The sequence below is a fragment of the Poromitra crassiceps genome (assembly GCF_964638095.1).
Source record: "Poromitra crassiceps genome assembly, chromosome: 6".
Classification (NCBI taxonomy): Eukaryota; Metazoa; Chordata; class Actinopteri; order Beryciformes; family Melamphaidae; genus Poromitra; species Poromitra crassiceps.
The window spans coordinates 41,224,640-41,344,639 of NC_139627.1; the positions used below are offsets into that span (position 1 = coordinate 41,224,640).

Genomic DNA, 120,000 nt, shown 5'->3' on the forward strand with positions numbered 1-120,000 from the left:
CAAAGTCACAGGAATTGTTGTTATATTCTGTTCATTCAGAAAGGATCTAAGCTGTTTACATTTAGTCATTATCAGGGCCGTAACCAGGGTCCCGAAATAGGGGAGGTCCAGCAAGGGGAGGCAGATTCGGTGGCGCCCGCAAGGGCGCGGCCGAAAAAAATTTGAGGGTTTTTTTCCGCCTTTTTTAGCCATATTTAGAGTAATATATCATTTTAAATCAACATTAGGATTATACTGTTGTGATGTCATTATTCAGTATATTCTCTTTCATGTCACCACCTGCTCAGCTCTCCTGTCAACATAAATGTAACTAACAAACACAAACTGTTTTAGCCAAATTCATATCAAAATGACACCTACAAACACAGGTACACAACCCAAGCCGTACACAACACACAAAGTCATCATCGATAATAAAAAAAACATACAGAGGGACATTTATTTATTCCTGATAGGAACGATTGAAAAATAAAATAAAATATATTATGTTGTTTTTAACTTTACACCACCTCTTTTTGTTACTTATTGGGTCATGAAACTGAAACCATGCATATAGCTACCTGCATACCTGACTTCGGGAGCTTGGCAATTGGCATCATGCATGATTAGCCAGTAGCATCCCAACGTGTCACACAGGTAACATTACTTAAGAGACAGACTAGACACTTACTTTCTTGGTTGTTGCTAAAAAATCTGTCAGTGTCACTCACTGTCTGTCGTTCACTCGCTCACTGTCTCGCAGCTCGCTCACCTTCAATTATCTCGCCAGGCAGACAGTCATCACTCACCACCATGCTGCTGCTCTCTCGGAATCAAGTTACCGCGGACGCGGCGTCAGATGACTTCCTGCCTGACCTGCCTTTCGTTTAAAAATAAAAGCGATCCCGTGTTTTTCATGCTTTTCCATGCAGATTGTTTTATATATATATATATATATATATTTTTTTTTCTCTCTGAAATATTAGGGGAGGTCCGGACCTCCCCGTCCTCATAGCTAGTTACGGCCATGGTCATTATTGATATCATATAATATTATGCTCTATGAACTGAAGTGATTCATCCCAAAAAGTAAAATTAGTTTCACAGAGATATCAGCTGGCAGCCTTTGCCTGCAGTAAATGGAGTGATGATGTGATGTGAAATCAGTAGATGAAGAGAAGGTCCAGGCTGGATGTGATAAGAATGATGCTCTTTTATTGCTCATGTAGCCTGGCTCCTCTGGGGATCCAGAACAAGTCACCTGACAAAATGTATAGTCATAGATTAGGCAACACAATATTTGACTTGGAAGCAGTTTGTCCGTTCTTACCTCATTATAAAGCCTTTATGAATCAGAATCAGAATCAGAATCACTTTTATTGCCACAGTATGCAAGTTACATACGAGGAATTTGTCTTAGTGTCTGTATGCAGCGTAGCGGTCACATCAATATACAGAGATAAGAAAAACAATCACAAAGTTGCAAGTGCAATCAAATCGAGTAAATATATACAATATGTTCATGAGTGGTGAAGTGTTCTGTGGATAATAAATATGAATTTACGTTGAATTTACATGAGATTTACAGACTGAGTTAAATAGACGTTAAATAGGCAGTGGATTTACATGAATTTACAGTCGGAGTTAAATAACAGTTTACATTGAATGTACATGAAATTTACAGGCTAAGTTAAATAGGCATTAAATGTGCAGGTGTAACCGAGGTGAATCAGTGCGGATTCCTCGTGAGTCCCGAGTGGTAGCGAGTGGATTGGTTCAACTCACTCCCCAGTATAAAGGCATGTTAATCAGCTCTGCCAAGGGAGCTAGCTCTCTTGGTGGAGTGGTTAGTGTCTTTGACTCCCAAGCCGAAGGTCGGCGGTTCATACCCACCCCTGGACAAGCCCTTAACATGGGTTGCTGCAAGTACCACCTACACAACGCTGTTACACAGGGAATTTACATGAATTTACAGTCCCAGTTAAACAGGCATTAAATTAGATATGAGTTACAGTTTTATGGGGGGGGAGTTCAGTTGAGTTTTGGAGGAGGTAGTGAGTTTGTGTGTGTGGGTGTGTGTGTGTGTGTGTGTGTGGGGGGGGGGGGGGTTGTTGGTGAGGTCCTTGGCGGAAGGGAGGGATGGCAGGTTGCATCCGATTATCTTCTCAGCACAGCGGATGATGCGCTGAAGTCGGTTAGTGTCTGTGAGAGTGGCAGCAGCATAGCAGACGGTGATGGAGGAGATGAGGATGGACTCAACGATGGAGGTGTAGAAGTGCACCATCGTGACCTTTGGCACTTTGAATTTCTTCAGCTGCTGCACAAAGTACATCCTCTGCTGTGCCTTCTTGGTGAGAGCTCTGATGTTCAGCTCCCATTTTAGGTCCTGGCTGATGATGGTCCCCAGGAAGCGGAAGTACTCCACAGTGTTGACTGGGGAGTCACCCAGGGTGATGGGGGAAGGTGGGGCTTTGTTCCTCCTGTAATCCACAATCATCTCCATTGTTTTTTGAGCATTTAACTCAAAATGTGTCATGTATTCCATTTCATAACATCTGCTGACCTAAGAAAGGAATTGGGAATAACTGAAAAAACAGCTACATGTAATTGTCTCATAGATTAGTGCACTGCACATATTTGCACCAATCGACCATGGAACGCACACCCAAAACACAGGACCAACTGGTGATGTTTCGTGTTATTTTGAAACAGATACTCTTTTGTATAATTTGTGTGTGCATTGTGTGAACTGATACACGTTAGAGTTTTATTAACAGGGGTTTTTCCAATCATGCAATGCAACCAAGTAATGTAATATTCTCTCTGTGGCCAGCTTCACTTGAACAGCTCTGAGTGAGCATGCATTAAGCTGCCTCTCATTTTCAGCCTATTCACAGTGTCTCTATGCTGCCATTTTCTCACTGGCTTTGTAACCATGGTGGTGGTGGTTGTTTGTCTCCAACAGCTTTTCTTTATTTGCAATTAGAAGCTGCAGGATTACCTCAGTTTGCCATTGCTGCCTGCCATCATCCATGTTTTACTGTGCTTATTTTTACTCCAAAACATGATCAACGATTCAGCCTTCATTTAGTAACTTTACAAGTTAAAAGATCTTGCCCAGATTAGATATATTTATAAGATGTGCCTGTCCTGAATCTCAGTTTGCACCAAACCAGCTGGTCAGCACTGCCACTGCCCATAACCAAGGAGCCCAGGGAGGCAATTATTGTTTATGAAGTTTATGTATTTTTGGAACACAATTTTACTAAATAATTACAGTTTGCATTATTACTTCATGATTATTTACATAGACATATATGTCAATTGTATTCATCAGATGGCATTGCAGCATATTGTTGGCGCAAACTTGCATTGTGAGAACTAAACCAACAAGCTAATCTACTCTATCTATATTCTATACCAAGGGTCTTTAACCTTTTTCAGCCCAAGGGCCCCTTGGTTAATAGAAAAACAAAGCAGGGACCCCCTACGATTAAATATAAAATAAAATTGTGTTGCATTTTAAGCGTGGCCTATAATAAAATTTTAATCCAGTGCACACTAGGATATCAGGATTGAAACTTCTTTTTATTCATAGATTACCTTAAAGCAAAAAGGATTCCCCCTGCTGCCCCGGTTGCTGCCCCACCCCCTCTGCCGATCTGGGGAGAGACGTTTTTGTCCGTTTTTGTCAAAAGTAGCTAATTGGAGTTTACTCAATATTATAATTTTTTGTCCAAAATACATTTTTTAAATGTTCACCTACTACTTTGACAAAAATTGGCGGACCCCCTGCAGTACCTCTGCGGCCCCCCTGGGCGCCCTGGACCCCCTGTTGAAGATCACTGTTCAATACTGTATCAATTAGCCTCCTTTGTTAAATTTGATCTCTGGTGTCATCTGTTTTGTGTGCTAGCTGTCTATAATCCTACTGATCCCCTCCAAAAACACATTCAGGTCTGCTAAACATGCCACAAAGCTATGATGGTCTCCTCGCACAATGAATACCGATAAATTAAAAAGCCATGGCCTATGTGTATGTCTCCTCTACTTGAATGACAGGTCCATATGTACTGTATCATATCCAATAGAAAGGATTTGTCTGAGTGTTTTTGTTTTGCCATGGTCTGCACTAATAACAGTTGCCTGACTGCTGTCTGCCAGCTGCCGGTCCCGACTGTAACAGCCAGCACAGTTCTGGAATGTTCCCATGCAGATCCTCTCTATTCACACAGAGACATGCACTACATACACAACCTACAGTCACACAGATACATGCAATACACAACCTACAGTCACACAGAGACATGCACTACATACACAACCTACAGTCACACAGAGACATGCACTACATACACAACCTACAGTCACACAGACACATGCACTACATACACAACCTACAGTCACACAGAGACATGCACTACATACACAACCTACAGTCACACAGAGACATGCACTACATGTACATACTGTACATGTACACAACCTACAGACAGAAAGCACTCAAACACACGCAGACAGCTCATGGAAATATCATGGGGCAATGGAATCACAAGATATTCTGAGAAGATTCCCTTGCAGACAAATGCTAGGGCCATTTGTGCTGCTTTCTGCAGACAGTAATTTCAGTAATTACAGATTGGACTAATAAGCATCTTCGTTCACTATTACATTGAAGGTTTATTGAACCCCCAAAGGAAATTACATCACTTCATTTCACGTCACTGCAGCAGCAAAGAAAATAATATAGATAACAATGCAATACAAATTAAAGATTATTATACAAATACATACACATCATACAAAGGTTTGATTATAATTCTTGCTATGTTGACTTATTGACAGATTAATATATGTTTGCAAATCATGCAGGATACATGTCGCCTATACATTTGTTGGCTATTCACATAATTAACAGGTAGAAGAAATGGAAATGTGTAGAAGTGCAATCAAGAAAACCAAACCTTTTGCTAAGACAGTTTTCCAGGCCATACATAATTCCCGTCTTCTAACAACTTTGATTTGTGAGCTGATGATATTCTAGCTGTAACTCTAAAGTTGACCAGTTAAATATTTGCCTTTTGGAGGCTGTTGTCGTTGCCATGTTGGGCAGTTGCCCTGTGTGACCATGAAACGGCCCATTGAGAGTTGCCCATTTGGCGATGAGTGAAAAGAGCAGGACTGGATGGGTGCTTAGACCTCCTTGGATACCGGATACCAGCGCACTGGATTGATGGTGATTGGCATTGTTTCTGTGCCTCTAATGGCCCCATCTTTGTGAAAGGCAGAAAGACTGGAATGTATCCCAGTCAACAGTAATAATGTCAAACATGAAAGATATCTATGAAGTCTGACTGAGGCCGTGTAATGTCATATTTCCTCTCTGTATGTCCACCCTGTAGCACAGAGTAAATACCTCTGACCTCTGACCTCTGGCTATCTGTATGCTTCTTGTTGACAGTTTGACAGGGCAGAGGTGACTTCACAACACCTTATCCAAACACTTGTGTCGGCTACTAGAGGCTTCTGGAGAACTAAAACACCATGAAGCCTTGCTTGACTAAACAAAGTCCAGGTGATATGTGAAAATGATGTTCACTTTTTCATAAAAGCATGAAAATTGAATGTTTTTAGGCTATACTTGTACAGTTTGGGGCCCTGAACATTTCAGAAAGACAGGCATCGTAAAAAAAAAAAAAAAAACATCTTAGGCGGCCATTTTACTTTCCGCCATAACTTTAATTTTAACATAACTTTCCGGTACAGTAAGTATTTCACGTTTCTTCTGAATCACATGATAACAAGGGGATGTTTTCACGGTTACAACAATGACAGCATATCATAAACTGTTCAGGTGAATAGTTAACGGTGAATTCACGTTGTGCGAAGGAATTCGGCACCATATCTGAGAACCTAGGCTAGACTTTAGTTGACATTCAACAACTCAACTGTTTCACTGCTTTGTCTGTAGATGTTTTAACATCTTATTGAGATTCAACAAACAGATTCTGTTTGCTTCCCATTCCACACAGCTGCACCTATAGTGTAATATGTATAGCCGAGCGTATGTTTATGAATTGTCATATAGACTCTATTAATCTGTTAAACATCTGTTAAACAGTTGAATTGTTGAATGTTGACTAAGCTGTGGAAATGTTATAAATACTCTGTCTCTCTGTAGGCAGAATATCCAAATAAAGTCTTACCCCCCATGTCTGTTTTGCATGTACAGTATGTTGAGTAGAGTTTTAAACGCTGGAGCCATTTGTTCATTAGCCCTGACAATACAGTGACTGTAAAGAGTAGAACAATTTTATTTTTTTATTTTTTTTACTTTTAATACAGGGGGAGTCTCACTGAGAGCAATGCTCTCTTTTTCAGGAGTGCCCTGTTCACATTCATGCACACATTCATACCTGGAAGCTGACCAGTACAACCACAGTCTGATCTGCTGGCCACTGAGCAGCTCCACTGGAGCGGTTGGGGTTAAGGGCCTTGCTCAAAGGCACCTCAGTGGTGGTTATGAGGGAGGGGCAAGCGCTGCCTTTTCACTTTCCCCACCCAGATTTATCCTGCCGGTCCCGGGGATTGAACCGACGACCTTCTGGTCACAAGCTCGCTTCTCTAACCATTGGGCCACCACTGCACCACTGCCCCATAACAACAATATCCAACTAACATGACCGCAGCAACTTAGAGGAACATGTGTGATTGTTGTTGTTGTTGTTGTTGATGAACCTAGTCTTCACTGTCTCCTCCACATTGACACAGAGATGTGCACTTTAAGGAGGTCTGCTTTTTTGCACTTGCAATGCCCCCTGGCAGCCTTTCTTCAGCCACAACTTAAGAGTTCCAGGATGGACTGGATTAGTGTTAGAGATTTAATCATACATGTACCTTGTTAAAATTATATGTTCAAAATATACTGCATGTATATTGTGTTGCAAAAATTGTAATTGTGACCTGTTGTTTGATGTACAGTGAAAGTACTCTGTTCCCCTGCAGCTGTCGTTACTGAAAGCCATCTGTTTCACAACTGCTTTAAGATCACATGATGTACATTTGAGTTTCTGTCCGACCATTGAACTTCCTCTTTTATAAATGTCAGACAGGGCTTGATTCCTTCATTACAAAGTTCAGCAGACAGTCATATGTATTTTAATCACTCTGACATTTAGGCTACCGCCTGTTGATTGTTATTATTATGCCCAAATAAGATGTTTCCTGTGTGTTTCCTCTTCCCTTAATTTCTGTATAAATAGAGGTGTCTCTCCACACTGTTGTTTTGAGTCAACTGAATTTTCTGCATTCTTTGATAACTACAGAAACATAGAAAGACAACTTTGTTTGTTGAGTCCTTTATTTCAAGAAAGACCTGAGACATTTTTCCATAACAATTATGTGGAAGAGTTGACCACATGTAACACCCAGGCCACGGTGTGGCCTGCTCTGTTATGATCCTGTGTATTTCCATGTATGTATCTCCTGAGGAGCTGGGAGATCTAGAGTCAGTGGATATTAGTCATACTGTAGAGAAAGGCCTTTATGTTTATTCCTTGTATGTTCTGTTTTCCTCCCACCTGTTGCCTATGTTCCCTCGTTAGTCTGCCCCATTACCTGAGTTCTCCACACCAATCAGTTATCCCGTTTTGCCCCCTGTGTTCCTGCCTTCCCCAGCTGTCCCTCATGTTTCATTAGTTACCTCTGTCTATATATTGTCTCAGTCTGTGTCTAATCTTGGTCGAGTCATTGTCTACCCTGTCTGGTATGTTCTTGCGCGCCTTGTTTAGCGTGTCTCAAGTTTAGCCTAGCCTTGGGCTAGAGGTTTTGTAATTTTTTGTTATTTAAAGTTTAAGTAAACCTTTTTTGCTCCTGGAAGCCTGCTGCTTCACTTTGTTCTGCATTTGGATCCATTCCTGACACCACAATGCTCTCTAAAACACTTGGCCAACCCCAGTCTGTTGGCATATTTGGTGCCACCTTACCTCACTGTAGAAATGTTACAAAATAGCCTACTCAGACTCTCTGTAGGCGGACTATCCAAATAAAGTGTTACCCAGGTAGGATATTGTAAAGTCTACAGTAGGTTCTCAAGATACTGTGTCCTTCCCACATTATCTCACTGAATTCACCATTAATTATTTATGACGTTGTATAATGTAATCCTTGAACAAAAACACAAGGGTCACCTCACCTTTCCTGTGTTATCATGTTTGGTTCAGGAGATATGATGCAGGCTACTTCGGTTATGGCGGAAAGTAAAATGGCCACCATGGTCGCCATGAGGCATTTTGGCGATGGCTCCCTTTCTGAAAATGTTCAGGGCCCCAAACTGGACCAAGTTTCATGCTTTTATGAAAAAGTGAACTTTTCACACACTAGGGATCTCACTTGCTCGATTCCTAGGCTCGCCCGCTACGCGGGCTGGCTAGCTTAGCCGCTAGGCGACCTCGCCCGTCCGGCAGTGCCAATCTGGCCCTGCAGCTCGCATTCGCAGCTCGGCCGCTGCACGGCCTTGCCCACAGCTCGGCTGCTGTGTGGCCAATGAGACCAGCATCACTGATGATGTCAGATTCATGACCTCACTGATGATGTCATCAGTGGGATTTATGACATCACTGATGATGTCACAGTGGGATTTATGACATCACTGATGATGTCAAACATCACTGGGATTTATGACATCACTGATTATGTCACAGCGGGATTTATGACATCACTGATGATTTCACAGTGGGATTTATGACATCACAGTGGGACACATCACAGTGGGACAGAGAGACAGAGAAACAGACAGACAGAGCACTAGCGAGCAAGGAGGCTGTCGTCCCATCAGTAATCCCTCAGCGGTGACGTCACTCAGCCCGTCTCCAGCGCAGAGTGCGGGACAGCCAGGCAGCGGCCAGTGTGCGCATCCCAGGACACAACAACATCACTCTAGCTGGGGCTCAACTTTCCCGTGATAACTCAACTTCGGACCAAGTGGAGAACTGACCAAAAATGGGTACGTTTACTAAGAAGTCTTCTCATATGCTTCGAAGATGGTGATAAAATCATCTGTGGTGCTGACAACAAGCTTTATAGGCTACTACTTCATTGTCGTCGCTTACTTTGTACGGGGCTGTTGATTGTTGGCTAGCACGTTAACTACATTGTATAAACTGTATACGTTGATCGTAGGCTAGTGTTGCTAAAGTATTACGCCTAACGTTAGCTGACCCGCTTTCGTGTGAATCAGGCGTAGCCTAGTGAAGCAACTTGTGGAAAGCGATTAGAGAGATAAGTCTATAAGGATTTCCCTGCACTATGCGCGGCGCTGCTAAATCCTTCTGACACACTGTAACCGTGCTGGCTGCTATGCTGAACAATTGGGATAAACTACAAAGGTTGTTATATTATACGCCCCTCATCATGAGTCTTGATGTCTTGATCGATCATGTTGACTGATCTGCAATGATTGATCACGTTGATTGTTTGATGCATTGTTTAAGCCGTCTGTGGAAATGGAAATCATGATTGTTTTGATGAGTGATTGTTGCAGGGATTGATTCAGACTTCATCTGATCACCATAAATTGCTTTAAAAATGGATTCTTAAATTAATTCTGACACTGTGGTATTTCATAACAACTTTGCACCGGCTTTTTGCTGCTAAAGAATGACTAAAAGTTACTGCAAATAGAAAAGACAACATATTCCACTCCAGTCAGATGCTCCATAGCTGAAGCCAGCATGTTTTGCCAGCAATTTTGCTATGTGAGTTGCTGCTGCTAAAGCTCACACTGCTATCTGCCAGGCTGAACTGGGAGAGTTAGCCTAAGTGGATGACTCTTCTCTCATCATGCCCCAGTCAGTTCTCTGAATCAGTCCCAAGTGTTGGCCATCTGTGTTCCCACACTGGGGAAGATGTCTGGGAGGAGTGAGGCGCTCATGCCATGGATGTTTAGTAACTTCTCGCTGACTTAAAGGAGCACTCCGCCCTTTTTCAAACAGCTTTGTTTCATTACAAAATCTGTAGTAGCAGGCTATATCAGAACACTGTAAACTGTTTTGAAATCATTCATTTAGTTTGACAGTTATTGAGAGTTAGTTTGAGTTAAGGTGTGGACCAGTGATGTCATTTGTGCATGAATGACATCACTAGTCCACAACTTAAATCAACTCTCAATAACTGCCAAACTGTATGCCTGTAAAACGGTTTACAGTTTTCTGATATAGGCTACTATACCAAGCTGGTTGAAAATCGGCAGTGTTCCTTTAAGGCTCTGAGTGAGACAGTCGGCTGTGGGCCAGATGGAACAGCATTCAGCATTCACAACCAACTGTTCTTATTCAAACCATACAGCACAGCAGCACAGTAGATAGATATTCTGTGTTCCAATGACAAGGGATTGAGATGGTCCAGCCGCAGCGTAGTTGTAGTTTTACCTGTTGAGTTGGCTGTGGTGCGTTAGTTGCTTGTACTGAGGCTTCAGGCATACGTCTGTTGGTTTGCTTTGGTGCAGCTGAGACAAGAGAGGACATAGAGGACATTGACAGTGTGAGAATGTGTATCAGTGCTCATTAATTCGCTCTGAAGAGCTCACAGTGGCGTCTTTGTGCTCCTAATTTGGAGGCGCTCCTTTGTGTGACTTCAGTGGCTCTTAATGTAGAGAGAAGTTTCAGAGTGGACGCCCAGTGAACTCATTCCCTGCAGACCCTCTCTCCTTGTCTCACGGAGGATATTGCCCGGCCTGCATGGCAATTGACCATTGTGCATTGTCCACTTGCTAAGACTCCCTTCATATTAAAATATTCCCTATAGCACTTTCAAAACAACAGCTGACCTTGGGCTGTATATGGGATTTAAAAGTCTGTTAACGTTATTGTTTGAAATCAGTGACGTTATTTATATTATTTATGAGTAATAATAAGTCACTTGTAAAGAATGTTCTTTCTCGCTGGTTGTCTTAAACAACTTTGTAATAATAACAGTGACTATCATAAAAATGATAGTCTGTTATTTTGAGCATGATGGGGCTGACGTGAAAAAGGGCGACAAAATTCATTTGGATCCTAAACTCACCAGTTGCTGTAACGATTGCCTTCTTTTCTCTAATCCCCATAAAATGGAAACAGAAAGTGGTTTCTGTGGAACTGTGTCATGGTGCAGCCCAAAACAAACAGGATGTCGCGAGGCCGATTGTGTGTGTGGAAGTGAAAATGGAGACGCGAAGATGTCCCCTCGGAGGTTATATAACTTATCAACTGTCCGATTGGATTTTATGGTGACTTTCACCTCGGAGAGAGGCCACATTTTTTTTTCAGAGAGTTTCCCCTCTGTCCTCTTGGTTAACGATTTCACAGTGCATTGGCCTGTGTGTGGGGTGTGGGAGGATAGCTTGGCCGCGGACCGCTGGAGCTCAATGTGGTTCTTAACTCAGCACCAAGATCTTGTTGACTTCTCACTGGTAGTCCTGTGACAGTTACTCACGCAGTGCTATTTGGTTGCCATGGGCCTCCGTGATAACTAAAACACTCGAGGCGCAAACTGTGCTCTTTGTTTCCATTCACACCGTTTATATTTGGGCCAAACAATCTGAGAAAGTGTTGGTCTAAAAGATGAAAGTGTTCTTTGGTGCATGTGATGATCATACTCATTTTAGCCTGGACTCAACAACAAGAAGTAGCCTCGCCTATGTCCACTACTGTAGCACAAACTAGCTTTTCACTGAACCGGTTGACTGTGTTAAATAGACTTTCAGTAAAACGGTTTAGAGCTACAGATAATCAAATACAGCAAATTACGGGGCTGGCTGTGAACAGTGACTCTGTTCTTCCTCGAGCCAGACCCTGATAGCCAAAAAGGGAAGATTGTTTTCCCTTATGGAAACTCTTGAACTTTCTACTCAAACGCTTTTCCCCGGTCTTCAGTAATCCACATGGTGGTCCACTGGAAACGGCGATGGAGATTGAACGCAGACTAAATCTTAATGTTGTTGCATGATCATTGTTTTGGAGTAATTGGAGAAGGAGTGATTTGAATCAATGTGGACAGAATGAAGCATGCATGCAGTTGTGGCAGAGTTGTGGTGCAGGCCTTTAAGCCATGATGACAGCCCTTAACTCTTTATTTTAGTACTGAGGAGGATCTAATCTTGCCCGACTTTAGATCCTCATGCTGCACTCATCCCCAAATGGAAAAATTGAACAACTTGTTTGTTAGGGAATGGCGATGACAGATGTGTCTGTGAAATGTTTCCGAGGAGTTGAGCGTATGTTGTGCTGTCTGCGTCAAGCCACTCTGCACTGTGTACCATCATCTGAACTAGGATGTCTGGAAAGTGTCTGATTATTTGGGTCACTCACACATCAGCAGTGCTTACTGTCACAGGCACATGTGGGCCGACTGTATGCGCTGTGACCCTGCATCCTGAGTGTGGGGAGAGGAAAGGACCTGTGTGACTGCTGATCTGATGTTATGCCAGCGGAGGAGGGTTTTCTCGCCCGCGGAATCAACAGCTTGTCAAGCGATGCCGGAGCAATAACAGAGATCCAGATAGGGTTTCCCCCGCTTTGAGCTGACTCAAGGTGACGGCCCTCAAAGGCCAAGTACAGGTCATGTGTGTACGCAGCTGTTCCCCTCCAACATGCTCTCACCAAAGTTCCTGTTGGCAGTCACGAAACCGTAGCCTATTGATTTGTTGTACAGTAAAACAACTTGGTTATGGTCAGGCAACTAAAACAACTTGGTTGGGGTTATGGTTATGGTTATGGCTATGGTTTGGGTAGGGGTTAAAAATGGGAGATGCCGGGGGGGAAAACTTGACAAACAGCGGGACACGGTGAGGCTTGAACCAGCTACCTTATAGAGACAGTCGGCGTGTGTGGGAACGCCCACAAAATGTTATATGGCTGGCGCGCGAGTGGGGTAAAACCGCCCATATATCTCACCAAAGGAAGGTGCTGTGGCTCTAAACTACAGGTTTGGGGGTTCTAGAGCAGAACACAAGACGTCTGCTCAGATGTGGGTTTACTGCGGTGGTTAAATCCCCGATCGTGTCTGCCTGGGCTGGGCTAGCAGCTAAATTCTAACTTTGCTGAATGGATCGAACAGAGAATTTACCCCACCCTGACCACGCCCCCAGCCAGGCTGAGCCAGCTAACCCAGTGTCTATGACGAGACATCGCCTCAACCTATGACGAGGAAGTTGCAAAGCGAGGACCTTCCACCCGAGACGGTCAATATCAGAGCGAGACACTCCATCTTCTGGTCACTTCCTGCATCTGGGCCACGGAGGTCTCGCCACGGCCACGTCCACTTAGGAGACTGGTCGGCCAATGAAGTTTCATACCACTGACAGACAGCCAATCACAAGGTGATGACCACGCCCATTTAGGAGACCGGAAGAGTACCATTTCTTATTATTGGCGGAGCCTGGAGTGGTGTGTCTCTCCATCTATATTAAAGGTCTCTGGCTCCACTCATCCCAGCCCTACTCCCTCACTTGCACACGCCCTCTACTTGAACGTAACACACGCCACTTGCTGTTGAATTACCTGGTCGTTCTCAGTGACACGAAAAACATGAAATACGTGATCATGCTGTCACAAAACGTGTCCTTGTAGACAAATGAACAGATTACATTGTTGTGACTGCCAACACAAACTTTTGCGAGACCGGGTTGTCCCCTCCCTCAGAACTGCTGGAGATGTAGAGATGAACGTCGGAGTGCGTGAAGGAATCCTTGCAGAGATGCTCTGGAGCAGGCAGACAGAGGTTGGGCTTTTCTGTTTTGTGTTCCTTGTTTGTTCTCATCAAAGGGTTTTCTGGTTCACTTCATATTGCCTGCCTGAAACCTCTCTTTCTTTCATTTCCTTACATGGATTTGAACTCGCACGCAGTCAAGTTACATCCAAACAAAGTACAAGCTTTTACAAATGATTATACATTCAGCATGATTTTTTTTCCAAGTTACTATTCTCTTTTGGTTTGCAGTCATTCATTACACAGAGAATCCACCATGATGAGATAGTTCTGTCATGTGATTTCTGGGCTGCTTTCCATTTGGCATAGGAAGTGATTGAGCATCTTTGTAATAATGCAGTCGGGACCACTTTAGTTTAATCAAAACACCTCTGTCATCTCATGCTCCACGTTTCTCCCCTGAGTCCCCTCACATCTCCACTCTCACCCTCCTCTCCTCTTCTCCTCCTCTCCTCTCCTCCTCACATCTCCACTCTCACCCTCCTGTCCTCCTCTCCTCTTCTCCTCCTCTCCTCTCCTCCTCACATCTCCACTCTCACCCTCCTCTCCTTCTCTCCTCTTCTCCTCCTCTCCTCCTCTCCTCCTCACATCTCCACTCTCTCACCCTCCTCTCCTCCTCTCCTCTTCTCCTCCTCTCCTCTCCTCCTCACATCTCCACTCTCACCCTCCTCTCCTCCTCTCCTCTTCTCCTCCTCTCCTCTCCTCCTCACATCTCCACTCTCTCACCCTCCTCTCCTCCTCTCCTCTTCTCCTCCTCTCCTCCTCACATCTCCACTCTCTCACCCTCCTCTCCTCCTCTCCTCCTCTCCTCTCCACTCTCTCACCCTCCTCTCCTCCTCTCCTCTTCTCCTCCTCTCCTCTCCTCCTCACATCTCCACTCTCACCCTCCTCTCCTCCTCTCCTCTTCTCCTCCTCTCCTCTCCTCCTCACATCTCCACTCTCTCACCCTCCTCTCCTCCTCTCCTCTTCTCCTCCTCTCCTCCTCACATCTCCACTCTCTCACCCTCCTCTCCTTCTCTCCTCTTCTCCTCCTCTCCTCCTCTCCTCCTCACATCTCCACTCTCTCACCCTCCTCTCCTCCTCTCCTCTTCTCCTCCTCTCCTCTCCTCCTCACATCTCCACTCTCACCCTCCTCTCCTCCTCTCCTCTTCTCCTCCTCTCCTCTCCTCCTCACATCTCCACTCTCTCACCCTCCTCTCCTCCTCTCCTCTTCTCCTCCTCTCCTCCTCACATCTCCACTCTCACCCTCCTCTCCTCCTCTCCTCCTCACATCTCCACTCTTTCACCCTCCTCTCCTCCTCTCCTCTTCTCCTCCTCACATCTCCACTCTCTCACCCTCCTCTCCTCTTCTCCTCCTCACATCTCCACTCTCTCACCCTCCTCTCCTCTTCTCCTCCTCTCCCCTCACAGCTTCCTTCCCTCTTTTCTGTGCTCACGTTGTCTCAGCCTTGCTCTTCACTTATGACAGTTGATTGTCTGCCATCAGCCCTGCAGATCTGCCGGAGCAGCCATGTTCATTTGTTGAGCTTAATAAGTCCTCTGATAACAAAGAGCGGCCATTGTGTATTGTGAAATGATAGGAATAGCAGAATAGAACAGAAGCTCTTGAGTGGGGACGCCTGTTCAAGCATGCTCCTTGGCCGTCACTTTACTTAAAGGCCTATTTACGACACCACAGAAAGGATGCAAGTGTGTGTGTGTGTGGGGGGGGGGGGGTCGGGGAGGTGCTGTCTAACCCCTAGAGTTCACCCTTGTTAGAGAGATGTCACATTGTCACATGGTAGAAGCAGCTTGACATTTAAATATCTCAAAATTCACATTATACAGTCAGTATGCAAATGGCTTACAGCCTTCCAGATAATGCAAGAAGCCAAATGCTGGTGTTGTATAAAATATGCAAAAGAGACAATCTGGCCTTCTTTACTTTATCTCCAAGCCTTCAGAAAATATTGCGATCTGGGTTCATCAAAACAGCAATTGCACGGCCAATATGAACAAGATGATGTGCCAAAGCCCACAGCTTCCCCAATCGCTCCAGTTTGTACAATATGTTGGTATTACTGTATGTAGTTGTAGAGTGAATCAGTTAATATGTTGGTATTACTGTATATGTACAGTGAGTCAGTTATATTTGTCAGCGGAGAAACAATCTGTTTTGTTTACAGTAGAGCGAATATTCCAGAAGGCCTGTGGGAAATAATGGAGTAGGAAAACAAGCAGAGATGGGTATGTAGCCACTCATTGAACAGACATTATTCTACCCCACTGCAGGACTTTGTGCTATGATCCAAATCAAACTACACCACTCTGGAGAGCTGCACCAAAAGCACTACATAATAATGCTGTTGGTAGGACATTGATGAAATAATAATCAATAACTTTTTCCCAGGATGACCTTCTTTCAATTGCCAGCCTTTTGTAAGCAACTAAATAGATGATAATGCATGCAGTATTGAAAAATAAATGACAGGTCAGAATTGGTAGCTTGATGTGATTGCTCCATATGGATGCATGGCTGTAGTACAGCACAGGCCACACCTCTCTGTGTCAGTCAGGATCTGGGTCAGAGGGTTAGTGTGGATCACCACAGCCCACAGTGGCAGCTAATATGCTGCTTTTAACACCATGCATGGACTCCCCTTTCTTCATTGCTTCGGTTCAGAGTAAATCCATTTCAGTCATTTCTATGTTTCAAAACCACGACTCAAACTTACGCTTTCATTCGCTTTTTCCCCTCTGATTCCCCCCCCATTTTCTCCTTAATTGTACTTGGTCAATTTTCCCCTGCTGCCCCAGTCGCTGCTCCACCCTCTGCCGATGTGGGGAGAGCGGTAGATTAGCACCATACTTCCTCTGACACATGCGCAGTTGCCAGCCGCTTCTTTTCGCCTGACAGCGGGGAGCTTCACTGGTAGGACGTGGGATGATCACACTATTCCCACCAGTTCCTTTCCGCCCCGGACAGGCGCCCCGACTAGTGGCCAGGGGAGGCGCACATACCCTCAATCCGGCTTCCCACCCGCAGACACAGCCAATCGTGCCTGTATGGACGCCCGACCAAGCCGGAGGTAGCGCGGGGGCGCGAACCTGCCACCGAACCTGTTGGTAGGCAGGGAATCTCCCGCTACACTACCCGGACGCCCCCGCTTTCCTTCACTTGACTGGGAATATTTCAATGCATGCGGCTGCTGCTATATCGTGATGGATGATGTTTTAAGAGCCGACGCCAGAATATGAAAACAGTTTGGATGTGAATTGTGAAAGTCGTTGAAAAGATAAAGCGAGAAGAAAAGAGATAGTGCCACTAATTCCCTGTAAGGTCATCTTGAGGGAGCGACAGCATATCTCAGAATGCATTAGTCTGCTTTTGCAACTCTGTGGTCGGAGGAGCCTGTAGGATTGAGCTGTTGGCAGTGTGCCCACGGAGCGTATTCAAGCCTCCACAGATAGCTCTTTGTGCTCGGCTCCTTTACGCAGCTGCTAAACAACCGTAAGACAAAAGCATGTGGGGTACGTTCCCCAGCACAGCAAGGAGACATGCTCTCCATATGAAGAGCCATGCCAGACATGCCTCGCATCCATCTGTGTGCAGCCACATGCTCCGCTGGAGATGTATTAAGCACACTCTTAAATGCAAAAACTCAAGTAGCCCCCTTAGAAAAAACAACAACAACAAAATCTTTAGTGATCAGTATACAGACACACACTCACTATACGGTGTGTGTGTGTGTGTGTGTGTGTGTGTGTGTGTGTGTGTGTGTGTGTGTGTGTGTGTGTGTGTGTGCTCGTGCGGGTGTGTGTGTGTGTGTGTGTGTGTGTGTGTGTGTGTGTGTGTGTGTGTGTGTGTGTGTGTGTGCTCGTGCGGGTGTGTGTGTGTGTGTGTGTGTGTGTAATAGAGAGAGAGAGAGAGAGAGAGAGAGAGAGAGAGCATGAAAGTAGTATTGAGAAGATGAGAAACGTCATGTGCAACCAGTTATCAAGAGCAAGCCTGTCATCAATAGTGTGTAACAATACGCAGATTCTCAGAATACCTTTAAAAACCGTGATCGAGGGGCAAAAAATGCCCCCAAGATTTGGATCATTTTATTTACGTTCAAATAATTCCATTTCCATTTCCATCTCTAACACACACTCAGCACCTGCAAGCTGTTTGCCAGAAGAAGGAGATGAAGAACACACTCACACACAAACAGCGCTGTTGTTCACATAGACACACTGTACACTTCAGGGTCGCACTGTGTTGTATTGATACATTTCAAGGATTTTTCAAGCAGTTTTCAAGCAATAAAACCTGGGGGGGAAAAGTGATGACAACAAAAATGTATCCACCGCAGGTTACCTAGGCGACCAGCCGCATATTTGAGGTAAGAACGCGTATGAGCCAATGAGCCAACAGCCAATGACAGTCCAGCGATCATCAGCAAATCTCTGTATACTTGTAGCCTATGCGGAGAGTGATACTGTTAGATAGGAAGAAAGTGTATCAAGCTTGCTCCAGCATGACTGATGACATATAAAAATTGTATTATAGGGGAATTTTGAGTTTACAGAATGCACAAGGCTCAAACTCAGAGATTCTGGTAAATCCAAGTACTTTCAAGTACTTTTCAGACCCATGGCAACCCTGAACTTCATGCACGAACAACTTTTTTTTAAGTGCCCCAGAAATGTTGTAAATAGCCCCAATTTTTTTAGGCAGTGGGGCAAAAGTTGCCCCCAAAATATTTTTTTAATTTCCTACACTGTACCAAACTATTTAGGTATGAAGATTTAGGTTCAATACGCATTGCAAACTGAACAAATCTTTCACTGCTGAACACTGCAAGATCTTCTACATTACAAGGTTGTCATGGTAAACAGAAACTGAGACAAAAAAGAAGAAAGGTGTTAGGCCTAAGTTGATTTTTTTAAACTACTGTGAAAAATAATAAAATAAATAAGTAGAATACATAATCAAGGACATTTCTCTGCCATTCTACTTTTGGGTGTATCGAAAACGTCCCGAACAGTGACACCACTGTGTCGCATCGAACCGAACCGTAAATTTTGTTACACCCCTAATCGTCAATAAATTAATGCTAACGTGACTTCTATTATTCTGGACTAGCAGCTGTAAATATGAAAGACAGTACTCACTATACATACAGTCAAATATTTTTAAAGATATCTTTGTGAGGCTATAGTCACACAAACACATCATATGTATGTAGAGTAAAAACATTTGTTTCTCCACATCTTCTGAAAAGTATGACTCATCTAAGATGTTGGGTGAAATGCACATGACTCCTGATTCATTTCATGGTGACCGTGTGTGACACTGTGACAGTGTGTGACACTGTGGATGCTGTGTTGGAGGCATCTGACCATGTTCATGACACACCATCCCTCCAGTCAGGAGTCATCTTCCTCGCCCAAGGGAGAGGTTTCCAAGTGAGAGTTTCATACTCTAATTATTAGTATCCTCCAGAGAAGCTCGATACTATAGGCAGGAAAAGATACTATAGGCAGGAAAAGATACTTCTGATACTATAGGCAGGAAAAGATACTATAGGCAGGAAAAGATACTATAGGCAGGAAAAGATACTATAGGCAGGAAAAGATACTATAGGCGGGAAAAGATACTATAGGCAGGAAAAGATACTATAGGCAGGAAAAGATACTATAGGCAGGAAAAGGCACTTCTGCCAAGCAGATGGAAATCTGGAAGAGTTGAGCTTTCATAAAGCGACAGCTGCAGGAAACCCAAAAGCTAAGGCAGAGTGTCAGGGGAGAGTTCCCCTCACAGACAGACTGTTAGGGTGATAGCTAAGGCAGAGTGTCAGGGGAGAGTGTTCCCCTCACAGACAGACTGTTAGGGTGATAGCTAAGGCAGAGTGTTAGGGGAGAGTGTTCCCCTCACAGACAGACTGTTAGGGTGATAGCTAAGGCAGAGTGTCAGGGGAGAGAGTTCCCCTCACAGACAGACTGTTAGGAGGATAGCTAAGGCAGAGTGTCAGGGGAGAGAGTTCCCCTCACAGACAGACTGTTAGGGGGATAGCTAAGGCAGAGTGTCAGGGGAGAGTTCCACTCACAGACAGACTGTTAGGGGGATAGCTAAGGCAGAGTGTCAGGGGAGAGTTCCACTCACAGACAGACTGTTAGGAGGATAGCTAAGGCAGAGTGTCAGGGGAGAGTTCCACTCACAGACAGACTGTTAGGGGGATAGCTAAGGCAGAGTGTCAGGGGAGAGTTCCACTCACAGACAGACTGTTAGGAGGATAGCTAAGGCAGAGTGTCAGGCGAGAGTGTTCCCCTCACAGACAGACTGTTAGGAGGATAGCTAAGGCAGAGTGTCAGGGGAGAGTGTTCCCCTCACAGACAGACTGTTAGGGGGATAGCTAAGGCAGAGTGTCAGGGGAGAGTTCCACTCACAGACAGACTGTTAGGAGGATAGCTAAGGCAGAGTGTCAGGGGAGAGTGTTCCACTCACAGACAGACTGTTAGGAGGATAGCTAAGGCAGAGTGTCAGGGGAGAGTGTTCCACTCACAGACAGACTGTTAAGAGGATAGCTAAGGCAGAGTGTCAGGGGAGAGTGTTCCACTCACAGACAGACTGTTAAGAGGATAGCTAAGGCAGAGTGTCAGGGGAGAGTGTTCCCCTCACAGACAGGCTGTTAAGAGGATAGCTAAGGCAGAGTGTCAGGGGAGAGTGTTCCACTCACAGACAGACTGTTAGGAGGATAGCTAAGGCAGAGTGTCAGGGGAGAGTGTTCCACTCACAGACAGACTGTTAAGAGGATAGCTAAGGCAGAGTGTCAGGGGAGAGTGTTCCACTCACAGACAGACTGTTAGGAGGATAGCTAAGGCAGAGTGTCAGGGGAGAGTGTTCCACTCACAGACAGACTGTTAAGAGGATAGCTAAGGCAGAGTGTCAGGGGAGAGTGTTCCCCTCACAGACAGACTGTTAGGAGGATAGCTAAGGCAGAGTGTCAGGGGAGAGTGTTCCCCTCACAGACAGACTGTTAGGAGGATAGCTAAGGCAGAGTGTCAGGGGAGAGTGTTCCCCTCACAGACAGACTGTTAGGAGGATAGCTAAGGCAGAGTGTCAGGGGAGAGTTCCCCTCACAGACAGACTGTTAGGAGGATAGCTAAGGCAGAGTGTCAGGGGAGAGTGTTCTCCTCACAGACAGACTGTTAGGAGGATAGCTAAGGCAGAGTGTCAGGGGAGAGTGTTCCCCTCACAGACAGACTGTTAGGGGGATAGCTAAGGCAGAGTGTCAGGGGAGAGAGTTCGCCTCACAGACAGGCTGTTAGGGGGGTTGAGAAAATGGATTTCAAATTGAATGACAAAATCATTTGTCTCTCAATGACAGATGAAAACGCATACATACACTATGCTTAGTTTATTTGTACTGTATGTGTTGTAGTACTCGAGTCCTAAAGTCATTTCCAGGACTCGTGACTCGACTTGGACTTGAGCACTGATGACTAGGACTTGGCCCTGGACTCGAACGTTCATGCATTCGGACTCAGACTTGTTATAATTCATAGACTTTTTGTAGTAGAGCCCTAATAATTTGACATAATATATTTGATAGCTATATTAATACCGTAATAATAAGGGCAGGGACGTGTGTTCCACCTACATACGGATTCACGCTCATGTTCAGTAACTCCAAACTCTGACTCGGAATCAGGTAATGGGAGCTCGACTCGGACTCTTCTTTGATGACTCGGACTTGGAGTCGGACTCGAACACCGGGGACTTGAAACTCGACTGGGAGTTGAGTCGTAGTACAACACTGACTGTGTATATATGTAAGTGATTCAACTTGGAATACTCGCCACAGAATTGTACAGTAGTGTGTGTGATGCTAATGTCATTAGCACACGTCTTGGTTCAGTAAGGTCTGGGGCTTTCATTTCATTACAGAGGAAATGAGAAGTAAAAACATCAGAGGATATGGGGGGAGGGGGTTGGGTTTTGGGGGGTTTGTTAGGAAGGAGGGGGTTGGGGTGGGGTGGGGGGTTGTATGGGGGGCACAAAGCACTGAATCAGGAGAAAACAAATAGCAACTAGCAGCAGCTTCAGGGCCCAGGGGAGAGGAGGAAACCCCACGGATGTTTCTGTCTGAAAAACAGCTTGACCCCATAACCACACAAATGCCAGGGGAGAGCAGTTAGTAATATGAATATCATATCTACACCGCTGAGGGGTCTCATAAGTCATCTTAGCTTTTGACCTCCACTCTATGGGAACATCAGGCTGTAACAATAGAGTGGCCCACAGCTGAAGAGAGGAGAGTGATGTTGTGAACGGAGGAGAACATCTGGAACATGCAGAACAAGCTGTCTGCCGCGGGAACCCACTGGGAAGGGTAAAGCTGAGTAACTAGATACTAGGGGTGTCACGATACACTCAGTTCACGATACGATACGTATCACGATACTGGGTTCACGATAACGATACGATACGATACGATTTTAACAATATTTTTTTAAACTTGAATAATGACAATATATGACTGGAAAAGTAGTATTTTATTTGAAATGCACAAATACAAAACATGCTGTTGTGGGAAATTGTTATTACAATAACAACTAGAACAAATATGAGATTGGAGATAAGGCTTATCTTGAAATAGAATGAGTTACACCGTCACTTAGATTTACTTTGAACTAAAAGGTTTCTCAGCAGTATAAATTCTCATTATGCATCTTCAGTTTTTCTTCAAACTCAAACAACAAGACTTTTCTTAGTCTATTTTTTATGCATCTTCAGTTTTTCCTGTCAAGTAAACAGTTTTGCCAGAAACTCAATTGAATGGTTTCTCTCCTGTATAACTTCTCATGTGTCTCTTCAGAGACTTGTTCAACTGAACTACTTTCCACACATTGAACTTCAACAAACAAAGACGTTTCTTTGTCTACTTTTGAAAAAAAAAAAAAAAAAAAATTTTTTTTTTTTTTTCACGATATGAGATTTCATCTCAACGATACATATCGTGACGTTTTACTATCGCGAAATTTCGTGGGACGATATATTGTGACACCCCTACTAGATACTCATGAAATGTCTGATTCACTGTTTCCTTTCTCAGTACCACACGACAGAGAGAGAGAGAGACAGAGGGAGAGAGAATTGTGTGTGTGTGTGTGTGTGTGTGTGTGTGTGTGTGTGTGTGTGTGTGTGTGTGTGTGTGTGTGTGTGTGTGTGTGTGTGTGTTGTGTGTGTGTGTGTGTGTGTGTGTGTGTGTGTGTGTGTGTGTGTGTGTGTGTGCGTGTGCGTGTGCGTGCGTGCGTGCGTGTGTGTTTTTAGATGCATGCATAATATACATTTTATGTGTGCAATGTGCTTGTTGTGTATCATGTGATGTATCCCACCAACCAGCTTCAAAGTTTCTATGAATTCTTTGGGTTTGTGTTTACTGGACAGTTTCTACTTCTTTGACCAGTTTATTTTCCGGGAATAAAGTGTTTTTCATTGGTTTCATATTTATGGGACAGTGTCAAATTTATGTAAAATATACTTGTTTTCAGGATCAAATTGTTTTTTTGTTTTTTTTTTACTTTTAGGCCCAAGTGGTCTGACCATTTAAACATACGATTCTAGGGGGAAAATAAATTAAACAAACGACCCAAAGTTGTGTAGTTTTCCCAGCAATATGATTCACTACAAAGTAATGTCTGCATTATTGAAGCAGTGTGCGTGTGATTTGTGTTGTTTGTTATGCAACACGCACCAGTGAGTTGCTCATATCCATGGAGAAATCCACAGGAGAACCGGCCGCACAATCTGAGCTCATGATGTGTGCAGTGCACAGAGGCTAAATGATTAGACACTGATACCGATACAGAGGCCACACTGATGAGAAGATCAGATCAGATCCACAAAGGATTATCATTATTGTATAGTAGCCATACAGTTAGTGCTGAAATGATTGAATCATTTTAATTCCTTTATTGATTAGTCAATCGGCAGAGAACATTTATCACATTTTTTATCATTTATTCATTATCAGAATCAGAATCACTTGTATTGCCACAGTAGGTAATCAGATTACATACGAGGAATTTGATTTATTGTAAGTATGCAGCGTAGCGGTCACATCAATAGTCAGAAGACAGAAATTATAGAATGATAAAATCACAACAACCACAAAATCAAAGTGCACTTCAATATATATAATATGCAGTACATAAATTAGAAGGACCTGAGTGTTAAACAGGAGAGAATAATATAAAGAATAGAGTAAATGTTCTGGTAGGAGGAGCAGCTATGATACGTTAATGTAACGAATTATGTCCAGCTGATGCTGCTTTAAAAGGACATGATTTTTGGAGTCCTTAGTAGAGGGGGCTTTTGAGGCCGATGGCAGTTGGGAAGAAGCTGTTCTTGTGACGAGGGGTTCTGGTCTTGACAGAACTCAGTCTCTTGCCGAGGGGGAGTATTTCAAAGAGTTTATGACCTGGGTGGGAGGGGTCGGCCGGCCATGATTTTATGAGACCGCTTCAGCGTCCTGGCGGAGTGCAGGTCCTGAAGGGATGACAGGTTGCATCCGATCACCTTTTCAGCACACCTTTTCACGCTGCTGTCGTCTGCTGATGTCCATCTGATATCATTATAAAATAAACAATGGGGGTCGGGGGAGGGGGGTTGGTCCAACTAAGTAAGAAATCAATTTGTCATTGATTTTGACATGTTATTGACTACATGATTATTAGTCTATAGATTAGTCAATAATGAGAATAATCATTCGTTGCAGTCCTACATACAGTATTCTACATAGCATACTGCATGTTGGACAAAAGGACATTGCAGTGTCCCTATGATGTCATTAATTTGTCTTTCAGTACTTAAAGCAATAAAGTCATGGAATGACCCGCCCTCTCCAAGGTCAGCCAGTGTACACAGTAGGTGGTAGTGTGCCTCCCAACCACCAAACGATCCCTCCCTATATCCATCTCTTTCTTGTGACTCATATGTCCCTGTATAACTCAGTATTCCTCCAGGAATACCAATAACATTCCCTCACATTAGGATTGAAAACAGCCTCCTCCGCGACAGACTGTGCTGAGAGAACGTCAGGTTCAGGTTACAGCCGACCCCGTGTCCTTCCAGGATCCTCCAGCCCCAGGATGCGGGAGGAGCGCCCGGCAGAACAATGGCATTAAAGCGATCTGCATGTCGGCTGCTCCGTTGTCATAGCGCCCAGGATGAATCCTGACATGGTGGGGTCTGGCTGGCCGGCCCGTCGGGCCACGCTGGGCTGGGCTGAATGGAGAAGCTTCCCCCCCTCCCCTCCCCCCGGGAGAACGGAGCTGCTGGGGGCGCTTGAATAGGGTAAACTCCGGGGTCAGGGGTGAGAGGTTGTCGGTGTGAGGACGCGGGGACAATAGGGCTGCCGGGAGAGACGCAGAGAAAGAGATCCCAGCAGCTGGGAGAGACAGAGAGGAGGGCGGAGGCGGGCTACGGGGGGGCTGCTCATCATGGGAAGCCCCCAAGATTAGCTGGAGAGTCTCGTCTGCTGTCTCCATGTCTCTGTGTCTCATTATGTCTCTATTGTGTGTGTGTGTGTGTGTGTGTGTGTGTGTGTGTGTGTGTGTGCGCGCGCGCGCGCGTGTGTGTGTGTGTGTGTTTTCACATGCTTACAAGTTGGAAAATGAAAATGAAAGGCCCTCTCCAGCCTGGTGTTCTTCACCGTGCCAGCAGCTGGAGCGTGGGAACCTCTGGGTCGTGTTGATCCTCGTCAGCATCAGATGCCCGTTATGGAGCTTTAGACATTGAACCATCACAAATCCCTTGCAGCCACAATATTTCCACTCAGTATTATACATTCTAACAGTTGTGCTTTTTGCAGACTGCCTTTTTTAAATTCTCTATTAAACGTTTGAATCTGGCTTACTTAATTGTTTTATTTTTGGTCTTAATTGCTTTTGTCATGGTGCCTGTGCATTGTATTGTATGGCACAGCACATCATGATGCTGTTATTGTTAAGATTAATGTTCCCAATTAATTCCCAGGCCCTTATGATAAAGGCCTATGAATTTAATGGTGCAGCTGGTTCTCTCTGGAATGAATATGTACGATACAGCAAAGGACTGAAGCTGTTCATGGCTGGATGAGGAATAATGGCATGACTGCTAATTTCCCTATGTTTGCAATTGACTGCTGTCATTCAACTACGGCATAAAGGCAACTCAATGGACTTTGTGCACTAAAAACGTTTTGGGCGATAGGTACTGTAAAGGATTACCCTATACGGAAGTCCTCTGAGATTCATTTTTACTCTTGATGTGTGAGCATTGAGCAGCACGATTCAGACGGCTTCGACTTTTCAATGCAAACTCAAATAACCTCCTTACAAAAAAAAACATCAACAAAAAACTTGTTGTCAAGATGTTGGGTAAAAGTCACATGACTCCTGATTCATTTCATGGTGACCGTGTGTGACACTGTGGATTCTGTGTTGGAGGCATCTGACCATGTTCATGACACACCAACCCTCCAGTCGGAGATCATCTTCCTGGCTCAAGGAAGAGGTTTCCACACGTTGAGTTTCATTGGGATTATCCTCCAGAGAAAGGCTCCACTGAGCAGCTGTATGTTTCCGATGGCTTTGGTAAGTGCTCTGTGGCAAAGACGTGGCTTAATTGAATGATTTATTGTTTCTCTCCAGGCCTGACCCATTTGCAGGGCTGCAGTGTGAAGGGATGGGATGGGCTTTCCTCGCTTGAGAGACAGTGTGTGGAGGGAGGGGGCAGATTGAGTGAGAGTATAGAAGGACATAATATGCCACAGGGGGCCATGACTACATGTTTTGTGCCTCGAGAGACGGGGAGAGCCATGGTGTGTCACCTGACCTGAGAGAGGAAGCAATAGGTGTTTGTGATACACATCATTTTAATAATCTTTTTAATTTTTAATTTTGCCAAATACAAATCGTCTTTCTCATGTTCACTTGATATGATTCACAGACATTTCTTGACAAGAAGATTCACTGACTTATTGAGTGCTTGCCTGCTGCTACAATGGAAAACCTTTTCTCCAGTGTTATTTCGTGGGTCTCTTTTATTCCAGAGAATCTACTCCTGAATGAGCTGCATTGACCCATGTGGAAAGATATTGTATACCGCGTACCCCTTCATTTTCCCCCTCATAGAGTATTTTTTCAAGGGAAACTGGATATTCTTATTATTTTCAATTTCTTGGCAAACTATTCTCACAATATATATTGAAAGCATAAGAAATGATTGTCTAATGTTATCCTAACGGGATGTTGGAGAGGTGTTTCCTTGCATACCTCTTGGCTGGTGTATTGGCTTGGTAAGTGTGGCACACCGCAAAGACCATGAAGCCCCTTCCAGAGTAGACCAGAGACATCATTACAAGAGTAATGATGTCGGTGAGAGAGATCACTCTGATTGGCTGGTCAGCTGGTATAGCGCAGAGAAGGCACGCACAAAGCGTTCTTCTCATTTTTCAACTTTATCTCAACTGATCGTTCCACAAATATTTTCACAACGACGTGGCCTTCGGGAAAGCCCCTTGAGCCTGTCGTTGTATGATGTCACACATTTAGAGCGCTGTCTCCTTCTTTTTCTGCCTCCTCCTCCACCAGGCAAGGGCTGACAACGCAAATGCCATTTGCAACTTTTTATCAGCCAGTCTATTCTCCATTAGAAGTAAGGAACAGGCCCTTATAGATCCGAATATGACATCACCTGTGTTATGACATCACCAGCGAAAGGCATGAAAGACACTTATGAATCATGACATCATCAGTGATCGATGACATCATAGTAGGAATGACGACGTCAAAGTAGGAATGATGACGTCATCCTAACAGCTACGCTATATAGTACGAACCCGTTTAAGTGGTGGGCGAGAGTGGTGTGAAAATGGTCGGCAAACGGTACTTTGTTTCATGTATCTGGTTTGTATATCTGCAGTCCTACTGTAGGTCTCACACAGGCGCAGAACGTACGTGCTAGTTGACTGTCGGCTGTAGTCTTTGAGGTATTTTCAAATGCAAATATTTGGCGCCGACACGCAAGAGGCAGCCTTCATCGCTCTTTGCCGTTGGCCCGGCATGTCTGGGCCCTTAGAGACAGAACACCAAGAGAAGTAGAGGCGAACAGTACTATATAACCTCTATTAAAGTCCCTCTCTCTTTCTCTCTCTCTCTCTCTCTCTCTCTCTCTCTCTCTCTCTTTCCATATCTCTCTCCCAATCTCTCTCTCCATCTCTCTCTCTCTTTCCATCTCTCTCTCTCCTCCTCAAGTTTATGTTTCTGTTATCCTGCCAGAGGATTGCTCTCCAGACATCCAGCATGAAATTATGAAAATTCGTAGTCCTCAGGATTTGCTATTGCATTGCTTTTCTGCCCGGCCAATGTTCCTCAAGCCGTGGTGGCAGTTTCCAAGGTAGACCAGGAAGCCCGTGTAATACGAAGCATCTGCGTGGTCTCTCTCCCTCTGCCTGCAGCACCCTGTAGCCAAAACCACAGCGGCTGCGGAGGTGCCAGAGAGCCAGAGTTGTGAAGTCACTTCTAGAGGAAAGGCATCATGGCTGCCAGGCATCACTGAGTGTTGCTGCCTATTCCAGGCCCAACACGCTAGTAACACAAACATGCAATTAGAGAAGTGCTGAGTCAGATGGTGGGCATTGTTTGGTCAAACACTAGCAATTACACTGGGGAGAAAATTCCAGCGGTGGCCTAGAATAATACAACGGAAGATGTTCAAACGCCAAGACATAAAGTGTGTCTTTACTTCCAATGGTTGAAAGAGAATAACTTAGGTTTACTAATATCTTGTAACAAGATCTTCTTAAGTGTAAGCGAGTAGCTTACTTTTTGTGCTGGTAGAGTTCTTCTCCATGAAGGAAGTGTGTTTGTCTGTGCGAGGATATTTGTGCACCACAAACGGACTGATTCGAAGGTTTTGTCTTGGAAGTTGGTTGTGTTATGGTAGTTATTAGATTAGAAAAGAGATCTTGTGTTTAGATGGTCCTCAGTTTGAATCTCTAGGCTGGTAAAAGTCTGTGCAGGGCACGTGAACGATAGTCTCGATAGCAGCTACCAAGGAACTGGACTCCTGATTGCACTAGGTAAGGATGTCATTTTAAACGCTTCCTAAAATAAAGATGTAGGCAGAATAAATGTTTTGAAATGAGTTGTTCCTCTGCTGTGTACACACACCATCAGACCACAGATCCAGGGATTTCTCTTTGTTTATTGCTTTCTGTCAGACGTAGCAAAAAGGAAGCACGAGGCTCATTATAAGTCAGCCCATTGTGGTTTTTCCTCTCCTGTCCACATATCTCGCTGTAACAAATGAGGACGTTTAATCTTTAATGGCATAATGTTTTTCCACAACAGAGAGAGGAATTTTCCCCAAGGAACAGAGCGCAGGGGCTTCATCTAGTGCGCTTAATCATCATATGGCAGTATTAGCTGTACTCCCGGGGTGAGTTGGAAGCATAAGTTCTGATCTGGCAATTACTCAAGATGGCAGACTTCGATTGTAGCGAAAGTCTGCTTCGCAGCTTCTGGTGCATTTTTCCGACAATTTGTCTACATGTTCAGAAAAAGTCATTAGAATTCATAATGTGTTTGTCCTTTAGGCTCATAGTGTTCGTCCTTTAGGCTCATAGTGTTCGTCCTTTAGGCTCATAGTGTTCGTCCTTTAGGCTCATAGTGTTTGTCCTTTAGGCTCATAGTGTTTGTCCTTTAGGCTCGTTGGGCTCTATTCTCCCACAGGCCATCGGCGCTATTACGGGCCTTAACCGCAAAAAAACGTGCCTTGCGCCTGTTTCGGCAAGATAGCAATAGGCTTTAGGCTGCCAAATGCGCTTTAGGCCGAATGGGCGTGGCGCAGCCCCAAAGTGGGCGTGTCGGCGCTAAATACCAGCCTAGTCATATCTTGGGAGCTGGCCTACATTTAGCGCTTTGCGCTTTTCAAAAGCAGGCCTATTCTTTGCCTTCACTGCTTCTTCTCTGTCACCCTTCTCTCTCTCTCTCTCTGAGTTCCCAGCATGCATTGTGTTTCTTCATTTCGCTACTAAATAGCCACCAAATGAGCCAAAATAGATATAAAAGGTAGTTCTAAATTAATGTGTAATGGTAACACAGCCTGCCATTGTCAACATTTCAATATTGGACCAAATAAAACCTCGAAATGAAAACACCACCCTATGTGAAACATATATGTCCTCCTGGGCATATATATACCCCTTGTCGAGTTAACGTGATTTAGAGAAGTAACAGCGGAACGCGCTTCGGAACGCGCTTCTAATGGCATCTGCTATACTGTGATGTCCGTCCAATAACTTGGCCCTATTTCACATTTAGTTTTACAATAAAAACACATTTATGCAATGACTTGACATAATGTAGGGTATATTTATGTGCATCATCCTTCCTGCAGCAGGCGAGAGAAAATGATATCTTTCTGGACAAACTTTCACCAATCTAATAGGCTATATTTTTCTAGCTGATGCATAGAACATTATTTTCACTTTGATCTTGCTATAGTGTAGCGTATTTACATGCTTGCAGTATTGAAACTGCAGTTAGATTGGTTTGAGAAGCATAATAATATGGAATAATAGCCTATAATGCAGACAGACAGGCTGGATGAAGGGAGGGGGGGGGGGGGGGGGGCAGAGCGTTTGGCTTTCGTCTGGTTTTGCGGGATCACTGGAATTGGAGCTAAAAAGGCAAGCGTGCGATTCGTTTATTGCACTTATCCAATGAGCATGACGGTGCATAATTTTACGCCTAAAAGGCGTGGTTGTAATGCTTTGGGCTGCATCTAGCGCCAGCACGACGATATCAAGTGCGCCTTTCCACGCCCACTGCTTTGATCTGCGCCTGCCGCTCGGCCTAGAAACTGCGCCGATGCAACGATAGGGGCCATAGTGTTTGTCCTTTAGGCTCATAGGCCCCTATCGTTGCATCGGCGCAGTTTCTAGGCCGAGCGGCAGGCGCAGATCAAAGCAGTGGGCGTGGACAGGCGCACTTGATATCGTCGTGCTGGCGCTAGATGCAGCCCAAAGCATTACAACCACGCCTTTTAGGCGTAAAATTATGCACCGTCATGCTCATTGGATAAGTGCAATAAACGAATGGCACGCTTGCCTTTTTAGCTCCAATTCCACTGGTCCCGCAAAACCAGATGAAACCCAAGCCTCTGATCCCCCCCCCCCCCACCTCCCTTCATCCCGTCTGTCTCCATATATCGGCTATTATTCCATATTATGATGCTTCTCAAACCAATCTAACTGCAGTTTAAATAGCCTACTGCAAGCATGTAAATACGCTACACTATAGCAAGATCAAAGTGAAAATAATGTTCTATGCATCAGCTAGAAAAATATAGCCTATTAGATTGGTGAAAGTTTGTCCAGAAAGATATCATTTTCTCTCGCCTGCTGCAGGAAGGATGATGCACATAAATATACCCTACATTATGTCAAGTCATTGCATAAATGTGTTTTTATTGTAAAACTAAATGTGAAATAGGGCCAAGTTATTGGAGGGACATCACAGTATAGCAGATGCCATTAGAAGCGCGTTCCGAAGCGCGTTCCGCTGTTACTTCTCTAAATCACGTTAACTCGACAAGGGGTATATATAGGCCCAGGAGGACATATATGTTTCACATAGGGTGGTGTTTTCATTTCGATGTTTTATTTGGTCCAATATTGAAATGTTGACAATGGCAGGCTGTGTTACCATTACACATTAATTTAGAACTACCTTTTATATCTATTTTGGCTCATTTGGTGGCTATTTAGTAGCGAAATGAAGAAACACAATGCATGCTGGGAACTCAGAGAGAGAGAGAGAGAAGGGTGACAGAGAAGAAGCAGTGAAGGCACAGAGTAGGCCTGCTTTTCAAAAGCGCAAAGCGCTAAATGTAGGCCAGGTCCCAAGATATCACTAGGCTGGTATTTAGCGCCGACACGCCCACTTTGGGACTGCGCCACGCCCATTCGGCCTAAAGCGCATTTGGCAGCCTAAAGCCTATTGCTATCTTGCCGAAACAGGCGCAAGGCACGTTTTTTTGCGGTTAAGGCCCGTAATAGCGCCGATGGCCTGTGGGAGAATAGAGCCCATAGTGTTTGTCCTTTAGGCTCATAGTGTTCGTCCTTTAGGCTCATAGTGTTTGTCCTTTAGGCTCATAGTGTTCGTCCTTTAGGCTCATAGTGTTCGTCCTTTAGGCTCATAGTGTTCGTCCTTTAGGCTCATAGTGTTCGTCCTTTAGGCTCATAGTGTTCGTCCTTTAGGCTCATAGTGTTCGTCCTTTAGACTCATAGTGTAAATGGGTCAGTGAATGGATCTAAAGGGTTTGTAGACTGGCGCTGTTGTGAACAAATCAATGGCTTGGATTCAGCATGCCAAACATGAAGTCAGACATATAGAGCACATTGACCTATGAAGTGAGTCTGCATTCAAAACGAGGTCAGCGAGCGATGTGGCTATAGGGGGAACTCAGGAAGCCACAGTGCAGTAGGATCAATCCATGACGTGCAACATGGGCACTTGTTGGCCAAAAAGAGCGTGTTTGCAGGGAAGTGGGCATCTCATTCTGTAACGCTAGAAGATCCCAGTAGTGAGTGACTGTCAAACGCAGGAAAGAGGATGTAACAACTTTTCCCACCTGTTTGTCCAAGAGAGCAGCAAAATACACCGCCATGATTTGATTTCTCTTCTCTTATTTGGTTTTCTTCAAATACTTCTCAGCACATTTTGGCCTCCCTCTCCAGCCATTCCTCCCATGATCCTCCCTCCACAAACACCCCCCCCCCCCCCCCCCCACACACACACACACACACACACTTGACTTGAGCTGTCCTCCTCAGTGTAAGGCGTTGGCATGGTGAGGAGGCTGCTTTCTCAGGCTGTTGTTAACCGTGTGTGTGAGTCTCGGGCACAGACCTGGCTCCCTGAGAACTCCTTCCTCTGTATGGACCAATCACACAGGGTACAGGTTTTCACGGGTGACTGAGCGCTGAGGAGCATTCAGGTCCCCCCACCCCCCATCCCCCCAGTCTCACGCCATGAAAGATTGACCCACAACAATGAAGCCTCCTCCATTTGTCTAAGCTTCATCATCATTCAGATTGTGTCCCTGACAAGAGGGGCGGCAATGTCTCTTAGCACCGCAACTCAGTATGCTATGCCCTAATGTATAGATGATTATGTCACAGCCACTCAGCCAATCACAGTACTTAGTACACATTACTTAGTTCTTTAACTCTTTACGTTTTCAAGGGGAGCTCCTTTTTGGGGGGGGGATGTATTTTCTTAAACCCCTGAGAAATACACTGAAAATACATGATAACATACATACATTATGGATTACTTTTATTTTATTTTATTTAACCATTATTTAACCACGTAATTCATTAAGAAAATGTATGTCAACCCCCAGAAACAGGGAACAAAGCTTAGTTGTTCTTGGAGTTTAAGACAAGGAAATGAGCAACATATTGGCATATGAATGAAATGTAAGAAGGAAACAGTTAACTGTTTTGAAATGTTGACTTTTATTGTGTTCTTTCTTTCTATGTATTCTTTTATTGTGTTGCAAACCTCACAATCAGGGCTACTGGTGGTGAATTTCATTGCAAGAAAAATCAGCATCATGGCACTCACTCTGTTGGTGGTCTGTATATCAGATGCATCTGTTGAAATTCAAATTGCTTAACAAATTATGCCCATGTGTGTGTGTGTGCGTGTGCGTGTGTGTGTGTGTGTGTGTGTGTGTGTGTGTGTGTGTGTGTGTGTGTGTGTGTGTTTTAAGATGGAGGGGGCATTTGCTTGGTCAGAGAGTGACAAACAAAGTAAGGAGGAAGGAAGAGAGGGAGAAGGGACTGTCCTTGTGTCTTAAAGAAATGGAACCACAACCTCTCTGATGTTTTCCCTGGAGGATCAATCAAGCATCACATGACATCAGCAGAACCAATCCCAATGTGTGTTTGATTTGCACATACCTCTTGTATTGTACAACAGACATGACACTGAAATCTAGTTGTACATGACGGTTGGTTGGTTGGTCCACGAAAGGTTCACCACCCTAGCGGGCACAGTTTCCGCCCATAGGAGGCTGAAATTTGCCATGGAGGTCAAGTGTGTGTGAAGGTGTGTGTTTGTGTTCATGCCAATTTGCATAAAGGGGTGGGGGGTGGGGGGGATTTCGAAATGCAGGATGGCACAGGCAGGTGGCTGACATTTAGCATGGAGGTCAGGTGTGTGAAGGTGTGTGTGTTTGTGTTCATGCAATTGGCTATTGGCAATAGGGGTGGGGGTGTGGGGTGGATTTTGAAATGCATGGTGGCACAGGCAGAGTAGGTCTATAGGGTGGGCTGCCCCTTACCATCCTGTTTTTTGGAAATTCACATATTCTGTGGTCGCTGGTCGCAGCTATTGTGAAATCACGCATGGCTACTCTGTGAATCAGCTGTATCGTCATATACAGTATACCATATGGGCCACGGTAAACATCTGTGGGCTGGAGTGGAGTCTCTGTTGTTCACTCCACAAACATGACGTCAGTCAGTGTGTCCTCCTGGTGTTTTACAGGGCTGACACAGAGAAAAAAGCTTGCAGATGAGCGCAGCATTTGTTGTTGTGGGATCCCCGCTAAGTTCACTTCCCTGACCCCTGAGGCTACACCCCCCCCCCCCCCCCCGCTCCCCCTCCTCTCTGAGGGCTACTATTCGTGAGAAGACCCCGCTCCAGCACCCCTCCAGCGGGACGTCCCGCTGAAAGCTCCCTCTCTCATTAGCATGCCTCTGGGGCTCCACAGCCTGCCTCTGCCAAACAAACACAGCCAAGACCCTCTTCTTCTCCCTCTCCCTCACTATCTGTATTAGGGCTATATGAATTGCATTTTATTTCCCCCCCAAATTAAATTTTTTTCATTAAAATTTTAATGTATGTGTTACAGTAGGATTTTAATGACTTGGCTCTCTCGGACAGCCTCTTCGACATGTTTCTCAAAGTGAAAACCAAGTTGAGAGGTGACGTAAGGGTCCCACGCAAGACCCACCCCTCTCTCAAAAGTTAAACACCCCAATCGAAAATGGATTTCTCTAGGCCTATTTTACAATTACGAAATCATTTAGGTTGCTACAATAGGTCTACTTTCAATTTGGATAATTAGGTCTACTTTTATCAATTTCAGCCAAATTATGGAAAATTATGCAATATTCCATGTGATTCGATTTTTATTACCAAATTCCATGATTCCGTCTGTTTTTCCTGCATTGTAGAAATCATATGGCCTTACACTGTATGTAGGTCTCTGTCTCTGGTCATCTCTCCACCCATCCCTCTCTGTCTGTGCTGTGTGTTTAACGAGCAGTGCAGTCCCTCTCTGTCGGTGCTGTGTGTTTAACGAGCAGTGCAGTCCCTCTCTGTCTGTGCTGTGCGTTTAACGAGCAGTGCAGTCCCTCTCTGTCTGTGCTGTGTGTTTAACGAGCAGTGCAGTCCCTCTCTGTCTGTGCTGTGTGTTTAACGAGCAGTGCAGTCCCTCTCTGTCTGTGCTGTGTGTTTAACGAGCAGTGCAGTCCCTCTCTGTCTGTGCTGTGTGTTTAACGAGCAGTGCAGTCCCTCTCTGTCTGTGCTGTGTGTTTAACGAGCAGTGCAGTCCCTCTCTGTCTGTGCTGTGTGTTTAACGAGCAGTCCCTCTCTGTCTGTGCTGTGTGTTTAACGAACAGTCCCTCTCTGTCTGTGCTGTGTGTTTAACGAGCAGTCCCTCTCTCTCTGTCTGTGCTGTGTGTTTAACGAACAGTCCCTCTCTGTCTGTGCTGTGTGTTTAACGAGCAGTCCCTCTCTGTCTGTGCTGTGTGTTTAACGAGCATCCTGTCACTTTCCCGCTTGTTTATCAGCTCCCTCACGCTTCTTCAATCAATCCCGCGATGCGTCTCCCCTTCCTACTTTCTTGTTCTCTCGTTCTCAGACGCTGTTTCCTCAGTTGTTTGTAGAAGCCTGCAGAGAGGAGCTGTTAGTAGACTAGTCATCCCCTCATCATCATACCCCTCTTTCCTGTGTCCTTTTATGTGAGTTAGAAGTCACCAGATGGAGGGAAGACAGCGGTCAGAGGTTGCTAATGTATGCCTCGGGAGCAGGGGGCATATGGTGCGAATCAGAAGATGAAGGGCTCACGCCCCCCCCCCCCCCATGCCCACACACACGCACACACACACACACGCACGCACACACGCACGCACGCACACACACACACACACACACACACACACACACACACACACACACACACACACACACACACACACACACACACACACACACACACTCCCCATCCACCCATTCACCCCCCTGCCCCCCTGCACTGTGGTCAGATGGGAAATAGAGAAAGGTGATTGTGTGCTGACATGCATTCTGCCCAGCCTACACACAGCACAGAGTAGGGCTTTCATCCACTGCGCCCCGACCAAAGGGGGGTGGGGGTCCTCCCTACTCTCCCACACACATCCCCCTCTCTGATGTAACAAGCCCATTCTCACTAGCCAGCCAGCCCCCCGAAATTGCTATTCATGGTGCCACTCCACTCCACTCCGAGACAGAGACAGAGACAGGGACAGAGACAGGGACGGGGACAGATCAGGGAGTGTCTTCAGGGGACAAATGATTCTGACCCAAACTGAAGATTCCCCCAAAAACAATCCGTGCAAATAGACTCTAGAGCAGATGCACAATATTTTCCTGCAAAACTGGACTTGGAGAGTGACGTATGGCCGGGGCATGAGGTTAGCTGGCAGCGTGCACTGAGCTCAACCAAATCCCATCTGACAAGACCTCTGCATCGAAAGGACCCGCGATATACAGAGGAGCTGTGGTGAGAGAGAGAGAGAGAGAGAGAGAGCGGGGAAGAGAGTGAGAGAAGGAGGGGGCGGAGAGAGGGGAGAGAGTAAGGAGGAGATAGGAAGAGAGAATTTGCTGAAAGGAAGCATTCTTTGTTGGATGGGAGAAAAACAGCCATGGAAACGACATCAGAAGAAAGCCCAGAGCAGAGGCAGGACAAAAGAGGTACCAACCAGCGCTCACAAAGGGCTCTGTTTACTTCCTTTCACCGCTTTGTTTGCTGGGGCTTTAGCCTACTTCAGTCTGGGGCTTTAGCCTACTTCAGCCTGGGGCTTTAGCCTACTTCAGCCTGGGGCTTTAGCCTACTTCAGCCTGGGGCTTTAGCCTACTTCAGCCTGGGGCTTTAGCCTACTTCAGCCTGGGGCTTTAGCTGACTTGAGCCTGCTTGGTTTCAGCCTGCACAATAGGCGGGTAGACTCCACTCATTCAAATAGTCATTGTCTTATTGCTCCACTCAGAGACATTTCAATGTCTCACATCGCCTCCTTGTGTCAGTGCAGTGTATGTATTGGTTGTCTGTGTGTGCGCATAACTATTGATATTTCAGTTGCATGTTGTTCATCACTGCCTATATACATTGTAGTGGAGGGGCACGCTGCAAGTGTATTTTCCCAGCTCTACTTGTGCCTGTGTGTGTTGTGATCTGTGTGCCTGTGGGGTGTTTTCAACAGCCCGTAGTTGCCCTTTGTCGTTATCGTTATTGTAATAGTCTCACTATTAAGGGCAAAGTGCCTGTTGCAGCATTGAGCGTGTGAATCAATGTCCTCAGGGTGTGTTTGACTTGTTGTTTCAGGGGACTGGTTATTAATGAGGTGAGTAAGAGGCTGGAAGGGGCAAATATGCACCAGACATCACCACCACTCGCACACGTAGACAGCCGTGAGTTCACACTACTGAGAGAGAGAGAGAGGATGAGTGAGAGAGTGAGCCAGAGAGTGTGTGTGATGAGTGAGAGTGTGAGCCAGAGAGTGTGTGTGATGAGTGAGAGAGTGAGCCAGAGAGTGTGTGTGTGTGTGTGTGTGTGTGTGTGTGTGTGTGAGAGAGAGAGCGAGAGAGAGAGAGAGAGAGAGAGAGAGAGGATGAGTGAGAGAGAGAGAGAGAGAGAGAGAGATGAGTGAGAGAGTGAGCCAGAGAGTGTGTGTGTGTGAGAGAGAGAGAGGATGAGTGAGAGAGTGTGTGTGTGAGAGAAAGCGAGAGAGAGAGGATGAGTGAGAGAGTGAGACAGAGAGTGTGTGTGTGTGAGGAGAGAGGGAGAGAGAGGATGAGTGAGAGAGTGAGACAGAGAGAGTGTGTGTGTGTGTGTGTGTGTGGTGTGTGTGTGTGTGTGTGTGTGTGTGTGTGTGTGTGTGTGTGTGTGTGTGTGTGTGTGTGTGTGTGTGTGTGTGTGTGTGTGTGTGAGAGAGAGAGAGGTGTCACTATGGTGTTGAATGAAGTGTTCATAAGCTACCGGTTCACATTAGTAACAGGTCGTAAACATGCTCAACCCCCGCTTGTAGGAATCAGCAGAATCATTGATTTTTCCTTCGCTCTTTGTTCTGGCTGCCTCCTCCAGGTTAAAGATCACTGTCTGTTTCAGACCAGCAGCACACGTTCCATGTAATGATGCTGCGCTTGTATTGATTCAGTGATAAGGAAAGGAAGGTGCTGCTAACTTCTAACCACACTGTGATGTTTGATTGATCTTGTTTGGTAGATGAATGGTATTTAACATTTGCTACATGTGTCTATCTGAGGAGGTTCTCTCCAAAATGAGACGCCCATTATTTGAAAAATATGACACTCTTCAAAAAGATAAATTTTTTAAACTAATTATAGCACTTTTTAAACAATGAGAGGTCAAGTAAGCCCTTGGTTGACAAAATAATGTGTTATGGATCATATTATAGAGATAGTACTGAATGATCAAATTCAACCTTTGTTCCAAAATGGATCTACTACTTACTTAGGAGTACAACTATAATTCATTCAGGGTTTTCTGTCTTCTCACGTCACTTTCTCTCACGTCACCTTCTCTACACTCTGATCAAGTGGAAAGTTGCAACAGGACTGTTGCTGTGTGGATGGTTGGGTGATTTCCACGCCCAACACTAAACTGTTGGCGAGAGACCACAGAACGGAGTTCTGCGCTCTGTTGAGTTCTCTCCCCTTATTTACATGAAACATTACACCGCACACATCTTCACATCATCTTTGCTGGCTGTAGCTCAGGAAGGTAGAGGAGGGTGGCTCACCCCCTAATCAGAAGGTCGGTGGTTCGAACCCCGGCCCCTCCAGTCCAGTCCGCATGTCGAAGTGTCCTTGGGCAAGATACTGAACCCCGAATTGCTCCCAAAGGTTGCGGCAGCACCCCGCGTGGTAGCTTGCCACCATCGGTGTATGACTATGTGTGTGTGAATGGGTGAATGTACACTTAGGCATGTCTTGTAGGGTGCTTTGGATTTAAAGAAAAAGAGCTATATATAATGCAATCCATTCACCATTGTGTGAATGGATGAATGTAGGACTGTGATGTAATATAAAAGCAGTCCATTTACCCCCCCGCCCCCCCCCCCCCCCCGATCCCCAAACACACATATAAAATTTATAAGCCATCATGGCCGTCGTTGGCTATTATTTATGAAGCGCACATGTCTCCCTGAAGCCAGTGCCTCTCACACACAGAGCAGCCATGGGTGAGCTGCAGTCAGCAGCTATTAGCTGACACAGTGTACAGTATGTTTGTCTTGTTTGAGAAGTAAACGACGAGGCCACTTTAGACACATTTACACGCTCAGATCTCTGAGTCCCGCGAGAATCACCATTATGACCATTATTGGCATGTTCCTTTGTGCCGTGGAGAGTGTGGAAAATCACAACTGCTTCTCATAAATGGTGTCTTGGCTTCTCGCCCGACACTGGAGCAACAAAACAACAACACTTAGCATTAGCTGCAAACAGGCACATCTGTCAGCAATGAGGCTGCACGTAAGAGCAGGACTGGATGGTGTTATTATGACTGATCCGAGCTGGAGCCTGTTAGAGGTTCAGCACTCAGGGACCAGATGGGAGAGTTCAGTTCACAGTTTTCAAAATAAAACTGCTATTAATGAACCTATAACATTTTTTGCATAATATAATATACCAAAGTGAACATATAGGATATACATGTATATGAGGGGGTTTCAATAATTAACAGTTCTTTCCCAGAATGTTCTGTATACACCCCTATTGTAAAAATGTTTCCAAATTATCATAACATTATTATTATTATTATTAAATTATAATTCTAGAAAATTGCCCTGTTTTTCTGAAGTAGCTAGATACGTTTTCATGGAAAAGAGAACTGCTGAGTTGTCAGCAGGGGTTGTAGGGCGAACCTGCAGCAGCAAACATCACGATAAGGTGGACCAACACGCTCCTCAAGGTGTGAAGATAAGATCACAAACTGATCATCTTCTTGGAAAGCCTTTTCAGCTGAACCTAGAGACGCACACAGCTGATATGATTCATTTATACACGTCTCTATGGTTTACAAGTTACAGGTAAACACTTTTCTCAAAACAACTTTTAGACCAACACTAAAAAACACAGCAGAGAGGGCTTTAGGGTTTCAAGGTTCCATAAACTGTGCTTTGTGTGTGTGTGGGGGGGGGGGGGTCTCAAATAACTAGTGTGTGTGTGTGTGTGTGTGGGGGGGGGGGGGGGTATGTTGTATGCCTATGCACATTATGGGTATATGATGTTTACGTGTGCGTTGGTGTCTGTCCATGAGTACCGCACATGATGCTTGTCTGGACGCCTGCGGCTCTCCAGCTCAAAGCCAGCTGATATCTCTCTCAAACACAGCTGATATCTCTCTGTGCTGATATCTCTCTGTGCAGGTACCTAAACAAGCCAGGCTTTAGACAGCTTAGCCCCCTCTGTTTCCAGCGAGGCTCCCAGCTGTGGGGAAGATGTCAGCGTTGCTGCGTTGGCGTGTTGACAGGCTGTGGTCACGTGACGGCCCATGTGGAGGGAGGGATGGTGATGATGAAGCAGGGCAGCTGTGAGGGTTTTGTTGTGATGGAGCAGAGTGACAAACTGCAGCAACCAGACATTTCCCCCCCACCCCCCCCCCCCCCTTTTTTTTCTTTGGATTAGTCTTCCATTTTCTCCCCAATTGTACCAATTGCCCCTGCTGTTGCTCCACTACCTCTGCTGATCTGGGGAGAGCTGTAGACTAGCACATGTTCCTCCCATAGGAGGAATCAGCATCACATCACAATCCCCCACGATTCCCAGCAGTTAACTCGCATGAGTTGTGCCAAACAAACGTTGATATCTCAACAACTATACATCACATCGCGTATATTTTGACATTCTGAGTGAGAGCAAGAAGTAGCTCAAGAGTCTGATGTATTTGCATGTCGTGTTAAAGTTGTGTGAACTGTTGCAGTTTTTAAAATGAAGTGAATTTGTAAACAGCACAGATGGCTCCATAGGGGTCCCGTTATAAAGTTACGCCCAGTAAGCCGTTTGTTTACCAACAAGCTGATCGGTTGATCCCTCGTATACATGTGCAGTTGGCAGCCGCTTCTTTCCACCTGACAGCGAGGAGTTTGGCCGGCAGGACGTGGCACGTGGGAAGATCATGCTATTCCCCCCAGTTCCCCTCAACCCCAGAGCGGGCACCCCGGCCGACCAGAGGTGGCGCTAGTGCAGCGTCCCTCATACCCCACCGGCAGACAATTGACAATTGTGTCTGTAGGAACGTCTGACCAAGCCAGAAGTACCGCTACCGGGAATTGAACCCGGGTCTCTGTCCGCAGTGGTAGGCGAGTGCTTTTACCTCTACACTACCCAGACCCAATGTTCACTCTCATTTTCTTGGTCTCTCTCTCTCTCTCTCTCTCTCTCTGTCTCTCTCTCTCTCTGTCTCTCTCTCTATCTCTCTCTCTCTGTCTCTCTCTCTCTGTGTCTCTCTCTCTCTCTCTCTCTCCCTGTCTCTCTCTCTCTCTCTCTCTCTCTCTCTCTCTCTCTCATCCCCGGCCAGCTTGCCCACCCGCCGCGTGTTGGTCTTGCTCCGCCCCCCTCATTCACACGTTGGGACGCTTTGAGACGCTTTGACAAACAGGATCCTCCTGGAGTGTGAAGCCGGCTGCCACCCATTTCCACTGTGGCCCATTGTGGCGGCGCTGGAGGGGCACACACAGGATGGAGCTCAGCGCGCGGGCTCGTCCTGGGCCCCCAGCCTGCGGGCCGGAAGAGCGGGACCGCGCTCTGAATGGCCCCTGAGAGCCCAGAGTGATGGACAGTCTCGGCCTGCACACACTGGCTCTTTGTATCAAGGCCTTTTTGGACTCTCTCTCTCTCTCTCTCTCTCTCTCTCTCTCTCTCTCTCTCTGTCCCTCTCTCTGTGTTTCTCTCTGTCACACACACAGACGCACAGTCGTTCTAACACAAGCACGCTCTTTCTCTCCCCTCTCGCCTCGTGATCCCGATGTGGCGAGTCTATAGCCTCTGCAGTAAGGCCACAGCATTGCCTGACACTGTCATTAAGTTAACTGGTCTGTCGGTCGGTCGGTCTCTCTTGCTCTCTTTCTCTCTCTCTGTCTCATCCTCTCTCGTTCATGTGGTGGTGAGATGACGCGTGGCGAGTCTTGAAGTGGCTGGAGGTCTAACCAGGATATTAGTCAGGGACTGGGACCACGTGAAAGTCATCAGAGAGAGAGAGAGAGAGAGAGAGAGAGAGAGAGAGAAAAGGTCCCAACGTGATTTTCATTTGTAGCGCTCCATTCAGAGCCAGTGGGATCCATTTTGTACATGTTTGTTGTTTAGACAGCCATCAGCTCCCACTGATATGCTCTGTGGAGGAGGAGGAGGAGGAGGAGGAAGAGGAGGAGGAGGAGGAGGAGGAGTTTAGAACATCCTGCACTGTAATAGTCTGTTTCCTATGAAATCCCACACATGACACTTAGCCTGAGATGTGCTCTGTGGCACGTTTACTGAGAGCTGCTGTCTGTCTCTGTCACTTGGTCTATCTCATTGGCAACATAATCCATTATCCAAAGGTAGTCAGTTAGAAGAAATGATGAACAGCAAAGATATTACGTTGACAATAGGAATCACTTGGCCAAAGAAATGTTTCACATAAGTGAAATTAGATTTTAATCCTGTAGTCTAGCATTGATTCTGAAGCGGATAGCCTTCCATAAAGAATGAAGGTTATCTGATACAGATTGTGTGATATGTCACATAATATCTCACAGACCCTGATATTATTTCAAAAATCCCAGGCCCACTTTGACTCCATCTACTGAGAGAGTCTGATGTTACATTGGTCCAGACTAGCATCCCTATAGGACTTATGATGTTCCATATGTCCAGACTAGCATCCCTATAGGACTTCTGTGTAGGACTGCTGAGGATCTGTGTGCTGCTTTCATGTAGTTTCTGTCTCCCTCCATGTCTGAAGCTTTTACAGTGGCCCTTTGTGAATAGACAAGTGTTCCTGAGGTCACTAATACTGTAGTTACAACACGTCAGAGGGTCTCTCCGTGTGTCAGTGTTGTTTCATCCAGCCAAGACAGAACTGTGCTAACCAGCCAGCATGTCCCCTCCAGCTGTGCTAACCAGCCAGCATGTCCCCTCCAGCTGTGCTAACCAGCCAGCATGTCCCCTCCAGCTGTGCTAACCAGCCAGCATGTCCCCTCCAGCGTAACCAGCCAGCATGTCCCCTCCAGCTGTGCTAACCAGCCAGCATGTCCCCTCCAGCTGTGCTAACCAGCCAGCATGTCCCCTCCAGCGTAACCAGCCAGCATGTCCCCTCCAGCTGTGCTAACCAGCCAGCATGTCCCCTCCAGCTGTGAAAACACCACCTTAGATTTATTGAGTTATCAAACATAACAAACCCAATCAGCGAGCAGCGACACAGGACCCCCTCCATTGAGAGAAAATATCGTTGTTCACTACAGCAGTATGTGTTGCATGTGTGTTTGTATGCCATACAGACCTGGACGGTGTAGCACTACAGTGCAGAGGGGCTACAGAGATCACATGACACCATACAGTTATAGTTGCTTAACCGACATTCTCAGACTGGATGATAGATGGTGTGGAAAGCAGGTCACCACTGTGGAGTGGACACTAATCAAATGGATGGCTCATGGACAGGATTGGGGGCGTGTCTCTCTGTGACTGGGCCCAGGTAGAAAAGCATGGCAGATGTTATGACACATCAATGTGTCTCTCTGTGACTGGGCCCAGGTAGAAAAGCCATGGCAGATGTTATGACACATCAATGTGTCTCTCTGTGACTGGGCCCAGTTAGAAAAGCATGGCAGATGTTATGACACGTCAATGTGTCTCTCTGTGACTGGGCCCAGTTAGAAAAGCATGGCAGATGTTATGACACGTCAATGTGTCTCTCTGTGACTGGGCCCAGTTAGAAAAGCATGGCAGATGTTATGACACATGTGTCTCTCTGTGACTGGGCCCAGGTAGAAAAGCATGGCAGATGTTATGACACGTCAATGTGTCTCTCTGTGACTGGGCCCAGTTAGAAAAGCATGGCAGATGTTATGACACGTCAATGTGTCTCTCTGTGACTGGGCCCAGTTAGAAAAGCATGGCAGATGTTATGACACATGTGTCTCTCTGTGACTGGGCCCAGTAAGAAAAGCATGACAGATGTTATGACATGTCAATGTGTCTCTCTGTGACTGGGCCCAGGTAGAAAAGCATGACAGATGTTATGACACATGTGTCTCTCTGTGACTGGGCCCAGGTAGAAAAGCATGGCAGATGTTATGACACGTCAATGTGTCTCTCTGTGACTGGGCCCAGGTAGAAAAGCATGGCAGATGTTATGACACATCAATGTGTCTCTCTGTGACTGGGCCCAGGTAGAAAAGCATGGCAGATGTTATGACACATGTGTCTCTCTGTGACTGGGCCCAGGTAGAAAAGCATGGCAGATGTTATGACACGTCAATGTGTCTCTCTGTGACTGGGCCCAGGTAGAAAAGCATGGCAGATGTTATGACACATATGTCTCTCTGTGACTGGGCCCAGGTAGAAAAGCATGGCAGATGTTATGACACGTCAATGTGTCTCTCTGTGACTGGGCCCAGGTAGAAAAGCATGGCAGATGTTATGACACATATGTCTCTCTGTGACTGGGCCCAGGTAGAAAAGCATGGCAGATGTTATGACACGTCAATGTGTCTCTCTGTGACTGGGCCCAGGTAGAAAAGCATGACAGATGTTATGACACATATGTCTCTCTGTGACTGGGCCCAGGTAGAAAAGCATGGCAGATGTTATGACACGTCAATGTGTCTCTCTGTGACTGGGCCCAGGTAGAAAAGCATGGCAGATGTTATGACACATCAATGTGTCTCTCTGTGACTGGGCCCAGGTAGAAAAGCATGGCAGATGTTATGACACGTCAATGTGTCTCTCTGTGACTGGGCCCAGGTAGAAAAGCATGGCAGATGTTATGACACATCAATGTGTCTCTCTGTGACTGGGCCCAGGTAGAAAAGCATGGCAGATGTTATGACACGTCAATGTGTCTCTCTGTGACTGGGCCCAGGTAGAAAAGCATGGCAGATGTTATGACACATATGTCTCTCTGTGACTGGGCCCAGGTAGAAAAGCATGGCAGATGTTATGACACATATGTCTCTCTGTGACTGGGCCCAGGTAGAAAAGCATGGCAGATGTTATGACACATATGTCTCTCTGTGACTGGGCCCAGGTAGAAAAGCATGGCAGATGTTATGACACATCAATGTGTCTCTCTGTGACTGGGCCCAGTTAGAAAAGCATGGCAGATGTTATGACACATCAATGTGTCTCTCTGTGACTGGGCCCAGTTAGAAAAGCATGGCAGATGTTATGACACATATGTCTCTCTGTGACTGGGCCCAGGTAGAAAAGCATGGCAGATGTTATGACACATATGTCTCTCTGTGACTGGGCCCAGGTAGAAAAGCATGGCAGATGTTATGACACATCAATGTGTCTCTCTGTGACTGGGCCCAGGTAGAAAAGCATGGCAGATGTTATGACACATCAATGTGTCTCTCTGTGACTGAGCCCAGTTAGAAAAGCATGGCAGATGTTATGACACATATGTCTCTCTGTGACTGGGCCCAGGTAGAAAAGCATGGCAGATGTTATGACACATCAATGTGTCTCTCTGTGACTGGGTCCAGGTAGAAAAGCATGGCAGATGTTATGACACATCAATGTGTCTCTCTGTGACTGGGCCCAGGTAGAAAAGCATGGCAGATGTTATGACACATGTGTCCCTCTGTGACTGGGCCCAGGTAGAAAAGCATGACAGATGTTATGACACATCAATGTGTCTCTCTGTGACTGGGCCCAGGTAGAAAAGCATGGCAGATGTTATGACACATGTGTCCCTCTGTGACTGGGCCCAGGTAGAAAAGCATGACAGATGTTATGACACATCAATGTGTCCCTCTGTGACTGGGCCCAGGTAGAAAAGCATGGCAGATGTTATGACACATCAATGTGTCTCTCTGTGACTGGGTCCAGGTAGAAAAGCATGGCAGATGTTATGACACATCAATGTGTCTCTCTGTGACTGGGTCCAGGTAGAAAAGCATGGCAGATGTTATGACACATGTGTCCCTCTGTGACTGGGCCCAGGTAGAAAAGCATGACAGATGTTATGACACATCAATGTGTCTCTCTGTGACTGGGCCCAGGTAGAAAAGCATGGCAGATGTTATGACACATGTGTCCCTCTGTGACTGGGCCCAGGTAGAAAAGCATGACAGATGTTATGACACATCAATGTGTCCCTCTGTGACTGGGCCCAGGTAGAAAAGCATGGCAGATGTTATGACACATCAATGTGTCTCTCTGTGACTGGGCCCAGGTAGAAAAGCATGGCAGATGTTATGACACATCAATGTGTCTCTCTGTGACTGGGCCCAGGTAGAAAAGCATGGCAGATGTTATGACACATGTGTCCCTCTGTGACTGGGCCCAGGTAGAAAAGCATGACAGATGTTATGACACATGTGTCTCTCTGTGACTGGGCCCAGGTAGAAAAGCATGGCAGATGTTATGACACATCAGGCTGACCTTCTCTGTGACAGACAGCAAGCAGGGAAGTGGGGTAACAGGGTCAAGGTGATGCGTTAATCCAATCCAGCCTGCTGGTATACAGATTCCCTTCGCTGTCTGCATTAAAGGTACATTCAGCTATGTTTTTGTGTTAAAATAAGTGTTAAATGACTCTATATTCTGACAGCAATCGTTGAAATAGAGTGTTTGGTCAGTGACTTGAAACCGCCCCACCCCCCGCTGTCCTCTATCTCTCTCCTGTAGTCCTGCAGGCTGGGCAGACGTATCTCCGCAACTGTAACTCGTAGAGACTCACGGATAGCGTGCATTGGATTCGGGGTGAAAAAATACATAGTCGTTTATAAGCATCGCGATACAACCTTCCGTTTCCCAGAAAATGTCAACTTTTCTCTGATTGGATCAGAATTGGCGCCGACCTCAAACTATCCAATGTACCTTTAATGTTAATACTGTACCTCAGTTTTGCTTTAGAGATGTCAGATTGTGTTGACGACAAATGTTGTTCTCATTGTCAAAGGCAATCAGATCCGGGCTGTCAGACAGATACTGACTGTTATGATGATGATATTATGGCATCCAGACCAGGCCCCTGCTGCCTGTCTGTAGACAGACCAGGCCCCTGCTGCCTGTCTGTAGACCGACCAGGCCCCTGCTGCCTGTCTGTAGACAGACCAGGCCCCTGCTGCCTGTCTGTAGACAGACCAGGCCCCTGCTGCCTGTCTGTAGACAGACCAGGCCTCTGCTGCTGCCTGTCTGTAGACAGACCAGGCCCCTGCTGCCTGTCTGTAGACAGACCAGGCCTCTGCTGCTGCCTGTCTGTAGACAGACCAGGCCCGTGCTGCTGCCTGTCTGTAGACAGACCAGGCCTCTGCTGCTGCCTGTCTGTAGACAGACCAGGCCCCTGCTGCTGCTTGTCTGTAGACAGACCAGGCCCCTGCTGCCTGTCTGTAGACAGACCAGGCCTCTGCTGCTGCCTGTCTGTAGACAGACCAGGCCTCTGCTGCTGCCTGTCTGTAGACAGACCAGGCCCCTGCTGCCTGTCTGTAGACAGACCAGGCCTCTGCTGCTGCCTGTCTGTAGACAGACCAGGCCCGTGCTGCTGCCTGTCTGTAGACAGACCAGGCCTCTGCTGCTGCCTGTCTGTAGACAGACCAGGCCCGTGCTGCTGCCTGTCTGTAGACAGACCAGGCCCGTGCTGCCTGTCTGTAGACAGACCAGGCCCCTGCTGCTGCCTGTCTGTAGACAGACCAGGCCTCTGCTGCTGCCTGTCTGTAGACAGACCAGGCCTCTGCTGCTGCCTGTCTGTAGACAGACCAGGCCCCTGCTGCTGCCTGTCTGTAGACAGACCAGGCCCGTGCTGCTGCCTGTCTGCAGACAGACCAGGCCCCTGCTGCCTGTCTGTAGACAGACCAGGCCTCTGCTGCTGCCTGTCTGTAGACAGACCAGGCCTCTGCTGCTGCCTGTCTGTAGACAGACCAGGCCCCTGCTGCCTGTCTGTAGACAGACCAGGCCTCTGCTGCTGCCTGTCTGTAGACAGACCAGGCCCCTGCTGCCTGTCTGTAGACAGACCAGGCCTCTGCTGCTGCCTGTCTGTAGACAGACCAGGCCCCTGCTGCCTGTCTGTAGACAGACCAGGCCCCTGCTGCTGCCTGTCTGTAGACAGACCAGGCCCCTGCTGCTGCCTGTCTGTAGACAGACCAGGCCTCTGCTGCTGCCTGTCTGTAGACAGACCAGGCCCCTGCTGCCTGTCTGTAGACAGACCAGGCCTCTGCTGCTGCCTGTCTGTAGACAGACCAGGCCCCTGCTGCCTGTCTGTAGACAGACCAGGCCTCTGCTGCTGCCTGTCTGTAGACAGACCAGGCCCCTGCTGCCTGTCTGTAGACAGACCAGGCCCCTGCTGCTGCCTGTCTGTAGACAGACCAGGCCCCTGCTGCCTGTCTGTAGACAGACCAGGCCCCTGCTGCCTGTCTGCAGACAGACCAGGCCCCTGCTGCTGCCTGTCTGTAGACAGACCAGGCCTCTGCTGCTGCCTGTCTGTAGACAGACCAGGCCCCTGCTTCTGCCTGTCTGTAGACAGACCAGGCCTCTGCTGCTGCCTGTCTGTAGACAGACCAGGCCCCTGCTGCCTGTCTGTAGACAGACCAGGCCCCTGCTGCCTGTCTGTAGACAGACCAGGCCCCTGCTGCCTGTCTGTAGACAGACCAGGCCCCTGGCTGCCTGTCTGTAGACAGACCAGGCCCCTGCTGCCTGTCTGTAGACAGACCAGGCCCCTGCTGCCTGTCTGTAGACAGACCATCTAATGGGAAATGTGATGCATTTCTAGGCAAGGCTTGAAACTAAACAGACACTTACAGTATATTAATGAGTTGCCAATCATGCTGCCTTCCAACCGTGACTCGTCACACCTGATTGTGCTCAACTGAATTCATATGAAACCAGTGTGACTGTTGTTATTGCCTCTGTCACTCATCTGCCCATTTATTACACATTTTGTTATGGAAATAAGTTAATATGGGAAAACTAATCTCTTCAGTCTTTTTTCGCCAGTATGTTGTGATGCTCGGGAAACAACAACCTTACATGACTTCAAACTGTGAGAGTTAGTGGATAGTTTGCTAACATACAGTTCAGCCACGAAGATCCAAAGTACCTGACAGTGATATCCACTTCAGAAGCAGCTCCTGCTTTGGAGGGACTGTATTTACTTTGTGGCTGGGCTCAATATCCCGTGGAGCTCTGCACCTCTGACTCCAGCCCACTCACCCTTCCCCACATGTCCATCAGAGAAATGTGGGCTGCGGTGGAGGTTAGCCTCTCTGCTGTGGGCAGTGGGCACACTCAATGCGTTGTGGTTAACGTGCCGCCATGGAAACTCCTATTCACCCACCCTGGGACAAAAATGTTTTTACCCCACTGTACTACACAAAGAGTCGGGATGAACCTTCTGACTGCAAAACCATTGTCCTGGCAGCAATATAACTGTTTGAATTTCCTCTGCCGCAGCAAAGAGCTCAAACACAGATGGACTCTCAGGATTCTCGCCTCATGCAGGAAGCAAGCAGATAAGCATCGCTGAAACATCTCTGCTTGCTCTTTCTGACACAACTGTGAATTTGTGATGAAATAATAGAGGCTCTGGGGGCACGGTGGCGCAGTGGTAGCGCTGTTGCCTCACAGCAAGATGGCCCTGGGTTCGATTCCCGTCTGGGACGTTGTGGGCGCCCAGGGTGTGTCCCCGTCCCCACGTCCTCAGTACCTACTGCCCAGGTGGGCTCTTCAAAAAGGGCCTTTCTGTGCCGAGTTTGCCTGTTCTCCTCGTGCTCCCCTGGGGTTTCCTCCTGATAGGAACCCCCAGAGCCGTATAATAGAAGAGTTGCGACATCTCCATTCACTCCAATGGACCCGTTTTTTTTACCTCACAATAGCTCCCGGATGTAAGGTTCTGGATTAAGCAGCGCTGTCGAGTTGCAGCAAAATGGACTGTTTGCGATGTACTTTGAAAGGGTCCGACGTTTAACGAATCAAATTGTGTATTATCAGCTTTATTTTATGCATTCAAATGTAGTGCGAGCCCCCTTCCTGGCTGTTCATTGGCTACTGAGTCACGCATTTTGGACCTCCGCTGGCGCCACTCTCTCACTAGATTGCTCTGGGAACCCCCTGCTAAAAACATGCAAAATAAATAAATAAATAAGAGTACTACTGTCTGCAGCTTCCCAGTTCACTTATTTTCAACTTACATACAAGAAAAAGCACATTATATATATGCCTTATCCTATATGGAATAGTTGATTAGTCATCATTAAAAAATTACAGTTTTATTTTTATAAGTGTTCCTTGAATGTATGAAGTCACAAATCTCTCTATGGTAACATCACGTGTAAAGACGAGGAAGGAAGTGATCTATAAACGCCATAAAATGTTCTCTTCTTATGGTAATGATGATGCATTTTGCTCTGTTGCTGTGTGTGACTATAGGCACGCGTCTCATTGAAAAGCACGTTGAAATCAAAAGATTGTCAGAATCATCCACAGGCTGCATGCTATGAATAATAATTGGCACATGACCTATTCTGTGAAGGTCAGTGCAATTCTCTCAAGGCCCAAAAACAGCACAAACTAGCTTCATTTGGAAGAGGCCATTCTGAAACACTTGTTTACAGTATGGCGTATGAGGCAGGCTATACAGGCATGATGACCCTCAGGCATAAATCTCAGCCTTGTGCTTACAGTCCAACATCCTGCTAGAGACACATGTGGATGTGATTGGAAGCATATTGAGGTCTGTTGTTTACATTTGTCCACACAGACAGTTCACTGTGGTGACTGACTGACTGACTGACTGACTGGGTCTATATCATCACAAGCCATATGGATACATTGGATTAGACAGAGGCGTCTGGGTCACTTCATTCTATCATTACAAGTTGCCATTGATTTCCAGCTTGGCCGACACCCAGGGCTCTGACTTGTTGGATATGGCCATTAGTGCGCTTTAAGTGTGGTGATGAATCATCAGGTAGAATGGCTGTGTAGACTGTACAAACACAGCTGCACAGAGCATGCTACACTGTAACTGTACTGAACACTGTACTGGTTCTGCTCATCACACAAGTTTCAAAAGGAAGCAGGCCACCTGACGTGTGACCAGCGGTAGATTCACTGCCTACCAACATGTACAGCAGTGATACTCAACTTGCGGCCCGCGGGCCACACAGGGGGAATTGCAAAAAAAAAAAAAAGATTTACTGTGCACCTGAACTCAACATGCAAGATACCCGCTGAATAAGTGTCCAAATGTTCATGTCATTCTGGCCAATACTCCACTTCTGTTATAGCATTTCAGTCTGGAATATGGAATATCTTTCAATAATCTATGAAATTAGCTGCTAAATTGTCAAATACCGCCATTTGCTCGCTACCCAGGCACTTATGTATGTACTTAACCTAACTAACTTAACCTAACTAACTATCCGGTGTGCACAACATTGTCAGACTAACTCCGGCTGACACCCCAAAAACCTACAATCCGCTACAGAAAAATGTATATTGATTGTTTATTAACTGGCCCCTGGCCTTCTATCATTTCACGAAAGTGGCCCCCGGGCAAAGCAAGTTGAGTATCCCTGATGTACAGTATGTGCATTGTTGCTTTGCAGTGTTGAGTCTGTACCAATTCATGTTTGAATGCACTTTGAGTCCAGATGAGTAATACAAAGTTCCGTGAGATCTCTTTCTGTTTCCCAGTTAAGGGCAGAGTGGAACACACTCCCTTATATGGGTATGTTGACACTGAATTGACTAATATGGCTTTGTAGAGTCAAGAGCTTTGGCTCGCTGTTCAGCAAAACCTTGTTTTATCATGACGAGTGATCTTTAACGTTTGTGTCCTCTTTGTATTTGTTCACAGGTTGCTTTGAGTGCTGCATCAAATGTTTAGGCGGGGTGCCGTACGCGTCGCTGGTGGCCACCATCCTGTGCTTCTCCGGCGTGGCCCTGTTCTGTGGCTGCGGCCATGTGGCACTCACCGGGACCTTGAACATCCTGGAGAACCACTTCTCCAGGGTCACCAGTGACCACGCCATGCTGGCCGACGTGTGAGTGAGCTCTCCTCTGCTGCACCTCATAGCTGCTGCTGCTGCGGGGACGCTTGTAATGCTCGCCAATGTCAAACAAAGAGATGCAGCTGATACCACATACCTGTCAAAACAATACTGTATACTGTTGGAATAGGCATTAGAGCTGGGTGATATGCACACAAATTCATATCTTGCTATTTTTAGGCTGAATGGCGTTACACGATATATAGCTCTGCATTTTCTACAACGTGGGCTAAATCTTCACTTTTAAGTCAAAGCCACATGCGACATGTCACAATTAAGCACTTTTATTAAAACTAGACTGTGATCAAAATAAAATGCAGACAGGGTTTCCTTCCCTGACTATTGGTGCTTTCACAAAATATTTACACGATGCAATTTTTTGCGCCCGCAGCTTGGCCACTGTGCGGCCTCGCCCACAGCTTGGCTGCTGCGTGGCCTCGCCTGCTCTATTGACATGCGCAGCGCACAATTTCTCAACTTCACATCACTGTCACTTATGATGTCACAATGCCTATGACATCATCAGTGCCTATGACATAATCAGTGATGTCATAAGATGATTTTGGTCTATAATGATATCACTGATGACATCACTGATGATGTCATAGACATCGTGACATCATCAGTGGGACAAAAATGTAAACAAACATTGTCCACTTGCTTTGAAACAAACATTGCCTGCTCCCTTTTATATAAGGATAATCACCAGTTATGTGGATAATATTGACTAAGTGGGTAAAGGCAAATAATAGAACAGCTATAACATTCTGGTAAGTTCAGAAATTGACACACTTTAATCTAAAGCAGTCTTTAAAACCAGACAACACTTATGCCATTATTGCCATATCACAATATTATGATGTCCAAAATCTAAGACCATCTAGTCTCATATCACAATGTCTCTATAATATCAATATATTGCCCAGCCCCAATAGTCATCCATCCAACAATATCAGTAGTCAGGGGAGAATTGATTCTCACATAACATGTCAATGAACAGGAAACCCTGAGAGGCCTAAACTCAAGGTAGATAAATCAGATGAATGGAGTTACACTTTTAATGGGGTTGACATAATGCAGGCTATGTTCATCTGATAATGTCTCTAAGCAGACCTAATATGGACCTTTTTTTACCCTCTATCCATTAGTCTAGACAATAAAAGAGGAATGAGAAGAGACAGGACCAAGCAGATGGTTTATATTGCTGCTCAAGTAGACTTGGAGTGCACTGTTTGATTTAAGACATCTACCAAGGCCGTCTGTCTCTTGGCAGATGATTCCCCCAGACATTGCAACACCTGTTATCTCTGCACTTAGGGTACTGGGCCCGGTGTCTCTTTTCATTTCTCGGGCCGTCTCTGTTTGTGATTAATCAGCCTGAGTTACAGATGATTTCAAGATAACAAAAAAAACAATAGCCAGTACATTCCCTGTCCCTATAGCTCAAATGTCAAATGCGATTACTCTAACTGATGTTTTTAGTGTGTCTCTCCAGGAGTCACGTTGGAGACAGATCTTTTTTTTAGTTTTTTAACAAATGTTGGTAGAGGTTAAGAGGAGAGGTGAAGTGTGACATGTTGGGTTAAAGTGATGGAGAGGTTAAAGTGTGACATGTTGGGTTGTTCCTTTACAGAATACAGCTGATGCAGTACGTCATCTATGGCATCGCCTCCTTCTTCTTCCTGTATGGGATCATTCTGCTGGCTGAGGGCTTCTACACGACCAGCGCCGTCAAGGAGCTGCACAGCGAGTTCAAGACCACCATCTGTGGACGCTGCATCAGCGGAATGGTATGCTACTATGACCACCACCCCGCTGTGCTGACCGTGATGTTTTAACACTCCATATAGCCCGTAACACTCCATGCCAAATAAATAAGGGCAAAGTGTGACAGTAATAATAATAAAAAACATATGACGATGATGTGAAGGGGTAATGTGGCTATGTTTCTCATGATCTTAAAGCCATTTGGATATAAAGGCTTATGAAATGTGTTTCTCAGACAAATATAAACTGTGAAGTTGGTGTCTATATATTTCTTTCCAAGGCCATTGCATTTCCATCAACGCAAAGGTTGGCTACGTTAAATAATCTAAAATATAAGATAGTAGATTTGTTTAAAACTTCTTTTTTTATCATTGCACAATTCTATTTTACTGTTATTTTAAAATGTGAAAAATAGTAAAAAGAAAGAAAAAACAAAACAAAATGCATGTGTCCAAACTTTTGACTCGTAGGTGATTTAGCGTTATAGTTATCCTGTGATGCTAACATTATGCCGTGTGCGTGCGTGCGTGTGTGTGTGCGTGTGTGTGTGTGTGTGTGTGGTCAGTTTGTCTTCCTCACATACATCCTGGGTGTGGCCTGGCTGGGTGTGTTTGGCTTCTCGGCGGTGCCAGTCTTCCTCTTCTACAACATGTGGTCCACCTGCGCCGCGATGAGGTCCCCCATGGCCAACATCACCAACATCGAGACCATGTGCGTGGATGTTCGCCAGTACGGTAAGAGAGAGGCGCTCTGTCCTCGGTTTTACATCATCAGCATTTGAAACGCAGATAGACATGTCTAATGTTGTCTTTATCGGCTGAGTCAAGGCCAGGTCGGATGAGGTTGCGTTGACAGTTTAGCAAAGAGTTCATCCACATTCCAATCATTTTGCACATTACTACAGTGATAAGGGGCTACAGGCCACCGACTGAGCAGACTTCAGGCTCATTTAGTTCTTTGTTTTAGTCATTTGCTCTGTGTAAATGGAAACCTTTGAATCTCATGACTATAGGAATCATCCCATGGAACGCCACACCAGGCAAGGCTTGTGGATCTACGCTAAGTGACATCTGTAACACCAATGAGGTAAGCACCACTCTCCCATCAAGGCCTTTCAAGGAAATGCCAGTAGTTTGTGGATATTAGTGGGATTTTTGGCCAATCTAAAAGGGTCTTTAGTTAAGCATAAGAATTTACGAAAATAAGGTCCACGTTGAAAAATAGCGAAATTCTCCTTTAATTAACCTTGATCCATGTCTCTATGCCATGTTGGGTCCTTGAATTTGAGAGAATTGGCCCTGGACAGCCTTTGAGAAGTCTGTGAATTTGATGTGTAAGGAAGACAAATAGATTTAGGAGTGCTGTGTGGGTCTGCAATCAGGGCAACAGGAAACAGGTGCTCGACAGGAATGAGCTGGATATGATAATACAAGTAAAAACAAGTCATGCAAAAGTTTAAGTTTGTATCCTTTTGTGAAATAAATAAATAAATGAATCAATCAATCAATCAATCAATCAATCAATCAATCAATCAATAAAATCTAAGTGTCAAATGTCATGTTGATGTTTGTAGGTGTGATTCATACAAACACCATCCACTTATTTATCTCAACAGCTGCATAATGACCATGTTTGCATGTCTGTTCCCCCAGTTCTACCTGTCTTATCACCTGTATACGTTTGCTTGTCTGTTCCCCCAGTTCTACCTGTCTTATCACCTGTACATCGTAGCGTGTGCCGGGGCTGGAGCCACTGTGATTGCTCTGGTAAGCTTCCCTCCAGTCTCTCCATCCCCTTTATAGTCCACCTTTGCACGGTTTTGTATCAATAGATCATGTTGTGTCAAGTGCTCCTCTCCTCATTCCCCATAATGGTTGATGTAACCACTCCAAGGAAGATTCCCCATAGGCTTTTCCACAGCTCCAATCCATTTGCTGTTTACCGTCTGCTTAGATGCTCCTGGTTCCATTCTTATTTTAGGAGGGAGGAAGTAGAGTGCAGTTTGCCTCATATTGGGCTTGTTTATTGGGCAATGTTAAAATAGACTGTCTAATTTCTAGACATCAGAATCATTATTATTACGAGAATTGTAAGCAGGATATTGTGAAATAGCTATTTTATAGTCTGTCACATTTTCTTATTTGTTACTAGATAAGATAGGTTGGAATATGCCGCAAAATGATTGGTCACCATACTAACATGTTACTGGCGGCTAGGGAGTCACTGGCATGTTCTCTTACTACCTTTATTCTGTTCTCTTCCACCAGCTGATCTACATGATGGCTACCACTTATAACTTTGCTGTTTTGAAGTTTAAGAGTCGAGAAGACTGCTGCACTAAGTTTTAAACTGTTTTCGGAGCACAGTGCAGTATCTGACGCTGCACTGAGTAGAGACAGTTGCCACTGACAACAAATGAACTAAAAACCTGAGAATAGAACAACCAACATCTCTCCATTAGTAGTCACATGACGTGTAAATAGTTGATTGTACACATCCTTTTAGCGTTTGGTATCCAGGGATATGCTTGGCTGAGGACACCTGATGAGACTTGTCTTCAGAATGGGGTGGTGTATAGTTTTACTGGATTGTACCGCTTTCCTGGGGCGTCGCTTACTGTAATATGTCACCATCAGATTTTATAGAAATGTGCACAGCTAGAAATCCATACCAGTGTCGTTATTTATAAACCTTAAGGTGAAAAAGTTCCCCAGAGCTACGCCAGCTATTGATTTGACCTGCACAGATTTGAAAAAAGGCAGCAGCTGAGTATCTCTAAAGAGCCTATATATTGCTGTGTGCAGTACTACTCCACATTGCAAATAGGAAAAGTATAAACCAATGGCAATTCGACCGCCAAATTGTGCATGTGTGCATAAATTCCCGAGGCACTTATAAAACATAGATGGAAGGTGTACTGTACTTGTGCAGGTTATTAGACACCATTTGAAAAATTACCTTATGATTGAGTTAACTATGAAATGAAAACGAGGCTCTTACTCTTTATTGAGTATGATTCAGATACAAACTGCATTAAAGTCCATTCATGTAAAGATCTGAAATTTGAAAAGTTAATTAATCTGATGACAAACAATGACGGTGTTCTCAGGCTTTATGTTTTTGATAGCCAGATTAGCATTTTGGGTGAGGAAGAATTCTAGTGATTCATTTGTAAAAAAAAAAAAAAAAAAAAAGGACTAGTAGCTAAAGTGCCTTGTCCTTACATTCCTTTGTTTTTATTTGCTTAGCCTATTTTTGGTGCCAACCCATGAAACCATAAAGTGTTACACAGAGAAATTCCAGTATTGCTTTCTTCTATTGTCACAAGCTAGATTCTAAACTGAACTAAAAATCTTTTCATCAACAGTATAATGGTGATGTAGACCAGTTGTGTATAGTTGATTTCAAAGTACCGGTAACTGCACATACCTAGCACAGCACACTGACAGGTTAGGCCAGTACCAGGGTCATAGTTCTGCAACAGGCCTTAAGCCTCATTTTAATTTCTTCATGTTTTATATATATATATATATATATATATATATATATATATATATATATATATATATATATATATATATATATATAAAGGAAAATCTCCTATTTTACAGTAGGGTAAATGTACTTTTTTCCTATGAGATCTGATGCTGTTCCAGCCTCAGCTATGGAGTTGATGTTTTGTTTCATACATTTTCCTTTATTCATTCAGAAAGTGCCATTAAAGAGCCATTTGTTTTTTTTTGTTTTTTAACACTGAGCCTGCATGCTTACATTTTTTTCAAATTCTTTGATCTGTTTATGATTACTTATACTCCTCCATAAATTTTCATATATTTAATTCTCTCCTTAAGTTTTTGAAGACTGTAGCTTTTTCCTCTCTTTCTATACAAAATAAACAATCTTTGTTTACGAAATATCCCTACATGGTCTATTTCTTATCACTTCTACAGAAAGGACATTTCTAGGGAATAATGCTGAGGTGCAGAAGAGATAGGATCAGGTTCATGAAACAGCAGTCTCTCATGCTAGATGCGCCACTAACCTCCAAGGTTTTCCAGCTTTCATTGCCATGAAGCTTGCATGTACAACCTCCAGCTCTCTTCCTCTCCTCTCCTCTCCCCCTTAAAAGTGCCATTTCTGTAGTATTGCCCATAACAAAATAGTTACTCCGGTGTAGTAATGTTGATAATAATTGTAACAGTAATGTCCAGGGTTCCCACACATTTTCATGGATACAATTTCAAAACTTTCCTATGACTTTTCAAGGATTCATAATAGAATTTCCATGTCATGTGAGGTAGTGACTCTGAATCAATACCAGAAATTATGACTACACTGGACGAATAGGACACACCTCTTTATATTGGATGTCGGCGCTTTCGAGTTACATCATCACATCAAATTGCATCACATTGAAATAAAACATAAATTTTCCATACAAATATTAATATAAAATATACAAGAAGCACCAAAATCCAATATAAAGAAGAGGTGTGTCCTATTTGTCCAGTGTAGTAATACTTTCTGGCATTGATTTGGAGTCGCTGTGTCACATTACATTGAAGCTATTTGGGAGAGGGGAAAATTCCATGAGTTCTCCAAAACTTTCAAGGATTTTACAAATTCCAGGAAATTGAGATTTTGAAACATTCCATGACCATGGGAACCCTGCGTCTTTTGTCACACTTGTGTTTAATGTCCTTTGACAAGCTTAACTTTATGTTTGTGTTTGTGTATGTGTGTGATGTAGCTCTGACTCCTGTAGCTTGCTTTGCATCTTTGACATGCTCACCGGCCATCCACCTCACCCTTCTCTTCCAGATCCACTTCCTCATGATTCTGTCAGCAAACTGGGCCTACCTTAAGGACGCCAGTCACATGCATGCCTACCAAGACATCAAAATGAAGGAGGAGCGGGAGCTACAGGACATCACCTCACGCTCCAAGGAATGCCTCAATTCCTACACATAAGGAATAGATGCTCATGCTCCAAACCCACACACGCGCAAAGACACATAGACACTAAGGCCAACCACTGGCGCCCCCTCTGGACCAAAATAACCTGCCAACTGCCCACACACTGTGCAGTACTAACCAGGCTCCTAACAAACTAATGCGTCAGTGTTGCTTTCTGCACTAACTCACCAAGATGTGTGTTGGAACGGCTACTTTGTGTTGCATTTATGCTGTTTTTTTTTTCTCTTTTTCCTTCCCCCCCTTGTTCGTTTTTTCGTTTATTTTTTTTTCTGGAGAAAAATAGCTGTTTTGAACTTGGATCTTAATTTGCTCTTTTGCTTTCTCTCGTCCTTTTTCATAGCCAGTTTTTGCTGGTGAAGCTTGAGACATTGCACTATTCCTATACAAGGCAAAAATGATGAAAGTTTGTTTTACACACGCTGACCTGTGACGGCCAGTTTTAAACAAGGGAAAACACACCATTTTGTAAATGAAGTTATTTTTTCCTTTTCTTTTTCATAACAAAAATGCAATTTTAATTATACTCCCATCAAAACATGAAATGCCTTACATGCAAATGCACATTAGAGGGCAATTCTGAAGGACTGTTATTTTCTAACATGTCAGAACATCAGTCTATACTCACCCAAGACACATGCCATAAGATGTTTTGCTTTGGCTTTTAAATGAGGGGACATAGAGGTGAAATAGTGTGCACTATACTCCACTATAAAAACGAGGGTTTTCTTGCTCTCTGGTCAAGTATTATCCTTCTTCCATGAAAACATGCTACTGTACCACCTTTCTTTATTTGCATGACCTTCTCAATTTCTAGTGGTCAGTTGAGTATAAATAATTGGTTCTAGAATAATCATATTTGCATCGCATTTACTTTAAAATCTCAAAGGTGATTGAAAGCATTCACGGCCTAGACTAACACTACCTCAGGTGTACACTACAGCCCATGGAACACATTAACTGGAAAAAAACAACCACTTCTCCCTCAAAAGAGCAAAGCTGTGGTGGTTTGAACATTCCATTTGAGTCCTGTTAGCATTATGGCTCAAACACATACATGCACAAGTTAAGATAACTGAAAGGAAAACGCAACACACTCCTCTGCATTACAGTTTTAGCATAGCTGTGACATGGCATGCTTAATGGACCAAAATAGAGTATTATAGAATTACATTTTCAACCATGATGGCATAAGAATAGCTTGCTTTCTAAATGTGGACTGCTGCCAATCTTAAGATAAAAGTAGGTTCAATGCTATTCATAATTTAAAATGTTGAGAACTTTGTGGTCCTGTTTTATTCATTTAAACAAAACAAAGCTTGCCTCTGATCCCTCATATTGTTCCAAATCCGTTTGTGATGAAAAATTGTTAGCTCGTTATCTATTCCAATAACTATATGATCAAAATTGCTTGATTCAGAAAAATCTTGCTATGAAACAAACTGTAAAAAAAGAAAGATGTATGTGCTTTGGTACCATGGCAAATCCTATAAATAGTTCTAAAGAACACTGTTTAGATGTGAACAATGTAAATGTGTTACAAGTCAGGAATTTTAGTGTTTTGTTTATGATTGGAGATAAAAAAAAAAAAAACACTCAAAAAAAGAAAATGAAAAAAAAAACATGTTTGTAATTCTCTATAATTGCATCTGTTTTTGATGTGCAATTGTCATAATTATTTGTGTAATCTTTTTTCTGTTAGACAAGACAGGGACATCTTGATGTTTATTTCTTTATTGCATGAAGAAAGCTGTTTCTGCAGTGATACAAGTGATGTACAGTCATGTATAACTGACATCAATTAGTAGGCAGTGTTTGCCTGTTTCCTTTTTTTATTTTCTAACTGAATACAGATTAATCCATTCTATGACTATAGCCAAGTAGTAATAGATGTTTTATAGTTTTTATTTTAAAAATATATGAATCCTTTAGTATTTTGTTACGGACCTGATAGTGTACCCGTATTTTCGATGAGTGTCAAGGGCTTCCCGATGAACTACAGATGCTTAACTCTTCAATAATTTTCAAGTAATTACAATTACCTGCAACGCCTGTCATCACTTATGTAATTGGATATTTGTAATCTAAATGGTAGATTCAGCCAAAGCATATTATGCCATTGCAAGTCTCATTTGGCCAGAGTTTTTATAAACAAATATATCTCTGAGATATTATAGTACAGGACTGGCAGCAACAGGTACACAGTTGCCAAGCTGAATGATGGCAGGTGTACAGTAAATTATCCTGTGTACACCTCTCATCTCATGCTGTGTTTCCTGAACCAAAAAGTAAAGAATCAATGCTACCTATCAATCACCAGGACGACACCAATCCAGCATACTGTCTGACTGGAATATCCTATACATCACTCAACTGGCCTGTTGACTGTTTTTTTTATGAAAAGACAAATAAAACATGAACTCCACTCTGTTGTGGTGTGGTTTCTCTTTCACACAGTAGATCACTTGAGCATTGCAGTTGTGTCGTCGTGAATTGAGAAATTGACTCATTTCAGAGCAATTCGAAAATGGGATTTATTCAAGCATAACGCAATTGCTGAAACAACAAAATATGGACAGTGTCAACTAACTACACATACTGGAAAATACTTTAATACTATAAAAGGACAAATGCTTCACATTGGTAAAAACAGTAGTGCAGAGGTTCCCGGTTTAGCACTTTGGGACATCCAGCTCACCAGAAGTCATCATCCACTGCTTCGTGGGAATACACTGCAACGCTGGGGAGATCAAGAAAAGCTCATTAGTGAAAGCCCATAGGGACAGCATACAATTATCAATTATTTCTCATATGGTCCTCAGACAACATTATTGCAAAACACATTGCAGCATATTAAAGACTACGAGGCAAGAGGAAACTCAGATGTGTTTTCCCCCATACCCAAGGCTAGAAGAGTTTATATTTTGTCAGAAAAGCCAGAGAAATGTTTATCCCACCACTAAATTTGTGATGTCAGGCTGATGTACAACTCTGCTGAGAATAAAATTGGAAAAAGCTGCAAAACTGGACTGAAATCCCAGGGGAATCTTCTTGGGATATTTACATATTTTCTGAGTCAAATCAGTCATTACTGCTAGAAAATGGAGATCATTTGAGTGTACAACCTCAAACAAAACAATTTATGCATCCTTCTCTCATTAATTGCCTACGGAGCAGTTCAGGGTCATGCATTTTGATGCTATTTAAAGTTACGTGTTTTGGTTTTCTGGTTTCTATCTTCGGATGTGTGTTGTATAGACTCACAACTATTCACTGTCCTACACCAACAGCGTCATATTTGAATTATTACATGGAGTTGTATTATACATGCAAGTAAAACCAGACATCCATTTCCTCTCGAGCCCTGGACACTGTTTTGAGTTACCTGTCAACTTTCTCCTCAGACAAACTCCTGGCCTCGGGGCTCATGTGTCCTGGCTCCTCTCTCCCGGCGCTCTGACAAACAACAGCAAATCACACGCTCGCTTTAACACACATGACAATGGCAATAAAAACAACGCTTTTCCACAGTTAAGCGAGGACTAACCTGCGCACGCTCCTTCTCTCTTGCCTCCAGGACCATCGTCATGTATTTCTCCAGGGGATTTTCACCTGCAGACTTCTCCTCACCACTTCTCTCCTCTTCCTTCTGTTCTCCTTCCATAACACCCATCTCCTCTTCCTGTCCAGGTTGCTCCATCTCTTGCAAAGTCTGGTCAGATAAAGATCATGTGAATCTTGAACTCATCATTCTACCTGTTCTCAGTTAACATAAATAGAAAAAGAGGATCATTAAAGGAAGGTAATATAATCATTACCATCTCTTCCTCCAGTCGCTCAAGCTCTTGCAGTTCCCTTTGCTTGGCTTCCTCTATCTCCCTCTGCCTTTGTTCTTGTCTCTCTTTTCTCTCTCTCTCCCATCTCAGCTCCTCGTCTTCCTGCCTGGCAGACTCATCTGGGGTTTGTAGGACTTCTGTAAAAACACACAGGTCGACTTAAGTCAAATTAGCAGCAATGCACTCTAGGCTGGCAAGCATGTGGCTGCAATGTGAGGTGGGATACGGTATGAGAAGATCCATGAGACCCATGGTGTAGAGGAGAAGGTGGACATTGTTTTAAGTGAAGGGTCAACCTGAAGGTGTTGCTTCAGTGATGGGAGGCCTACCAACTCACCCGCCATGTGTATCTGGGTGTCTGGGAGGTCCCATGGAGCCTGTGGGGGAGGGCCAGAGGGGCCGTCAGGGGCCTCCTCAGAGAGAGGGATGGCCGTGTCCAGGAGAAGCACTGGAATGTGGCTGGGCTCTGGAGGGAGACACACAAAGAGAGCTTTTATGCCCCACCATAATGCAGCAGGGCCCGACGACCAGCGCAGAATACATAATCAGCTGCCCTTCATCGTCACCATTGTGCGGGGCCACTGAAAGGACACTTTGGAGGCCAGTCACACACTCATTAAAAAACAGGCATTCAAAATCCAAAACAAAATCCAAAATTCAAAATCCAAATTTCCTCCATTCCGTTACAATCTGCAATCTGCAAAACACATAAAAACAAGCTTTATTGATAATTAACAGCATCAATAACGAAACTACGAATGCAAGAACTGTGTTTGGGATATTTTGTTCGGACACTCACTTTGGTTCATTACACTTTGCGGCCCCTTTGCACCACTAAGATGCTGTACGTTCTTTAATATGAAATATATACATGTATAATACTGATGTACCAAACACTGATCTGACAAAGGATTGTACGCATTATTATCGTATTATGCAAGTATTAATACTGCTTAATAACACAGTCTAATCAGCTCCCATAAAGAAAGCAAGCATGGCTGGTAGAGTTAGTTTGTGCTTCCTGGTTTTAGAACAGGAAAACCTGCCGGTGCTGAACGGTAAGGATGATGGATACCCAAAGGGCGTGTCATCTCTGATGTCATGTCCGACAGTCGTAAGATGGCTTCTGTCATACTACATGCATCACAACTATAAATAGAGCTTTATAAGAGGGCTTCTGTCATACTACATACATCAGAACTATAAATAGAGCTTTATAAGAGGGCTTCTGTCATACTACATGCATCAGAACTATAAATAGAGCTTTATAGGCAGGGAGGGATGGGTGGGGAGGGCGTCCTTTGGATAATTCTGGTCAAGACAAACACAATTGTCAAACACAATAGAGAGCCGCAGGAATGGGTCCGGAAGTATACTTCCGGGTTCTTCAGTGGAAAAGTCTATCTATGGGATTTAACATGGGGGTTTCACTTACTGTAAATGCATAAAATACGGTCTGTGGTTTAACAAAAGTTTATGGAAACGCGAATCTGGGTTCTGCATGATAATCTTCACAAACGTGAATAACTTTTATGACTTTTGGAACGTAAATGCGTTTTAAAAAAAACACGCTGTTTTTATAAAACGCTTCAAAAAGGCATAAAAGTTATTCACGTTTGTGAAGAGTATCATACTGAACCTGAAATTCACATTCCCATAAACTTTTGTTAACCACAGACCTTATTTTATGCATTTAAGTGAAATCCCCATTCTAAAACCCCCATAGACTTTTCCACTGAAGAACCAAAGGGCGGCGATTTCTGGATAAAGCCTACAAAAATACATCATCCCTGCGGTACAGATGCCCGAACAGCTTTGCCAGTATATCAGTCATATTTGTACAACATTATGTTTGTATTTGCAGTGGCAGGTTGGATGACATCCAAACTGCCAGTGGAACAAAAGAAGGAATCAAAAGAATGATGATTAAATGAACACTGAGGAAATAACTGACAAGCTGACATCCAATCTCGTGTGAGTGAGAAGAACACAATCAAGCACCCTTTTATTGGAGTGTTTCTCAAATAGTAAGAAGTGAGGAGGAAAAACAATATTTACATAATCAAACTTCAGTTTAGAGTACCTGGCAGAGTGTCGGTAAGATCTTCAAGGTTGATCTTCTCGGGTTGGGGAGAAGACTCTGAGCTGGAGAAGACATGCTGCACATGTGGCGGACTGAAATGAACAAAGGTACAGATACGGGCATTACTGCTCACTGTCCCTGTGTGTAAAACAAATATGTTGTGCTGTCCTTGCTAAAGCACTGCCAGATGCTACCTGGACTGGTCTCGTGCTGTGCTCTTGAGCTGAGGACTACGAGGCGAGCTGAGGTCGGAGGAGAAGTCGCCCGAGGATGCCACCTCGCCGTGGGAGGCAGGAGGGAGCCGTCTCTCGGATGACAGCTCGGGGAAAGGCACCGGGGACACAGCAGCCTCTACATGAGGACAGGGAATTTATGTTGGGGGAGAAAAGATTATGATCCAAAGACTGACATGAAAAGACCTGGACTGACTGTTTTGAACGTTTAAAAAACATCTAAGTTCTGCGACAGAATACTAAATATACACAAATATACACAGGCAGCAGTACATGAATGTTGTCAATGTGGAACTCTTTCACCATTTATTTCTTGACAGTTAAAGGAGTGCGTATATCTAACATCTTTGAAGTGATTTGACGGGATAAAGTATCGTCTGAAGTACCTTCAGCAAGCTCCGTTTGAAGCTTCCTCCTGGAGGGAGAGTGGGGGGTGGAGGAGAGGCGTCTGGAGAGAAGGGAGCTTGCATCCTGAGGGTGTCCGTCTTTTATAAACAGAGGCTCAGCCAATGATTGGAGACCATGGTCTCTGGCTGAGCCTGTCAACTGGGGCTCTTCTAAGAAGGTCACTCTTGGCTGTGGGGTTGGTAAGGTGTTTCTAGTGTCATAGGGGACTGGGGAGGGGGTTCTGCTGTGGTGGGTGGGATGTTGTCGTTGTGGAGACAGTGGTCTATGAGAGACGTGAGGTGTCTGGGGTGAGAGGGGGCGAGGATGGTGAGACATTTGTTTCCTCGGAGGAGAGTGAGGGCGATGCGAAGGGTGGCCTCGTTGTGGGGAAAGTGGTCTCGGGGCAAGCATGTGCGAGATGGTGGCGTGCACTGCCCTCTGCTGGTAGTTGCGGTAAGCCTCCTCCCCTTGCTCGGCCTCCTTCTCCAGCTCACGGATCCGCGCCTTGGCTCCCGCCACCAGCTCCAGGACAGAGTCTGGAGAGCTGCTGCTCCGAGCCCAGAGACTCCTGTGCCCTGGCCAGGGCCCACCTGCTTCACAAACATCATCATCATGACCCACCCTGCGCCTCAGCAGAGCCCTCTCCACATAGACGTCAGGGAGAACCGGCCTGGCGGTGCCGAGCTCCGGTACCGAGCGATCCACAAGAGAGGGCTTGGGGTTACGCAGCACTTCATTTTCAAGAGCTGCCACCATCACATAGATCACATACCACAGAAGAAGAGAGAGAAGGGGGAAAAAAGGAAAAGAAAAGACGGAGAGTTTGAGGTCTAATACAAAAGACCAACCACCATAAAAGAGCACAGATCTGAAAAAGGATTTGTAAACTGATTTCTAGTGCACCCTACACCTTAGGTGCAGTTGCTACTGGCTTATTTTCCCTGTTTTCAATCACATTTAGTACGCTAACTGAAAAACATATAAAGGCACTTTGTCCGAGGGCTTCTAAATGTGTCAAGTTCACTTTTTAAAGGTTATAGGTTCAGTAGAAAACATTATCCAGGAAAAGAAGCCAGTTTATGTATGAGGAGCAGACTACAAGGATATCTAGACTAGTTGTTACACATCGTTGCCTTTGCAAAGTGTAGAAGCAACATGGTTCAAGGCCACTGATCATGTCGAGCCGTGGGGAACATGCACACCCAGGCATGGGGCTACCTTGTTGAGTTTGGCGAAGCTGCGTCTTGACTTCCTCAGCATGGCTAGTCATCCACTGCATCTTCTCCTCACACTCATTCAGCTGGGCCTTGAGCTGAGCACAACGCTCCACCTGTAGAAGACCACAGACCACAGGACAAAACACCGCACACGCGCACACACATACACACGTACACACACACACACACGTACACGCACACGCACACACACACACACACACACACACACACACACACACGACTCAGTGGAAGCCCAGCTCCAAGTCTGAAGCCCAATTCAACATGCGATCCTCCAAGAGGAGACGGATAGTTCCCCACACTCGGCGAGAGGCTGTGGTTGTGACTGACCTCACACTGGAGCTGAGCCTGCAGCACCTGCTTCTGCTGGTCAGACTCCGCTTCCTCAAGCCTGCGAGCGTTCTGCAGCCTCCGCAGCTCCGTCTGCAAGGCCAGCTGCTCTTTAGACGGCCTCTCCAAATCTGAGAGGGATGTTATCTCAGTCAACACATGATCTAAAAGTACAGCTCTACGTCGCATTTGTTGAGACGGGTAAATATTGCCATTCATTGTCTCATCCAGTAGTACAATAAACTGATGGAGTATTTATGTCAAATGCACCAGGTGATAACCAGAAGTGAGTTCTGACATACTGAGTTTTGGTCTTTTTCAACCTCTTTTCATATTTGTGTATACATTATGTATAACTAAGTAATGTGAACAGAAATCGTTTAAATCGGTGCAGTATTGTGCTAGATCGCTTCAGTCGTTTTTCCCACATGCCCCTCCTGCCTCGGCAGCCGTACGTCCACTAAACAAGCTTGTTTTTGCCACGGACACAGGCGCAGATTGTTATGGAGAGGCAAAGCGACCGCCTACTTCCTGCTTCAGCACTGTACCAGAGATTTTTATCCGCCACTTACTTTCCCATAGACATTTCGTAAAATGCTTATAAAAATAGTTTGACTTCTTCAAACCAAACGGTTCAGCTATATATAGAATCGGGAGAGACCTGGCATAGAACATTTCACTCGGATCAAAACTTAAAAAAACAACATCAAAAAAATATTTTCTTTACGTTTTGGTCTGAGTGAAATGTTATGTGGTCTCTCCTGTTTCTAAATATATCTGAACCGTTTGGTTTGAACAAGTAAAACTATTTTTATAAGCATTTTACGAAATGTCTATGGGGAAAATAAAAGGCGGAAGAAAATCTCTGGTACAGTGCTGAAGCAGGAAGGAGGCGGTCACTTTGCCATCTCTATTGTAAAAGAGAGAGAGAAAACGAACAAGGCTATATGGATTTGCCTGACAAGGGGCTCCGAGTCTGATGGACTATGTTGAGAGCAGAGCACATTGTGTCCAGTGGTTTATGAAGCCTACTGTTAGTGACGAGAGAGAGGCCCACATTGATCCCCCGTCCTGTCTGCTAACTGTCAGAGTCTAACAGGAAGAATATGGTGTCCCTCACAGAGAGGTAAAACTTGGGTACCCCGCCATGAGCCCTCTGTCCCGCCTTGCTGTGCTCCTTTCTCCCCACCCCTGCTCAACTCCTCATCCCACCACCCACCCCGGTTTCTCTACAGAGAGCTGTCTGCAAAAGCTCCAAAACACAGCACAGAGGCCCCACATTGACAGGCGAGACACATTCAAAAATAATCCGCTGAGCCAGAAGCAGTTGGACAAGCAGCTTGAATGCTTCACACTACAGTGCATCTCCAGACAGCTCACAATGAGTCAAGGCCTCTGTATGCAGCAAAGGAGCCGGACTCCTCTGTTAGGGGGGCGGTTACAAAATACAAATATTGGCTTTCAGAATTTACCAAATTATAATCAATAACTCTCACTTTTTCCCTGTCTCAAAGGGAGCTGTGACATTATTACAGTCAGATAGCAAAAAATTGATATTTCTTCAGTTTCCCAAGGTAACCTGGATATGGAGGGAGAAGGCAGAACATAATTAATCCTGGGAGGTACTTTGGACCAGTAGTCACTCCTCACCTGCGTGGAGGAGCCGGTTCTCCTCCTGGGCCTCCTCCAGCTGTTTCTTTAGCAGACGCAGCTGCCCCTGCAGTTCCACTTTGTCTCTCTTCAAGCTGGGATAGTCACTCACGCTGTCCAGCCGCTCCCTCAGCAACTCCTTCTGTTGACTCAGCAGAGAAGCCTGCTGCTGTGATGTGTCCAGCTCGACCTTGAGAGAGGAACCGTGGGAGATATGAAATCGTGTCAAATGCATCGATTGAACCGTTTCACGAATTAGTAGGAAATGCTGTGCGAAATATCATGTGATGAGAGTGTTACTGAGCAGGTACGGTGCTGGATGAACAGCGCTGTCCCATTTACCTCCAGTCGTCTCAGCTCGGCACATGCTTTACTGTGCTCCTCCAACCTGGAGTTAATTGCAGTCGTCTCCTTTTGTATGCGAGCAGTTTCCACTGAGAGAGAAACCGAATGTCAAGATAAAACCTAAACAAGGTGATCAGCCAGTTAGAGGAAGTAATACTGCATCATTGAAAATACACACCTTTGTTTCTGTACTCGTTTTCGGTTAGCTTTTCTGTCCTCTTGATGAATTCCTCCTTCAACTCAAGCTGATATCTGATCATTACAAAAGAAAACGCAGCTCTGAAACTAAACTGTACGGGATGGGACCTCGCTAACATGAGGCAATCAACACAACAATATCTTGAAAAACCAACCCTCTTTGATCTCATATGGAATGGTGCAGATTTAATAACAAAGCCACGTGTCGTGTAGTGTTGTAAAGGCAGTGTATCGTTTGGTTGAGTGCAGATCGAAGTTGCTTTCATCTGGTTGACCTCCTATTGAATATTACTATAATTACTATATAGTCCTGGTCGAGGACGAGGAGAGGCAGCCACACAATCTAATAAATACAAACACTACAAGGTTGCCTAACTGAAAAGGTGATAGTTCTGTGGCAATGACGGATGATAAACCTGATATGACAGAAACCCATTTATCACCATTCCAAAAATTACATGCATGCCCACTTTGGGACCAAAACACATGCAATATCAACATTTAATTTATGCCTATTTGCTTGCTTAATTTTATCCGCTAAGACCATTAGGTTTAAAATGCACTGTGTACAAGACATTGAGGGTCTTTTATCTTTGCCCTAAACAACAGTGACATCTTCTGGTCAAAAGCACTAAAAACATCAACAGCCCAAAACTTGTGAGGTCATGTGAGCTGATACAACGGGAATAGGGTGTCGGTGTCATCAAATGAGAGACTGTGTGTGTGTGTGTGTGTGTGTGTGGGGGGATAGGGTGTCGGTGTCATCAAATGAGAGACTGCGTGTGTGTGTGTGTGTGTGTGTGTGTGTGTGTGTGTGTGTGTGTGTGTGTGTGTGTGTGTGTGTGTAACCTGTGGAACATTCCTGATTGCTGGTGATATTGTGCAGGACACAACCTTGGCTTGGCCAAATAAGATATTCTTTGTTCAACATCAAAATACCTGGAAAGTTCATTCTTCAGCCTTTGGTCGTACGTATCCTCCATGGTCTTCACTGCCAGCTCTCTCCTCCTCAGCAGCTCTTCAGTAGTCTTGACCTTCTCCTCGTGGATTTGGCAAGTCCTGTTGTCATAATACTTTTACTGAGTAAACGCTCTACCAACCAGTGCTCGCCATGAGGGAGAATGGCAAATCCTAAATGGTATGAAATGCTCTTACTTGTCAAACGCCTCCATCCTAAATTTCATTTCATTTTCTCTGTTCCGCAGTGTTTCAATTTCCTTCAATACTGTTTGTCTTTCCATGTAGACATTCCTTTCTTCAATCTAAAAACAGAGAGAAATCCCAATTTTCCTCCGGATGGACCTCAAAACAATACCTGAGTACTCAGATTTTGGGAGCCTTCTATAATTTTGCTATGTAATAATGGGTGATATTCTAAAGGGTGTTAATGTTGGAGAACGTCGTTTTGGACACAGCATAACACAAATTAGCAGTAATCTACCTCTTGTTGTTTTTGTAACCGTTCAATGGCATTTTTCTCCCGGTTCATCAATGCCTTTGCCTTCAACTCGTAAGTCCTCTCCATATCTTTTCTCATCTTCTCAAATTCTTTATGATATTTTGCTTTTTCCTCCATCTTCACCTTGGCAATTTCCACATCTTTAAAATGTTGCATCTTAAGAAACAAGAAAGACACAATGTTGCATAAAGCCCACATACCAATTAAGAAAATAATAAAAAATCATATGCAGTGTAATTTCAATCAAGCAATCTGATTGGTCAAATACATGTAAGCTAAGAACACTCAGGTATACTTGCTATACATCATATAACAAAACAAATTATTTAAAAACCTCAGAGAAGTGGCATACCTTTGTGCTCATTTCTGCTTGCATCTGCGCTTCAATTTCTTTTCTATGCGCAGCCAGTTTAGATTCAATTGAGACCCATTTGTCCCCCCTGTAATGGACGCTCTCATATTCCTTATCAATCATTTTCATCTTGTCAACTTTAAATAGAAAAGAGAAACAGATAAGGTAAATGCTTTATTTCCCCAATAATTTCCTAGATAGGAACTGTTCATTTCTTAGGAAGTTTCCTGGAAAGAACCATGACATTAGGTATATAGAAAATGTAAGCCAGTCTGGTGGAGTTGATAACATCTTGGATCTTGTTGAATTCTTAATTAATTTTAGTTAATTTCTAATTTTGGATATAACTATACAAAATGTAATGTTTCTGTCATGGAAACAATGACGTTGGAAGAAATACATAGACAGACATAATTTCATGGTTCTTTCCAGGAAACTTTGTAAGAAATTAACAATTCCTTCCTAAGATTTTTTTTGTGTGGAAATAACAGACTCAGAGCGTTGCCGAGATTGAAGGTGAAATATAAGCTGTCAATTTGAGACATAATTTTGTCATACCAAGAGATTCTCTATAAATGGATATGCTGGTGGTCTGAGTGTCAGCATCAGAGTGCAGCTCATGAGTGTGTCGGGCTGTTAGTTGTGTTAGAAGGCTCATCAGGAAACCTGGAGGACCAGGAGAACATATTTCAGGGACAGGGCTTAGAGGTAGTTAACAGAAGCAGTATATATACGCCTGAAAAAGTAGCAAATGCTATGCTTACCTTTTTTCTCTTTCTCTTTCTCTTTCTTTGATGACTGTGGAAATAAACACAATCCTGTTATTACGAGACTTAATCCTATATAAACTATATTCTACATTCTATATCACAATAGTCAGTCAGTCAGTCATTACCAGGGATCTGTAAAGTGCCGATTCAGGGCTAATTTTCATAAGATGAAGAAGGTCCCCGGTCGTCAAAACCTGCCAAGATGGATTAGAGCAACTCAGTTACTATTGAGAAAGGTCCATCTTCATCTGAAGCCATATTCATTTCAGTTTAGCCTAAATACTAACTAATAATGTTGTAGTCACACTCACCTTGTCCTTACACAGGCCACTTTCAGGGTGGAACACAGATAAAGTGTACTCATACCCAGAGGTCCGTAGATAATCAGCCACTATACTGTTAGAGGCTGAGACCAAAACAGACTCTGATCTCACGGGGATTGGCCTGGGAACTGTTTCTCCTCCACTCACAAGTGGCTGCTTTAACTCCTGGATAAGCTGGTTACGCATCTGTGTCTGGATCAGAACAAAAGAGAACACAAAAGATCATGGAGACCAAAATATTCCCAAAGCAGACCAGAGTAGACTTTAGGCGTGGCAAATCAACACTATAGCCTGCTTACTTTCAGTGTGTCAAGCATCCCTCTACTTTTGAAAGTTTGATAGAGCCTCTTCCTCAACTCGTCTGGGGACAGCATCTCTTCCTTGGCCGCCGACATGATGGTCGTGCTTTGTCTCCAATGTGTTTCTGGAAGACAAATCAAAACAACAGTAACGATACAGTATGGTTACAGTCAAGTAGTAGAACTCATGGCGAGCTGTGCAAGCACCGCTTTCGACACCAACTGACTCGTCTACCTGGTTTTATTTGAGCAATCCTCTACCAACGTAACACCAGACTAGTTACCAGCCTAGTAACCAGCAAGCGTCTCTTCCCAAGTGTCCACAGGATAATAAAAAACAAAAAACGACTAACGTATTTTTCTTCCGGGCCCACAGTTATGACGTCAAAATGAGATTTTTAAGAATCGATTTATCGAAATCTTAAACGTCTAATAAGATGTCTAATTTATAAAGAACATTTGTTCATTTTAAAATTGTATACTCATTTCAAAGAAAATTGAAATAAATACTAATAAAATAATTTGATAACTAGGCCACACAAGCATGTCGTCATCTTCTTGCGTCTGGACTCCAGGAAGAACCATAGGTAAACAAATATAGCTGTTCTGTCAAATCAAAAAGCTTCGATTGAATCGAATGTCATTGAAGATTAAATGTACGTATTATTTTAAGTAATGTTATCTTTCTTCTATTCTCATAAATCTCACGAAAAGTAAGCATAAGAATACGTCAGAAAAGTTTCACTGGGCGTTACAGCTAGCTTACCAGCTAACGCTAAAGAAAGGATTCACAACTTAATTCAGCTAACGACGCTAATGTAGCGGTGAACTAATTTATTTGAATTGATTTCAGGGCGCCTACACTGTGCTGAGAAGTAACAAGATCAAGAATGTCTGGAAGTTTTTATTTTGTCATGGTTGGTCATCAGGACAACCCTGTATTTGAAATGGAGTTCTTGCCAGCTGGGAAAGCTGAATCGACAAGGGTAACTGGCTTTGTATTGGCGTTAGTACACATTTTCTTGTGCCTGAATTGAACCCAGTAGCCATGGTAAATTAATAATTATGTAACTGTACTAGGCCTTTCTAGAATTACACATAGGACATAGAAATGCATACATTTATCTTCTCTTTAACAGGATGACCACCGTCACTTGAACCAGTTTATTGCACATGCAGCCCTGGATTTGGTGGATGAAAACATGTGGCTGTCCAACAATATGTACCTGAAAACTGTGGACAAGTTCAACGAGTGGTTTGTTTCTGCCTTTGTCACTGCAGGACATATCCTTTTTGGACTATTCCCTCGTGCTGGTTAGCATGTCCAAATTACTAACTATTGCCATTACATGTTCTAGCTGTGTTTTGAGCTGTGTTCAGCATCTCTCTCTCAGCTCAGTGGCCTTGTGGTCTGAGTGTCCGCCCTGAGACTGGGAGGTCGTGAGTTCGATCCCCGGACGAGTCATACCAAAGACTATAAAAATGGGACCCATTTGCCTCCCTGCTTGGCACTCAGCATCAAAGGGTTGGAATTGGGGGTTAGATCACCATGTGATTCCCGAGCGCGGCGCACGCTGCCGCTCACCGCTCCCCCAGGGGATGGGTCAAATGCGGAGAACAAATTTCACACATTATGTGACAATCAGTGGGACTTTACCTTTAACTCACACACACACACACACACACACACACACACACACACAGACAGTTCAGGAATCAATTTGTGTAAAAACAGTAGGTAGGGACATTTGAGCAATCCCAAAATGTTGTTTGGGATTCCCCCCCCCCAGAGGAATACTACTTCTTTATGTTAATTTTAGATTCTAACCTTGAATATCAAATAGTATTTTTCCTTGAAATGCCCGTCCCTACTAACATTAGTCTTTGGTTCAATGAGATGAACATTAATTTGATTATTTAACATGATTTTGCTGAACCATATTGCAATATACTGTACCGTATATTGATGTGAAGAAAAATCCTTGTGATTATCATTGTACTGCTGCCTCAAAACGGTCCCGGGTTCGAACCCCGGTCCATCTCAGGCCCTTTCTGTGTGGAGTTTGCATGTTCTCACCATGTTCATGTGGGTTTCCTCTGGGTGCTGGTTTCCTAATGCTTCCCACCACCAAAAGACATTTATGTTAGAGTTAATACTCCTGTCAGGCAATGGCAAAATAACTGGAGTTGGTCCCCGGGGATATTTATTTATTTATGTATTTCAACCATATCGTCCAGCCCTAGATCATATTCAATAAATTCAATGAATGAATGCAGAGATGTGCAATTGTGATTCAAATACCATGATGCAGTAATGCAAGATAGCTTATTTTTGTAGTGAAGGATGTTATGTAGTGCAGCATTTTAACTTTGCAGGCAGTATATACTGCTAGGTTTTTTTTGGAGCTCAGTCACATGGATGCATCATATTGTTTAGTCTTCTTGAAGGCTTTTTGTGGTAGCTCTTTCTTTTCCTTAATTATCTGTTATACATATGAGATTCATCATGCTGCATGATGTGCGACAAGAAGATGGAATCAAAAACTTCTTCAATGATGTGTATGATTTATACATTAAGGTGAGTTGCTTTTAAATGACTTCTCTTAACACGAGTTAACATCTGGTCAATTTACCCATTGTTTGCTATTCATAACCTCTTCTCTTTTCCAGTTTGCAATGAATCCCTTCTATGAAATCAATGCTCCAGTGCGTTCAACAGCGTTTGACAGGAAAGTCCAGTTTCTTGGCAAGAAACATCTCCTGAGTTAATTGCTCCACAAGCAAAATGTTTGGATATTTGGATTCTTGTTTTTGTATATATTTTCTTTCCTGTGCATTACCTTAAGACACTTGTGTGCTGTCTGTGTTTATCATCATTTGCCAAGTGGATTTTTGCATATTTTTGTGTGCATCTGATGTCATTCATTACTCTGGTAACACTTTAATCCTAATAATGCCACCTTCATTTGAATGAGCTGGCCAGTGTCTGAAAGGTTCTTGTTTGTTCTAGTGTGTTTCACCAGTGAAGAAATAAACATTGGGATTGTTGTACTGTCAATGCAATGGCCATAAAGAGCAGCAGTATTTTACAATCTGAGTTCAATTCAAACCTTGTGACAGTTGCGCTCCAACGTAGGAAGGCAGTTCTCGTGTTTTCAGGGTAGAAAAATGCCTTAAGGAGAATTCTTGGTGGTTTTATTGAAGTTTTTGGCATACCAGTAATACAATATTAATATGATATGAAGAGTGGAGGAGACAAGGTGAACCTAAATTAATGGTTCACTGTTTCATATAAAAATGAATTAAAGAGCTGAGATTAGTATAAAAAATGTACAGTGCTTCAAATAATTATATTATGTAAGACTAAATAAACTAAACAATTAAAACAAGTTTTACTCAATCATGACCACTATCTTGTTAAGACTCCCTTAAGGGCATGTTATGTTCTTCCTCTTGAAGTTGATTCAATGATTACTGGAACTCTCATTAAGTTAAAAAGTCCATATTAAAACTTTCCATATTAGAAAACCGTATTCATAAATATACAATATGCCATGCATGTTCACTTTGCTTTAATGCTCATCAATTGGTAGGGATCTTATCCCTGTACTTCCAGCATAAACAATCCATTCACTTTGCAAAAAATACACTACCAAGTCCAAAAGGTGCAATAATCACAAAAAGCCTCAATTTCTTACCGTTATATAAAGTAGTGACTCAACTACTAAACATGGTACATTTTAGAAATAAAGTTATTGGACTGTATAAATTATTTCCAGTTTTGTAATTGTTTTAAATATGAATATATTATATACGTTATCAGATTATCTGCAGTAATTTGGGAATGAAGTTTACAAATCCTATGATGATCTCACTCCCAGGTAGTACATCTAAACATTGATTCTAATAGTCACAGTATAAAATGCCTTCTCTACAAAAGGAACATTTTACCATTTGAGAAGGAAGTGAAACTTGGCAAACACGTCATGTCATCACAAATTTTTTGTTCCCCATATGCGGTCCATGGGTAACAGAACACACACACTGCAATCCCTTCTTCTGCTACCCTTTCACAGCCCTGACCTCCAAGCTCCGGCAGAGCAGAGTGAACAATTCCATGTTTTATGTTGATTTGTAATTGGACTTCACGATGAATTTAGTGTTTTCTTCCTCTTTACTCCAGTAGAGACAAATTCAACGACAGCATTATCAAACCATTCAACAGTATAACAAACCATAAAGCCAGTAGCCTAATTAGTTTAAATAAGATGTTACTATAATATGTAGACCTACAGCCTTATCACACAGGCATAAGAGCAAGTTGCTATGAGTGAGAACACCCCCTAGATGTTATGAACAGCAAGTGGCAGTGGAGCGAGGCTTTCTGTGGAGGTTGACTGTGTCCGTGGGGATGAGGTGGTCCGTCCTCTCCTCCATTGCCAACACTCTCCGCACTGCCTCATCAAAGGCCACCGCTACGTTGGTGGCATCCTTGGCACTGGTCTCAAAGTAGGGGAAGTCACCGTTCTCCTGGCACCATTGCTGGGCATCCTCAGCAGACACCTGCCTCTCTGACACGTCCAGCTTGTTCCCCAGGACCACAAATGGGAACTTCTCCGGCTCCTTGACATCTGCATAGTAGATGAACTCCTTCTTCCAGTTGACCAAGTTGAGGAAACTCTGGTTGTCATCAACACTAAAGGTGAGCAGGCAGCAGTCAGAGCCACGGTAGAAAGGAGTCCTCAGGCTGCGGAAGCGCTCCTGGCCAGCGGTGTCCCAGATCTGAAGGGTCACCATGTGGCCATCTACCTCCAGGTCCTTGTTGAGGAACTCCACGCCGATGGTGTGGAAAAGGTGTGTGTCAAACTTGTTGGTGACATAGCGATTCATGAGGGAACTCTTGCCCACACCGCCATCACCCAGCAGAATGACTTTCAGCAGGGATGTCTTTGTTGTCATGGCTGTTCACGCCTCCTTAACCACTTTGTAGGGAATGACCTAATGGGAAGATGCAATGTGGACATGTTATTTATTAACCACACAGCACCATAACATCGGCTTGGCAGAAAGTACTGTAATCCAGCACCAGTTTACTTGACAGACAGTTTTTGGTGGATGAATGAGGCTTTTCCATGAGACAGTGAGCCTGTCATTGCCATTCATTTGTCTCACCCGTGCTTGATTTCGATCTCCTCCTCCCCTTGTCCCGGATCATGTGCTGTAGACTGGTCCTCAGTCACATGCGCCTCTGTTTCATGTTGGTCTGAGCAGCCATATAGCTAACGTTCAACCAACTGTAACACAATAACAAGCAATAGGTTTCCTGATTAACAGCTGGCCCAGCAGTTACAGTAGAGAATCCCTCTTCCTGTATAGCTAACGTTAGCATTACAGTAAAGCACTTAATCTGCTGCTGCAAAATGTTAAATACTTAGACCAAGTCAAGAATCCTTTCAAACGCAGCCGAAATGTTTGTCCTGGGGTTATAACACTTCAACAGTAGTGACTTGTAAATGAACGCTAGTCAAGACAAATTAGCCTAAGTTAGAGCTAACGCTACCAGCTGACTGTCTGCTAAGCTAGGGTAACGTTAGTGAGGAAACCAAGGTAACGTTAAGCTAATGTTAATGTTAGCTAGCTAAGGTTTACTGGACAGCAGCAAACGGTCTAGTTTGAGTACCTTGCTGAGTCGCTCTGGCAGCTGTTGTGTCGACAAGAAGTAACTAGCGTTAAATCACGAAATAACTGAAATGATGTTACTACAGATGCTTCACGGCTCCTCGCGTTGGCGTGGCTATAAATAACGTCGGGTGGCACAGACAGTTTCCAATCCTTGGGGAACTCGAAAGACTTGACGCTAAACGCTACTAGCTGCTAACAAGCTAGCTAACTAATGCTACCACAGACGGTTTTGGTCATGTGACCTGGCCAAACCATGGGCCAAACACCAGCGTTTAGGTAAAGTTCCAGGCTAATGAAGGCCATACATACATACATACATGCATGCATGTGTTTTCCACATATTGAAAGTATGACATTATACAGTTATACATTATACAAAATTTACAGTCTCACCATTTAATAAAATAAAGTTGCAAACGAAGTGGGCGGTGTTGTTGACATATGGTGTACTGTGCAGGCAACACCACGAGAGAGCGCTGTTTATCTGTCAGCATTGAAAGCTGGAACAGTCGTGGAAGACATGCAGAAAGGCCAGAGACAGACTGGATGACACCCACCTGACCTGATACATGGAACCGGATTTTCACTCCTGATGTATTCATAAAGGTATGAGTCCGTCTTTTAAAGTAGCTTAATTTTACACTGCATAGACCAGTGAAGTTAGCTAAACACCAGTATGGTGCTGCCTACCCTAATCTCTGTCTCTATGCCTTTAATGCACAAATTATCTTCAAAATCCACATAAACGTCGGTGCTAAGACAGAAAAATATTTTTTGTCTATATGCCATCGCTTGAGTTCACAGTAGCCATAAGCTCATAACATGCTAACAAGGGAGAATAATGAGAAAGAGCCACTTCCAAAAACTTCTCAAAAACAGGAAACATCTGCGTTCATCCAACAAATTTGGTGTAAATTGGCTCTCAGTCAGTGATATCAGAGATGCATATCTGTGGTTCATTCTTGTCCCAAAATACTTGCATTTGGTTTAGGTGGTGGTGGAATTCAGTCTGGAAGAAATCCCTTCTTCAGATTGAATTATTCTCCTAAATTATCCACATACTTTATCATAGTGGGCCTTTTGTCTGCCTGACACTTATGCATCAGTGACACTATTATGTGGCTTTTGTTGGTGACACTACCTACATACATCGGTTTATGATGCCATGCTATTAACTTCCATGGCCCACTCTCCTTTTTTGACGATAGATCTCTGTTTGGAATTTGCAGTAGCCTAACGCACTGACATGATCAAGGAGTGCATTCAGGTGTAAAATCACACAATGTATGGTAAAAATGACACAGTAGACCAACTTAGAAAAAAAACATTTAAATGTAATCATACAATATGAAAGCATAATTTACAGCAGTTATGCATTGACACTTTTGATCATCAAAACGAATCAGCCTTCAAAAAGAGTTATTAATCTAAGATTTCATTTTAATTAACCTAAGAATTCACATTACATGTCATAGATAATTTTCAGTTAACTTCAGCAATGCACATATCACATACACAGCAAAGGACTAAGCACAATACGGTTTCTATAGACATAACTAACAGACAAAGATTGGTATTTCCACCTAAACCTGAGATCTGAGTTATCTGTATCATAAGAGAGCATAATACACTATTTGAAACTATGATGTCTTTTCAAATCACTATAGAGGATGTTGATAGCAGCATGGTGGCGTGAACTGAATACTGAAGGGACCTTGCATGCACCAATTGCTCTTAATCTTCCCTTGAGATCATGTGCTGTATATTCAAATTTATCCGGAGAAACGACAGGAGAATATGAATGCATATTTTGGATACTTTAAGAAATATCAATTATGGAAAATCAAGGAACTCCACAGGGAAGAGAACACAGTCGGGGTAAGAAACGGGAATCTCTGACATATTTGTGTGAGATTTATTTTCAATTTGTTGATCAGGAGCGGAGATTCTTAAAAGACCCTGCCATCCTCTTGACAGGGGCCTGAGGTCAGCACGACATTGTCCAGCCCAATCTCTCCTCCAACACCTTGACCACGCTCAGCTTCAAAGACCATCTGCAGGCAAGTTAGATGTTATCATTATGTGGTCAACTGCATTTCTACTGTATATTGAGCGAACAATCTTCAGTTTGTTTTCCAATCATATTGTAAACCGAATTTGAAAACGAATTTGACATTTTAGAGCAACATCTGTCATAGTTGGTCAGGATGTGTACAAGTATGTTACATACGGAGTCGGTACCTGCAAATGTGGCTTAGGATAGTAACTGCATGTTACTATCCTATTTATTTGCTCTACCCACCCTCCCTTTTGGTGATATAGGTGAATAGCAAATGACTCACAGCTTCTGGAGCTTCCTCCTTCCACGCCACAGTGAGGAGCTCCGTCTGCCAGCCTTGGTCTCTGCTGTGGCTCTGCTCCCACACCGGGTAGGCGTTGTTATCTGGCAGCACCCTGAGCGTGCCCACGTTGTTGCCCAGCATACGGTAGTCAAAGGTCAGACAGAAGCTGCCCTGCTTGGTCCGGTCACTGAGAAGCAGCTTCAACTTGGCCACATCTGCCTGTTCCCCCAGGAGTCCACTCATGGCCATGTAGTACTCACCACCTGGGAGGGTTTGCAGGGGTTTGCATGGGCTGAATTCAACTCAACTGATTTACCAACAATGTTCTCCTGAGGATTAGCCTTCATCAACCCCTGTACAAATCAAAGATTTGATTTGATTTATTAGGATCCCCATTAGCTTATGCAAAGCATAAGCTACTCTTACTGGAGTCCACATAGAACATTAAACATCATACATTTACAAACAAGACAATCAGATAAGCAAAAATAATACAACACAAATTAAAGCTAATTAAAATATATAGTATGAGTTATACATTAACCAGACAGAAAGCTGCTGGTCTGTAATTAAGAATCAACTCAATCTCTGTCTGATTTACATGAATGACCAATTTTACAAGAAAAAGAGTGAGTAAATGACCAACTTGACAAGAGCTGTCGTTGCCACAAAGAAGTTACTGGTCTGCATTTAAGAAGTGACATCTCAGTCTGATTTACATAGATGATCAACCAAAAAGAAGCTACTGGTCTGCAGTTAAGAAGTAACAAAGAGAGTATAAAATGAATATTGATGTGACTATTTACCATTCTCATGGTAGGCTACACTCCAGTCCATGTCATCACCCTTGTCCTGCACCCACTCGCACGCTCCCTTATCGAAGTTGCAGTCCATGATGAACTCTAGAGGATTAAAAGGGTTATTAAATTAAAAGGGTTATCAAATGATCAATATTGAGTCAACAGTCATTATAATGTGCTGACAGATGAATCCATGGTTGATTACCCTCCTGAACTGGTGCTATTTCCATTTCTTTGACTTCGGTGCCAGGGCCGAATACTGATTCAAAGTCCTCCGACGCTGCGGAGGATGAGAGCCCAAGAGAAGTCCATGTCAGACAGTATCAACTTAATGCTATTAAATAACGGTAAATATATGATGCTCATCTGTAGATGCAAACTATATTAGAATTACACTGTTACATTATAAATATACTATATAATGTTGCCCTATCAAAATCTGTCATCAGTTTATTTGCCCACGAATTCCTCAGAAAATATGTGAACTTAAACAACCGTTCCAAAATTACGCAGTGTTCCCTCGTGAAACAAAAGACAGAGTGGGGCTTGTAGCCAACGGCAGGTGTGGACTTGCCCTGCTGTCACTCACGTCCTGAGATGGCACATTGCAAACCCCAGGATAAAGTAGCCCAAAGCATTTGAAAGTTCTTGAGGCCGACTTCCCCCATGGTAAGTAACCTTCGACAGGCAGATGTGTGACAGCTGGGGTCATTGAACCTGCTCTGCCATGGTGGGCTGCTATCGAGTGCTGATGACAGACTCCCCTGCTCAGAGTCAAGTCTGTTTGCACAACAGCTGTTTTGGGGAAAACATAATAAAAGGCTTGGAGGAGCCGTAACCCTCCCTCACCCTCCTCCTAGGAGATGGCGAGTAGGCCCAGGATGAGCTGCGTGTCCCTGGGCTCTCTCACATGCCGACAGACTCAAATTCCTCCCTGGAGGTGATGGATGTCTCGGGGCCTGCATGTCTCCTCTTGCTACCTCGACTTCTTACACAGACTCAATTGGTTGGTTGGTTGTTTCCATAAAGATCAGGCCTAGTGGTGAAAGGCAGCCTCGTTGAGAGGTTTTCTCAATGAGAGGCATACCATTACACGAGTGCGTTGCCAACTCTTCTATCAGATTTCTTCTGATGATACAGAGTTGAAATAAGGAGGCTCACCAAAAAGTCTATATAGATTTGCATTGTATTAGCAGCCACAATGTCTCTTGAACAAATGCATCGACTCACATAGTTATTGCCATATCTTTCATTGTTTGATGCTGAAATCTTTATAATAATAATAATAATAATAATAATAATAATACTACATTTATCTTATATAGCGCTTTTCTAAATACTCAAAGTCGCTTATACTCTTGCTTGAATGTTTTTGTATTGTGGATATTTGCCAATTATGAAAGGGTCGAGAAGAATGTCAGTGAGGCTCTTTATTTTCCTTCATGCTAGAGTTGTAAGGGGTTCGAGAGCTGGTATGTCACATTTTCTAGTGTTTAACTCTAGTCTTTACTCCTCTTTCCTATGGCTTCTTGTCTGCTCTCCCTGTCTGGGGTTGTTTCCTTCATGGTTTGATCATTTGTCTCTCAACATCTCACCCACCCCCTTTGTCTTCAGGCCAAATCTCTCCAGTCTCCACTAACCTTCAGCAGAAAGTGACAGCAATGAAACAGAATAGCCTTTGGAAAATGGGAAGGTGTTTGCAGGGTTGCATAGATTATATCAATGTTTGATTGCATTGATAATGAGTAGGCTATTAATTATCATTAAAAAAACCATCAGCAGTGAATTGTACAGAATTGTAGTCGTACAGCCCTCTGCACTCATGGAGGAGTTTTCTGAGGACCACATGGAGAACATGAACCAACAGGCCCCTTGGCTCTCTGGTCCAGCTAGGGCTTAAAGCTGAGATGCTAATCCTCAGGCTAATGCTGTCTGACAGACCAGCACTTTTCTGCTTAAACGGCAAAAGTAAAAGGCACTCTGTCCAGTCTCCATTTTGGCAAACCACCTTCAATCACATTGAATTATTGGAATTAAGAAATGTTGCATAGAGGACACATGGTAAAGTCTCCCTTCAAGCACAGCCGAGAAACTTGAAGCTGAAGAAATGCGTGGGCTTTGTGCCTGTAATTAGGGCCATCATAAATTCTCTTTGACTGGAGACATCTGTAAGAAGTGACCAGAGAGGATGTGGCCCTGTTCTGTTACAGATGCAACGGTAGAGAGAGTAAACAGACGGCCAGAGGGGTCTTTAGGTCAGTATATGAATGGACCCAGATCATCAACACCTAACATCACTTTAGTGTATGTTTGTAAAAGCCTCGATTCAGCTCCGTTCCTTAATTGCATTTCTTTCTTGAACACCACTTTAGCGGCCTGCTAAAAAATGATAAATGTATTTACGAATACATTAGTGCTGTGAAAACACAAGTGTGAAATCTCTATATAGAGGCAAAGTGACCGCCTACTTCCTGCTTCAGCACTGTACCAGAGATTTTCATCCGCTATTTATTTTCCCATACACATTTCGTAAAATGCTTATAAAAAGAGTTTTACTGGTTCAAACCAAATGGCCTGTTGAACCAGTGGTGCGTCTAATTAATTTGGGACCACCCAGGGTGCTAACCGCAATAAAGCAGGATTACTGTCATGGAGCCGAGAGAAAGGAGGCTTACTGAAAACATCTCCTCTTGGGTTGAGCTGGTTGTCTTCCTCCCCTTCCTCATCCTCCTCTTCCTCAGGAAACCTACCCTGCTCTGGGAACTGGACCGGCCCTGGGGCCTGGCTGCCGATGTAGACGTCTCCATCGTAGTCAAACGGCTGCTCGCGCATCCCGGGAGGCGGCGACGGGATCACATTTTTGATGTCCTCGTTACCTCCCAGAATCCTGGGCCTCACTGGGGAGTCTGGGATGGCTGCAGGCAGGAAGACCAGTCAGCTTTAGACTTCTGGAACTACAATTACAACTGGGAAGTGCGTTGCCAGGGTTGAGATGTGTATGATTTATTTGTCAGCCACTTACGAACCATAGTCATGTGTTTTGCAGCTGTTGTTGTTGTCATGTCAAAGACTCCTCTGCAGTTACTTACCAGTTCATGGATGCTATAGTCAAGTACTTTTCGACCGGAGCAGTCATTATCAAAGAGGATAAGAGGAAAGACAGGCATATCCTACTCCATGCAGTTGAAGCATGACAGCTACATTCATTGCACATGGTTTAAATTAGTGTCTCAAATGCACAAGCACTGTATATATATATATGCACAGGGTCTGAAATGGTTTCATGCTGAGAATTCCACATCTCATGTTAAGCTATACGTGCTGTGGATATACAAGACTGCCAGCCATGAGCAAGGGGGAGAGAGTGTGTGTGTGTGTGTGTGTGTGTGTGTGGGGGGGGGGGGGGTCACAGCGGCAGGCGAGGTGTGTGTGGGCGGTGGGGGGGTTTGGGTGCACGGCGAGGAGTAAACAGCTGAAGCAGAGTCTTTGGATTCCACGCAGTCTCACCATTGAGGTAACCATCAGCACTGCCTTTGTCTCCATCCCACGCGCTCTGATAGAATGGCTTGACTACAAAACATAAAGGCATCTTCATTTACACCCAGACCTCTGGCCTGTGCTCGTCTCTTACAGGCATCACCTGTTCATATCTCTGTCCTGTGCTCGTCTTATCACCTGTGTTAATATCTCTGTCCTGTGCTCGTCTTATCACCTGTGTTAATATCTCTGTCCTGTGCTCGTCTTATCACCTGTGTTAATATCTCTGTCCTGTGCTCATCTTATCACCTGTGTTAATATCTCTGTCCTGTGCTCGTCTTTAATGTGGCACCTGTTAATATAATATCTGTGGTCTGGTTCAAAGAGTACACGCGACCTGCTTTATCCCTTCAAACTGGCTACAGTACAACGACATGATATTTACACAGGTGTGCTTTCAATCTGTGGCGCTTTCTCGCTAACATCTGTAAAGAGCAAAGGGGTCTGAAAACAGGAAACTAGCCTTGGCAGGACTGCTGTTTTGCCGATGTTTTAAGAGCCCAGATGAAATATGTGGCTGTAAAATTGCTAATATCAGCCTGACTCACATAAGCCTGATGCCTGAGAGATTACGAGCTATTTAAATCTATCATTAATGTTAGATTATTTGTTGAAAATAAACACTGGCTTTATTTGTCCAGCTTTAGCATACATCAAAAGGTTTCCGTAAATCTGATTGTTTCATGTAGTGGATCTGGGATCTCACCAGAGCATTCAAAGCCATTGCCTCTGAAGCCAGACTTGCACCTGCACTTGTAGGATCCTTGAGTGTTCAGACACGCAGCATGGTGGCTGCACCTGTGGGTGCCGGCTGCGCACTCATCAAGGTCTGCAATTGGAAGAAGGCCTATTTGTACCTCTACAAGCACGATTGATTGCACAGTTTTTTGTTCCTTCAATAAACGTGTATACCTTACCTACACAGTCATATTTGCCGTCAACATATTTCAGGTCATAGCCATTCTGGCACTTGCAGTAGTAGCTGCCGAAGGTGTTGACGCATTGTCTGTTGAACGGGCAGAGGTTCTTTCCAGTGACACATTCGTCAATATCTGAAGGGGAACAAAGACAGGCAAGAAATGAATGGCCTATGGTTTGATATGGATCTGGAGTCCTGTCCTTCACTGCATTGCCACGGTTTTATTTTATTTTCCCCTGTTGACAATTTAGGTCTGTCTGTGTTTTGCGGGGAGAAGAAATACAACTCCAGTGTATCCATCTGACTTACCAACCAGGAATGTGAAAGCCTACAGAATTTTGTCGTGACCCCCTTCCACTGTGTGCAGCAATCTAAATCCACGAGACAGAGCGTTAAGACAACGGGATCCAGGTCAAGCTGTTTCTTCACAAAGTCTCCCCTGTATATTCCTACTCAGAAGTAGGCCTTTTGCTCCATGTTAACTTTCTCTCACACCTCACGCCTATCTCCTTCTCTAGGGAATCTGCCATTCTATTTGACATAATGTTTTCCCTTACATGACAGTATGTAATTTTGCCAGCACTAAAAACAATCAAGGCGTCATACTGAAGAGTGAGTGTGGTTGTGTCTTGCTCACCTACACAGGTCCTCTCATCCGGCCCCAGCTGCAGACCTGCAGAAGGACAGAGACAGCGGATCTCCCCCTGCACCTCCTCACAGCCATACTGACAGTGGGCAAGTGAACACGTCCTGGAGTCTACGCACACACACACACACACACACACACGCACACGCGCGCGCACACACGCACACACACACGCACACACACACACACACACACAAAATCAGCGAGGTCGATATATTTTTTCCAATGTTTCCATTCCATGGATAGTGGACAGAGGGGACAGATAGTGGACAGGGGGGACAGATAGTGGACAGGGGGGACAGATAGTGGACAGAGGGGACAGATAGTGGACAGAGGGGACAGATAGTGGACAGGGGGACAGATAGTGGACACAGGGGACAGATAGTGGACAGAGGGGACAGATAGTGGACAGAGGGGACAGATAGTGGACAGGGGGGACAGAGAGTGGACAGAGGGGACAGATAGTGGACAGAGGGGGCAGATAGTGCACAGAGGGGACAGATAGTGGACAGAGGGGACAGATAGTGGACACAGGGGACAGAGAGTGGACAGAGTGGACAGAGAGTGGACAGAGGGGACAGATAGTGGACAGAGGGGACAGATAGTGGACACAGGGGACAGATAGTGGACATAGGGGACAGATAGTGCACAGAGGGGACAGATAGTGGACAGGGGGGACAGATAGTGGACAGAGGGGACAGATAGTGGACAGAGGGGACAGATAGTGGACAGGGGCGACTCACTGGCGCAGGATCCATCAGGCATCACAGTGTACCCGTTGAGGCAGTAGCACATGTAGCTGCCAAAGGTGTTCATGCATCGATGTTCACAGGGACGAGGCTTCAGGCCGCACTCATTCAGATCTATCAAAGAGATTCACTCATTCAGATATATCAAAGAGATTCACTCATTCAGATATATCAAAGAGATTCACTCATTCAGATCTATCAAAGAGATTCACCATCATTTTCTCACCTGCAATGATTTCTTTCCTGATCGTTTAAATATCCAGATCAAACATCAAACACAGGAAATATGGATTTGCTCGGCAGTCAAATATGTCCAAAAGTAGCTTGTAAAGGGAGCTATCCACTGGAAATTTGATCGTCATGAAGCCAATATGACCCGTGTTTTCCGGCCTCTCTTTACTGAGCCTGAATACTGACCTTGATTGCATGTCTTTCCGGTGTATCCTGGGAAACACTTGCATTTGTTGGGGCCCACACACTCTCCGTGCTTGCAGTCATGCTCACACTGAGCTGGTAAAGCGTTTAACGTGAAGAAAATACCACCAGCAGCATTGGTGGTTGGAGAAAGACAGGTTATGGTCAAACCACACATTTCTATATGCATTCCAGGGTTTTCAATCTGAAAAGTAATTTCCTCCACATTCTCAGGGACAGGAAAATATCTTACCACAAAAGAATAACAAATTTGAGAGCACAGTCTATTGTGGAGGGGAATCTAGATACATTTTCTTACTTTATTTGATGGTATATTAAATAATACATTTGATTAAAAGATCAGCAACAAGTTGATCATACAGTGATTATAAGCAGTCTTTGGATCAATTGAGACTAGCCTTACCCTCACACTGTCCTTTACTATTTTTCTTCCAGCCATAGCAACACTCCAGTCTCCTGCCGTAGCGACACACGCCTGCTTGGTTTCCACTAGGGACTTGTCGGTAGTGCCTTTGTAGAAGAAGAGGAGATTAAGGAAATATGTATTTTAACTGTCTTTGCATTATTTAGCATTTATTAGCATTATTAGCATTTGCATTTATTTATTGGCAAATTTAGCCTTTTAACAAAATAAAATGTCATTATTGGTCGTGAAATATCAGCGACTGTTGCCTTAGAGTAGACCAAACAATTTAACCCCATCTGTTGTTTTTGGGGATAATTGATCGCAACAAATCCATATAGTCTCTTTTAGCTCTCCCAAAGCCAGGCTTTCAGACAACCAATTACAGGCCTAATGGCAGTGGTGTGGAAAACAAACAAGCTAAATAAAGCTTCTCCTTACCGGCTCCTAGGGAGAAAAGTGGGCTCCCTATGGAGAAAAAGCAGGCACACAGGATGTCTTCTACAGATGGAGAATAGTGCACTAATCAGACAGGATGTAGGCTACAGATGGAGAAGAGCACACTAATCAGACAGGATGTAGGCTACAGATGGAGAAGAGAGCACTAATCAGACAGGATGTAGGCTACAGATGGAGAGGAGCACACTAATCAGACAGGATCTAGGCTACAGATGGAGAAGAGCACACTAATCAGACAGGATGTAGGCTACAGATGGAGAAGAGCGCACTAATCAGACAGGATGTAGGCTACAGATGGAGAAGAGAGCACTAATCAGACAGGATGTAGGCTACAGATGGAGAGGAGCACACTAATCAGACAGGATCTAGGCTACAGATGGAGAAGAGCACACTAATCAGACAGGATGTAGGCTACAGATGGAGAAGAGCACACTAATCAGACAGGATGTAGGCTACAGATGGAGAAGAGCACACTAATCAGACAGGATCTAGGCTACTGATGGAGAAGAGCGCACTAATCAGACAGGATGTAGGCTACAGATGGAGAAGAGCACACTAATCAGACAGGATGTAGGCTACAGATGGAGAGGAGCGCACTAATCAGACAGGATGTAGGCTACAGATGGAGAGGAGCACACTAATCAGACAGGATGTAGGCTACAGATGGAGAGGAGCACACTAATCAGACAGGATGTAGGCTACAGATGGAGAAGAGCACACTAATCAGACAGGATGTAGGCTACAGATGGAGAAGAGCACACTAATCAGACAGGATGTAGGCTACAGATGGAGAAGAGCACACTAATCAGACAGGATGTAGGCTACAGATGGAGAAGAGCGCACTAATCAGACAGGATGTAGGCTACAGATGGAGAAGAGCACACTAATCAGACAGGATGTAGGCTACTGATGGAGAAGAGCGCACTAATCAGACAGGATGTAGGCTACAGATGGAGAAGAGCACACTAATCAGACAGGATGTAGGCTACAGATGGAGAGGAGCACACTAGTCAGACAGGATGTAGGCTACTGATGGAGAAGAGCACACTAATCAGACAGGATGTAGGCTACAGATGGAGAAGAGCACACTAATCAGACAGGATGTAGGCTACAGATGGAGAAGAGCGCACTAATCAGACAGGATGTAGGCTACAGATGGAGAAGAGCACACTAATCAGACAGGATGTAGGCTACTGATGGAGAAGAGCGCACTAATCAGACAGGATGTAGGCTACAGATGGAGAAGAGCACACTAATCAGACAGGATGTAGGCTACAGATGGAGAAGAGCACACTAATCAGACAGGATGTAGGCTACAGATGGAGAGGAGCACACTAATCAGACAGGATGTAGGCTACAGATGGAGAAGAGCACACTAATCAGACAGGATGTAGGCTACAGATGGAGAACAGCGCACTAATCAGACAGGATGTAGGCTACAGATGGAGAAGAGCACACTAATCAGACAGGATGTAGGCTACAGATGGAGAGGAGCACACTAATCAGACAGGATGTAGGCTACAGATGGAGAGGAGCACACTCATCAGACAGGATGTAGGCTACAGATGGAGAAGAGCACACTAATCAGACAGGATGTAGGCTACAGATGGAGAAGAGCACACTAATCAGACAGGATGTAGGCTACTGATGGAGAAGAGCGCACTAATCAGACAGGATGTAGGCTACAGATGGAGAAGAGCACACTAATCAGACAGGATGTAGGCTACAGATGGAGAGGAGCACACTAATCAGACAGGATGTAGGCTACTGATGGAGAAGAGCACACTAATCAGACAGGATGTAGGCTACAGATGGAGAAGAGCACACTAATCAGACAGGATGTAGGCTACAGATGGAGAAGAGCGCACTAATCAGACAGGATGTAGGCTACAGATGGAGAAGAGCACACTAATCAGACAGGATGTAGGCTACTGATGGAGAAGAGCGCACTAATCAGACAGGATGTAGGCTACAGATGGAGAAGAGCACACTAATCAGACAGGATGTAGGCTACAGATGGAGAAGAGCACACTAATCAGACAGGATGTAGGCTACAGATGGAGAGGAGCACACTAATCAGACAGGATGTAGGCTACAGATGGAGAAGAGCACACTAATCAGACAGGATGTAGGCTACAGATGGAGAACAGCGCACTAATCAGACAGGATGTAGGCTACAGATGGAGAAGAGCACACTAATCAGACAGGATGTAGGCTACAGATGGAGAGGAGCACACTAATCAGACAGGATGTAGGCTACAGATGGAGAGGAGCACACTCATCAGACAGGATGTAGGCTACAGATGGAGAAGAGCACACTAATCAGACAGGATGTAGGCTACAGATGGAGAAGAGCACACTAATCAGACAGGATGTAGGCTACAGATGGAGAACAGCGCACTAATCAGACAGGATGTAGGCTACAGATGGAGAAGAGCACACTAATCAGACAGGATGTAGGCTACAGATGGAGAACAGCACACTAATCAGACAGGATGTAGGCTACAGATGGAGAAGAGCACACTAATCAAACAGGATGTAGGCTACAGATGGAGAAGAGGGCACTAATCAGACAGGATGTAGGCTACAGATGGAGAACAGCGCACTAATCAAACAGGATGTAGGCTACAGATGGAGAGGAGCACACTAATCAGACAGGATGTAGGCTACAGATGGAGAAGAGCACACTAATCAGACAGGATGTAGGCTACAGATGGAGAGGAGCACACTAATCAAACAGGATGTAGGCTACAGATGGAGAAGAGCACACTAATCAGACAGGATGTAGGCTACAGATGGAGAACAGCGCACTAATCAGGCTCTTCGTGTCTTGCGCTCTGATAGCTCACGCATCACCCCACTTCCTCTTTATTTACCTTGATCTCCATCTGACTCTAGTTACTGGATTTATACCGTGAAGTTATTCTCAGTCACTGCAGGCGAACCATCAGCACGTCCGAAATAACCTACACAGCGATTACATTGCACGTGTATTTTTAAACTGTCAATTAGATTATGATGTTAATCTGCCACTTCCCACCGACTTTGTTGACTCTGGAAAAGTGAATATGTGGGGAAATCCTCTTGGGATCACACATCTGAGCCTGTGGTGAATCTCAGCCATCAGGGCAACTCTGTAACCTCTCGCCCAGTGCCAAACTCTAATATCCCAGATGTTTAGTGCCAAACTCTAATATCCCAGATGTTTAGTGCCAAACTCTAATATCCCAGATGTTTAGCATTCAGCCGTCCTAAAAGCAGCCTCGGCTCCAGAGGGACTCGAGGAATCTGAGACTTGATAGAAATCAACCAGAATAGCCCACAGGAGAGGGGCTACTACGAGTGACAGGTGTTCTTCACATAGTAACAGTTGCTGTGCCTGTGACACATTTAGCTTAGTCAAATCTCCCATAGTCCACTGCTTGGCAGGGGGGCAGTTAGGGTAAGCATGCCATCAAAACAAGTTTCCCCCTGTAAAACTGTAAAGCACACATTGCAATGCAAACTATGGGGTTCATGTTACCAATCAGCAGTACTTGCAAGAATAACAAGCAGGAAGAGGTATTTAAAATGATAGCGATTCCTTTATAGGGGCAGCAGGCAATTAATTATACCATGTTACTTTTGTCATTGGTAACAGTACTTTTCAGACTCATTGTAACGTGTAACATTCATAGTACATAGAAAGACCATTGACACCGGATTGTCTTTTTGACTCTTGACACCAAATTTCCACAAGAGTAAACTACACTTGACACCTGTTGCAGGTCTCAGAGAAGCACACAGTTCAGTAAACCATTCTCTAGTTAACAAACATTTTGGATTGCAATGCTGACTCACCTGTGGACATCTGCACCACCAGAGGAGATGCAGAACAGGAGACAAACGGCACCGATCAAGGTGAACGGCTGCATGGCTCTCAGCTGTGTCTGTGTGCAGCGGAGCGCTTTCTTTCCCACCGGCTTGACTTTGGTCGCTCTGAATTCTGACTATTCCTCCTGGGGGCTCACGTTCAGTCAAGTCCTCCTTAGACAGGAAGAAGTCACCGTTAAGTCTTCAAACAAGGCAAGCCTCAGTTCATGTGTTTCCTCGATGCAAACTCAAACTTGCCTCCAGGGAAGATTCTCTCTCTCTCTCTCTCTCTCTCTCTCTCTCTCTCTCTCTCTCTCTCTCTGTCTCTCTCTCTCTCTCTCTCACTCACTCACTCACTCACTCACTCACTCTCTTGAAGGCAGTGGCTGTGCTCTGTGTCCCATAATTTGTTTCCTCCTCTTTCTCTCTGAAATTCCAGAGGTGGGCTGTCAGTCTGTGAAATGACACTGCGCTGTGAGGAGGGTTTACGTTGTGACTGTTGGGAGGCAGGGATGGTTTAGTGCGGGGGTGGGGATCATGTTGAGGGGTGCTCCACAGAGTCCACACCTCTCTGCACTGAAACCCTATACAGCGCCATATGACGCTCTTCCTGCAGATCACCAGCAGGGAAAAACCAGGGACAAAATATGCTTGACTCCTACTACTTTTCTTTGGCCCCCCTCATGGGATAACAAAAGCTTTACATGAATTGCTTGATGATGTTGCTTGATGGTCCAGCCATGCAGTGTTTTTGCCCGGCTCTGAATTTGTTCTTGTGGATAATTAGCTCCATCAGCTAATTGTGGAAGTCAGACAGACATGCATAGGCCTGTCATTAGCAGCTGCAGTCCTCTTTGATGTCTTGCTCACAACTAGCACATAAAGCCTCGCTCTCTCACACATGCTAATTCCAAGTTTAGCCATAAACGTGTTTAATGAGCTCTCAAACGTTCAAAGTCGGCTCCGACATCTGGTCCAGCTCTTCTGTACCCTGGACAGGTGATAGTGTGGATTAGTTTACCTTTGAAACAGGAAGATGTTCAAACTTTCCAGACTGATTGGATGATGGGAGATGTTTACCCTCCACTGAATGCAAAATCTGTTGCATGACACATTCAATGTCTGAGCTTCTTGATCTCCTCTGATGATTTTCATTGTCTCCCCTCCCCCCATCTACTAAATAGCAGCTGTAGGGCAGCCTTGGTTACGCGCCCATGCTCTAATTCCCCCCAGCAGCTAATGATTGATAAAAGTGTACCATACCAAGAGTTTGTCTACCTCAAAGTCGCAACATGATGATTTGAGAACTGCAATGGAAATTGCTTTCAGATGAGAAGGAAGTCTGCAGTTAAACACTGTAGTTCAGCTGAACAATAAAATTACGTGATGACTTTGCCAGACTTTCAGATGTATGCTTATGTATATACTACTGTATGTCTGTCAGGAAGTAGAGTACTACTAGTACTACCGGTACTCAACTTATCTCTTTATTTATATTTATATATTATTATATATTATATATATATTTTTTTTGTTAAAATTGGCTAAGTGGGTGGTGTCTGTCACGATTATGATGTCATCAGCGATGTCACTTGAGCAATTGTGATGACATCAGTGATGTCATCAGTGTCTGTCACGATTATGATTATGATGTCATCAGTGATGGTGTCATCAGTGATCAGCAGAGCAAACAATTTCCATAACTGTAGCCATCTCTTCTCCAGAGTCTCCACCCTAGAAATCGAGTGTGCGTAACACGCAAGATTCCTAGTTTGAATACAAGAGGGGTTGAAGCAATTATTTTACACTTATCTTTTTTGTGAAGTCAGTACATAGCTCAGTCATAGTATGATCCACAACCTTTGCTTCAATGAATGTTCACTTTCTAATAGTAATAGTTTATACCACAGCGCCCGCTCACGGCTGCCACGGTCATAAAGCGACAAACGTGCTTCAACGTAGCCTCGAGTTTAGGACGGGACGGCGGCAGCTAGACATTAGGCTCGTTTGAGTTGACTGCCGCCTCGCCTGGAAAGCAGACGAGAGCAGCCGAGCGTAGTCAGGCGAGGCGTCAACTAGTCGAACACCCCCGCAGCACACTCACTGCTGCCTTTCTTCTTCTACAGTTTTGTTTAACAGCGGTTTGTAAACAAATTAAAACATGCATTAGCGCCACCCACACTCACTGCACAAATGACACAGCCCTTCAGATTCCTTATTTTTATGTAGGCATTACAGGTGGTATTTATGTAAAATATGGAGTGACAGCTTGGAATAGATATAAAATTGAAGTTTCTACACTTCACTGTGGGTTTGTGATGCACCTGTGTTGAACCAATGGGCGCTCAGCTTGATGTGTTTCTCGTCATCCTCTGTCATCCGCAGTCGGGCGCAGTTGGTGGGGAGCAACTGCGGCGCCTCACTCCAAATCTGCGCCCGCCTCGCTCTCACGAGAGTCCCGTGGCTCACACACGCAGTCGGGCAGGCGGAGCAAGTCGGACAACTTTTCTAACCATCATGCAACGGGGCAAGCAAGGCGCTGGTCGAATCTGCGCAGAATTTGCTCATCTCAAACGAGCCTATAGATACTCGAACGTCAGCTTGATGAGGGGGTCCAGGCGAGTCCCCAGCAAAGTGAGTCAATTGTGTGATTTGATTACTTTTTAGATTTTGACGTTGTCAAAACCAAATTTAGTATATGTTTAGTATATATTTAGTACATGGGCCTGTACAGGGTCTGTACTTGTTTTTTTTAGAGATACTCTTACAACACAAAATATGCAATACTGTGAGGGGAAAGGAAGGGCATTGGTTCAACCCAGTCTACTGTATATAAAGGACATTTCCTGGAATAGGGCTGTCTGGGTAGTGTAGTGGTAAAAGCACTTTCCTACCACGCCGAGGTGCTCTCTGATGAGACAGTGTGATTGTAAATATGGCAGCATTCAACAGACACTGCTCTCTAGTCTGCATCCTCTCCAGCTCTGACATTTAGCTTTACGACTTTGCCATGAAATGTCATGAATGGTAATGTAGGGGATGAAGTAAGCGCTGCATCCATCAATAAAAAAGCCTCACAAAAGAAAAGGCCTTCTGTGCTTTTATTAGCAAAGCTGTGTCAGGCTCCACCCTGTCTTTTCTGCATTCAACAAGAAAGTCATTGATCAATGCCAGGACTGCCCATTTCCTCACAGTGTTGTGCATATTTTCTACCTATACATAGTTCCTGTGCTCATTCATCCATGTCATAATAAGACAAAGAGGACTGTTTACTGGATATCATGATAGATATCTGGACCTCCTCTGGTAATCTTCAGACTTCAGACTTCAGCCACTCATATTCCTAGGGGCGGCATTAGCTCAGGAGGTAGAGCTGTCGCCTGGGAATCGGAAGGTTCCCGGTTCGAGGCTGCATGGCTCCTCCCGGCAGTGTGTCGAAGTGTCCTTGAGCAAGACACTGAACCCCTAACTGCTCCCGACGAGCAGTTAGCGCCTTGCATGGCTGCAGACGCCGTCGGTGTGTGAATGGGTGAATGTGAGGTATTCATGTAAAAGCGCTTTGGGTAGTCGATAGACTATATAAAATGCGCTCTATAAATACAGTCCATTTACCATTTACCATTCCTCTGTGTACCACTTCTGGTCCACCGTAACCTGACCCTATACGACTGACTCAAGCATGTGGGTCATGCAAGCAGCATACACTAGAGCTGTTTCCTGGGTGCTGCTAGGTCGGCTGTGTGGGTGCTTGCTGACAGGTGATGCACCCTCATCTCACACACACTCCCAGCTGTCCCTGTTAACCCATTGATACCTGATGCAGCATTTGCATGTGTATCCCTTTAAGACTTAGTCTTAAAGGGATACATACACACACAAATGCTGCATCAGGTATCAATGGGTTAAACTATTATCCCCCACCACACAAACACACACGCACACACACACACACACACACACACACAAAATATTTATTTTGTGTTGCAAAGTGGAAGACGTAGAAAAAGCACAAACCTTTTAAGCCCACAGCGCAAGTAGGGGTGTCAAAATTAATCGTTTATAAGATGCATCGCGATGCATCGAATCGTTGACAGATGAATCGTTTGTGTTTAAAATGTATGTTGACGTCCAGATTTTAACTTCACTTTCTAAGTAAAAAAGGGAGTTGATATTTAGTTGCCTGCTTGTATTAATTGATGAAAAAGTAGCCATTTGCAGTAATATAGAAAATTGAGGATGTGATACGATACTTTGAGCTGCGATACTTTGAGCTGCATCGAGATGCGTCGTGATGCATTGTGCAAACGAATCTAATCGAGTCGTTGACGGATGTATTGTAATCTAATCTATATCGGTATCGGACGATATTGGCCTTGTTGACTGCAATCGGCCTATCGGCAAAAAAGGTGGCGTTCACCGATTGCAGTGGCCGATATTTAGCAGTTGGGTCACATCATTTCTGCCTGGCTACCACTACCCGCACACCTACATTATAAGTACTGAGAAATATTTCTCATTGAGTAAGTAGTTGTATAGCAGGGTAACAAGGCTTTTGAAACCGTTATTTTTCACAAAAGAAGAATTAAAAAATTAGGCATAGACTTGATTAAGAAATTAGTTACTTCCTCCCATTATTCTCAGTTCTCACAACAACAGCACCCATACTGTATCTGTCCTGCAGACGGCTCTGTCTTTCACCCATATCTGTCCTGCAGACAGTTCTGTCTTTCACCCATATCTGTCCTGTAGACAGTTCTGTCTTTCACCCATATCTGTCCTGTAGACAGTTCTGTCTTTCACCCATATCTGTCCTGTAGACAGTTCTGTCTTTCACCCATATCTGTCCTGCAGACAGTTCTGTCTTTCACCCATATCTGTCCTGCAGACAGTTCTGTCTTTCAACCATATCTGTCCTACAGACAGTTCTGTCTTTCACCCATATCTGTCCTCTAGACAGTTCTGTCTTTCACCCATATCTGTCCTACAGACAGTTCTGTCTTTCACCCATATCTGTCCTGCAGACAGTTCTGTCTTTCACCCATATCTGTCCTCTAGACAGTTCTGTCTTTCACCCATATCTGTCCTACAGACAGTTCTGTCTTTCACCCATATCTGTCCTACAGACAGTTCTGTCTTTCACCCATATCTGTCCTCTAGACAGTTCTGTCTTTCACCCATATCTGTCCTCTAGACAGTTCTGTCTTTCACCCATATCTGTCCTGTAGACAGTTCTGTCTTTCACCCATATCTGTCCTGCAGACAGTTCTGTCTTTCACCCATATCTGTCCTACAGACAGTTCTGTCTTTCACCCATATCTGTCCTGCAGACAGTTCTGTCTTTCACCCATATCTGTCCTGCAGACAGTTCTGTCTTTCACCCATATCTGTCCTGTAGACAGTTCTGTCTTTCACCCATATCTGTCCTGTAGAGTGTAGACAGTTCTGTCTTTCACCCATATCTGTCCTCTAGACAGTTCTGTCTTTCACCCATATCTGTCCTGTAGACAGTTCTGTCTTTCACCCATATCTGTCCTGCAGACAGTTCTGTCTTTCACCCATATCTGTCCTGTAGACAGTTCTGTCTTTCACCCATATCTGTCCTGCAGACAGTTCTGTCTTTCACCCATATCTGTCCTGCAGACAGTTCTGTCTTTCACCCATATCTGTCCTGCAGACAGTTCTGTCTTTCACCCATATCTGTGCTGCAGACAGTTCTGTCTTTCACCAATATCTGTGCTGCAGACAGTTCTGTCTTTCACCCATATCTGTGCTGCAGACAGCTGTCTTTCGGCTCACTTATTGGAAAGTGAGCCAAGAAGGATTTCTATGCAGCTAAAGTGGCTTTAAGCCCTCTGGACAGACGACATTTGCTAATTTGGGTTCTATAAGCCAGTTTTTACTAGTTCTGGACAAATGCAATTAAATAGGTTTTGACGGAAAAACCTGAATGATTGATGTGTTATCAATCAATCAATCAATCAATTTTATATTTATATAGTGCCAAATCACAAGTTATCTCAAGGCGTTATGTACGCTATCTTCCTGTAGGTGGTGTGTCTGTGCTATTGAGGATTTCCAAAAATCTGGCTTGACAAATAGTTTTTAGTGTTCTAAATGTGTGCTAAATGTGTATTTTTTATATCATAGTATAAAATGTAGTTTTTTTGATTGCAGTAGAGTATACAGTATTGCATTATTTACTATTGATGAAAGTAGTATTAGAAATTCAGAGCCCATGGTGCACAAAGATTCTCCCTCAAGGACCATACAGAGAAGTGTGTGTGTACCTTCCTCATTTTCCTCCAGTTCACTTTTCTTTCACATGGGGGCGATATGATCAAGCAGCACACTGCATGCAAAGCCAGGAGGCAGACAGTAGGCCATGTAGCTGTATACTTTGCATGCATTTGTGTTTTATATCACTACTATAATTAGAAGATTCAAGAATTATATCCCACATTCTAAACAGTACAACGGTCTATCTCTATCTATCTATCTATCTATCTATCTATCTATCTATCTATCTATCTATCTATCTATCTATCTATTTATTTATTTATTTATATATATGTGTGTCAATCTCTGTTTGTTCTCTGTTTCAATGTTCGTCCCACCGATGATGTCATAGTGATGTCATAAGAGCTAGAACATCTTATGACATCAGTGATGATGTCATAGGCACTGATGATGTCATAGGCTTTGTGAACTCAGTGATGTCATAGATCATCTATATAAGTGAGTGACATCACTGAATACAGCAGCGGGCGAGCCTAGGAATTGAGCATGCGAGATACCTAGTTTTATAAATGTGCAGAGCAGAGAGGAACTTCTATTTTCACATATATGCATATACATACCACTTAAGAGGTTTTGTTGAACGAACATAGGCTTGCCGTGGCTTGTGGGAAAATGCAGAGCTCCCAGCTGTCTGTGAGTGGAAGTTTACCAGCAGAGCTGATGTACTCTGTGCTTTGTCTCTTTCTATCACCAGAGGTCCCTGTCTGCATATAAGTTTTGCTAGACAAGAGGAAGTTGCACATTTTCATATCCTGAATGAGAGTGCAGATTCAAGCATTGTAAAAAGAGGTGGTTTTTGGTTGGTTATTGGTCAACGTTTCTGTTCTTTAACATGGAGCTCTGAACAGAAATTAAATATGAATCATTCTAATTCACACTTTTTTCTTCCAGTTCAATGGCTTTTAAATGTCCTGTTCTGAAACTGGAGCTGTAATAATTAAGGCTGTAAGTGCTGCAGTCAAAGTTGGGGCAATGCCAGCTTCTCTCAGTCAGGAAGTGTGCCTGCCCACTTCCTGGAATTCACTTATGCTTCTATTTTTTTTTGCAGTTCTCTTTCTCACATTAATTAGCTCCAGTCCTGCAGACATGAGTGGCTGAAGGTACGGCTTGATGAGATCATGCAGAGCAAAGTGCCCGTGCAAGATGCATGCTGCCTTGTCAGGAAGTCTCACCTCATGATGTGGACACACCTCTTAATCCACTCTGTCCCTAAAGCATGGGCCCTGCTGCTGGACCCATGAGCAAGACTTTGACTATAAAACCATGGGGCCCTGCTGCTGGACCCATGAGCAAGACTTTGACTATAAAACCATGGGGCCTGCCGCTGGACCCATGAGCAAGGCTTTGACTATAAAACCATGGGGCCCTGCCGCTGGACCCATGAGCAAGGCTTTGACTATAAAACCATGGGGCCCTGCCGCTGACACCATGAGCAAGGCTTTGACTATAAAACCATGGGCCCTGCCGCTGGCCCCATGAGCAAGACTTTGACTATAAAACCATGGGCCCTGCCGCTGGACCCATGAGCAAGGCTTTGACTATAAAACCATGGGGCCCTGCCACTGGACCCATGAGCAAGACTTTGACTATAAAACCATGGGCCCTGCCGCTGGACCCATGAGCAAGGCTTTGACTATAAAACCATGGGCCCTGCTGCTGGACCCATGAGCAAGGCTTTGACTATAAAACCATGGGCCCTGCCGCTGACACCATGAGCAAGGCTTTGACTATAAAACCATGGGCCCTGCCGCTGGCCCCATGAGCAAGACTTTGACTATAAAACCATGGGCCCTGCCGCTGGCCCCATGAGCAAGGCTTTGACTATAAAACCATGGGCCCTGCCGCTGGCCCCATGAGCAAGACTTTGACTATAAAACCATGGGCCCTGCCGCTGGACCCATGAGCAAGGCTTTGACTATAAAACCATGGGCCCTGCCACTGGCCCCATGAGCAAGACTTTGACTATAAAACCATGGGGCCCTGCCGCTGGCCCCATGAGCAAGACTTTGACTATAAAACCATGGGCCCTGCCGCTGACACCATGAGCAAGGCTTTGACTATAAAACCATGGGCCCTGCCGCTGGACCCATGAGCAAGGCTTTGACTATAAAACCATGGGCCCTGCCGCTGGACCCATGAGCAAGACTTTGACTATAAAACCATGGGCCCTGCCGCTGGACCCATGAGCAAGACTTTGACTATAAAACCATGGGCCCTGGACCCATGAGCAAGACTTTGACTATAAAACCATGGGCCCTGCCGCTGACACCATGAGCAAGACTTTGACTATAAAACCATGGGCCCTGGACCCATGAGCAAGGCTTTGACTATAAAACCATGGGCCCTGGCCCCATGAGCAAGACTTTGACTATAAAAGCATGGGCCCTGGCCCCATGAGCAAGGCTTTGACTATAAAACCATGGGCCCTGCCGCTGGACCCATGAGCAAGGCTTTGACTATAAAACCATGGGCCCTGCCGCTGGCCCCATGAGCAAGGCTTTGACTATAAAACCATGGGGCCCTGCCGCTGGACCCATGAGCAAGGCTTTGACTATAAAACCATGGGGCCCTGCCACTGGACCCATGAGCAAGGCTTTGACTATAAAACCATGGGGCCCTGCCGCTGGCCCCATGAGCAAGGCTTTGACTATAAAACCATGGGGCCCTGCCGCTGGACCCATGAGCAAGGCTTTGACTATAAAACCATGGGGCCCTGCCGCTGGCCCCATGAGCAAGGCTTTGACTATAAAACCATGGGCCCTGCCGCTGGACCCATGAGCAAGGCTTTGACTATATAACCATGGGGCCCTGCCGCTGGACCCATGAGCAAGGCTTTGACTATAAAACCATGGGCCCTGCCGCTGGACCCATGAGCAAGGCTTTGACTATAAAACCATGGGCCCTGCCACTGGCCCCATGAGCAAGGCTTTGACTATAAAACCATGGGGCCCTGCCGCTGGACCCATGAGCAAGGCTTTGACTATAAAACCATGGGCCCTGCCACTGACACCATGAGCAAGACTTTGACTATAAAACCATGGGCCCTGCCGCTGACACCATGAGCAAGGCTTTGACTATAAAACCATGGGGCCCTGCCGCTGACACCATGAGCAAGACTTTGACTATAAAACCATGGGGCCCTGCCACTGACACCATGAGCAAGGCTTTGACTATAAAACCATGGGGCCCTGCCGCTGACACCATGAGCAAGGCTTTGACTATAAAACCATGGGGCCCTGCCGCTGGACCCATGAGCAAGGCTTTGACTATAAAACCATGGGGCCCTGCCGCTGGACCCATGAGCAAGGCTTTGACTATAAAACCATGGGCCCTGCCGCTGACACCATGAGCAAGACTTTGACTATAAAACCATGGGCCCTGCCGCTGACACCATGAGCAAGACTTTGACTATAAAACCATGGGGCCCTGCCACTGACACCATGAGCAAGGCTTTGACTATAAAACCATGGGGCCCTGCCGCTGACACCATGAGCAAGGCTTTGACTATAAAACCATGGGGCCCTGCCGCTGACACCATGAGCAAGACTTTGACTATAAAACCATGGGGCCCTGCCACTGACACCATGAGCAAGGCTTTGACTATAAAACCATGGGGCCCTGCCGCTGACACCATGAGCAAGGCTTTGACTATAAAACCATGGGGCCCTGCCGCTGGACCCATGAGCAAGGCTTTGACTATAAAACCATGGGGCCCTGCCGCTGGACCCATGAGCAAGGCTTTGACTATAAAACCATGGGCCCTGCCGCTGGACCCATGAGCAAGACTTTGACTATAAAACCATGGGCCCTGCCGCTGGACCCATGAGCAAGGCTTTGACTATAAAACCATGGGCCCTGCCGCTGACACCATGAGCAAGGCTTTGACTATAAAACCATGGGCCCTGCCACTGGACTCATGAGCAAGGCTTTGACTATAAAACCATGGGCCCTGCCACTGGACCCATGAGCAAGGCTTTGACTATAAAAGGAGAGACGAGGCTGTTGAAGAGTTATTTTGAAAGTGATGTGTCTACACAACCACATCCTGCCCTGCGTGGGAGCTGACATGAGATGCGTGCACTGCAGTGAATACTGTGACTGCCGTTCAAACCAGCCATTGCTCATCAAAGACATGGCAGTGGATTATTATAGCTGGCGGTAATGGGGTTTAATTTAGGATTGAACACTTGACGAGGTTTGACCCAGGTCCGTGTGATATCAGTCTCAAGATCTCAAATGTTGTGTGGCATTGACTGTGTAGTGATATTCTAATTGATTTGAATACAATTATCGACTTCACTATTGTGCTACTGGAGACTAGCTTCACTCAAAAGTTGAATTACCAGACTAACTGGCAGTCTAGCTTCAGTAACTTCAACCTCCAAAAAATGGCATTGTAAGGAATGTTCTGTTGCTTTGCAGGGTGGGCTTTCTTTCTAACAACACTAAACCTTATTGACCATACATTAGGGTTGTCAAAAATATCGATAGTATCGAAAAGTATCAATACTGAAAATTTGAAATGGATACAATACTCATTTGCAACAGTTTTGATACCATCAGTGCTTTCTTTTAATGAAAGATCACAGATTTTTCCCTCCATATGATTGGGTATCTGTTGCTTCAACAAGCTAAATGTGTTCTGATGGCTAGAGAAGGGCTAATCTGCTGTCCAAAATCAAAGTTTGATCAGGCCTAGATTATGGAGAAGTGTGCGTCTGTCCGTCCATCTGTCTAACTTTATTTGTATGCTTCTTGTTGTGTCATCATCCCCCCCTTCCTGTGGTATCGAAAAGGGTATTGAGTATCGATATTTTCCTGGGTATCGGTATCGAGGTAGAAATTCTAGTATCATGGCATCCTTACCATACATACTCTATGCAAAATGTCTCCTTAGTGTGCCTATAGTATCTGTGTGGGGATGGGGAAGTGCGTTGAGACTTGCAATGCTGCAGGGAGGGAGGCTTGGCTGACCCCTGCAATAATAGACGTGACCTTGAGAACATCCGCATATGATTTTGTCTGAGCATGTACAACTCTGACTGGAGATTCCATTAGCTTTAACAGTCTGGTGCTGCAGATATGACAGAGGGTCAGATGATTATATCATATGTTTCACATGCTTTGTGCAGCCACGAGGGAGGGTAAACACAGGGTAAACACATGATGGCTAAACTTGCCTTGTAGTGGCTTTTAAAAGTACAAAGCACAGCAAAATACAACATTTATTACATATCTTCTACTTCTCCTTCTCATAATGCATCATTTAATTTCGACTGTCATGTTTGTATTGTTGCAGTTTTATGGCGTTGTTGTCCTCTCCGTGACCCAGCAGGACGCCCTGAACCTGCAGCGCCTGTAAGTCACAAAGGCACACACCACACGTTACACCTTGTAGATCCAGGTGCTCCTCCTGGAACATCTGCTGCGCTGCACACAGATGATTATAATGACAGGCTGCTGGTGAGAGCCACTCAAGCAGAGGGCCAGACCTCAGGGGATGAGGCTGTCTGTGAGAGATCACAGAGCCACTTTCGCTGCTCCACATGATGGCTGTGACGGGGTTAAACGCAGTCTGTCAGGAACAGACTGTGCCATGTTAGGAGGATGGCTTGATGAGGAAGCCCCAGATCTCTCCAGAGGGTTGATGTATGGCTTCTCATGACTAATGAATGTGCGTGGCTGGTCAGAGACACTTGGTGGTTTCGCTCATATGCAAACCACACTGCTGCAGAGCTGCTGGTCCTTCACACTATTACTGGATTCCCAAATGACAGGAGGGGACAGGACTTTGTCAGCAGCATTAAGGACACTCTCGTCATAGATTTAACCGTTTATTAGCAACAAATGCAGAATTCCACTGGATTAGCCAAGCGGCATGCTAAGACAAATCAGGGAGTGCAAGGCAGAACCCCTCCTTCCCTAAGGGTATACAAGATTGGGCCCAAGCAAGACAGTGAATGAATATGAGTTTAACCTTTAAGCCATGTTAAGTCTCTGAAGTAGAAAGGTGGAGGCTATGGTTGGTGGAGGCAAAGTTTTGCCAGTAGCAGCAGCAGTGGTGGTGGTGGTGGTGGTGAGTGTGGCAGCATGGTGTACCAAGGATCAGTGTAGAAAGGAGTCAAATGGCCGCCTTGATGTGAGAATGGGCTGTGATTGGTGTATGACTGATTAGCGCTGATCCAATCAGCAGGCTGTCAGCTGATTACAGCTGAGGCGTTTGACTTCCGTGTCCTGCACGTGATTCCTCTTCAGCTTCCTTGGTGGATGCAGGTTCTCCCTAGACCCCACACACCACTAAACCACATCTGATTCCCCGCACTCCAACAGTGCTATTGCTCTCGGACATATACTCTCAAACATTTTTCAATGTATCTAAATCATTTATAACATTTGTTTGAAATGTCATCTCCAAATCTGTTCATCTGTTAATGGAGTACTTCCCCTTTGCACCTCCTGCCACATGACTGTGAAACAACTTCCCTACTTCTGTAGGCCAAATGCAACGTCCTTTTCAACAGAGGTTTGTGGTTGAAATGTCTATAAACAAACCTTTATAGAATGATAGATAAATAGATAGATAGATATATATATATATATATATATATATATATATATATATATATATATAGATAGATAGATAGATAGATAGATAGATAGATAGATACTGTAGATAGATAGATACTGTAGATAGATAGATAGATAGATAGATAGATAGATAGATAGATAGATAGATAGATACTGTAGATAGATAGATAGATAGATAGATAGATAGATAGATAGATAGATAGATAGATAGATAGATAGATAGATAGATAGATACAGTAGATAGTTTTATTTCTGTGTCATGCACCATATTCATGGTGCCCAGCCCGTATGGGCTTACAAGACACAAATCATTCAAATTCAACAGTACAAACAAATTAACAAGGCAAGTTACAAAAAGTTCAAACATAAACAAGACAAGACAGAGTCATATATTCAGATAAACAACTTCTCCATTCTGAGTTTCCAAGCTTTATATTTAACTAATGGCTTCACTAATCATTTGGTTTTTATTACTGATGTTTTACTGCCTTTCCAAAGCAACTCAAATCGCCAAGTCTTCTCAGCTGTGATGCTACACAGAGTAAGAGTTTGTAGCCATGATTTGTTCAACCATTAGTTGGGGGATGAAGCACACATTCTAGGTGTGCTAAGGTGTAATGCAACACATATGGCTTTTATGCATATCTGTACAAGTGTGTCTTTTGGTCATGCCACGATCATCAAAGGTATTATTATATAAGCTGCTTGTCACAAGAATACAGATTTATACACTGGCTCCAAACTGCATGTTCCTTTCATGTCTGCTAGCGAGCAGCAGGCTCAAATTGCCATTTAAACATTTTGAAGTGGCAACACCCCAAAGCTCAGTGGTTAACCTCTGACCTTTATTCTTCCCAATTGGGGCGGTTCATGCTGGGTATAATTACAGAACTATATAGCCTCTATATACCTGTAGGGTGGTGACCATGCTGTAGGTCACAGAAAGAAGAGAGGCCAAATGACTCTGCTATGGTGTTCATGTTGAGTGCATGCTTAACAGGATAAGACCTGCTGCGATATCACTTTTAAATCTGCCCATGACCGTGCGTAAGAGCATGGATGTCCCTGCATTATCGTAGAGATTATAGGCTTCTGGCGATACATTTAGAAAGAGCGTGCTGTTATTATAGACTTGTGTGGTTATCAACAAAAAGTCGATGAAAATGAAAACGGCAAAATTGAATTTCCTGTTTCTAGTTAGAATGGCATTTGTGGCTCTATTGCTGCATGAACACACTAAAGACAGGGATGGTTAATATCTCAGCGGGCAGCTGAGAGGGCAGAAAGTATAACTTACTGTCTGAATTTTTACCAATTCCACAGGCGTAGCTTCTGATACATTACACTCATTGTAAAGTGTGTATGGGACTATCTGTGTGTGTGTACACACACAGCCTCATTCAGTCTCTGGAAGCGTTTGAATAACTCTGTCTGAGTCATATCCGCACTCTATAGGAGACCTGAATGGAGTTTGCATGTTGTGCCCACAGGTTGTAGCGGTGCACAGCATGGGAAGGAAGCAGCCAGCGACTGAAGGAACAGAGAACATGTCATAAATAGCGGAAGACGGAAGTTACACTTCAAAACTATCAAGCAGACTTTGTCTTGATGGCTTCCACAGACCCAGTCGAACCTGAACGGCCTAATTAATTGAGCGGCATAGCTTCAGTCGCCTTATTCCACAACTTTTAGACTGATGCAACCCATTGGGTCTAATGGGTGTTTGTGTGGTTTGCGTGCTGCACACTCGTGATGATAGCATACCTGTCCTGCATGCCTTTACAAAGGAGCTGCATGAAAGTCCCTGCATTTTGCCAATATACCTCCAGTACAGACAAGCTGTATCTGGGCGGGGCACTGCAGGACTGACAGCTAAGCACATTCCTCACACGGTTTTCATCAAGCTGTCTGAATCCACTGTAAGGTTTAGTGCAGGGATACTCAACGTGCTTTGTCCGGGGGGCACTTTTGTATAGTGACAGGGGCCAGTTAACAAACAAACATTAATATTGTTTTTTCTGTACAGTAGTGGATTGTAGGTTTTTGGGGTGTCAGCCAGAGTTTAGTCTGACAATTCTGTGCACACAGGATAGTTAGGTTAAGTTAGTTAGGTACATATATAACTGCTTGAGTGGCAAGCAGACAGCGGCATTTGTCAATTTAGATGGAGCTCAGTCAAACTGTATTCCACGTTAGTTTTCATTGTGAATTAGAAAAGGGTCGGGGGGCCACTCTGCACCCTTTCGCGGGCCGCATCTGGCCCCCGGGCCACAAGTTAAATATCACTGGTTTAGTGTGTCTCTGTCAGTTGAGCTCTGAAGGAATCTCTAGAGCGCCTGCTCAGAGAAGATAATCATCTCATCACTAGTGTGGCTTCTTCTTGTCTTAAAGATTTACAATTTGTTTTCTTTCATTACTTCCCTGAGAATAGAGGCTCCATGGGATAATGGAAGTTTGTAATTATTGACCTCCAGGCATTTTCTCAAAGCTGCTTACAAAGAGTTGCACATTCAACAATGAGGAGACAGACCTCAACCTTGAATAGAAACTGCTGTGGTGCACACTGAGTACTTTAGCTAAAAATCACTTTAGTGCTAGTGCGAGTGCTGCTAGTTTAGCTTTGTACAATATGGCACTGTCACTCACTTGATAGTCTCGCTGGCCAGCCTCCCCTCCCTACCGTGAGAGGAGTCTGGCGCCGCGGAAACAGGCAACTGGGATAAGCCCTCTCTGCTCTACTCTGCTCTCCCATTGGAGCGACTGTTTCAGTTGCTGCCGGATGTCCGCTCCCGGCTTATTACAAGCTCTGTCATTGGCTCCGACCATGTCAATCAGAGCGGCTTCCGCTCCCTCCTCCCTGTGTGTCGCTGTAAATAGTGCCCTGCCGCCTCAGTGAAAACAACAACGCTAACCAGCTAGCAAGCTAACGGCAGAAACCTACACGCTAGCTCGTTGCTACACGCTGAAAACGGCAAGTTGCATTGTTGGAAACTATTTTCCAAGGGCACTGCCGCTAAGAGCCGCCCATCGCAATCCCACTATGGAGACCTGCGGCGCCAGACTCCTCTCGCGGTAGGGAGGGGAGGCTGGCCAGCGAGACTACTCACTTAATGACTTCATGTTAAACACCTTGGCAACAAATGCAACACAAAACAAGCACAACACAAAACATTAGTTTGACAGGGGATGATTACAGCTTCCATGTCAACGTCGGTGTAAGCTATCATTTCCGAGAGGAATGGTAATAACATGTTTTTGGTCGCCTTCACAGAAACAGGTTCCCCATAGAGGAAGAACAATACACGTATTCGTACCGAACCGTTTAGGTACGAGGCTTTAGGTTCAATACGCATCGCAAACCGAACAAATCTTTGACTGCTGAACAGTGCAGGTCTTCTATAAATCTACAGTACATGATATCATGGTCAACTAAAACCGAGACGAGAAAGACATGTCGTAAATTGAAATAAATTGTTTAACTATACTGTGAAAATAATAACAAAAATACGTAAAATAAATCAAAAGAAATCAAACATTTTAAAATAAACATTTCTCTGGCATTTCTACTTTTTTGCTGTATTGAAAACATGCCGAATGTCATATCGAACTGAACCGTGATTTTTTTTGTTACCGTTACATCCCTAGTTCCCCATCATCAGACAAGTGCTTAAAAAAAGTAAACCTGTAACATGTCAGTGCTTTCAATTGTATATTGAATTTGGTAAAGTAAACAAAGGAGCTTAAAATACTCAAAAACATGCTCAGGTACAAGTGGTGTCTGTGCTGCTGTCTGTGCTGGTGTCAGTCACCATTTATGACAGAAGTGATGTCATCAGCTTGAGCAATTGTGACGTCGTCAGTGATGTGGTGGGAGTATAAGTAGGGAGAAGAGGACAAGGGTGAGCAGATTCTCCACCCAGTTTATTCAAAGGTGCTCGGTTATTAATTTTCTCAAATACATTAATTATGATTTTCCATCGATTAGAAAGTGTAATCTAATGTATATGTTGTATCCAGACTGTAGTGTCATATGCCAAATGGTAAATGGCCTGCATTTATTTAGCACTTTTATCCAAAGCGCTTTACAGTCAGTAGGTACATTCACCCATTCACACACCGATGGCGGCAGGTTACCACGCAGGGTGCTGGCACACCAACGGGAGCAATTTGGGGTTCAGTATCTTGTCCAAATAGTCAGTGACTAGAAGTCACGACTGGTGAGCACTCTCAAAAGTTTCAAAAAGTTACGGTGCACGGCTCAAAAAATAATAAGAGAGGGGCAAAAAACCAGCACTCAAAATAATTCCTTTTGGTTGTTTTATTTACCTTCAAGCAAGATGACAATGTACGTTTCGGCGTGGAGCCTTCCTCAGCATTGTGCTGACAGAAGATGGACATGACGTATAAATAGTGTCAAACCGGAAATACAATCAATTACATTATCAAGTACTAGGAAATATCTCACAACATAAAATAACAATGAATATAATATCAAAAACATCAGAGAATATCAAAAAAGAGATAAAGGTACAATTTTAAACAGTATACTTGTATATAAGTCTGTATATATTACACAGCAGGAATGCAATAATGTTTTGCAGACGAGAAGAATGAGGCTGGATGGCCACACTTGTGTTAAATAAGCACAGATGAAAAGTCAACATATTAGAATAACAAAAATCAGTAAGAAAATATTTAAAATAGAATTAGAAAAATACATAATAAAATGCATATAAGTGAATGCATCGGATAGAGATACTGCAGGTCCACACATGACGCTCCCACACTGCCTTACAGTGCAAGAGCATCATGCGTGAACCCACAGCACATCCACCCGACGCACCCCTTAAAGAAAACAACCAAGCAAAAGTTCTTCATTCAAGCCCTTGGGGTGTTCTGTCTGTAAGGTATGTATCCAAAATGCCTCTCTTTGTAACAAGGCCTTGTCTCTGTCACCCCCCCTCTTCAGTGGACTGACCTGTTCTATACCCTGGAACCTGAGGGAACACACGTCGTGACCAAACTCATTAAAATGCCTGGCGACAGAGGATTTTATATCTCTGTTTCTAATGCTACTCTTGTGTTCTGAAATGCGAGTTTTCAACTCTCTGATAGTTTTTCCAATGTATACTAGCCCACATGGACACTTCAATAGATACACAACAAATTTAGTTTTACACGAGATCCTACTCTTAATTGAGTACTTTCTTCCAGAGTGAGGATGGAAGAATGTCTCTCCTCTGATCATAGCATTGCATTGAATACAGTTAAAGCAAGGAAAATTACCATTCTGTACATCAGACAAAAAATGGGAGGGGCCAGGGGGGCGTGTGTAACAGTCAGCTCTAACGATCATATCTCGTACATTTCTTGCCCGTTTTTGAGCAAACAAGGGAGGCTCGCCAAATAAATGGCCCACTTGGGGGTCACTTTGTAAGATATTCCAGTGACTTAAAACACATTTTTTTATTTCCTGAGAAGCAGGTGAAAAAGTAGCAGCACACACTATTCTAGACCCTCGGGCAGGGGTGGACTTCGGGACCAACAGGTCCTCACGTTTCAACCCCCTAACTCTCTGTAGGCTGTTCTCAAGGATTGTGTTGTTGAAACCTTTTACCCTGAACCTTGTACATAGTTCAGCAGCCTGCTCTTCAAACATGTGGTCAGAACTACAAATCCTCCTAATCCTCAAAAGTTGACTGTATGGCAAACCTCTTTTGAGGCTGGGGGGATGATAGCTAGAGTAGTCCAAGAAACTATTCCTGTCTGTCTGTTTTCTATACACCTTTGTCAGTAGTTGTTCAGATTTGTTTACAGAAACATCAAGGAAGGAGACAGTGTCTTCACTGTATTCTAGAGAGAATTTAATAGATGGTAGTCTGGAATTAATATAAACATTGAACTCCTCTAGTTGAGAGTGTGTCCCAGAAAACAGAAAAAATACATCATCAATATATCTGAACCAACACTTCAAAAAAATGGAGAAGGGGTTGTTATTATATACAAAGTCTTCTTCAAACTTTCCCATAAAGAGGTTTGCATAATTAGGGGAACATGGACTACCCATAGAAACTCCCTGGCATTGAAGATAGTAAGAATTCTCAAATTTAAAATAATTGCTATTAAGGATCAATCTTGACAAATCAACCAAAAAGTCAGTCGGGGGCTGAAGCGTCGATCTTCTATTCAAAAAATGTGTTAGAGCTTGTAAGCCCTCCACATGAGGAACATTAGTGTATAGACTGTTGACATCCATGGTACATAAGAATACATTCTCATCAGTGAGCTGTACAGCACCTAACCTATTCAAAAAGTCAGTGGTGTCTTTCAAATAAGAAGGAAGATCAGATACCAACACTTTAATGTGTCTGTCAAGATATTGAGAAATAGGCTCAGTAAGAGATTGTGTGCCAGCCACAATAGGCCTACCAGGCACTGGCTCAACACAGCTCTTATGGATTTTAGGTAAAGTATAGAACACAGGTCGCACAGGGTGCTTCTGTAACAAGAATTTGAATTCGTTTTGGCTGATAAGAGAATTAGCAAGGGCTGTACTAAGAAAATGCTCAACATTCTGAAAAAATTTAAGTGTGGGGTCACCCATTAGGGGAGTATAAAAATCTGTATTACCAAGTTGTCTCAAGATCTCTGTTGTGTACGCTTCTTTAGTCTGGATGACAACAGCGCCCCCTTTGTCGGCATGTTTTATAACAATAGTCGAATCAGTAGAAAGTGCACGTAATGCTTTCTTTTCTTGCAACTCTATATTAGAATAGAGTCTCATTTTATTTTTGTACAAGTGTACCTTTGTGGCTACATCCTCTTCAACCAGTCGGCAAAAGGTGGCCACGGAGGGGTTCAGGGCAGGCGGAACAAAAGTACTTTTAGCCCTCAGGCCTGGTTCAGACGTGGAAATAGGAACAGTCTGTGAAGGATTCAAAAAAGGACGTGAGTGGGGGGCTCCCTTATCAAAGAAAGCACGTAGTTTAATGTTTCTCAAAAATTTAAACATTTCAATCCTAGTTCTAAAAGAATCAGCTTTAGCAGAGGGAATAAAGGATAAACCTTTTGAGAGGATGGATGCTTCTTGTGGAGACAGGGACCTGCTGGACAGGTTGATCACGTTTTCGCCCTCTGCCGCCGATTCCCTCTCCCTCTGCCGGTGCTGGCGGTGTCGCTTGCCTCCTCTTCGGGTTGGGCGGCGTTTGAGGCCCATATTCTGGTCTGGTACCTGCGTTGTGGGGGTACGCCTAAAAAAGGCTCCCGTCTGGAGCCCCTCATTGGCCCGTCGCTCCCCGAATCCTCCGTGGACAGCCCGTTATAAGCTGTGTGTTCTTCTCGTCTGCGTCGGTATCTCTGATAAGAACCTGAGCCGTCTGATGACAACCAGGAATAGACACGTTTGTTCTTATAGTCAAGGGTGTCTCTGCGATATTTGTTAAGCTTCACTTCCATGACCTGCTTCTCATATGTGTCTTTCAAAGTCATACATGTTGTTTCAATCTCTTTGAGCTGTTGCACGTCGATCTTGTTGGTCATCTCTTTCTTCAGATCCATGATCTCTTTTCTAGTTGTGGACAGTTCAGCGTCAACATGCTTAATGACAAGGAGCATGAGGTCAAAGGAACATTTGTTGAGAATTTCACACCATTGTTGGCAAAACTCGCTGTTGTCTCTTCCAAGCGCTGGTTCTTTGTTCATGCGTAGCCCTCTCGGTATGCGTTTGTTACGCCAGTACTGCGAGAGTGTGGAGCCGTGGAGGCTGGAACGGGTCTCTTTCTTTAGTAGAAACTCGTAGCGTCTGGCTAGTGAGGCCACATTGTCAGAAGCAAGGACATCGGAAGACAGTGCAGTAGACACGATTGGAAATAAATTTAAAATACCATCGGAGTCGGAATCCGAGAAGGCCCGAGTAGCAGCTCTTTCATCTGTTAGGCCGTCTATTTCCTGGTACGACGCCATCTTAGTCCGTTTCTGGCAGGTAGAAGGTAGGTAGAGGTGCGTCACCCAAAAATAATTGTCCAAATAGTCAGTGACTAGAAGTCACGACTGGTGAGCACTCTCAAAAGTTTCAAAAAGTTACGGTGCACGGCTCAAAAAATAATAAGAGAGGGGCAAAAAACCAGCACTCAAAATAATTCCTTTTGGTTGTTTTATTTACCTTCAAGCAAGATGACAATGTACGTTTCGGCGTGGAGCCTTCCTCAGCATTGTGCTGACAGAAGATGGACATGACGTATAAATAGTGTCAAACCGGAAATACAATCAATTACATTATCAAGTACTAGGAAATATCTCACAACATAAAATAACAATGAATATAATATCAAAAACATCAGAGAATATCAAAAAAGAGATAAAGGTACAATTTTAAACAGTATACTTGTATATAAGTCTGTATATATTACACAGCAGGAATGCAATAATGTTTTGCAGACGAGAAGAATGAGGCTGGATGGCCACACTTGTGTTAAATAAGCACAGATGAAAAGTCAACATATTAGAATAACAAAAATCAGTAAGAAAATATTTAAAATAGAATTAGAAAAATACATAATAAAATGCATATAAGTGAATGCATCGGATAGAGATACTGCAGGTCCACACATGACGCTCCCACACTGCCTTACAGTGCAAGAGCATCATGCGTGAACCCACAGCACATCCACCCGACGCACCCCTTAAAGAAAACAACCAAGCAAAAGTTCTTCATTCAAGCCCTTGGGGTGTTCTGTCTGTAAGGTATGTATCCAAAATGCCTCTCTTTGTAACAAGGCCTTGTCTCTGTCACCCCCCCTCTTCAGTGGACTGACCTGTTCTATACCCTGGAACCTGAGGGAACACACGTCGTGACCAAACTCATTAAAATGCCTGGCGACAGAGGATTTTATATCTCTGTTTCTAATGCTACTCTTGTGTTCTGAAATGCGAGTTTTCAACTCTCTGATAGTTTTTCCAATGTATACTAGCCCACATGGACACTTCAATAGATACACAACAAATTTAGTTTTACACGAGATCCTACTCTTAATTGAGTACTTTCTTCCAGAGTGAGGATGGAAGAATGTCTCTCCTCTGATCATAGCATTGCATTGAATACAGTTAAAGCAAGGAAAATTACCATTCTGTACATCAGACAAAAAATGGGAGGGGCCAGGGGGGCGTGTGTAACAGTCAGCTCTAACGATCATATCTCGTACATTTCTTGCCCGTTTTTGAGCAAACAAGGGAGGCTCGCCAAATAAATGGCCCACTTGGGGGTCACTTTGTAAGATATTCCAGTGACTTAAAACACATTTTTTTATTTCCTGAGAAGCAGGTGAAAAAGTAGCAGCACACACTATTCTAGACCCTCGGGCAGGGGTGGACTTCGGGACCAACAGGTCCTCACGTTTCAACCCCCTAACTCTCTGTAGGCTGTTCTCAAGGATTGTGTTGTTGAAACCTTTTACCCTGAACCTTGTACATAGTTCAGCAGCCTGCTCTTCAAACATGTGGTCAGAACTACAAATCCTCCTAATCCTCAAAAGTTGACTGTATGGCAAACCTCTTTTGAGGCTGGGGGGATGATAGCTAGAGTAGTCCAAGAAACTATTCCTGTCTGTCTGTTTTCTATACACCTTTGTCAGTAGTTGTTCAGATTTGTTTACAGAAACATCAAGGAAGGAGACAGTGTCTTCACTGTATTCTAGAGAGAATTTAATAGATGGTAGTCTGGAATTAATATAAACATTGAACTCCTCTAGTTGAGAGTGTGTCCCAGAAAACAGAAAAAATACATCATCAATATATCTGAACCAACACTTCAAAAAAATGGAGAAGGGGTTGTTATTATATACAAAGTCTTCTTCAAACTTTCCCATAAAGAGGTTTGCATAATTAGGGGAACATGGACTACCCATAGAAACTCCCTGGCATTGAAGATAGTAAGAATTCTCAAATTTAAAATAATTGCTATTAAGGATCAATCTTGACAAATCAACCAAAAAGTCAGTCGGGGGCTGAAGCGTCGATCTTCTATTCAAAAAATGTGTTAGAGCTTGTAAGCCCTCCACATGAGGAACATTAGTGTATAGACTGTTGACATCCATGGTACATAAGAATACATTCTCATCAGTGAGCTGTACAGCACCTAACCTATTCAAAAAGTCAGTGGTGTCTTTCAAATAAGAAGGAAGATCAGATACCAACACTTTAATGTGTCTGTCAAGATATTGAGAAATAGGCTCAGTAAGAGATTGTGTGCCAGCCACAATAGGCCTACCAGGCACTGGCTCAACACAGCTCTTATGGATTTTAGGTAAAGTATAGAACACAGGTCGCACAGGGTGCTTCTGTAACAAGAATTTGAATTCGTTTTGGCTGATAAGAGAATTAGCAAGGGCTGTACTAAGAAAATGCTCAACATTCTGAAAAAATTTAAGTGTGGGGTCACCCATTAGGGGAGTATAAAAATCTGTATTACCAAGTTGTCTCAAGATCTCTGTTGTGTACGCTTCTTTAGTCTGGATGACAACAGCGCCCCCTTTGTCGGCATGTTTTATAACAATAGTCGAATCAGTAGAAAGTGCACGTAATGCTTTCTTTTCTTGCAACTCTATATTAGAATAGAGTCTCATTTTATTTTTGTACAAGTGTACCTTTGTGGCTACATCCTCTTCAACCAGTCGGCAAAAGGTGGCCACGGAGGGGTTCAGGGCAGGCGGAACAAAAGTACTTTTAGCCCTCAGGCCTGGTTCAGACGTGGAAATAGGAACAGTCTGTGAAGGATTCAAAAAAGGACGTGAGTGGGGGGCTCCCTTATCAAAGAAAGCACGTAGTTTAATGTTTCTCAAAAATTTAAACATTTCAATCCTAGTTCTAAAAGAATCAGCTTTAGCAGAGGGAATAAAGGATAAACCTTTTGAGAGGATGGATGCTTCTTGTGGAGACAGGGACCTGCTGGACAGGTTGATCACGTTTTCGCCCTCTGCCGCCGATTCCCTCTCCCTCTGCCGGTGCTGGCGGTGTCGCTTGCCTCCTCTTCGGGTTGGGCGGCGTTTGAGGCCCATATTCTGGTCTGGTACCTGCGTTGTGGGGGTACGCCTAAAAAAGGCTCCCGTCTGGAGCCCCTCATTGGCCCGTCGCTCCCCGAATCCTCCGTGGACAGCCCGTTATAAGCTGTGTGTTCTTCTCGTCTGCGTCGGTATCTCTGATAAGAACCTGAGCCGTCTGATGACAACCAGGAATAGACACGTTTGTTCTTATAGTCAAGGGTGTCTCTGCGATATTTGTTAAGCTTCACTTCCATGACCTGCTTCTCATATGTGTCTTTCAAAGTCATACATGTTGTTTCAATCTCTTTGAGCTGTTGCACGTCGATCTTGTTGGTCATCTCTTTCTTCAGATCCATGATCTCTTTTCTAGTTGTGGACAGTTCAGCGTCAACATGCTTAATGACAAGGAGCATGAGGTCAAAGGAACATTTGTTGAGAATTTCACACCATTGTTGGCAAAACTCGCTGTTGTCTCTTCCAAGCGCTGGTTCTTTGTTCATGCGTAGCCCTCTCGGTATGCGTTTGTTACGCCAGTACTGCGAGAGTGTGGAGCCGTGGAGGCTGGAACGGGTCTCTTTCTTTAGTAGAAACTCGTAGCGTCTGGCTAGTGAGGCCACATTGTCAGAAGCAAGGACATCGGAAGACAGTGCAGTAGACACGATTGGAAATAAATTTAAAATACCATCGGAGTCGGAATCCGAGAAGGCCCGAGTAGCAGCTCTTTCATCTGTTAGGCCGTCTATTTCCTGGTACGACGCCATCTTAGTCCGTTTCTGGCAGGTAGAAGGTAGGTAGAGGTGCGTCACCCAAAAATAATTGTCCAAATAGTCAGTGACTAGAAGTCACGACTGGTGAGCACTCTCAAAAGTTTCAAAAAGTTACGGTGCACGGCTCAAAAAATAATAAGAGAGGGGCAAAAAACCAGCACTCAAAATAATTCCTTTTGGTTGTTTTATTTACCTTCAAGCAAGATGACAATGTACGTTTCGGCGTGGAGCCTTCCTCAGCATTGTGCTGACAGAAGATGGACATGACGTATAAATAGTGTCAAACCGGAAATACAATCAATTACATTATCAAGTACTAGGAAATATCTCACAACATAAAATAACAATGAATATAATATCAAAAACATCAGAGAATATCAAAAAAGAGATAAAGGTACAATTTTAAACAGTATACTTGTATATAAGTCTGTATATATTACACAGCAGGAATGCAATAATGTTTTGCAGACGAGAAGAATGAGGCTGGATGGCCACACTTGTGTTAAATAAGCACAGATGAAAAGTCAACATATTAGAATAACAAAAATCAGTAAGAAAATATTTAAAATAGAATTAGAAAAATACATAATAAAATGCATATAAGTGAATGCATCGGATAGAGATACTGCAGGTCCACACATGACGCTCCCACACTGCCTTACAGTGCAAGAGCATCATGCGTGAACCCACAGCACATCCACCCGACGCACCCCTTAAAGAAAACAACCAAGCAAAAGTTCTTCATTCAAGCCCTTGGGGTGTTCTGTCTGTAAGGTATGTATCCAAAATGCCTCTCTTTGTAACAAGGCCTTGTCTCTGTCACCCCCCCTCTTCAGTGGACTGACCTGTTCTATACCCTGGAACCTGAGGGAACACACACTCGTGATGATAGCATACCTGTCCTGCATGCCTTTACAAAGGAGCTGCATGAAAGTCCCTGCATTTTGCCAATATACCTCCAGTACAGACAAGCTGTATCTGGGCGGGGCACTGCAGGACTGACAGCTAAGCACATTCCTCACACGGTTTTCATCAAGCTGTCTGAATCCACTGTAAGGTTTAGTGCAGGGATACTCAACGTGCTTTGTCCGGGGGGCACTTTTGTATAGTGACAGGGGCCAGTTAACAAACAAACATTAATATTGTTTTTTCTGTACAGTAGTGGATTGTAGGTTTTTGGGGTGTCAGCCAGAGTTTAGTCTGACAATTCTGTGCACACAGGATAGTTAGGTTAAGTTAGTTAGGTACATATATAACTGCTTGAGTGGCAAGCAGACAGCGGCATTTGTCAATTTAGATGGAGCTCAGTCAAACTGTATTCCACGTTAGTTTTCATTGTGAATTAGAAAAGGGTCGGGGGGCCACTCTGCACCCTTTCGCGGGCCGCATCTGGCCCCCGGGCCACAAGTTAAATATCACTGGTTTAGTGTGTCTCTGTCAGTTGAGCTCTGAAGGAATCTCTAGAGCGCCTGCTCAGAGAAGATAATCATCTCATCACTAGTGTGGCTTCTTCTTGTCTTAAAGATTTACAATTTGTTTTCTTTCATTACTTCCCTGAGAATAGAGGCTCCATGGGATAATGGAAGTTTGTAATTATTGACCTCCAGGCATTTTCTCAAAGCTGCTTACAAAGAGTTGCACATTCAACAATGAGGAGACAGACCTCAACCTTGAATAGAAACTGCTGTGGTGCACACTGAGTACTTTAGCTAAAAATCACTTTAGTGCTAGTGCGAGTGCTGCTAGTTTAGCTTTGTACAATATGGCACTGTCACTCACTTGATAGTCTCGCTGGCCAGCCTCCCCTCCCTACCGTGAGAGGAGTCTGGCGCCGCGGAAACAGGCAACTGGGATAAGCCCTCTCTGCTCTACTCTGCTCTCCCATTGGAGCGACTGTTTCAGTTGCTGCCGGATGTCCGCTCCCGGCTTATTACAAGCTCTGTCATTGGCTCCGACCATGTCAATCAGAGCGGCTTCCGCTCCCTCCTCCCTGTGTGTCGCTGTAAATAGTGCCCTGCCGCCTCAGTGAAAACAACAACGCTAACCAGCTAGCAAGCTAACGGCAGAAACCTACACGCTAGCTCGTTGCTACACGCTGAAAACGGCAAGTTGCATTGTTGGAAACTATTTTCCAAGGGCACTGCCGCTAAGAGCCGCCCATCGCAATCCCACTATGGAGACCTGCGGCGCCAGACTCCTCTCGCGGTAGGGAGGGGAGGCTGGCCAGCGAGACTACTCACTTAATGACTTCATGTTAAACACCTTGGCAACAAATGCAACACAAAACAAGCACAACACAAAACATTAGTTTGACAGGGGATGATTACAGCTTCCATGTCAACGTCGGTGTAAGCTATCATTTCCGAGAGGAATGGTAATAACATGTTTTTGGTCGCCTTCACAGAAACAGGTTCCCCATAGAGGAAGAACAATACACGTATTCGTACCGAACCGTTTAGGTACGAGGCTTTAGGTTCAATACGCATCGCAAACCGAACAAATCTTTGACTGCTGAACAGTGCAGGTCTTCTATAAATCTACAGTACATGATATCATGGTCAACTAAAACCGAGACGAGAAAGACATGTCGTAAATTGAAATAAATTGTTTAACTATACTGTGAAAATAATAACAAAAATACGTAAAATAAATCAAAAGAAATCAAACATTTTAAAATAAACATTTCTCTGGCATTTCTACTTTTTTGCTGTATTGAAAACATGCCGAATGTCATATCGAACTGAACCGTGATTTTTTTTGTTACCGTTACATCCCTAGTTCCCCATCATCAGACAAGTGCTTAAAAAAAGTAAACCTGTAACATGTCAGTGCTTTCAATTGTATATTGAATTTGGTAAAGTAAACAAAGGAGCTTAAAATACTCAAAAACATGCTCAGGTACAAGTGGTGTCTGTGCTGCTGTCTGTGCTGGTGTCAGTCACCATTTATGACAGA

At 44.4% G+C, this 120,000-nt stretch overlaps 5 protein-coding genes and 1 long non-coding RNA gene across 12 annotated transcripts; 2 read left to right on the plus strand and 4 right to left on the minus strand.

Moving 5' to 3' along the window:
• The first annotated feature begins 8,867 nt into the window (after positions 1 to 8,867).
• Positions 8,868 to 59,197, plus strand: gpm6bb (glycoprotein M6Bb). 2 transcript variants are annotated; one of them, XM_083639501.1, is made up of 7 exons: positions 8,868 to 8,983; positions 52,100 to 52,286; positions 53,926 to 54,082; positions 54,625 to 54,793; positions 55,072 to 55,145; positions 55,760 to 55,825; positions 58,881 to 59,197. In XM_083639501.1, exons 1-7 carry the CDS (start codon positions 8,980 to 8,982, stop codon positions 59,028 to 59,030), a joined length of 807 nt encoding a protein of 268 aa, XP_083495627.1. In that variant the 5' UTR covers positions 8,868 to 8,979; the 3' UTR covers positions 59,031 to 59,197. The 2 variants fall into 2 exon arrangements, with proteins under 2 accessions (XP_083495627.1, XP_083495628.1); XM_083639502.1 differs by lacking the exon at positions 58,881 to 59,197 and adding an exon at positions 56,327 to 57,291.
• A 2,360-nt stretch (positions 59,198 to 61,557) lies between these two features.
• On the minus strand, positions 61,558 to 72,645 carry ofd1 (OFD1 centriole and centriolar satellite protein). 2 transcript variants are annotated; one of them, XM_083638730.1, is made up of 21 exons: positions 72,534 to 72,645; positions 72,223 to 72,426; positions 72,037 to 72,105; positions 71,906 to 71,939; positions 71,142 to 71,278; positions 70,772 to 70,945; positions 70,486 to 70,592; positions 70,270 to 70,389; positions 69,311 to 69,384; positions 69,130 to 69,221; positions 68,788 to 68,977; positions 67,138 to 67,268; positions 66,791 to 66,902; positions 65,572 to 66,162; positions 65,147 to 65,303; positions 64,953 to 65,044; positions 63,207 to 63,335; positions 62,852 to 63,006; positions 62,581 to 62,745; positions 62,419 to 62,489; positions 61,558 to 61,773 (listed from the first exon to the last, which is right to left on the minus strand). In XM_083638730.1, exons 1-21 carry the CDS (start codon positions 72,627 to 72,629, stop codon positions 61,728 to 61,730), a joined length of 2,946 nt encoding a protein of 981 aa, XP_083494856.1. In that variant the 5' UTR covers positions 72,630 to 72,645; the 3' UTR covers positions 61,558 to 61,727. The 2 variants fall into 2 exon arrangements, with proteins under 2 accessions (XP_083494856.1, XP_083494855.1); XM_083638729.1 differs by having other exon boundaries at positions 65,572 to 66,318.
• A 451-nt stretch (positions 72,646 to 73,096) lies between these two features.
• On the plus strand, positions 73,097 to 75,869 carry trappc2 (trafficking protein particle complex subunit 2). 2 transcript variants are annotated; one of them, XM_083638557.1, is made up of 5 exons: positions 73,097 to 73,120; positions 73,387 to 73,519; positions 73,673 to 73,815; positions 75,024 to 75,111; positions 75,204 to 75,869. In XM_083638557.1, the coding sequence occupies exons 2-5, from the start codon at positions 73,424 to 73,426 to the stop codon at positions 75,300 to 75,302; spliced, it is 426 nt and encodes a 141-aa protein (XP_083494683.1). In that variant the 5' UTR covers positions 73,097 to 73,120; positions 73,387 to 73,423; the 3' UTR covers positions 75,303 to 75,869. The 2 variants fall into 2 exon arrangements, with proteins under 2 accessions (XP_083494683.1, XP_083494684.1); XM_083638558.1 differs by having other exon boundaries at positions 73,103 to 73,189.
• Positions 75,870 to 76,058: 189 nt separating this feature from the next.
• Positions 76,059 to 78,400, minus strand: rab9a (RAB9A, member RAS oncogene family). Its single transcript, XM_083638556.1, has 3 exons — positions 78,214 to 78,400; positions 77,706 to 77,827; positions 76,059 to 77,531 (listed from the first exon to the last, which is right to left on the minus strand). Exon 3 carries the CDS (start codon positions 77,490 to 77,492, stop codon positions 76,884 to 76,886), a length of 609 nt encoding a protein of 202 aa, XP_083494682.1. The 5' UTR covers positions 77,493 to 77,531; positions 77,706 to 77,827; positions 78,214 to 78,400; the 3' UTR covers positions 76,059 to 76,883.
• Positions 78,401 to 79,528: 1,128 nt separating this feature from the next.
• Positions 79,529 to 92,577, minus strand: egfl6 (EGF-like-domain, multiple 6). Of its 4 annotated transcripts, none has more exons than XM_083638575.1 (13): positions 92,346 to 92,577; positions 88,047 to 88,153; positions 87,626 to 87,718; positions 87,203 to 87,322; positions 86,451 to 86,570; positions 85,812 to 85,946; positions 85,601 to 85,723; positions 84,865 to 84,927; positions 84,108 to 84,272; positions 81,563 to 81,637; positions 81,364 to 81,459; positions 80,558 to 80,820; positions 79,529 to 80,269 (listed from the first exon to the last, which is right to left on the minus strand). In XM_083638575.1, exons 1-13 carry the CDS (start codon positions 92,417 to 92,419, stop codon positions 80,165 to 80,167), a joined length of 1,539 nt encoding a protein of 512 aa, XP_083494701.1. In that variant the 5' UTR covers positions 92,420 to 92,577; the 3' UTR covers positions 79,529 to 80,164. The 4 variants fall into 4 exon arrangements, with proteins under 4 accessions (XP_083494701.1, XP_083494699.1, XP_083494700.1 ...); XM_083638573.1 differs by having other exon boundaries at positions 84,033 to 84,272; XM_083638574.1 differs by lacking the exon at positions 84,865 to 84,927 and having other exon boundaries at positions 84,033 to 84,272.
• A 16,895-nt stretch (positions 92,578 to 109,472) lies between these two features.
• On the minus strand, positions 109,473 to 117,860 carry LOC310778521. Its single transcript, XR_014552777.1, has 3 exons — positions 116,143 to 117,860; positions 112,308 to 116,002; positions 109,473 to 112,167 (listed from the first exon to the last, which is right to left on the minus strand). It is a non-coding gene; the product is annotated as an uncharacterized lncRNA (long non-coding RNA).
• Positions 117,861 to 120,000: the final 2,140 nt, after the last annotated feature.

Bases quoted from the DNA above. Each gene is read 5' to 3' on its own strand.
- ofd1 (XM_083638729.1), bottom strand. From the start codon at position 72,629: ATGTCGGCGGCCAAGGAAGAGATGCTGTCCCCAGACGAGTTGAGGAAG. The intron at 69,222-69,310 runs GTGTGTATTTTC...TTTCTCTCTCAG, and splicing joins AAACGAGTACAGAAACAAAG to TGGAAACTGCTCGCATACAA. The intron at 61,774-62,418 runs GTAACTCAAAAC...TGATCTCCCCAG, and splicing joins TCTGAGGAGAAAGTTGACAG to CGTTGCAGTGTATTCCCACG.
- gpm6bb (XM_083639501.1), top strand. The intron at 52,287-53,925 runs GTGAGTGAGCTC...GTTCCTTTACAG, and splicing joins CACGCCATGCTGGCCGACGT to AATACAGCTGATGCAGTACG. The intron at 54,083-54,624 runs GTATGCTACTAT...GTGTGTGGTCAG, and splicing joins GACGCTGCATCAGCGGAATG to TTTGTCTTCCTCACATACAT.
- egfl6 (XM_083638573.1), bottom strand. From the start codon at position 92,419: ATGCAGCCGTTCACCTTGATCGGTGCCGTTTGTCTCCTGTTCTGCATC. The intron at 88,154-92,345 runs GTGAGTCAGCAT...TCTTCTACAAAG, and splicing joins GGTGGTGCAGATGTCCACAG to GCACTACCGACAAGTCCCTA. The intron at 85,724-85,811 runs GTAAGGTATACA...TTCCAATTGCAG, and splicing joins CGGCAAATATGACTGTGTAG to ACCTTGATGAGTGCGCAGCC.
- rab9a (XM_083638556.1), bottom strand. From the start codon at position 77,492: ATGACAACAAAGACATCCCTGCTGAAAGTCATTCTGCTGGGTGATGGC.
- trappc2 (XM_083638557.1), top strand. From the start codon at position 73,424: ATGTCTGGAAGTTTTTATTTTGTCATGGTTGGTCATCAGGACAACCCT. The intron at 73,816-75,023 runs ACATATCCTTTT...ATTATCTGTTAT, and splicing joins TCTGCCTTTGTCACTGCAGG to ACATATGAGATTCATCATGC. The intron at 75,112-75,203 runs GTGAGTTGCTTT...TCTCTTTTCCAG, and splicing joins TGTATGATTTATACATTAAG to TTTGCAATGAATCCCTTCTA.